The sequence below is a fragment of the Pezoporus wallicus genome, unplaced genomic scaffold (genome assembly GCF_028554395.1).
Source record: "Pezoporus wallicus isolate ANWC-B61680 ecotype Strahan unplaced genomic scaffold, APGP_CSIRO_Pwel_v1 contig_7853, whole genome shotgun sequence".
In the NCBI taxonomy this organism is placed as follows: Eukaryota; Metazoa; Chordata; class Aves; order Psittaciformes; family Psittacidae; genus Pezoporus; species Pezoporus wallicus.
Window position 1 is genome coordinate 615,805 of NW_026641765.1, and position 127,261 is coordinate 743,065.

The window sequence follows — 127,261 nt, forward strand, 5'->3', positions numbered from 1 at the left end:
ATCTGATTCTGTTGTGACCCAGAGAAACTGTGCTGACCTTAAAGGTTAACAGTTGTAAAATCTCAGTTAAGTAACACCATTTGCTGTGAAAACCTTATGCTACTTTTTAATGTATATAACTGTGTTCAGGAAAAAATAGTGGGCACAGCCATTTGAAGCAAAAAAAAAAGAAGTGCAAATTATAGCCCTCTATGCACTGCTGATGTGTTTACAACTTAAAAGTTAACTGTTCTTTACAAGATGGCTCTCTGCAGACTGACTTTCTACTTCTTCTTGCTCAAATGTTATATTTGGACACTGTTTACAAGTTCACTTTAGATACTTGTTTACAGCATGAAAATAAATTCACGATGCAGACAGACAGGCTTATATAAACGTTCACTCAGATTTACTTCAGGAGAATAAATTCCGTGAGAGAAATAGGTGGCCTGGGAACAAATGGTGATTGTCAAACAACAACCAGACTAGTATCACACAGGCAGCTGAAGCTAATTTTTTAGTCACCAGAAGGCAAATGCAGCATGAGGCTATATTTCCCGCCTCCTGTTTCCCATAACCACTGCTTTATACTTCAGCTTTCAGTGCCTTTCCTTGGCCCTCCCTTTCACTTGACACAAGCATCACTTCAATTAGCTACCCTGTTGTTATTTCATCCTTTTCTAATGCAACCATTCTTTCTGTATCTGTCTATAATTTGCCTTAACAGCAGTTAGTCATGTGGCTCTAGCAAAACACATCCACAACAGATAGAAAAAAATGTATTAAGCTACCCTGGCACCAAGAGGCAGTGAACACAGCCATTGCTTCTTGGTGCTCGAAGGTGTTTCTCCACTGGTAGTTTTACTTTTCTTTATAGATGTTTTAAAAGAGTAAAAAAGAATATAAAAAAATGCACACTTCCAAAGTTGTATATACAATAACTTGATACTAATATCAAGAATTAAAAACCCCTTAACAGAGCTACTAAAGTACATCAACTATACCGTGCTATACTTAGTAGCTGTATTGCAATATGCAGGCTCACTAAAGTCTTTCCACAAATTTGGTGTACATAAGTGACAAGGTAATTAAAAAGTTCTTATTAAAAATAATCAAGTGCAGCTCTAGCTCTTGGGAGAGGTCAGTTTGAGACACTACCTGGATTCCAATATATATCAAGTAATTCATCTAGTTCTCCACAACCTTGGCAGTGCACACTAACTGCATGATGAGTAAATGAAAAAAGTATGTCTCTGTTTTGGGCTGGTCAGAGGAGGCTCTGGTAATATTTATAGCAGGCTCAGTACATACACTCAGCACTTACTGTTAGGCAAAGCTGGTGAATGAAGAGTTTTGCTGCTTACGGAGTTTCTCTAAAACATCAATGTTTGTGAGAAAGGCTATTTGTGGAGTAGGGCCAAATTAAGTCTTCCTTGACTTAATTTACCAACCAGTCATGGGTATGTGTGAGGCAGATGCTGTTCTACCTCCTATTGCAAACCACTAGTGATGGGCACTATACAGTTTGGGAGCATTTTATATAAGAGTACAGACTACAGCTATCAAATAATTTGCCTTCTACTTACCTAATTCTTCAGATAAATTTTATACTGTTATAAGAATAACCAAAAAGCAACTCAAAACTCTAACATAAGTAACTAGCATTACAACTCAAGTGAACAAATCCAATTCCACTGCTCACTGACAAATGCCAGCTTGTTTTGCAGCACTTGATTACATGCCAAGAAATCACTTTTCAGTACAAAAGCTGAATGCCCATATGTCCGTTTTACAGTTGAGTTACCTAAGGCATCAAATAAGCTAAAAGAACTTAAGATCCCAGAAGGAAGCAGGGTCAGGTTGCAGCGTCAATAGATATGAAAACAGTAGTCATTCTTCCAGCACAATATGAGTGCTCACTGGCTTTTGACAGCTGTCCTGCTTGCAGTGTCCTATTTTTCAAGTTATTGATGTAACATTTTCTCTGAAATACTTTCTACGAAAGGTTAGCATCTCCTTATTTTCATGTAAGAGCCCTTATTTAAATCACCTGACTTCAGAAAACCTTGCAAGACAATGGCAGCTCAAAACAGCACTGTGTTGTTGTTTTACTGCCTACTTTGCACTAGGTAAAATTATTAGGTACTTTATAGAGGGATTTTGGTCTAATGACAGTTTTGCAGTCTCAGTGTATTATGAATTTTATCAAATCTACTAAATTAACCAGAAGCAGTTTGGGATGTTATATTTATCTTTTCTCAGCTCTTATCTTTAATGATCCAAACTAATCTTTTCAGCTGGCCATGGTAGAGGCTGACATGTTACTGTAATGTTGGAAGTCTACCCACAATGCCTCTAAATGTGCTGTCAGAATACAGAATTATCTATGACCGGCATGCAGGGAAAAGCCAAAGAAAACTTATGTCAGATTTTCACTACTGATCACAAGCACTCAATCCATTGATAAGAAATGGCTGTCTGACTAAAAACCTCTCTGCAGAAACTGTTGGGGTTTTATTTGAACACAAAATTCAATCATGAGACCAGAGCAAGAGAGTAAAATCTGTTTTTTGGCTAGACCATCACATGTTTAGGAAGATCAGACATCTGTCTTGCTATCAATAGTGTGGGACTACAGTGAGCATGCAGGGATATCGTCTCCCATCATGTGCTGCCTACCAGAGCTGTTCCAGGAGGTCTGCAAGGCTCCAGTTAACCAAATGCCATTTGGTCCTGGCTGCTTCTGCATCCCATGTGCCTTTCTCTGACCATGCCCAAACTGTCCAGGACCTATCCTCACCAAGCTACCCAGCACCCAGATGGCTTTGGACAGGCATCCCAGCAGCAGCTCAAAGGTGGGATTACAAGACTGAAGAGCCTTACTTCTCACAAGCCATCAGCAGAAAATTAGACTTGGGGTCAAAGAGGTCTAACAGGAACATTGAGTGTGGCTCCCAGACTTTGCTTGTCTCTGGCCAGCAGTACCAAGAAGTTAAGGCTTACCAGCATCACCACTCTTTGCTCTGCCAGTCAATCCGCCCCATAGCATCAGCAGCTGTGTCTGTTTCAGCTTTAATTCCCTGTTGCCCAAGGTCTTGCCCAGGGTCCTAGATACAGACCAACAGCCACAGACTGAGAACCACTCCGCAAGCAGCGATGCATACATTTCACTGAACTAGCAAGTGCTTCTAGCTTGTTTTTCCAGTCTCAGATCTCCACAAGAAATAGCAGTTAATTAGCTAAAATCCATGCATAGGCAAGTTACATCTACTTCTCCAGAAAACTGTGGATGTAAACTATATGCAGAATCTACAGGGTTGATAATTAATAGTTAAAACATAAAACAGGCAGGAGAAGCTGATACTAAACCACAAAAAAGAGCTGATCTTACGGAAAGATGATGAAAGAAAACCTAGCTAAAAAACTATGGTAGCCTGCTAAAAAAAGAAATACTAGGTCTAATGTTTGCCCTTTAAGTCATTTCAGGCTTACTATGGTAAATCTGCTAGTGTTGTGGCCTCTAGATAACCTGCCTAGTAAATCAAAGCAAAGTAGCACATAATTAAAAACTAGTCTGGTTCAGATTATAGAATATATACTTTACTTTCACAAGTAAGAAGACAAACCCTATAATTCACTTGACATTTCACCACTGTCTTGAAATATAGTCTTTCCACTGGCGAAAACAGAATGCTCAGCAGCTGTGTTATATTTTTTACCTAAATGTATACTTAGATCCATCATGTGTACAGTCTAACAGATTTGTAGCAGTTTTAAGGGACAGAGACAGTCCCTCTCAACTTTCATACAGGCAAGTTAAAAAAGCATGGTAGCAAATGGCATTTGTGTAGACAAGAGTAGTAGAGATCAGAAGGACACTTAATTAGTAACAACTTGTTAAGAAACAGCTTTTACCTTGTTTGAATTCTTCCATTCCACCCTGCGGCTGCAAGACCCCTGTGCTCAGGATCAGTATGATATTAACAGAGCAAGTTTCACAGTTAACATCCAAATGAGAAGCCCAACATTCCTGACCCTTGTAAGCACAGGGTTTTGTACCCAGTGGGATTACCAGGCATATCAATAAAGTTGCTGATCTGTGCCTCATGCACCCTGCCAACACAAATCCTCCCCTCTAACTCACAGAATTTCAGACACATCAGTAATCTAACTGGCTCACTTTCTACTGCCTTCCGAGTTTATTTCCCTGCTCCATCCATCCCATTTAGAGGGTGTAAGTGTTGAAGGCATGCTGTATCATTCTGTACAACCTTAACTTTAGCAGTACCAATTCCATCCATTATCCTATAGCTACATGCTTGTTAGACCTGTATAATAAGAGAAGAGGGAATAGTCTCTGCACATCTTCATCCCTTTATCACAGCTCCCATTCCACCACAACCAGAAAAGTCTGTTTTACTTCCCTCTGTCATAGATGACGCCAACTGTGATACATTTTGAAGGAGTAACACAACAGTTTCTCCAGCTGCAAGCACTGAGATAGTTTCTGCAAAGAAAACAAAGCCTTAATTTAATCCCAAAATGTCCAGTCATCATCCTCATTTCAGCTGCCCTTGGCACTGCCTGTTCTCTGCTACCTCATGACCCAAGGAAAGTCTATATTACAGTAAATAGAGATAACATTTTTCCTATTGTAACTATTTCCTATTGTGACAATATTTGTATTAGCATTGCACCCCAATCACAAGACAGTTCAGCTCACAGCCAGGGATCAGCGCCTGTCATATATCTTCCAACTTCCCCTTGACAAGGAGCTGCTGGGAAGATTTCAGCTGAAAATGAGCACTTGCTTCAGGCTTGATTTTGTAGATTTTCTATGTTGCTACCTCAAAGATCTCCTTACAGAGTAGAACTCCTCAATTCTGACACTGTCAGTGCTTTTGTCCAGTTCTATCACTCAGCATTTCAGGGGGGAAAGGATATTTATGTCATCTGGACAGACTGACAGTCCTAACAAAATTTAGTTTCTCTAAAGCATAGTCCTGGGAATCACTGAGCACCTGCAGCTCTGCTTTCGCAATAAACTTTATTGCAGTCAGGAGCCAAAGGAACTTCTCTCTAGATTAATAGGAAGTTACCATACACAGGATCTATGAGATTGTATGCATTGAAGAGAAGGCATTTCTTCCACTGCTCCCTTAGGATTAACCATATACCTGATGTTCATACAGCCACAGGAAACTAACTGAAAAATAGGGACTCAACGTGAAGGAATCCCAGTTAAAGAATCAGCATCTTGCAACAGGGCTGCTTCTAGATCTTGCAGTCAAAAGGGCATATACACATCAACAGGCACATTGAAGTTAACTTGCCTTGCTGTACTCTCTCTAAGAAGACTGATAGTACCAGATGCTATCAATAACATTCCACTGCTTTTTACTAATCACTGCAGTATAAAAAGGAAAATTGCTCCAAAAAGCCAGACATTTGAAGTAAGAGAAAAAAAAAACCCACAATGGCTCACTGGGTGAAGTGCATTTATTCTAGTAGGTCAGCTGCCTGTAAAAGATGAAATGGCAGTTTTCCATCCATTAGAGTGCAAGCTTGGATAACAAGGAAAGCATTGTCAAGAAAATCGTTACTACTCACAAGCTGGAGAAATAGCTAGGAACACCTCAGAAAACCACACACAGAAACTTATTCAGACAAGAGGAGAAATTGCTTTGCTACATTATCTCTGTCTCGATGTGTATAAACTAGCTTTTCTCCCTTTTAGTTTGAAGTGACAACACTAGTGTACTGTCACATGTTAGTTTCACCGATGCTGTTACCATCAACACAAGCACTTTTTCCATTCATGTGAGCACATTGGTGGCTCTTTTCAGTCTCTACAGAAGAGGTTAACCAATCGGAGTGACCTCAGTATAATTCTCAGAGGAACGATTAACCCTTGGGATCATGCAGGTCAGGGTGACGCTGGGAGCGCTCTGAATATCATTTGTACTGCCCAATAAATGCTGTTAAAGAGTGGCATAAACACCGAACATCCAAAGCATATTGGCTCCCTCCACAGGCAAGCAGGAAGAACAGCGCTCTCGGGGGCATGCAATGTCACGCATCTTAAAAGGCGAACCACTCTTCTCCGGTGTCCCTCACCAAAGGAGACTGGATGACTAGTTATCCACACAATACAACAGGTAGTACTGCATGAAAAGTGCCCTCACTCCCTGACCATCTTGCAGGCCACACGAAGATGGTTTGGGACAAGCCACACTTGTCTGTTCTCTCTGGTGTTCAGGAACTCTAATTCAGCTGGGCTAGTATTAGCTCATTTGTAAATTAAAGGCAGAGGACAAGGGTCCATGTCCTCCCATACCTGAACCACTGGCATTAAGGGGGTTTTGGACTGGGTTGCATTTTCCCCTCTGAGAAATACCATGGGACTCATTTGCTTGGACATGCAAGGACTTTGCATGGCATCCCATCACAGCTCCAGGCTACTTCTTCCAAGGTTTGTCTCTAAGCCTAGCGATCCTGAAAACCTCAAATCCCCAAGGGATCCTAAACTTTTACATAACTCTTGGCTGTGTTTTGTAATTTTTCTTGTCTAAACAGATCTTTGCAATACACTGCTATTTATTCTTTTCTAAAGAGGAATCAATGGAAAAGCAAAGACTAATTTCTGCCTCTGGGTATTAGAACAAAACACTCTGGCTGAGCCTTCTCTGAGGAATTTTAAACCCAGAAGGAGCCAGGGACCAGCATAATTCAACAGTTTGCCCTCCAATGTTAGGGAAATACCTGTAGGGCATTTTTCATCAAAGAAATATAAATCCCTGGCTAAGATGCTACATGTCTCTCAATTACAGGAGGTGGGGTGGTTAAGTCATCCACACAGCACAACAGGTAATGCTGCATGAGAAGCGTCCTTACTCCCTGACTACCTTGCAGGCCACACTAAGGTGGCAAGCTGTCCTAAACATTTGGCTGTCCTCTCTAGTACTCAGAAACCGTAATTCAGGTGGGCACAAGTCACCAGCAAGACCTCTGACGGAAGAAATCAGGTTTAAATTTACTGTGTTTAAGAAAGAATTTCTGTAGCCTTTGCTCAGCAACCTTTAGGCTTTTCCTGAGACTCCCAGTGCATTAGCCTGGAGTCTCTTGCGTTCAGTGAGGTGATGCTTTCTCTATGTTAATACTGAAAATAAACCATATCACCACTGTGAATCACCGTGTGTCCATAGGAGCTTAAAACGTTTCAGCAGAGATTATGAGCAGCGAAGGAGACCACCTGCAGAGCACATTAAGAATGACCCATCTGACAAAATGTCAAGTGTCTGAGCATCAACCAGTTCTTGTATGGCTAGCACTCAGGTTTTATGGCAGCAGGTAAGTTGATCAGTGTTGTAGGAAAGGGCTCAAGAGGAGAGATGGCCAGGAGAGAACCCTTCCCTGAGCAGACTCCCACTGTCACTAATGAGAAAGGAAATCAGCTCCTGTCAAGCACACAAACTGCTGGTGGCAGGAAGCAACAGTCAGGTGAGAGCCTGAAAGCAATTTATAAAAGCTCATAGCAACAGGATGCTCTCTAGAGGAATTTTCATATACTCCACAGCATATTCCCCTATGCTGTTTTTTGCCACTTTTAGAAGTGCTTGTGTCGACCTGATGCAGCCCTTTACTAGCCAACTGCCATAAGGCCACAGCTACCCTTGGAGAAGGCAGCTCATAGATGTCAAAGCAACCAAAACCCTTATTAGCCATGCACAAACTTATTATGATATATTACAATCAAGAGATACGAAGGCGAGCCTTAACTGAGCTGAACTGAGAACTTACAAGAGGTTAGCTACACAAGCTCAGAATTCAGTGCAGTCTTTTTTGTCCTGGTCTTTGACACGTAGCTTGGATGTGTTTATGGTACAAAGCCTTTTGCAGCATGGACACAGAAGGTGAGCATAAGATTGAAAGGGAAATCCACATTCTGCTACCTGACTGTCATAAAGCAAAACCCACAGGAAGTGCCTTGCAGAGAGGGTTGGCACTGCTTCCTCTCCTGCTCTTCAACTTGGAGGAATTCCCATAGAATGTCTGATGGACAGAACAAGGTGTAATAGCAGCTTGCTGTGTCCTGCACACATAGCTTTTCTCCTTGCACTGGAAACTTCCACTGTGGGATTCAGCTGCTCATTAAGGAAAGCTACTCAGTTATTTCACTCACACAGGTGTGGAGATGCAGTTTAGACATTAGGTAGCTCTCCAGGTCACCACGCGTAGCAGCCATTTCCAGGAAACAAAAAACCAACTGCATGGAAAACATGAATAAAACATACCCCATGCAAACATACCACAAGCCAAAACAATACTGCACGTGATTGATTCTTTAAGACATGCCCGAAAACAAATAATCAGTTTAAAGAGTAACTTTTTAATGGGATGTAGATCAGAGAACATTTTAGGTACTAAACCCAATGCTGTTTTACAGCAGCCTTTTGTGCTAATAAGTAATCTGACAGGATATTTCCACTTGGTTTCCTAGCTAGCTTCTGCTGCACGCGCTTGTGATCCATTTCATCAGAGACTAATTGCTTGCTCAGAATTAGGCCCATGATGACATAATTCTGTGGAAGTAGTGTCAAAATATGCCCCAGCACCAGCTTTGAGAAGTACAGTTCTGCTAACTCAAGCTGGGCTCTCTCCTCATGGGCTACCCCTTGGAAAAAAAGGTTAAGTTACTCTCACACGTCTGTAGCACTTTGGGGCATGTTTGCAACTCAATGAATGCTACTGGGGAAAACACAGCACTCTGTGCACATGCAGGGCACATGTCCCAGCCACACACAGCTCACCAGACCCTGTTTAACAGGAATGACACAGAACAAGGTTTCTAACTGTACCTAGCATACAAAACAGTTAGTGAACACCCAAAACTAACAACAGAGAACATGATGTTTTCACAAAAGGCTATCTACCTGGCTGAGACTGAGTACAGCAGTTGCTATCTGTGTCCAGAAACAGTGAACTTCAACCAGCTTTCTGTCTGCCATGAGGCCAACACAGAAGATCAAAGTGCCTGTAAAGCTAGACTACCCTTTCTGAAAACCTGTATTCACCACCATGAGAACAAATAGTCAATTACAGAAAAAGTCTTGCCCTGAACAGTCTTGTTCTCTTTATCCCGATGACCTCATTTTCATTGGTCTGGGTTTTTCTAAATTAGTTGTCCACTTTACAAAGTATTTCACAGAGTTAGCTTAAAAGATTAAGTTTGACTTAAAAGATAAGGCCTACCCTTCAGCTCCCCCAGACACATTTCTTTAAGGGCAAAGTCTGCAACAGTTGCTCAGAAAGCAGTTATGATTGGCATCAGATTCACTGCCCAACACTGAATGCTAACTGCATTAAGTGCCCACACTTAGTGTAGAAGAATAGTAAGACAGGTTACCTGCATGAGATACACAGGTGCTGACAGAAGGCCTGTACACCCACTACAACCTAGTTAGATTTGCTGTGAGACAGAGGCCATGTTTAGTTTCTGAAGCCCTTCAAACACAAGACAACAGACTCCCTTCCTATGCACTGCATCCAACTTGCAGAACCCCTAAGCTGACTTTGTGTTTCTCTCAGGAAATCAATCCAGCTAAGTACAAGGGACTTCCCACCAAAATGGAATATCTCTTATTTTGTGAAAATGCAATCATTTGTTCTGCTAGCCCCAGCGGCTTAGAAATTGATTGCTATGTTCTGGTGAGAAAGAAGAACTAACCATTTGCATAGATTCTCTCCTGTTGCAATACAAGCTAATGCCACAGTTGATGCTGATAGCAGCCAGAAGCAATTGTAATATGTCAACAAAGGAAGGAAATGGCTGCCAACTCCACAAATGTGGGAAATGAAATAACTAGCTTGGAGGAGGACAGGGAGCATCATTAACTATCTTCTCCTTTAACTATCATAATGGTTTTAGACCCTCAGGAGCAGGTAGCAGCTGGCTGGTCTCTATCTCCTAGCATTACATTTGAGTGAAAATAAGCCACCAGAAAACAACATGACAATTACAGTACCTTAGTGAAAGAAAGGTCCAAAACCAGCCATCTGTAGGAATCAAGCCATCTACTCAGTGCACACGATAGAGTACAGAATCTGTCCTTAACAGCCTTATCTAAAACAATTAAATACAGTGTATATGCAAAGCAAACATGACTTTAACCACCTGCAATTCTGCCCATGCTTGCTCTGTCCAATTCCTACTTCCCTCCCAGCTTCCATATGTATAAACAGACCTAAACATCCAAGTGCCTTGTTTGAAGGATGGACAGGTGGGTTTGTAATAACCCTTCAACACAAGCCAGACCATTTTCTGCCAGACCTCTTCCTCCCAGCAGCAGCCCCAAGATGACTACCCCACATGCTAAAGCAGTATTCCTCAGCCCAGGCTGGTGCACACAGTAGCTTAGCAATGAGAGATCTGTTGTCACACAGCATCGAAAGCAGGATCAGGATAAGACCAGGTCTGTCCTTGGGCAGAAAGAGGAGGAACAATTGGCTATGAAATGAACTGCATGTCAGGACATGTAATCGAGTTGTAAATTGCCCTTTTTTAATTAAAAATACACGAAAGTTCAGTGTGATGAAGAATCACAGCTGATAATCCAATCTTTCTCTTTTAGCAGTCTTTTACCAGGCTGGCTCTGAAGGGCTCTCCGCATTCATGCCAGGCAGCACTATGTTGATGGGATTTCAAAGAGCAGCTGCAAAGTCATGACCAGCACCACTATTTGTAGATTACGTTAACGATATGTCCAATGCCACAGGATCTAAGCTAACAGCAGAAGGCATTTCTGAACAACCCCACCATCCTTCTAACAACAGCCCCACACATGCAAAGTAGGGAAGACTGATTTGAAAAGTCACCCACCTGCCTTTTCATTTCCCCCAAGTATGCAGCTCTGTCATTCATCAGCACTAATAAGATGTCGAGGTCACTCACTATTCTTCAGTAGCAGACAAGGCACACTTATTAGCTTCTTACCTATGTTTAATAATTCTCCTCAAGGGAAAACTCAGGTGGTGAGGGGATTCAAAGGGTTATGTACCTGTATGTATTTTCCCATCCCACACAGTTCATCAAGCATTGCTGCTTAGTAGTTGTTCTACTTTTTTGAGTGTCTAAAACCAGACATCACTGACACCCTCAATATCATCATCCAGCTATTACCCTACCCACCCAAAGGTACCTGCATTCCCTAATTAGCTGTGGCTTGTGTCTGAAAGCATGCCAGAGATACCTAGTCATTTGATGACAGCACCACAGCTTCAGCCAAATGCCTGACATCCCAAAAGGGCTTTGAAACCAGAGACCATATCCCCAACAAAAAATCAGTTATTTGCTGAGGCCAAACTCCCACATATTTAGCTGTCTAACACCACTTTCCAACCATCAGTGGAGAAAAGTGAAAACAACAAGGATGATCCCGTATCCAAAAAGAGGAACACGTCCCACCATGCTGGAGGATGCAAGCATTTGCTAAACTCCCAGCACAATCACACCACAGGCTCCTCCTGGTTCCCCCTGCATTTCACCTTCTTAGCTTGGTACCTAATGCTACTGTCACATTGCTTCTGTTTGTTCATTCACACTTGCTAATGGCTTAACATAGCATAATGCTTCCTGGGACCTGTGTTCACCATGGCTGCTTAACTCCCTGCAACACCAATGCTTGAATCAAGTCTGTTCTTCATAAGGCAAAAATAGCTTATTTCCAAAAAAGCCTAAACCCCCACATTGCTCACAATGCCCAGAGTGTTCAGGATAGGCCACATCTTCCCATAGAAAAGCACCACCACCTCCTTCAGCTGAGCACCCACAGAGAACCCAGGTACCTCTTTTCTCCCAGGCCCACAGACCCCCTCAAATACTGAAAAAGTAGAAACTATACGGTTACTTCTCAGCAAAGATGTGGCATGTAGCTACCAAGAGGTGGAAAACATTTTCCTGATTGACTATAGCAAGCCACAACAGGAAAACAAGAATTAAAGAAAGAAGTTTCACGTGTGGCAATATGTACTCCAGCAGCTCACTTCACTTTTCAATCAAAGAATTTAAACATGTATTTCTTTAGTTAAATTCAAACTTACAGGTGAAGCATGATTACCTTATTGGAAAACTGAATGCAACCTTCTGCTTCAGACCCAGAAGTTAATGTACATACTACTTGATGAGCTTACTTGTTTTGTTGCCTGACCAAGGAAGTCATAATATTCTACTCTCTGCTAATCCTCCCCTGTGTGCTAATCTTTATTCTGCATGGAAGAAAAAAACCATCTAATCATAGAAGATGCCTTCAGGTTCAGGGAACAGCTATTGAACTCCATTATCAAAACCCCATAGATCAAAGATATCAGTCAGTGGCTGGTAAAGGAGACTTACAAAGGTAGGTTTAGATTTCCAGCCGCATCTTTCAGCACTGCTCTAAGCAAAATGAAATGTCCTATATCAAGCTACAGCTTTTGTTATATATATAGCTTATGTTCTAAAAAAGTTTGTAGAAAAGCCTTTAGGCTTTATGGTTATGTTGAGCAACTTTTTATTCAACACACCCCCCCTTTTACTGCCTTTTCTTCTCTGTGCTAAACAAAACCTATGAACTAGGATCAAGCTTGGATATATTTGGTTTTAAGGATTTAAAACTTCTTAGCATCAAAATAATCTGAACTCAATCTTTCTGAAAACAGTTCTAGTAGCTTCCTTACATGGCAGACTTGGAACTGTGGTAGAGAACCCAGCCTCCCACTACCATATACTCTTGAACGTTGCTGCATCAACTTTTTTTTCTGTACTAGCCTTCATTTAAAGCTTAAAACTATACCACACAACATCCGTGCTTTCAGTCCCCACAGTGCTGCACAGCGGATGTGAACAGACTAACACAACACAGGTGAGAACTAACAAGCACTGCCTTTTTCCATTTTTAATATATAATTTTTCTCAGTCTCCAAGTCTTTATGATTACTCAATGTATATACTTTTGCAAGTATACACATTGAGTACATACTCTGAAAGAGGCCTGGCATCTCACCTGGGGAACAAGGGGAGTTGTATCTTAGGACGCACTTCACTTCCAAAAAGGAGATGACAAAAAAGGAAAGAGCACAGGCTTGGAGCACATTCAAGTGACATCTTACAAAGACTGTGGTACTTCAAAAAACTCTCCAACTGCCCCTTCCTGTTTTGATACACTACTGTAAAGCAGAAATACATAACCACAGTTACCTGTTTCCAGGTAATAAACGCACTAGTTCAAGGAACAAAAACCTAGTAATGTTATTCCCTATAGTGCTGGAGGTTATAAGGAGCCACAACAAAATACCATACCCAACATAGCTAAACAAGGCAGTGGTAACTATAGAAAGTTACTATTTCCCATTCATCAGAGAAGAGTAGTATAGCTAGTAGGGGATTTTAACCACACGAAACAGTTACAGAATACTACACCCTACAATTCCCTTCTAATTTTATAGTGCAGCAACTTGGCACTGCTGTTCATACATATAGCAGAGCCCAGCTAAGCAGAATATGATGAAGAACACAGTCTTCTTGCTTCCTGACCTTGAAAACACTCAGTAACAATTACTGCAAATTATTACATGATGCTTTAGTGGCACTCAGGTGTGTAACTGCAGTGCAGGTTTTGAAAGCAAAGCCACACCACCAGTACGTGTTTTGATTACAGAAAAGATCAGGTACTCAAATATCATTCTTTGAAGACAAAAATGGAAGCATGTTGTGTACTCTTAAGTGTAGAAGTTGCAATGCTGATTACAGCATTTGAAAGCCAAGAAAAAGACAACCATGCCAGCTGTCACGCCGAATTATGCAGTAACTGTTAATACATGTTGTTAATACATGCTTTCCTCAGTCATTCCCCAAACCATTCCATGCATGCTAAGCTGTGAAAGTATTTTACCAATTACTTGCTTTATAGCATGGTAACAAGCAAATAGGAAATAGCACTTCAGATTTAGCCCAGAATAAGTATACTGGCAATCTGGTCATGGTAGTAATATTAAAGCAAAGAGCTTCTTTTTTCATTTAATTAAAAAAAAAAATTAAAATAGAAATTAAATAGATTTTGCATTAGTGAAAGCAAAAACCAGCAAATGCTGAATGTACATATGCATAAAAGACAGCTTTCTTTGCTCTTGAACACTGAAGTTTAGCAGAAACTACCAAACTTGTGAGACACATGGTCAGCTAGCTTCTTGCATCATTTCAGGCAAACAATGTAATTGAAGTGCGCTTGTATCAACTCAGCATAGTTGATAAACTGTTCCTTAAATAGGAATCACTCACTTAAATAGCCTAAAGCTATTAAGCAGCCTACTCTCCATTGAAGACCCACCATAAAAGTCTCCAGATTCAGAAACATCCTTCCCTAGAAAACCCAAAACGTAGCAATCAACATAAGAAACAACAAACACTGAGAACAAGGAAGTTTTTTTTTCTTCCTATAATTTTAGATAAAACAACTGAATAGTTTAGGGTGACATAAAAAAAAAAAAAACTAATAATGAAAAAAGATACTAAAAAAAATGGCTATCCTCTTTCTGAAACAAAGAGCAATATACTAACCACACCTCACTATACTTAAAACATTGTTAGAATCAGTCTGCAAAGCCCAGTGGTAGTGTTTACCCCCTTATTCTGAGTGAAATCCTATTCCTGTCATTTTTCCCTCTGCTGGAGGGAAAATTTTCTGGTATCAAGTGATCCAATAGTCGATGTACAGAAGTAAGCCTGAGCCATGCATGCGGGAAGCAAGCTTTATAATACGTTTTGAGTACAAGTAAAGGCTCAGAAATCTAAAAAGCCAGGAGGTTGATCGATTTGTTCTTCTGTGCTTGCTACACATGAACACAGTTTAATCACAAAATGGAACTGTGAATGTGCTGGTAGTCTTCCACGAGGGCTAAGGCCTCTACATTGGTTATGTGCACTTCGCTCTCCATCTAGTGGAGAGCTGATGGTTTTGGCTCACGCATTAAGGCAGAGCTGAAGCCAGAATGATACCCGGGTCAGTAGTGGTGTGTGAGTTCAGAAGGGTTAGCACTGCCCTGTTTACTTGTTCCGTTAGCTGACCACCAAAGGCCATCTTGGTTTTGAGGCTACAGTTGGCCACTTCGGCTTCTCCTCTCAGGAGTGGTTCAGTAAATCTGTGCATTGCTTTCCAGAGGTCATTCCTGGCCCACAGGGAGAAAAACTCCACAAACAGCTATGAACAGCTGTTCAGCTTTTTAGAGCAGTCTTCTCCCTTAAGTAGCAAAATGAAGCAGCAAATGCCCTAAATTGGGATGTATATGAATGGCACACATAGCTCACCTCCAACTGCAAAGGGCGTGCTCCCAAGAGCAGAACTGTGTGCAGAGGTCAATGTGACTTGCTTTTCAATATATATATAAAAAGAAATAATCTGTAAGTAAGAAGAAAAACAGCAGGCTGTAGACTAATAATGACTATGTCTGTACTTCCCTTGAAGGGAGAAAAGGATTCTCAGCCAGTACCACTTTGAACTAGTAACAAGTAATTTCACTGGAAAATATGTGGTAAAAATACTCTTCAGCCTTGAGAAGGAACACCATTTATATCACCATTTTGCTTTTCCATTTCTGATGCTGTTGGACCAACATATGCAAGAATACTTGCATAGCAAAGAATAACATAATTGAGACTCACTTCAGTTTCTTAGTAATAGTGGCAAGGTGCCCTGAAACAAGACACCTCTTTATGAATCTAGACAAGTGTAGTAAATACAGCAAGTGTACATGCTCTCTGTGCTCTTTCCTATATTAAAGAATTTGATTTGATAGTAAGCACTTGCTTCTGTAAAATTAGTTGAAAAAACAGTGATGTGATATCACCTGGAGCCTGACCTCCTGAAACCTTATGAATTCCTTTCTTGAGGGATGCTGCCTTGTCATCCAACCCTGTTTTCGTAATCAGTTAAAGAATTGAAAAATGTGAAGTTGCTTCAATCCAAGGTATGCAGCCAGATATGCACTCAGATGAATGGAGCTTCCAGCAGAATGGAGATGACGAAGCACAATTAACCTCTGAAGACTGATGTTTTTTTAAAACATCAACAGCAGAAATGGAAAAAGAGTATCTAAATCTATTAAAATTCTGTGAATGTCAGTATCACTAAATGCTTCACTTTTTTTTTTTTTAAGAAAGTTACATCAAGATATTTACTAGTAGCAAATATAAAACTTTCAGGGTGCTCTCTTTCCTATGTCAGTTCCAGTAATAAGCAAATCCTCCTTGTTTGGTTTTGTTTAGGAAACAGCGGTTTCCTCTACAAATGTTGTTTTCCTATTTAGATGATTCTGAAAATGTTTTTTTTCTCCCTGATTGGATCATTGAAATGAGGGAAATCTTGGCAATGAATATTATATTGCAATCAGGCTAAATTTCTGTGATTGCAAAACCATGAATTCATCTCTTCGTAGGAATCAACAGATGAGAGCCTGTGCATCCAACTTAACCCCAAATCCATAATAACGTAAGTTTCATTGATCACTGAAGCATTCCAGAGTAAAAGAGAATATAAACAAAGTCAAAACATAAGCAAATTTCTGGCTAAACAAGGAAAAAAATGAACCTGCTCTGAAGAAATGAGACAGAATGTCTGAGCCTCTGTAGAACTGCTACTAACAAAGGTTACACTGCGAATCTCAAGATGTAAAGGTATGACTAGTTAAGGGAGTGAATTTACCGCACCACTTAAAGTCTATTTTAATTATGGTAAGTCCCTGCACTTCAATGAACTGATCAAAAGCCTAATTACAATTTTTTTGATTATTTTTTCTGCTGATACTAGATTAGATTACTAAAGTAACTACTACTCAGATACTGTGTACAGAATCATAGAACCGCTTGAGTTAGAAGAGACCCTAAAGTTCATCTAGTTCCAACTCCCCTGCCACAGGCAAGGACACCTTCCACTAGACCAGGTTGCTCAAAGCCCCATTCAACCTAGACAGTATCTGTCTTACACTGTCCGCATATGTTTTGACTCTGTAGTTGCCTTTAAAGTAACTGGGAGAGTTGAGAGGAAAAAAGGTCATCTGGAAATAAAAGAAGCTAGCCAATGAACTGCCAAAGCTAGCTCTGAGCTTTGACACAGTTGCCTTGGAAAAAGCAGTACAGCAAAGATATGTACAGCACACTCAGGACTTGCTGATGGTCAGCTTGGCCTTAACTGCCATCTACCAGCATCTCTCCCATTGTCAACAAATTATTCACAGCTGCTGTTAGAGAGTAAGATAGAGGCTCTTTAGTAAGACATATGACCCTTGTGGGTATTTGAGGTGAAGGTCCAGTGCCAGACATCATTCCTAGTAGACAGAGACCCTTATACTGAACTATGTTAGCTCACACTGAAGGACAACAGCCACCCAACCTCTGTGTGTAATAAGGACCTGAAAAATCTACCCCTGCTCTTTTACTGCGAACTTTAGATGTCTAGAGCGGGCAGCTCCTTCCTGGTCCCACAGCTGCTCTGCCACCACTCCCTCTCAGAGAAACTAGAAGATGCTACCAACCAGGAGTAACTTACTTGGTCAGTTGTTTCAGGGCTCAGAAGTGTCACTTGCCAGGTTTACAGAAATGCATCTTATTTATGGATGAACCACCTGTCACATGGCTGATGGCTTTTCTAAATATCTAACAGCACTACAAACCTAAATTCTAAATACATCAACAGGATGGGGAAAAAAGACATCAACATCCTCCAAATTTTGAGACAAAAAGACCAGGATGAACCAAAGACTGAAACCTCATTAATAGTATTGTAACTTGACTGAAATGAAAAAGGAGCCAAGGTAATTCACATCAAAGCTGGAATTACAACCTGAACAGAATGACCTCAAAGTAGAACATAACCTCTAGACAGTAACAGCTATTGATGAAACTCTGCCTTGGCTCTCCGTTACCACAAAAGCTGTGAAAACCTCTCCAGCAAATCACACAAGATTCATACCTGGCAGACCGTAAGGATGGGTAAAGAGTACACAACTCCAGGCTGACAAAATCAGAGAGTCACTGTGATACCTCCTTCCCGTGCATAAACTTTTCAGATTAGCCCCACTTATGCGATATCTTTACCTAGTTGTAAGTAATCTGCACAGTATTCTCCAGCCACTCGTTTCAGATGTTTAATCTTCTGTAGTGCAGAATCCCTACCTGTTAAGTTTCTTAGACCCCCAGTTCCAAATAAACCACTACGGATACTTTTGTTAAATTACCAGTTCATGCTGACCTAGAAAATAAAACGAAGAGCATACTCGGCTTACCTCATTTGGCATGTGCTATGCTCTCATCACTTATCATGAAATTGCAACAGCAGGGGAAAACTGGTCTTTACTCCATCTCTCAGAACAGGTAACTGTGCCCTGCTCACTAATGCATAAGGGTATTTTATCCAGTTAAGACTTCAGACTTAAGTTTTATGAACAGAGAAGGAAAAAAGCTGGTTTTCATTTAACACTTTCAGGGGCTAGAAATGATAATTCCAAAAATTCAACTTATTTCAAGTTACTGTTTAAAGGAAAAAGAAAAAACAAAAACAAACCCAGGTCCCTGCAACACATAAACCAAGAGGCTCATTCCAGCCTTTATTAGAATAATTACAACTAAAAGAAACATGGCACTTTCATTTTCACAGCAGAACAAGCATTTTATGAAGTAACTGGGTACAAAGCTATAGCAATACAGTGGAGAAAAAAATTAAATAAACCAAAACGAAAGTTTGCTGTAGACACCACAGCTGCTGTGTAAACCACAGCTTTCAGGACAGCAGAGTGCAATGCAGAGGCAGCAACAGCATCATTCTATGCTCAGGGAACCGGGGGACTGTCACACCAAACATGGTATCACCTAACTGTGTCCTAAGCCAGAGTGAAAGTAGAGGTGTGGAAATGAAGTGGTTTATTCATTTGGTTCACAGTCCTAATCAGTTTCCCTCTTCCAGCACAGCAGGTGGTTGAGTGCCTCCATTCAGACAATGGCTGTACAGTCACTGAGCCATCTGTGCCTCCATTGCCTGCGCTGTCCATTCTGGAGCTGTCTGACTTATCTTCTCCAGCAGGTTGTTAACCTGGAAACACAATGACTGAATCTGCTTGTCCCAAGTTGGCAAAGCTTCACGAGCTGGAAAAAAAAACAACAAAAAAAACCCAACAACAGCAAATATCAAACAAAAGCCATATAAAACAATGTAAAACTTAGTGATTATTTTGCCTTTTCAACTGCAACATTTTCTTCTACCACTGCCCCCACCTACCTCGAAGAGGAACACTCCTGGCAGCTACATCACACTAATTTTTTTATTCAAAAGCTATAATGATTTTGGCTGCCTGCCAGAAGCCTAACTCCTGCATTGCAAAGTAGAACTGAACAGGAAACTTCCTGGTGAACCTGCTCTTACATGGAGACTGATGGAATGAATTCCCACTTTCCAGCGGTTAAGAGAATGCATGGTAGGAAGGGTGGGCAAAGTGTGGTCCTCCGTTAAGGCAAACTCTGCCACCTCCTGGCCACAGCAAGAGACAGCAAGCTCGCTTCAGATAGAAGATACTAAGAAAGGCAGTTTTCTCACCCTGTGAGGCAACAACTCAAAAAGCTCACTCTGTGTGGTGCTTAAACAAATAAATTACTGTGGTGAAGCTTACTCTCAAAATGAACAATTCCGTCAATCTGATCAATGAATCCATTCATGCGACCCTCAGTTATCATCTGAGATGCTATCTTTTCTGCCTGAAACAACAGAAGAAAGATGTTAGACACTTCTTCCACTCTGAAACAAGTTTAAAATTATTAAGCCTTAATAGCCCTTATGGGTTTTTCAACATCTCCACATGCTGGGGTTGGGGACCCACCAACAACATAAATTATGAAATGATTAGACGTACTATCAGTGGTTCTAACTCCTCTATTGTTCATTCCACATCCTGTACCTTTCCTTCTCATAAGGTGCGCTAGATGTTTAATCTTCCTCATATTATTTCTTAATATTTAACTTGTTTACCTAATATCTACTACAGCTGTCTTCTCATGTCTCTGATGCTCCCCGTTTTTACAAGATGCAGAAAACTGATACCTTAGCTGCAGGGATCTCTAGTAATGCTCCAAGCTCTTCAAAAGTAATGTTATTGTAAAGTTTGCTTGCAGATAGTAAGTTGTGTTCAATAACAGCTCTGTCCAGGATACTGGAACCTTAGGGGTTAGATGAGGGAAAAAAATTCATTACTGTATGATTAAAATATTTGGTTTATAGTGTAGAGCAAATGGAAAACAAAGGGGTTATGTGTGCATAAGGTCCAGATGCATCTGCCTTGCATCAATGTTCTGCCATGCAGAGGAAAGAACAAAAAATGGATGGTGGATAACGTGGCTGATTTTAAGACAGGCAGCTTAAACCCCTTTTAATTTCCAGCAGAGCCCTTGGTTTTCCTACAGGACTCAGCATCAGAATTGAGGGAGTTTTACCTTCTGTGATCAGGCCCTAGCTTGCCAAATGGAAAGACTATCACATTCGGTTTATTCATTAAAGTACTTAGGAGTAAAATTAACCAGTCCCTTAGTATGCTTTTATGATGATAAACCTTCATGTAATTTCTCTCTTCTTGATTTAACAATTTAACTCATTTGCCCTTTAACCTTCAGTTGAAGATAAGCACATTATTAAATACCAACTAACCTGCATTCTTTAACTTACATGGACAGCCACAAATTGACCCAAGGAAAGGACTGCAGCTTACTGTTAGTAAGCACCTTTAATCGGTTTTCACCTCTGTGGTAGCACAGTTGTTTATTTGTCCTTAATCAATGAGCACTGTTCATTAGGAAGGATTTCCTGATTAAGAGGTGCTTCATGCTTATGTATTCTTCCACTTCAATATTCTTCTAATTCAGAAAATTGAGACCAGAATGTTAAAGATTTCAGTGAAGTCACTACTTCACATATTTCTCACTGTTCAGAGGTTCCAAGAACAGAGCTAATATGTCACTGAAACAGACCAGAAAAAGATTTGGAGAGTGCAAGGTCCAAGTCACCCCCTCACTATTGGTCATCTTCCAACCAAGTCAGGAAGCAGTCCAAATAAATTTATGATCTGTACAGACCATTTACGGCTTCATGCATATCACATGTTTCTAGGCATCCTATTTATAACAGTGCCTTAGAATTGGAGAAGTTCAAAAGGACAGAGACTCAAAGTATGAGGCAAGGTTAGAAACCCTGGAAGGTTGTCAGTGAAGAGGACTGTACATGGACAGAGAAAACACCATTTCACAAGTTATCTTCTAGAAGAATACTTCAAAACCTTAATAGCCAATCAGAAAGATCAACCATGGCTAAGAAGCTTTACTATTAAACTATACTGAGGGTAACATGTTGGGAAATAATTTTAAAATAACCATATAAGCAATAATAAATTCTTTTCCATCACACTTCTTGACTGCATTGGGCAAATCTAACTCCTGTGGATGATAGACCTAGCACTACAAGCCTTTAGAGAAATATGTACCATCAGCTGTAGTTGCTTTCTGGTGAGGCATTAGCATAGCTGCAAACTCTTGCAGTTGATTTCCACGAATAATTCTGTCAAGATACATTTTCTCCAAGATCCCATAGGCTGCCAGCTGCTGGCATCTCTCATCCTTGAAGAGTGTAGCAAGCATGCGAGAACGCTGTTGTCCTAGGAGAGTCAAGAAGAATCCTCCTAAATGACCACCGAAGTATTGAGTGTTTACAGGTAAACAGAGAGTTATCATGATTTTTTCCACAATAAATGCAATTAACAACAAAGCTCTACCAAAAAAGAAACTCTGCTGTGTTCAGTTCAAAAACAGTTTGCTAAAACACTGACCATCTTTTGCATCTTTAGCCAAGATGCCACCAAAGACACAGAACTAATCCAAATCTGAGTTAACAGTATGCCAATAGGCAATTCTGACACCATATTCACAATTCTGGGTTCCTCATCAAATCTTAGCTACAAGATCTCTCCCTACAAGTAATGCACAAGCTGACTTGCTTCACGGGATATGAAATACCTATGTTAGGTCTTTCATACAAAGATATACCACGTTTTTTACCTGCTGATGCCAAAATAGTACAATGCAAAGCATGCTTTAATGCCTCCAGCCGCTCAGTTTCATGGACTATGCTCTTATAGGACAGCTCATTGTATCTTTGGGCAGCCTCAATGAACTTTCTTCTATAATCAAGAACTCGAGCATAGCAAACCTAGAAAGAAAATACGTCTCAGAAAAAAGTAACAGGGGTGGCTGCATAATATAGGGGTGTATAAATTGACACATTATCAAGTGACAGCTCCCATAAATATAGCTTCACTGCATCTTAGGGAAATCTGTGAATTATTAGCTCAACTTGCAAAGCCCTTACTAAAGCATCAAGGAAAGGAACTGAAAAGTGCATTTCCCAACACTATTCACATGTTAAACACTGCAAATGTCTAAATGCCAGAAACTAAGTAAATGAAATATTGTACAGCTGACACTGTACTTACATAAACTTCCCCTTCACTACTGACATTGACAGCTAGCACTTAGGTAGCAATTTGTAGGTTTCAAGTGTTTGCTTTTTCCTTTCGGCACTGTAACAGCATCTGATCTTTCTTCTCTCCCCTCCCTTAAGCTTTCTAAATGCTTACAGAAAATATTTACACTTCCAACTGAGTGCATGCTTTAAAACACAAAGTGAGAGAAAAAAAAAAAGGAAAAAACAACAAACCAAAACACACACCCCACCCCTACCCCCCCAAGTTACAGCTCATGAGCTTGTGGCACATCTGCTTTGTGCTGTAGAATTTTAAAGACCACCACTACCCTCCTGATTAGTACTGTCACACTGGAGTTATCACTGCTCATCCCAGTTACTAAAATGCTTTGAGAAATTAGTGTATGAACTATGTACACAGTAAACCCACAAAAGGTTAGCAATTACTTCATTACTTGAGACTTAAAGCTACTTTTATGGATGTGACCTACTACTTAATTATGCGGGGGGAGGGGGAAGTTTCACTCGTTCCTAATATTGGATGCAATTTATTTCCCTACTTAGATTTACAGACAACAGTGAAGGCAAAACTTTCAACAATGTTTCGGACACTTTGAAGCCTAAGTTTTATTTGCAATAATGCCAGTAAAGCTGGCATTTAAATAACCTTTGCAGACTTATCTTCAAATCATAAAGAATGAGCTGTTTAATTATTGCTAAGATGTGGCTCTCAAGCTCCCGAAACCACTTAGAAGCTTTTCCCTTTGTCTATTTTCTCATTATGAAAGTTTTAGCAGCACTATATAAAAACAACTCAATGTGGAATCACCTCTCTTTAGAAAGAGAAAGCAACAAAGCAAGTTAGACAACCTTATAATGGATTTGCAGCTGTTCGTTAGTTGATTCATTCTGAAGCAGGGAAGCTCGATTAATATAAGCTTCTGCTTGAACTGGGTCATCATCCTCCAGATACAGCCTGGCAATTTTCAGGTAGGTCTCCAGTTTATAATCTACATTGTACTGTCTGTAAAGAAACAGAAAAGCAAGTACTCAGAGTCGCTCCACAACTACCCCTGTTCTTAGCTGTTCTAAACATATATTATGATTCTTAAGCATTTGGCAACATCTGCTTTACCTTGCTTGCTTCACCCCTAACAACAAAATTAGTATGCTCTGTTCAGGGTAAGGAAATCTGAGATGAATGTCAATATAGAACTGGCTCCTACGAACAAAAATAATGCTGTCCACCAAGAGACAAATGTACACTCTAATAATGTGGTTTTAGTGGACTAGTCTTTTAAGCCACTGATTGCTTCAGTTAAGAAGCAATCTTCAAGTGGAACAAATAGGTGCTAAATATGCAAAAGCTATAGCAATTCCTTCTACATGCACACAAAGAAAGAGGATAGAAAGGACAGCCAAAGAAAAGTAACAGAAAGAGTTCTAGACTTAAAAAAACCCAACCAATCCACAAAGAAACAAAACACTACAAAACCCCTCAACTGTATTTGTTAATATCCAATTTCAAATTATGTCTTCATTGAGAACTGTAAAGGCAAACTCACAGAAGAACTGCCACCTTCCAAGACTCTTTCAATAACTTAGAAGCAGCTTTGTGAAATACTATCAAAAAGGCTGTTTATCAACGAGACTAATAAACATTGCAAAACTTCCAGTGCAGTATTTTGACCCACTAAACATGCTGTCACATCAAGCTATGCTTTCGTCATCCAACAATAGTTCTGTCATCAGCTACTGAAACCCTGGGATAATATGCAACCCAAAAATTCTCCTCACTGGTCTAGTTAAGTACAAAGGGAGCAAACATACTTTACAACCCAGAACTATGTCTAGCACAGCACTTACTTTTGCCCTGTTTCCAAAGGGATCCCCACCAATACTTGTGCTGCATTTCTCCAGTCTTCTTCTTTCTCATAGATTGATGCAAGATGTTGCCTTATTGAAGCGACCTCAACAAAAACAAAAGTAATAGCAAATGCTATAGAAGTTGCATGGCTCTGTATTAACCTGCAAAGTATTTGTTCTTGTTCATGAATCCCCTCAACCAGTACCCTAGCTCCACAGACACAGCAACCTGCACACACGCAACTCTTCCCACATGAGAAGTCCCATGTGGACTCCTGGATCAGACTTCAATACCAAGCTTTTTAAATGAGTGCTAGTTCGAAGCATTTTCACTTAGCTTGTGACAAACTAAAAGGAATTGATCTTCAAGGACCGATAGGTATTAACCTTTTATAAAGCTTTTTAAAAGATGAAATGAGGCTTTCAAGAACTGGTGCACCAAGATTCACAAGCCATGTCTTGCAGTTATACCTCATACCATACCTGTAAGATATGAATGAGGTGAACTACGATTAGATCGTAATGAAGAAACTTCTACTTTGTAGAGCATCTGTCAGCAGGTAAAATATCAGTGCTTATAATCTGGGGTTTATATGCAAAAGTGTGGGTAGAAAAAAAGGAATCATCTGATGTCTTGGATTTAATTTATGCATAATCATTTTAACATATAGGCAAGCGTGTTCAATTAATACTTAAAGCTGATTAAAAAGATAGAAGATAAAGAGAAGCAAATACAAATCATGGCAGAAACTGCCTTTTCTTCTCAAATGCTAGATCCTAAAGGCTTTTTATGTAAACATCATCTGTAAAAACTCTCAGATGATGGTGAATGCTCAATAACAAAACCGAGGACTGAACTGAAAAGCAACTGCTGCATATTCAGTAGTTAACTAGAACCACGACTCAAGAGAACATTTTTTTCTGGTAAAATTATTATGGCTGAAATGCACACATATTTATTTTGAAACAAAAATTATTTGTCAAGATGCTTCTCTCTTTACATCACCTGCTGTTCCTTTAGCTGTGTAAAATGCAATATAGTAAGAACCAGTATGCCTCTCAACAGTACTCCCAGTAGCTCAAGCATTGTTTCACTTTAAGAGGCCATTTTCCTATAGCAGAGGAATTAAATGCCCAGCATCCTGATGAAGTAACAAAGTCTGTACTCTTTGCAAGGTCCTAAATACTCTACATTTTGCTCAGGTTTTGCATGTACAGGAATGCAAAACTGTACTCTAAGTAGGAACATTTGTTTTGAACAGTTCTGATGACTTAAAATCATAAGCAGATAGATAAGCAGGAAAAAAAAAAAACAAACCAAGCCTGCAAACAAAAAATTCCTTGTCACTGATCTCTCACCTGCTCTTCAAATGAAATAACTCTAGGCTGTATTTTTTCCAAGGTGAAGTGGTAAATTTCTTTGGCTGTGCTGTCAGGAAGACTTGGAAGATGTGTACAGAAGTCTGTCAGTAGCTGACGTGAGATCACTAGACTGACATTCTCATTCACCACTGGTTCAGAGACACATGGAAGAAAAACACAAGATAGATGCAATGTTTGCCAGTGCCTTCACTGTATGCAATAACTTGCTTTTTTAATTTTGAGTAGTTCAAATTTCAAAATCTGTATCTATGTGAAATTTGGGGGGGTTTCTTTGTTTTTTTTAGAGGGTGATTGTTTTTTTTTCCTTCTTGGAAAGTTTATTTACACTAGAGGTCACTAGAGTCCTAACCTGACAGATAATTAATTTCTCACTGATTCATAGTTTAGAGATGCTTCATCCTGAATCACTGTTCTCAGTTGCTGAAACATCCCAAACAAAATAAACTATTAGGCTAAATTCACTAAGCTTATTGTTAACTTTAAAAAATCGTAACTGGTATAATTTATAGAGGTATACTACTAACCAAAAATCTAATACAACACAAAAAAAAACCCAACACACGCTATCATTTCTTCTTGACAGTTTTCCAAACCAATTTGAAATGGGAAAAGAAGGGGATTGTTAGTTTAAATACCACCTGGCATTCGGTATCAGTTTTAGCATTTAAGAGATTACTTGATGTTTTTACCTTCTGATCCTGTCACACTGTCAAGTTAGAAAGCTGTTACCACTTGCAAACCTTACAAGCCCATTCTCCCTAAACTTCTGAAAGTGGTGATGATGGCTCCTCCTTTATTTGTGTTTGAGTTCCAACAGGACCAAAATACCACTTATTTAGGTAGCCTCACATAGAGTTAACAAATACTGAGTCCCACAGACCTCTGGCCTTCACTTAGTGTGCAACTGACTACACTAGATGCACTTACTTGCTTCTACAAAAGCTTTCAAAGCTTCAAGTTGTTCTGCACCCGACAGCTGAATGGCTTTTTCCAATATTTGACGATATCTGTCCACAGATTAAAAAAAAAAAAAAAAAAAAAAAAAAAAAAATCACTCATAGGGCACATTTTTTCACTAACAAATTGCATTTCTTTTATTAAATTTTCTATGTCAGAGCCCTACTTATACTTTTATTTTCTATATTCTTGAGGTAGCAATTTTCCCAAGTGTTTTTGCTCAAATGTCAAGAACATTCACTTGGAATTGGTATCCCAGAATTAGATTCTCAGATAACATAGTTATTTTCTTATCTAAGAATATATACGTAAATTTTAAAGTTAAAAAAAGAAATCATGTCCCTAGAATAGTGCACAGAAAAAGTAATAAAAACTACATCCCTCAGAGATTAAGGTTAATAAAGTTAGTCAAATGTTCAAATTGCCATACTCAATGAGAATGAGAAACAGTGATGGGAATAGGATATAAATAATGTTACAGCCACTTGATATGAGCATAGGCACAGGCTCTGCATTTTTAAGTGTTTATTCCTGCAAAAAATGACAGCTCCAGTTTTCACACTCCATGAAGTTAATTCACTTTGCCTGGGCCATAACCTCAGCGTGTGCCATACTGCTTAAGTACTACATTCATGCTGAAACCACATTTTGAGAGGATTCTTTCCAAGTTTTTACATGGAACTCCTAAAAGCGAAGAAATTTCTCTACAGAATAAGCAACTGGACTGGGGAAGAATTTCTGTCTACTGACGGACATCTGACCGAATTCTCAGGGGAAAGAAAATGTACATGACACATTACACTGTGAGTAGCTCAAACCCCAACGTTTGCTATTTAAAATACCCACACTAATGAAAATAAGAACAGTGGGGTTACTGACATATCTACAGAAAACGAATTCCCTGGCCTATCAGTTTCGCGCAGCCGATGGGCATGCAGTCGAGCTCTGAGGTGCTGCGGGCACACACACGAGGTTGCTAAGGCCTCAAGCCTATGCCGAGACACCGCCAGCACAGACTAGATCGTTGTTACAAACGATAAATAAACAAAAGATGACAAATATCACGAAGCGAAATCTTTCTTCTATTGAAAAAAGGGCGGCCGTGGGGCAAGAGCTGCCTCGCCCGCTCAGGGGCCGGCAGCCTCCTTTTCACCTCTCCCCGCTCCCAAGGGCCACTCGCCCCCCTCCTCCCTGCCGGGAGCCGGCACTCACTTGCCCGCCAGATCCTTGTGCGAGCCACTGGAGTTCATCAGCTGCGCCAGGTCCTGCCTCACAGCGGCCGCCATCTTCACCAACCCGCCGCCGTCCCCCTGGCGCGACGCGCGCCTCCTCTTACCATAGAGCCGCGCCGCCGGCAGGATAGACGGACCGCGGCGAGGTCACGTGGAGAGCAGGGAGGGCCGCACCAGGCAGCACTCGCCCGGGGGGAATAAAGCTCAGGCAGACCCCACGCACACGTCCCCCTCAGGGCTGCGAAGCGGCATATATATAAATATACACGTACAGAACCACGCTTTTCGACAGCCTCTAACCCAGACCAAGGCCTAAGGCCAACCCAATGTAGGCCGCGCCGGGCCCTCCTTGAGTGCGGCGAGCGGCCCCGGAAGCTGGCAGGGAGGCGGTCCCGGAAGCGCGGGGTGGGGCGCCGCGCCGGCGGTTGCCAGGGCGGCGAGGCGCAGTATTATGGGATGCGGCGGGGGAATGGCGCGGGGCGCGTGATTTTGAACAAACACGGCGGCTTCGTCCCGGCCGCTACCGCCGCCACGGCCGCCGGCCGCGGTAGCGGGGGGTAGTGGACCGGCGGCGGCGCAAGGCGCGGGGAGCGGGCGGTGAGAAGCATTCATAGCAATAGTGGCGGAGGAGGAGGAGGAGGAGAAGGAAGAGTGCCCGCCCGCCCGGTGAGTGCGAGGGGCGGGAAAGCGCCGGCAGGAGGATGAAGAAGCGGGTGGAGGCACAGCCCCGCTGACGGGGGGGGCAGTGGCGAAGCTCAGGAGAGAGCAGCAAAGCACTGACAACCTCCTCCCGCCTGAAAGGCAGAGGCCCGGCCCCGCTGGCCGCGCTCCCTGCCGCGGGGCGGGCTCCCGGGCGGCCCCGCGGACCTCCCCGGGCTTTCGGGCACAGGCATTCCGGTCGTCCCGCTGCCGCGGGGAATGCCCGCTCGGCGGGTCTCATCACCGTTACTCGTTGAGATCAACTGCGCCCAAAGCTGCGGTGGGGTTAAAAAGGATCCGGGGAGCGGCGGCGGGGCGGCGGGAGGAGCCGGCGGGGGGAGGACTGCGACGCCGAGGCTTCCTCCTTGGACGGGGGGTCCGTGCAAAGCCCGCCGCCTTCCCTGCCGGTCCGGAAGCAGTTGGTGTTTGGCGGTGGGGCAGATCGGGGCGGGGCGGCGGGGGCAGGTGCGGCGGGGGCGGGCCGCGGGGACCGGTGGTGACGGGATGAAAATGGCGGATCTTTCGAAATACGGTGGCGGCTGCTGGCGGTGCCCGGCTGCTCTCTCCCGCCGATGAGGTGAGGCCCCGGGGGGCGGGCGGGGGCGGCCGTCGCTGGCGTCGTGCGATTCCAATGGTGGCGGTTGCTGGGGCTCGCCTCGCTGGGCCCGGGGCCGGCGGGCCCCAGCTCCTTTGGCCTACGGGACACCGCGTCGGGCGGTGGGGAGCCTTCGGGGCCGGTCCCCGGTTGTGGCGGCGGCCGGACGCGGTGGCAGCTGGTTTAGGGCCGGAGACTCTTCTCGACAGGTTTTTGCTCTCTACAACTACCTGAAAGATGGTTGTAGTGAGATGGGGTTGTTCTCTTCTCGCCAGTAACAAGTGACAGGGCAAGAGGTAAAGGCCTAAAGCTGCACCAGGGGTGGTTTGCACTGGATGTTAGGAACAATTTCTTTACTGAAGGGTGGGCAGGCATTGGAACAGGCTGCTCAGGTCAGTGGTGGAATCACTGTCTCTGAAAATGTTTATAAACTGGATGGACGAGGCACTTAGTGACATGGTTGAGTGGTGGCCTTGGTAGTCCTGGAATAATGGTTGGACTTGATGAGTTTAAAGGTCTCTTCCAACCCCGCTAATTTTTGATTTGCCGGTGTGGCTCGTTGGAGGGACCAGGCTGCCCCCAGAGGACCTGCCAGGGCTGTGCTGGACTTGGACCAGGGTGATGACGACCTTCCTTTCTCTGCGGGGATGCTCACTCAGGCTCTGCTTGCAGAGTGGGGTACGGTGAAAACGGCATAGTCTGTTTTCTACACTTCTTAATTCTCCCAAGTACGGGGATGTACCTGCGCCTTCAGTGTGCTGCAGCACAGCTGAGGGCAGCTGTTGATTTTGAAGTGAATTTAGCTGGACTGTCTTTTGGAATAGTCCCTGCTTCAGTTTTCATTGCTCTTTTCATGAGGTATATTGGTGATCAGAATGTGTTACTAATTATTTGTGGCTTTGACTTTGAAGCACGTCGTGTACTAATTACGTAATGTTTGGGATGGAGGTTTTGAGTTCTGGAAAGCACTGTGGCATTGAACAAGATTGTGAACAGGAGGAAAGCTCTCAGACTTAAGACTTCAGGTGAAGAAAGAAGAGATATTTATATGGTCTTCCATTAGGTTCATCCTTCTGAACAGTTGCTTGAAGTATATTGCAGTTATTGTAGAAAATACTGAATACAGAAAAGTAATTTAGAATATTCTTGCAACATTTACATAAAGTTGGCAATAACAGGCAATGTCTTGTGTGTGTGGTTAGCTTATTCACAATAACTTTGGCTGATCAGAGACAAGAAGAGCAGTAAGGTATCAGCTGAGTATTTATTCTGTTAAGGGAATCCTTTTGTAAAATAAAATGCATTAGACTTGTCTTTTTTTTTTTTTCCTCAAGATACCCAGTTTACATATGTGTCAGCAAGTGGTTACATATTTTGTACAGACTTGTATCAACCTACAGGCAGATGTAAGGCTGTATTACTCTGTAGGTTAGGCACTTTTAAACACTGGCTTGGAAAGTGTATTAGAAAATAGAGCCTAGATTCTCAAATGGGTTTGAAAGTACTTCATGCTTGTTGTAATGCAATAAGTTTCAAAAGTTTGTTATGCAGGGTTGATTGTTCAGTTTATGTATCCAGAACTATCTGTTGTTTGACTTGGTTATACTTCTGTGATATCCAAACCTGATAGTTTGTAACTGCATGCTCTGAATGCTTCAGCTAGAATTCTCAAAAAGCTTTAACTGGTTTCAGGTTTGGTGTCTGATAACCACAGGAAAACGGAGTGTGGCAGCCAGATTTCAGCGATAAAGACATTGTTGTCTCATATGTTTGGATATAATTTCTTTTTGGTTTTGAAAAGCAGTCAAAGCCTCTTAGGTTCTTTTCCTTACATTTGTTAGAAAAATCATGTAGGGGGGGAGTAAGGTAGATTGGAGGTGTCTGGTTTGATTCTTGCTTCAGCAATGAGCTGTGCTTTCTTATCTATCACTTGGCCTGCTTGTGCTTCTGTTCCCTTCCTTTGCTACAGAGGTAGTGCTTTCTTTAGGTGCTGTTAGAAACACATCTCAGTGTCCTGTGGAATTTATATGCTACAATGATGGGATTCATAACAAGCAACTAGGAGACAAACTCAGGGTTCTGGGTGGTTTTGTTGGTTAGTTGTTTGATTCTGTTGGGGGGTTTTGGTGTTTTTTGGGGGAGAGGCGAGTTGGGTTTGAGTGTTCAGTGTTTTGGGGGGGGGGGGGGATATTATTATTATTATTAGCTGAAGGATCACCCAACAAGAACTGTAAAACATTTCTTGAACTCTTGATTCAAGGGCTTGTATTTTGCCAGGCTCTACATTTGAGTGGTTTCCTTTCTGCAGTTGCTTAGAGAACTGGTAAGCAGCTGTTATGGTTTAAACCCAGCTGGCAACTAAGCACCACACAGCCACTTGCTCCTCTTGTGGGAGGGGGGAGAGAATCAGAAGAGTAAAAATGAGAAAACTCATGGTTTGAGATAAAGACAATGTAATAGGTAAAGCAAAAGCCTTGCACACAAGCAGTACGAAACAGGGAATTCATTCACTGCCTCCCATCAGCAGGCAGGTGTTAAGCCATCTTCTAGAAAGTGAGATCCATCCTTGTCTCTAAATTGGAGAGACATCAATTTGATGGATGGACACTCGGTGGATAAAGAACTGGCTGGATGGCCTCACACAAAGAGTTGTGGTCAATGGCTCAGTGTCCAGTTGGAGACCAGTAACGAGTGGCGTCCCTCAGGGATTGATGTTGGGAACAGTCTTGTTTAACATCTTCGTCACTGACAGTGGGATTGAGTGCGCCCTCAGCAAGTTTGCCGACGACACCAAGCTGTGTGGTTCGGTTGATACGCTGGAGGGAAGGAATGCCATCCAGAGGGATGTCCCTGCCCATGGTGGGGGGTTGGAACTTGATCTTAAGGTCCTTTCCAACCCTAACTATTCTATGAGTCTATGATTCTATTTTTAACAGTTAGTTGGGAGCACAGTCACTATGACACTAAGCATTCCCCCCTTCCTCCTTCTTTCTGCAGCTGTATATACTGAACATTGTCATACAGTATGGCATATCCTTTTAGTGAGTTAAGGTCAACTGTCTCAGCTGTGTCTTCTCCCAGCTTTTTGTCCTCATGGAGTGAGGTGAGAAGCAGAAAAGGTCTTGACTCTGTGTAGGCACTGCTCAGCAATAACTAAAACATCCCTTGTATTTTCATGACTGTTTTCAGCACAAAAATCCAAGACATAGCCCCATACCAGCTACTGTGAACAAAATTAAGTCTATCCCAGCCAAAACCAGCACAGCAGCATGTGTCTTTCACTACAGCCTGTGACTAGGCTTGCTTGCTTGACAACACTAGAAAACATAGAAGTTTTTATTGTGCAAGACTGCTAGAGTAACCCTTTGATCTGTGATGGGAGTGCATAGATACATGATGCAAGAGGTTCAGGCTTCTCATGTTCCAGATCCAGATGTAGATTAGTGGTTCCCTAACTCTTCCAACTTGTGTGTCATTCCTCTTTGCAAGCCATATTACTACAGTTGAACATGTTGCTACCCACATGAGGGTTATGTCCTTGGTTTTGGGCTCTGCTCTGATCTGTCATACAAGTTCAACTGTCTCTGTGGTCTGGCTGGGTTGTTTTCTTTCTTTGGAGTAACAGCAGTTTCTGCTATGGACTCAAAAAGCCAATCTGAAGAATGTTTTAGCAACATTTTTAGATGAGTCTGCTGTGAAAAGTTTTTTGGGTTCTTTTGGTGGTTGGTTGATTTGGTGTTGGAGTATTTTTTAGCGTTTATATCAAAAAGTTCCCAGTGATCTCAGGTCTGGTTACATTCCTTAATCTGCTCTTTCCCCCAAAAACAAAAGCTCTGAATGAAACAGGAGACACAATCTGCAAGCAAGTGAAAACTTTCTGGTTTAAAATCTAATTAAAGTGTCTGGACAGAGCTTTTCTGACAGTTTTTGTAGTTCTGTACTTGCTGTCAATGTTTTTTTCTATTTTTTTACTCTCATATATTTGGGAGAAGATGTGGCTATGCACTGCTATAATCCCATGTGCACTTGTTACTGCTTTGCTGGTGAGGAAGATGGTTCCTCTCTTTTCTGGCAGCTTCATCCTTTTCCGTGCTTTCCCCTTCTCTTCTGCTTTGTAAGCACTTAAGCAGCTACACATAGGCCACATTTAAGGACTGATCTGCATTAAAACAAACCTGGCTTATGTCTAGGTTACAGTGAATCAGCACAAAATGGCCTGATGGGTTCTGCCACCACTGAGAGTTGGTTGTACTCTTCCCCTTTCCTGTGTGCAGGGAGTATAAATGCCAAGTTGGGACAGGAGAGGGAGGTTCCTGGGTTTCCCCAGCACTATGCCCCAGATGGATTGTTGGCTGTAGTGTGATCCCTTAGTGCTGTTTGGGTGCTTATAGACTTTGAACTGAGATATCTCAGCACACTGGCCTACCAGAACTGGCTCACTACTTTGTGGGGTAGTTTTATTCCAGGGTTGAGCACCATCAGCAGCGTGGAGAAAGTGGCCTGTGACAGCCCACAGTTTGTTTTGGGTGTCTAACCCACCTTGGTTTCTTCATCTGAACTGCCTTTGCATCTACATAAATGCTTGCTAGCATAAGGAGGGCTGAAAATGTTTGTATGGAAATGAACAGGCAGATGCCAAAGGATTACAGGGAAGCTTTAGCAGTAGTGCTGGCTTAATACACACAGGGACTTTGAGTATAAGGAAAGTAATGCTGCTAATCATGTGCACACAGTGTTCAAAGTAGCAAAGGATGCTTTTTGAAATAACAGTGCAATAAAGGTATTGCTAGGATGTTTCTCACAGTGAAGCCTAAAAAAAACTTAGCAGGTGCTTGTTTTATTAGTATGTAATTACCAATTTGACACAGAAAGTTTCTTAATTGGTAGTTCTCCTTTTAGAATTATAATAGAAGCTTAAATTACCGCAGACTTGCCAAAGGAAGAATTTCCACACAACTGATATGGGAGCAAGTGGTTGGTTAGTTTGATTGGGGTTCTTTGGGTTTTGTTTATGGGTTTGGTTTTTTTTTCCTCCATCATTCTTTAAAAGAAAACAGCTAGCACCTCTATTATAAGCATGGCAGTAGTGATATGAGCATAATTTTTCTTCCCATAGAGAAGAAACAAACAAAAAACCCCAACAACAAAACCCTAAAACTTAACTGTGTAATATAAAGCTCTCATGTCCATATCACTTGATAGCTATTACATTAATCACCTTGCCTGTTCCTTTGATATGCTGTTCACAGTTGTATGTATGATGCATCACATAGGGAGTGTTCACTTAACAGAATGTGGAGTAATAGAAAGGGAATGGTGAGTGTTGCTTGAGCGAATTATGGTTGCCTTGGGAACTATTACTTTGAATTTTGCAACTATAGATGGTTAAATTTGCAGTAAAGAACACCTGGTATTTTCTTAGTACTCCTTGTAACTGATAAGAAAAAGACGGGATACTTGCACTAGTTATGTATTGAGCATTTGATAAGGAGGAGTACAGTTGGCTTTTTTTTCCTTGCTATGGTTCTCCATTGGTATTATATATGATAAACCTAGAACCATGATCTTCTGGGAAGTGTGCAAGCAAACTGCCTCCATACCTTGTCTTCTGCAGAGAATGGGAAAGAGAGTGGAAATTATTTTGTCAGTGTTCCAAATGCATATTTTGTTACTGTGTTAAAGTGATCTGTTTTCATTTTGCTATTACATGTTCAAACATAGTGAGTTTGCAGTCTTAGATGATTAAGCTTTCCATTTTGTGGGGCTTAGCTTTCTTATGGATTAATCTTTTTTTTGTCTCATGACATGTATTATTTTAAGGCAATCTCCAGCTTGGTAAGCTTAAACAAAAGACTGTTAAAAAAAATGCAGTGCTGAGTGATTTTGTGGTTCTTTGGTTTACAGCAAAACAAGTGTTTCAGTTTTAGAGACAAAATGTAGAGTGTCAGAAAGTAAAAAAAAAATGTGTAATGCATAAAATGAATTAAACTGTTTTACCCATTTTTGAAATGGGAGCAAAATTTAAGAATGGCACTTAATTAGGGGAATTTTAGTACAGTAAGATTGCCTATGTGCAGTTGTGGTCTTTCATTTGATTATATGTCAGCAGTAAAGGACGGGTTTTGGGTATCTGTATGCTTCTATGAAGGCTTTTCTAGCAAATGAGAGAAAATGTCCAATGTCATGACTTTGAAGAACTGCATTTCCTATCTTTTTGTGCCATCGATCTTTAAATTTCAGCTTTCTGGAATAGTTGATGTGCCCTTGTATGTACTTAGTAAAAAGGAATGGGAAAATGCAGCAAACAAGGAAATGAACTAGTGTTTTCTTTGTTTTGGTTATAAAATGACCCAGTAAAATAATTTGTTTCTAAGATATGTCCGTCGTGTTCCCCCCCCCCCCCCCCCTTGAAATCATCTAAAGCAGACAATTGACCTTCCCTTTCTTAACTGTAGCTTGTTTCTGCTTTGTATAGGTGGGTGTTCTATGTCATTTAGACTAGCAAGCAGTCAAGAATCTGTGGGAACCATGAACCTTGTGTTTTTATGTAGCGTATTCAGTCTTCTGTTTGCTGGGTTAATGTCTGGAACGTTAAATGAAGAGTGTTTTTTTTCCACTTGTGAAGAATAGGTCTGGTGCCAGTGGTGTGAACTGGCAGTAGCAGAGGGACCAATAGGGCTGTAGTCAATTCATCAACTACAGTGATAGCAAAGGTTGTCACTTCTGTTTCCTGTGAAGAAAAAAAAAGTAATTGCATAGGATGCTTCCAGGAAAGAAACAGAAGACATGACAGAGGGAGACTACTTGTGAGGTTTTACTGTTATCACTGGGAAAAATAAGAGCTCATTTTCTCTGTTGAATGGGAAGGTGAGTTTGTGTCATGTCAGCAATAAGATACAGGTTGCATAAAAAGCTTTCACAATTTGGATTTCCTGGATTCTTAACAAATATTCTTAACTTCTGTCACTAGCTGTTATATTTGCTTCTACTTCTAATATTTGTTTATGGCTGCAAAATAAGCTTTATCCTTGAACAAAAGTTATCTCTTAGTTGTCCTGATATTAAGAACCTAGACTACCCTCAACAGTGCAGATGCTATACAGTTTTCAGAAAGTTGTCACTTCTAAGTTACATTGCTACTGCTTTGTTGGTTTCGGAAGACTGCTCAGTTAGCCAGGGAGCTGTTTGGGTGCATGTCCCGAGCTGGACGCTGGTGGAACTTACTGAGACAACCTCTGATTCAGGTATGTCCAGCTCATTGTGGATAGGTGGCACTTTAACATGGCACAGCAATTGACTAGGTCAGCTTGAGTCACAGCAGATAACCTGCCATGGCTGCAGGTCAGCTTCAGTGTCCCATCGTATATAATACTGTTAAAGTCCAATCCCCAAAATTAAAAATTGATAGTTGACAAAAGCTTCTTTTGTGTATACAAATTAGTCTTAGATGTAGTAAAGAGGGAAGCTATAAGCTAGGTGATCTTGCAACATTAAAAAACCTAACTTTTTTCATGCAGGAACACATTCAAGGCTTTGCATATGATCATTTCTTCTCTTATTCATTCTGAGAATGAGATGAGCTCTCTGAATCCATTACAACTCAAGACGGTGTAGTGGTGACTTGTCCAACTGGTGGTAGAGCATGTTTGCCATGGAAGTCAAATTGGGAGAGTATGCTCTAAGGACAGAAAGGGATATAGTGAACAGCATGGAGGGTTCATGCGAAGAACCCTTCCTTCTAGGTGATATTGGTATGCTGTCTGGAGTAAAGCATCTCCAGGAATACAGTAAGATACAGTAAATATATCTGTGTCACTTACAGGATATTGAAAACAAAGGTTGTAAGGGATGATGTGTGTCCTAGTCTCTGAAATGCTTCTCTGGCTAGTTCTCTCTGTAAGATTTTTGTGTGTATGTATGTTTATCCAAAAGCTTAACTGTCGGTTTTCTTATGTACACCTAGTAAAATGTAACCAGTTTGTGTTTCAGAAGCTCTTCAACCTTTTGTGTTAAGATGAATGAGACTTCAGAGATCTGAGAAGCCTGCATTGGAAGTGGCCCACAGGATTCTGTGATGAAGATTGCGCTGAAATTCCCATTTCTCCTATTGAATTGATCTCTTGACTTAAAATCTTAATGTGGAATTTCATTCCACAGAAGTCAGTCAGCTATTTCACAGTCCTGGTTATTTAAATAAGCTTTCCCCAAGAGGAATACAGAGGTGCTTTATCTAGAGATTAAAGTAGGAGGAAGGGGGCAATAGTGTTTTTTGGCATCTGAACCAAGTCACAGTTTGCCTGCAGGCGACCTATTTATTTAAAGCTCAGTCCTTCTGTAAGTAAATATATTCTCCTCTTGTTAAGTGTTGCCATGTTTAAGGCCAGTAGAGCTGTGGAGATCTGCAGCTAGACACGGTTGTGGCAAGTCACTGCAATTTAACTGTTGAATCTATTTTTGCTTTTCTTAAAATGCTCCACTAGACTAAAAAATAAAAAAAAAAAAAAAGCCCAACTTATAGTTCTACAAGGAGCTTAAAAAGCAATACTGCCCATAATAGCTTTCACTGCTGTCCATATCTTGACAGCACTACCCTGAAAGCATTAGTTTATGGTCTTAGATTTGTATCTGTTTTTCTTCTCTTTGTTGTTCTAAGTTTTGAAAAGAATCTTATGTTTGCATAAGACACATAAGGAATGAAGTTTTTAGGTCAAAACTTTTTTCTGTCCTATGTTAGCATATGTTTTAGAAAGGAAATACCACACTAAGTGCTGCATATGTTTTTGTTAGAATGAACTTCTGTATTGTACCTTCTGACTGGCCCGCACTACTGAAGTATACATGTAATGCACTGCATAGTCGTTGTGCTTCCTTATTTGCAGAGTCTCAATAAAATTGCTAGGCTACAATTCTGTTGTGATGAACCTTTGCTCATACAGTGCTTAAATGCACTCTTGCTGAAATTGCTGGCAGGAAGCCCAATCTTACAAGGTGGCCAGTATGATAACACCTGTCAAAAGTCTGTGGGGAACTCTGTACCAAGCCTATGATGGCAGGTTTTGTGCTTGTTTGTAAGAGTGTTCTTGGTGTGATATCACTGTGTGTTCTGAATTCTTCTGTAGCCCCACATTCAAGAGGCATTTGGAATTTGGAAAGCAAGGCTTTTGTTTCAAACTATATTTAAAAGACCAAAATCTGTGTTTCTTGGTTCTAGTGATAAGTACTCTTCACATTTAGAGTTTGTTGGGTTTGGATTTTTTTTTTTTGGCGTGGGTTGTTTGGGTGGTTTTTGGTTTGAGGTTGTTTTTTTTGTTTTGTTTTGTTGGGTTTGGAGGCAAGCTAAGTTCACTGCATCATTTTAACTTCAGATTCTTAATGCTTTACTTTTGGCCTCCTAAACACTGCAGAAAATAAAATAATTATACAGGTTATTTCTTTTGGTCTTACCACAGATTTTTCATAGAACATAAGGTTAGAAGTGCTTCATTAAATGTAAGGGCCCTGGAATCTACAACCCCAAACACTGGATTGTTCACGTCAGTGAACACTTTCAGAATATGTTTAATGATCCTAAGAACACCTGTGCAGTTTTGGTTTTCAGCTTTAGTGCTACTGTATGTTGTGAAAAATGACTGAAATGGACATGCAAATCAAGGGAGAGGGCGAAGGGAAATGTTCTGATTTTTTTATTTCTACTTTATTTTTAGTTTGCATGAGACTTGCTAGAAAGTAGAACGTTGTTTCCAGTTACAGAAAGCAGACTGAACTGCTTTGAGGTTTTCTGCTGCAATGAATGTTATTTCTAGTTCTTTTGTGGAAAGTTGCTATAAGTAAGGTGTGTGCTAAACAAGCAGTGTTTAGGACTTTAACCGTACCGTGATAAAGTGACCTTCAACACTCCTTTTTAAGAGATGTATATGGAACCTCTTTCTGTAGTCAGCAGAATGTATTTGTTAGTAGTTGGAACACAAATGGCTATTCCAATCGCTTGTCTATTTCTACCATCTTAGCCTGGATATACCGATCACTTGAAAAATACACACGTATTGATGTTCTTTTTTTTTCTGCAGAATGTTGCACCATTAGATTGGCAGGCAGTGCTCGCATAATAGTAATGCTTTTGCTCTTCAGCACACTCTGGAATTTATTTAGCACTGGTGAGGACTAGGACCTTAAAGGGCACTAAGTAGTTCTCAAGAAGCAGAGTTATCATCAGTTTGCTGATCCTACTCTGTCTTCAGAATGATATGCAAGTCTAAAGTTTTCAGCTTTCAGTGAGCCCCAAATAGCAAATGCTTAAAGTGTTAACTGGTGGTTGAGATGGGTATCTACTTATGAAATGTAGACATGGCTTGAAATGTAGACTGATATTAGTAAAATGGTATGGTTTTGCCCCTTACTTAATGGACATATAACTAGCATGTGAGAGCTACGTAACAGCTGAGCCATGCATGGGTAAGTAATTTGACCTTCAAGTAGCTTAGTTTTCTAGATAGTAATGTTTCTGGGTGACTGCTTGGAGTTTTGTTGGTTCTGGGTTTTGTTTTGTTGTAGAGTTTTTTGGTTGTTAGGGTTTTTTTCAGTAATACTACTCAATACCTCACAATAGCTAGAATGTTCTTCTTTACTAGACTTGTTTTGTAATTAATGGTACATTTGGGCAATGTAATATTTTCTTCTTGTGGTGAAAATGGGTTATCCAATCTCGAGTTAGATATTTGAGTGTTTTAAAATGCTGTTTTTTCTATCAAGTAATGCACTCAGATGTGCATGTGACGTGATTCAACCATTTACAATTCATATGACATGCTGCTTTCATCAGGGACTTGGTTGTGGGTTTTTTCCTCTCTCTCTAGCTTCTGTTTTTCCTGAAAGGTTCTCTGTGATGTGTGGAGATTTGTGGTGATGTGCTATATCAAAGGTCTTTGCTAATTTGATTGTAAAAATTGCTTTTGTATTCAGTGCCTGTAATCTAATTTCTGTGGTAGCATGCTGTGATTCCTTGTATGTGAGAATTAATTTTGATGAGAAGAAAACATCTACAGGTCACAGGATTGCTGAGTCTTAAAGTATGTTTGTTATAGTGGTTGGGGTGAAGGAAGAAGATGCAGTCATGTAGCGTGCATTGCTTCTGAAGCTTTGCGTATGATCAACTAAAGATTTTTGTGGTGATGGCAGTGTATTTCTTATCAATATGTTGGTAAAACATTTCTGTTTTGAAGACAATAGGACAGGAATTGTTGGAAACATAAATGAAAGATTGTTTTTCTTTACAGCATGCCTATGAAGAGCATCATGTCTTTGTTCCTCTGTGGGTTTTGGTTTTTATTTTTTGGCTCATTGTGTTTTAACTGTCCTCGTCAGTATTTTGTAGTGTTGTATGTCAACGATAGCAGCGTGGAAAGCTTAGTAACTGTTCCAGACTTGAATAATTGCAAGATATTTTGGGTTCCCCCCCCATCCCAAGAGCTGGAATATTTGAAAGGGGAATGAGAGCAGGCAAATGAATTGGTACTGCAGTGTTCCAACTGGATCGTACTTGGAACTCTGTGTTGTGGCAGCTTCTAACCACTCAAGGCGTGGTAATTTTAAACTGCTTAAACTCTTAAGACCCCCAAAATCATATTTTTTCAGCTCAACAGCCTTCCTGAGTTTATATATTGCCTCTACTGGAGAGTGCAGATAAGCAGAAGCTGAAAAATTTGAAAAGCATTTAAGCACCTCAGCTTTAATTCCATATGGCTGACAGCATCTCTCTCATCCTTCTCGGATAAATGATCGAGGATCCATTCTGTATTGCCCTTCTTCCTCCTGCTTTTACCTTTGTTCTAATGGATGGATTTAGGGGTTAAATAAACAATGGTTTTAAAACTCTTTACTAGTTAAGAGAAATATGATGATTTATGAATATAACTTTATGTAAATATTGTGAGACTTTTGCATTTTGAAATCCTCAAATCTGAGCTATAGCCTGCTGACAGTCCCTTGTTCCACCTTTATTTGAAAGAAATATTGGTGCCACATTTTGTCTCAGCAGAGGAAATGCCAAATCCCTTTTGTATTACCTAACTGGTGACACTGTGTTTTGGTGTATACATGCGCACACACACGCATTCACATTTAGAGTCTGTTTTACTCAGTGAACAGTTACTTGTTTGATTGTCCACTCTTGCTTTCTGGCATTCATCTGACCCAGTTTCAAGCCTCATTTCAACCCCCCTACACTCCCGCTTAGTAAATCCCTCAGTAGTTATTATAACTATTGGTGTTCTCCCTTACACTTTGCAAATTATTAGGTATGCACCTTGATTCTCTTAAATGCTGATAATGTTGCCTTAACATTACTGATCTTTGCAAAAGATGTGGCCTTTTGCAGCAGGAGGTGTGTGGAGATGCTCGGGAGTCCTTTAATGCAAGTATTCTGACTATCTGTTTTTCTGAAGCTGTGAAACTGTATCCTGCATTATATTCCTCAGGAAGAAAATTATAATAATGAGTAATGGTCACAATTCCATCTTCTCATAGTGATATAAAACTAGTTTTACATGTGCTAGACATGCATGTGATTTGTCTCCTGGACAGTTGCACCAGTGGTGACCTCTTGAGCATAGGGATTTTTTGTGGTGTTTGATTGTTCCTCTGTCTACTTCTTTTATAAGGGTTTTTGCTGTTCTTAGCTTAGGAAGTTTGAAAGTATTTGTCTTTTCTGGCCCTTCATAATGCTACACTTCAATGTGTGTATCTGCTCCAGCTTTAAAGAACTACTGGCTGCTCTATCTGGCAAAGATACTTGGTTTCGGTTAGTATTTGCTTAGCTTACAGCAACAGTTTTACTGATCCCAAGATAATCCCTGCTGTCTAAGGGGCTATGTTGGACTTAATGTATTTATGAGGCTTTTGATTTTGGGGTGTGGTTTTTTACACTTTGAGATAGGTGCTTATATAAAAGTTGCTACTGGTTTGATTTATGTATTTTCTAGTGAAAATGACACTTCAGAATTAAGTTTAAAATTAACATCGCTGATGACTGAAGGCAGGCCTGGCCAATGCTCTGTCAAGTTATACCAGAATCTTCCCATGGTTGAGTGTCACTAGCCCTCTGCTGTGTACTAAGAAGTGAACAGGAAGGGGACTGTTAATGGGGCCACAAATGGTGACAAGTCCCTTGGTCCACTACTTCATTGTGATGACCTTGCTAACTTGCAGCACTATCTCGGGCCATCCTGTAAAGTTGGTCAGCAGCCTTATTTCTGTGTAATCTGAATTCTGAAGAGTATTCCTTGCAGTACCTACGTAGCTTTACTGATGATTTTGTAACATATACTCATGTAAGTGCTGCACTCGAGCTGCTCATGGGTTTGGACTGGAAGGTTGGCTATTCTTATCTTAGTGAAAAGGGGGCATTTCTGGAGATGTAATAAAATGCAGTTAGTTACTGTAAAATACAGGCATTGTTATATCTTGCATTTTGCTCCATTGTTTGCAGATCAGTATGCTTTATTGATTATTTTGACTTTTTTTTTTTTCCTGTTTATTGTGGCTGCTTTGTGGGGTTTTATCAACAAAGGTGGTGGTGTAATGAATCCCAACACTTTAACAGTGTTAGTTTCTTAAAGATTCTGCACTGACACCTAGTGACAGAAACGGAAAAAATAGATCAAAGTTCACAGGTACCTGTCAGACACCATTCTGTATTTTTGCCAATAACAATGGCATCCTTTATCCTCTTCCTTATAAATACCTTTTATCCTTTATGACAATATATGTGTATTTTTTGTGAATATGAGAGATCTGTGCTATAGGTAAGATGATCAGAGGTGCTTCACTTCAGCTGAGCTTTTGTCCCCATCTTCCTCCTAGTATTTTTCAAAGTTGTTGCTCCAAGACTTTGCCGACAACATGCCTTAGTCCCTAACTTCTTTGTATGTGCTTGGCTGGTTGCAAGCCTTGAGCTATGCTGGAATTTAGTCTTTTTCTAAACAAATCTTCATAATGTGAATACCTTTTAGTGTAGTTGTATGGCTATTATTTTGTAGGATAGATTTTTCTATTTAGTAATCTGATTCGAGAATTCTGGGGGAGTTTCCCCTCTGGTATACACTTAACCTGCTTTCTTTGTTGAGATTGGTTTTGAGCTAAATGCATGTAAACATTTAGTAGTGCATCTTTTTTGGGGGGGTGTAGGTACAGCTCTTACTTAAAGCTGAATTGTTGAAGCGAAGGAAACTTTCAAGTTGTTTTGTTTTTTTTTTTAATAGGTAAAATAATTTACTACCCTGTCTTAAAGAACTTGAAGTTGTTTACATTTTAAAAGAGGTTGGCATGCTTTTAGTGTTGGAAATCACTTTAGTAGAGGAGCTGGAAGAATGGAAACTGTGTTTTGTATAAAAGCATTGGGGGAGTGGAAACCCACACAAAAAACAGCAGCTGTTGAGAGATCCTGGCTAAATACATATAAGTAAAATCTGCAGGGATGTTGAAGCTGCCTTTGACAGCTGTCTGTCCTATAGCTAGGATGAGATTTTCATTGTTGCACTTCATGTATCTATTTCAGTCATATCCATTATGCAGTGAAGAAACAGAACAACTGGCTTGTGTTGCGTTTCTTGCTGCTGTTGATGACGTGCGCCTGAATGCGTTATTAGAAGCCAGCTATAAATTGATGATATCTAATAGCTGTAAGATGCTCCAGTGTGAGGGCCATAATCTTTCTTTTCTTTTAACTGGTCAATTTCTTATTCCAAACGTGATGTAATTGATGTATTTCTTTTCCTTATGCATTCTGACTTGCAAGTGGTTTGTTTGAAGTCAGAATACTGTTTAAAACTCTGACTCGGTGCATCTTAATATAAATATCCTTTCAACTAGAGGTATTTAATATCCATTTACTGCTGTGTAACCTTAAGAATGAAGAATATAAATAACTGCTGAACTGTCTAATATATTTAAATAGATGTAAATACTTTGTGGCCATGCTGTTAAAATATAACAAGAATCTGTGAAACCTGATATGCCTTTAACCAATTTGACTTTGAGAGCAGTGCGATACTATTACCAGTGTGTCCTTAGGAGTAAACTGTTTTGTCTAGTGCTAGTTACTAGGCCTGGCATCGCTGCAAGCTGTACTGGCATTACTTTGGGACAAATGCTTTCCAAAGGAGGTATTTCTGGCAGTGGCATCAGATAATTTCGTATCTTTAAATGCCTGCCAATAAGTGAGCTGTGTGTGAGTTTGACTGTCAGTCATCTGGATGATTTCTTTCATAGCTTGGCTTCTAGAGTATCACAGCATTTTGATGTGGCTCGTACCCTGGAGGTGAAGGGAATCAGGATGGCATCCTTTATAATCAGGAAGACCATGGGCTGCCAAGAAACATGAACTCATCAGCAGCCTGCTGAGCTTGGCATGGAAATTAGATAGATTATAGAAGGGTTTTCTCCTCATCCTCCTACCTCATGGGTGAAACGCAGCTGTAGTTAGCTGCTGTGCAAAATGGAATCACAATGACTCTGGAGAAATCAATGTCATCTGAGCATTTGTAAAGTGGTTTTAGTAGCACAGTTCCTTAACTGTAAATGTCGCTTATTATGAGTAACTCAGCTCTGTGTTTCTTAGCAAGTAGGAAACTTAATTTGCAAGGTTCTTGTCATCTTGAGCTTATAATATTACTCAAGAATATGTAACCATGCAGTGTGCTCACATGTCCAGTGCCCAAGTATGCTGATGGGATTGATCAGCAAGTTGGGAAAGTGCCTTATTAAGCTGATCAGTTTTCAGTCTCTGAAAGTGATATAGTTCTAGTGAGAATGGTAGATATGACCATTTCCAGTCTAAGGTTTCTTAAATGGGAAGTTATTATGGCTTTGAATCTTGCTGAAGGCTTTTTTTTATATATATATATATAAATAAGTCACTTTTACTTAGCTTAGAAAATTCTGTTTACTTTCACAGGGGTTGTTCATTGTTTTGTGTTTAGAACACATTTCATTTGTTCAGACATTATATTTTCTTGTGAGTAGTGAGGGGAAAAAATGTTGAGCTGCACTTTTCATGGCCAGTATAGAGGAATTATCTGTCTGTCTTGGAAGGGCAGTGATTTGGTGTGGTCCTGGGGTAGGCAGGCTGCTGATTGAGCTTGTGGGGGAGTTAAAGCATCACTAGACAGCTCTTTGTTTTTTGGAGATTTCCAAGGTGAGAATTTTGAAAAAAGTGAACCCATTACATCAGGTATCGACAGCAAGTGTCTTGAGGCAAGATAACCTGCGTGACAACCAGTGTTGACATGTGTGAGAAAAGTAATTATCATCTGTTGGAATATTAAAGCTGTTTAGCTCTTGCTTTATATTTCAGTAAGCTTGACTGTCTCAGAACAAGGTACCTGTACCTTGCAGGGGATGACGGGCACAATTACTGCTTTGTGTACTGTGTTAACAAGAGTGAACTGGTAATCCACAGCAAGTCAGTGCCTTGATTTTATTGCAGTGGATGCTTTGAAGAGGTTTGATATGAGTTCGGAGAGTAGATTCAGCTGAATGTGTTATGGTTTGATTACATTTATTTTTCATTATATCCCTTTTGTGCATGCACAGTACCTTTAGTCTGAAAAAATTTCTCCTACTGTATTTTCTTCTTTGGTAATATTATTTATAAAGCTTTGAAAATGTATGTTTTCTGGAAGCCAATAACTCTTTAAAATATTGCAGTACCTGCTCCGGTCATCACTGCCACAACTGCTAAAATGGAGGTGGTTTCAGCGGAAGTCAACAGCTTGCTCCCTGAGGAAATAATGGACACTGGTATAACTCTGGTGGAAGATGACAGCATCGAGGCGGTTATTGTGTCGTCGCCAATGGGAGACTCTATTCCCATGGAAACGGAACTGGAAGAAATAGTGAGCATAAGCTCCACCAGCGACTCCCCAGCTACAGCCACAGTCACTACAGAATCAGTTACTGCACCGAGCAATCACTCGAGCGACACAACAGCGAACACAACCCCAAAAACTGATGTGAATGCAGTAGTAAAGCCTACCTTTCCAAGTGGCCTACATAAACTTGGTGCTCAGACCCCCGTCACTATATCAGCCAATCAAATTATTCTGAACAAGACTGCTGATATTAAAATAGGCAATCAGAATATTAAACCAGATGGGCAAAAACTAATTGTAACAACTTTGGGCAAGTCTGGCCAACCTATTGTTTTAGCATTACCCCACAACCAGCTCCCACAAGCACAGAAGGCTGTGTCCCAAGCTCAAGGTGGAGACTGCAAGGTACAAGGCCAGCAGATCAAAGTTGTTATTGGAGGTCGATCGGAAGTGAAACCTGTTGTTGGTGTCTCATCTTTGACGCAAGGAAATCAGTTGGTAAATACTGCATCCCAGCCTTCTGTTTTGCAGACCCAGCCATTAAAAACAGTACAGGTAAAGTGAGCTGTGCTGATGAAACATATTAAAAACAATTTTGTTGATGCAGATGTGGTCCATTTCCTTCACTGAACTGACACCTGGTTGCTTTCAGCTGTTGCGTTTATTCCTTGTATTAACAAATACAATGCTACTCTTAGCCTAAGCTTTTATCTGTGGATGCATTTACCATTTTATGCCCTTTTACTTCTAGCTACTGTCTATAAACTTGGGATTTGCCTCTGAGAAAGTGAGCTATTAAAATTCAGTAAGTTGAAGAGAATTTTCCCATTATTAGAATTTTATAAAAAATTTCGACATGCTTTCAGGAAGACTGAATTGGACCCTATATGCGTGTTCTTTATTCTGCTATTTCTCATTAGGAATTCTATAGCTTCCTTAATAGAAGCTGTTACAAATGGACTTGCATCTAGTTAATTGCAGTTTGAGTGAATTAGTTGTGTTGTGGTCTCTTATTAAACCTTCACTTGTATTTGCAAAACGAATTGTTAACACCCTTCATTGCTTTCCTCTTATGAGGAGAAAGTAGAAATGAAAAGCAAGGCTGGTTATAAAGTTGGTTCAGTTGGTAATAAGTACATGATACTGCAGGAAGATTATTACATTAGCACTTCCCAGGCAGTGCTTTTCCCTGTAACAAATTATAGGGAAAAGTGAAGTATCAGAGGTCCATATTATATGGAGCTAGGTGTGAGATTCATGGTCTGCCCTATAATGAATGGCATGCCTTGAGTCCCTGGCTTAGAAAATGAAGTTGAGCATTCACCCCATCATCTTGGACATGCCTCTTAACCTTTCAGCGAGTAGAAAAAGGAAGCTGTGAATGCCTCCCTAACTCCCAATGGTCTTGTGTATCGTATCTCTTGTGGCTATGTGAATGGGGTATTTTGGATAGAAGGCAGCACAGCAGTTGGACTTGGTGTTGAAAAGTGAATTGGTAGAAGATTAGTTGACAAAGACCTCTCTTCAGTTCTCCTTACATCAGCACTGTTGCAGGGGCTTTGCTGATCATTAGAAAAATTCAGTTAGCCTTGCTCTAATTTAATTACGACATTTGAAATCTCGGCACTTGAGAAAAGGTATTGATAGAGTTGAGCACATGTTCCTTGGAATCTGGCTTCTTTGATTACACTTTTAAAGGTATGAGGCTGTGAGATGTAAAATGTGACAGGGCCGTGGGCTTCATCTATATCCAGAGTCATCTATATCCTATGTCCCTTGGCAGCTTGTCCTGATATAGTGGAAAACACTGCCTTGGATGTGTGGCCAAAACTATTGAGTAAGTACATCTGCTTTCAGCCTATGGATCCTGCCTGTGTACAGGCTTAAAAACAATGATGTGCCTGCTGGTGTACTACTTCAAGTCCAAGTGCATTAAGCAGGAGTTAGACCTTGCAGGTGACTGTAAACCAGATTTCCAGACCCATTGCCATTGCTGTCAGTAAGCTAGTCTAACTTGAACTTGTCTTGATGTGGTAACTGGCTCTGCATTTAGTAGTTATGTTTCCATAGTATTGTTGCTAACATGGCAAGACTACCGGTTGCTACACCATCATTTTTGCTTTATGTCATCTTTGGAAAATGACATCATGCACTCCATAACCTCAAAGCAAACTCCTATTCCTAGCTCAATTTCTTAGTTTTCTCTGAAGTATACCATTCTCCTATTTCTAGAGTCCATGATTTTTCATATTATGCCAAATATATATTACATAGGGTGTGGTTACATTGACAAGCTCCCATGAGATCATCTAGGGAATGCATTTATAGTATGTTAGCTCCTTTGTGGTAGCTGACTGTGCGGGTATTCAATCCAGCAGTAATGCAAGATATGCGTGTTCCTTTTTCTGTATGAGCAGAACATGGTTTGACAACAGAAAACGAAGACTGGCTGTAGAAACTTGCTACTTCATCTTGTTCTGTGTAGAGTATTTAGGAAGACATGAATTTTTCCTTAAAATACAGGTGCTTGCAGAAAAACCTCTTCTGAAAGGGGAAGAAGGTTGGTGTGTTCTTTTAAATGTAATAATTTTCTTATAGGAGAGCTTGATGCCCCATGACATATTTTTGCAATCTTAATTGCATGGGCAGAGAAATAATACTAAGCTTCCTGTGATTAATACAAGCAATGGCAAAGGGCTCTGGAGAACTTGCTGTTTCTGAAGTATCAAAGGAGCAGTCTGTCATCTTGATTATTTCCTCTGGTTTCTCCAGTCTGTACTGAAGTGGGTAGCAAGTTTCCCGCTGATGCCTAGAAGGCTTTCACAGGTGGCTGGGGAGTTATAAGCTCCAGTGGCAAAAGCTTCAGAAAGGATGGCTTGGCAGCAAGTAAGGGCAGGAGTACATTGCCTGCACTTGTGAGCCAAGGGGGCTATTCCTCACCTATAACCAATCACATCTGAGTTTTGCCATGTTTTCTGAGCCTGACTCAAATGACTCACTCATTTGTTAGAGCCCATTCTTTTTAGACAGTTTACCCAAAAAGTAGGAAGGAATTTATCTGAGGATGATATTGCAAATTGAGTCTGAGGGAAGCAGGGCTACTTGCCGTGGCTTGGGATTATTAGTTTTCTTTCTGAAGTACTTCATGTTAACAGGTGGTTAATATTTTATATGTACTCATGTAAGTCATTTAAACATATTTATTGACTGTTACTGGGAAATGACTGCTGTTGCCCAGAGCTGGCTGTTGCTGCTGGATGTTGATCGTGTTCAGAGCCAGACTTTGCCCTTCCTTCTGAGAGTAAAAGCAATAGCAGTTGAGTTACAATACCTTATGGCAGGGAAAGATGAATTTCAGCAGAACACAAACCACAAATCAAGCAGATGAAATGTGGGGAATTTGTCAGGAATTAAGACGTGCAAATTTACAAAAATATTTGCTGATAAAATGCCTGCTCACCTATCAGCTCTGTACTAAGAGAACTGAGTCCTTGAAACATTAAAATGGCGTTGAGTAAAATCCGCCGACTGGGCTGTGAATGAAACTTCCATCTTCAAAGAAGTTACGTCTCAAGGTTTTAGTTAATATGTTTCCAAAAAGAGTATCTTTTTTTGTTCTTGTTTCATTTTAAGCCTTGACTAGTATATTACTTGACTTTATTTTAAGCCTTGACTATATTATATTACCTATAAAGCAGCTAATGTGGCTTGGGTGCAGCATATTGGGGTAAATCACCTGCCATGATCTGAGTTTCCTCTGAGGACCACTTACTAGTACTCTTTTAATTGTGAAGCAGCACATGGTTTTCTTTAAATTAGGTCTTTTTTTCTGTCACTGCTTGGTGTCAGAGCTGCTCATTGCTGGCTTCCCTTGGCTGAGCGCAGCTCAGGTGTGCAGAGGTGGTGTTTGCGTTACGTGGCAGGCTGAAGGGATCCAGTGCCATAGCATGAGGGAGCCCTGGCTTCCCTGTCTGTGCTGTGAGTGTGCTGCTGAGAGCTGAAACAGCCTCATTTGCTCTCTTTGCCAGGCAGCTGTGGAATTTGTTATGTGCTACCAAATACTTCAAATGTTTTGGTGTTACTCTGCTGTAAAGTAGGTGTTTCAGTCAGCAAATTCTATAAGTAGAATAGGGTTTTTTGTAGGATACCGTAACATTCAGCCTGCTCAATTGCTTCATTTAAGCACCTGCAGCTTTCTCAGGCTGTCATCTCTATATCTTTACATGCCAGTGAGATTTCTCCGGTTTAGCTACTTGATTAACAAAGGTGGTTCTGTGCCTTTGGGAGGTTGTTTACCACGTGGATGCCCATGTCATGCCTCTCTGATATTGCTTTGAGTTGGCAGCTGCTGCCCCTGGGATGTGGCTGGGTTGTGTGGTGGAGGAGAAGCAGTATGGGCCCGACCTATGGGCTGAATAAGTGTAAGGGCTTCAGTAATACCTTCCAGTACTCACCTGGATTCAGGGAGGATCCTAGTGATAGTCTGCATTGGCAGGCAGCCTCTGCAGTTATATAGAAACTATTAGGATAAATGCATCTGGTAGTTTATTTCTGTCAGTGTGAAAAAAGGGAAAAAAGTCTTGTTTGCGACTTTTAAGACTAACAAAACCCTGCTTACAGACATTTAAATTAATCTGTCACATTAAATTGCATGTTATGTGCTTCTGGGCCAGCTGTGTTTCAGGAGACTGGATCACAGAAGTAAAATTTAAAAAAAAAAGAAACCCTTGTGCCTAGATGTAACTGATTTGTTCTTGACCAGTGAGTACCCAAAACTTTCAGGGACTGATCCACATATTTTGAGAACTGCTTCCCCATTCTCAGAGTAGAAGTGTGCTGCTATGTCATTATAGGCCAAGAGATGTTTCAGACTGCTAGTTGTCATATTTAAATAACTTAAGGAACAAATTTTGTCCTGTTTGGCTAAAAAGTAGTAACTTTTACAGTTTGAAATATTGAGAGCTGTGCTTTTGAAGAGGGTTGCACAGACAGATATCTTAGAAAAAAAGCTGTAAGGGATTTGGCTATCCTGCTTTAGTGGCTGGTTTTCTAAAGTGGTGTGGATGATATCCTTGTTCTCCCCATAGTGAGAAATGGAGGTGAAATGTGAGATAAGCAATTATTCTAATTATGTGTGCAAGTATTGCCCTTTCTATTTTAGGATGTACTTGGCAATGCAATAATTCACATCCAGAATGCTCAAGTTACTTTAGATTATTTTTTTTACCCTCTATCTTTCAGATTGCAAAGAAGACCCGAACCCCAACTTCTGGCCCAGTGATCACCAAGCTGATCTTTGCAAAACCAATCAATAGCAAAGCTGTTACAGGGCAGACCACTCAAGTGTCACCAGTCATTGCAGGTTGTACTAGTTTGACTTGTTTTGCTTTACCATTTTTAAGAGCTGTTCAGAGAGATGATAACTGTAGAATTTTTTCTGTCTCAATGATTTTAGTGCAGTTTCTGTTGAAGTACCTCAAACAATTGGAGGGGTGGAAATCAGCAGAGAATTTGTAGGTAGAAGCAGATAATGTAGGTTTTGGTACCTTTACACTTATTTAGAATTATCTTTGTGGTTGTGGAATTTGATCATTTTGCTTTTACTGTAGGATGCCTTTTGTTTCCAGATGTTGGGGAGGAGAAAAAAAAATACCAAAGGCTATACAATAAACAAAGTATTCATAGATAAATTCTGTAAATACACAGTAGGGAAAAGGAGGCACCTGCTTGTGTATTACTTTAATCTGCTTTTTGTTGGTCTTAAATGTGACAAATGTAAATAAAAGGAAAAATGTTTGAGTGGAAAAAAAAAAGTGACCAAAATCTGTGTTTCTGTTAAGTTGCTCACCTACTTAAAAAATAAGCATTGCAGAAGAGTCTAAGAAAATAATTAAGGCAAATAAGAAATGGGTTGTCTCTTAGGAAAACAAATCTGTTTGTGTCCTTTAAAGAAAAAATCCCACAGTACAGTCATTTATTATGTCAGTGGGACTGATGTGTCCCCTGTGAAATGCATCATTGCATGTATGCAGGTAATATCTTAGACATGTCTAAATTATTTGAAAAAGACAAATGTAGGAAGCCAGAGTCATCTTCAGAGCTTTGAAGGATGCCTCCACCTACTTCCATATTGACTGAACCAAGTAGGCCTAAATTTTTTCCACATATTTAAACGGGTTTTTTTAAGCCTCTAAGAACTGGGATTTGAGCTGGTTTTAGAAAGAATGCAACTGTCTCCTTATTCAAAACATTGATGGGCACATAACTGAAACATACTCTTTTCCTTAAGTTGTCAGGCTTCCTTGCACCCTGATGCCTGACTTGTGTTTCAAGTGAAAGAGGGATTCCCTCTCCCACTCCCCAGTTTTTCTCCTTTCTGAAACAATTCCCTACTAAATGTACAGACCTGTGAATAAGAAGATTGGTTCACTGTGTTTATAAATATCTGAGTTCGGCAGTTTGTGTATTTGAAAAAAATACAACAAGCCAAAGCAAACAACAACAAACTAACAAAAGAAAAAACCCTGAAATGAGCCATTTGAAGCTGCATTACATTTTTGTCTGGCAATACGTGAAAATTGGTAAACAGGAAGGAACCACAATAAAAATAATACTAAGGAGAGCATGTTTTTAAGTTTGTTGCCTCCAGACTGAAAGGAAATGTGCATAGCAAAACATATCTACATAATACTGACAAGCAGGTATGTTACAAAATAAACAAACTTCCAGCTTTTAAATCTTGGAAAATTGAGAGTACAGGTTCCTGTTCCTGTGGGAGAAGCATCACCTAGGAAATGCTTCTAATGGAGATGGATGTCTTTTTAAACCTCTGCCTTTCCTCTTGCCATCCTGAACAGTCATCACAGTTTGCTGGTTTTGAGAGGTTGACATTATTTTGGGGAAGGTGTTACGTTTGTGTGTTGTGTTTTAATTTTTGTGTGCATGCTTTTATGAATCTGATAAATATTTAATTGCTCTGGAATTTTTGCAAACTGAGGTGGAAGTTGTAAATTTGAAAGACTTGTCAATATAAGCAGCCAGGTTCTGTTTAGGAACCTGATGCCAAAGGGTACAGAGGGGACATAGTAAGAAAGGGAAAACCGTCACCAAGACGTAAATGGTAAAATTCCCACACTGACATTTTTCATGTTACATGTGAATTAACAGAGCAAATGGTTGCCAGCAGCTGCTACTTAGGTTGCATAAAAGTGAAGGTTATTTTTGAACACATAGACTTCAGAGGAAGGCAGCTTTCCGTAAGGATAGTGCTTTCTCTTGTTAGTTGTAGTTGACTTAATTGTCATGCCACTGATTGGATGAAAAAGTTATGCTGGTGTTTGTTTCTTATTTTGATAAAAGTAGTACAAGAGAATGGGTTACAGAGAAGCTGTAATAGAAATGAGTCTGAGCTGAAGTGCAGCAGAGCAAAGCTCAGTCAGTGGTCAAGCTGGAAGTATGAAAAATAATAATAAAATAATGATAATTAAAAAATGTTTCCCACACTGGGAGTTTTGCAGTATTCCTAAGACATTTCATGATTGGAGCCGCTGGTTTTGATGTTTAACCTTTTTCGCTGTTGTAAAAGCAGATCGTGTGTAGAGTTACACCACCACCCACATTTTCATAGGAGTGTCATGTTTTCTGTTAGGCAGTGAAAAAAACACCAATATGGAGAAGACAAAAAATACTTAGATTTGAGCATAGACAGATCAAACCCTTTTTTCTTGGTCACTGTAACACAGCTCGTTTCTGATGGCTGAGGATTTTAAAGGAAGTACCCCCCACAGATGCTCAGTTTTTCTGTATGTTGGTGTTAGCCCAGAAGGTTCCTAGGAAACTGTCAGCTGGATGGGTGTTTGGGCACAGGGCAGGGTCTTTGGAAGGCTGTGTGCCTCAGTATGCTGTCCTGACTTTAAAGAATTTTCGACTTAGTATCACAGAAAGATCAATGTATGTTTTGGGAGTTTTTAAGAACAAGTGGAATGTCTTTTTATTTTCAATAATGGCAGCTATTTTATTCTTTGTTGCTAAATATTGCTGGTGTTCTTCCTACAATGTGATACGCTCGCCAGAGTATTAACAACTGTACAATATGCAGAGAAAAACTTTGCTTTAAAAATCAGTGTGAACAGGGATAACTTGAGCTGATGATATCTTCGTTATTTATAGGTAGGGTTCTTTCACAGTCTGCTCCAGGAACACCACCAAAGACAATAACGATCTCTGAAAGTGGAGTCATTGGATCATCTTTGAGTACAACTACACAGCAGACACCAAATAAAATAGCTATTTCGCCACTCAAATCCCCTAATAAGGTAAGGGTCTGATTCTGGCTACAGCCTTCTATCCCTCCTGCACAGTTGTCTGAATGGAGCTCTCTTTGTCTTTGCTACAAGCTGTTTATGATCCCTCTACTCCTGTCGCAAGCCATAATGCAACTGGGTATCTGTTGTGCATCATAATGCTCTGCAGTAATGGCTTAAGCTAAATTTTTGCAGTTGGCTTCCTTACTGTGTTTTTTAGTAACTGTGCATTACTGTGTACTTTCCCATTCTTACCCTGTCTTGCCATTCCCTAAACATCCATTCCAAGAGCAACCGTTCTCTCTTAACCAAGTGCTGAGAGTTTTTGTCTTTTTTTCTTAATGCCTTCATAAAATGTCAACAGGCTGTTTAGGAGGAGGCCTCAATGATGTTAATAAGTCAGCACATAGTAACCATTCCCTGCTACTGCATAGATAGTTTAGTCTTCCTTAATCACGTCTGAAGTGAGAGAGATTTGTGGTGGTCCTTGACAATTACAGAGCTGGAAACTGGCACAAGTGGGAAAATAGATAGGAAAGATAATTTATCCGTTATAAGCTCCTTCACAAATAAGTGTCATGGTGATGCTGGTATTTTAGGCTTGGTAAAATTGTCTTGAGAAGAAGAATATTTCTGGAGAAAGGAAAAGTTGGGGCAGGGGAAGATGCATGGTGCATACAAACTAAATATCATGTATAAAAATTAGCATAAGAGTAAAGAATTCTCTTAGTTTGGCAATGTTTTAGCTATGTATTGTTATACAAATGGAATGAAGGACTTGTGTTTGAGAGTTATTACTGAGGGAAGCAAGACAAGCAAGAAGTTTAAAGCAAAAAATCTAGAATCAAGATTAACAATGAAAAGACTCTTTAGGGTTCCATCTCAAATTTACTGTGAATAAGTAATTTTAAGTGTCTTTTAAAAACAAATGGTTTAAAAAATTGGAAGTTTTTTTAAAACATGAAGAAGGGAGTATAGAACAAAAAGTAGAAAACCAAACTTGGAAGGGATGTGGCTATATAGAATATTCAAACACTGCACTCTGCAGAAATGTGGTCAGATTGGATTTCTGTTGGATACTGGAAAGCAGATTTGACAATACTGATATTCTTATGCTTTGAATGATCAGTAGCATAAGGTGAGATTTTGGGGTTTGTCTTTTTTTTGGGGGGGGGGCTAGGTTGTTTTTTTTTTTCATAGCTCTCCTTTAAAACTTTTTATGATGAAGTAGTGTGGTACTGATTGTAAAGCTGTTATTCAGAAAACCCATTCTTGACAATGCTCAGGCTTCAGTGGGCAGGTTTCCGTAAAAAACAAACCAAACAAAAAACCCAAACCAAATAAAACAGAAGCTGTACTGGCTTTCTGCAGGGGCCTTTTGGCACTGGAAACCAGCAATACCTTGAAGTTTCTAACATGTTTGCTGTTGTTGCACATACAGACCTCTGTGAGTCATGATTAAATACAGTGCTCTTGTTCACAGAAAGAACACTTTGTACTGGTGGAGATCTGTACTTTCATGAGGAGGGGAATGTATATGTACAGGATCTTTTATCCTGTGCAGAGATTTAAACTGCATCTTTGTTTTGCCAAGCAGCTAACAGTGGTGTCAGTGGCCTCCCAGCCTCCCAACTCCCCCCAGAAGACGGTGGGCGTCCCACTGAATGTAGCATTAGGACAGCAGATCCTCACAGTGCAGCAGTCAGCACCCTCCTCCCCTGGGAAGGCTATAGTCAACCACACAACTGCCCAGGTACAGACTGACTTTCCTTTGTCTTCTAGCATGTCTCTGTGTCATCACTTGCGGGAAACTTGAGGTGTACCGCAAATTGGCAATGGTCAGTCCCAAGGTGTTCTTGTAATGGTGTCTAGTTAAGAATTGGCAAAAGGGTGCAAAAAAGAAGAGCATCTTCAGTCAAGGGGTGCAAACCGTTGCAAATACATGCAAGGGTGTGCTGTCAGAAAGCGGCTTTCCAGCCTGGAAAGCCCCACTTGGTGCAGGTTCTCATCTCTGTATGCTGAATCTCCCAAGTCAACTGAAAGGCTCCCTATGATATGAGAAAGAGTTCTTCGGGTGGTTCTACCTCTTGTAGCAGGGTTTCTATGCCACTGACTAGGGCTGCTTTCAGGGAGTTTCTGAGGTTTCCAACAGTTGAGTTGCAAGAGTTCTTATGGCAGAGGTCTGCATAAGCAAGATGCCATGGTCTGAGACCTACAGAATTCAAAAATAGTAATTTCCTGTGTCCCATTTCCAGAAAAATGGGATTTATAAATTGATTTGCATTAATGAATGACTAGATAAAACTGACCTTTCTTGAAAACTACAGTTTTTACATTTTTCCTCTTTTGTAAACTGAGGAGAATCTTTTTCTGTCTTACTTGTTTGCATTCTTGTTTTGGTAAACTTGAAGTGATGCATACGAGTATAAATAACCAGAGTGGATATAGCAGGGAGTAGGCACGGTTGCATGTACAGCACCAGACCAGAGACTCGGACAGGTTTTGCCAGTCTCGTCTTACTTTTGCAAATGACAGTTAGAATGCTGATATGGGGATGTGGACATGAGTATGATTTTAATTTATTTTGGAGTAAAACTAGCAAAATAGTCTCATTGACATAGTTGTTAAAAGGTTAAGTCATTCTAATGCAAGCACCTGAAGTAAAAAAAAAAAAAAAGAGGTAGCTGTGGGGTATGCATACCAAGGTCTGACACAACACAATGATTTCACCTCCCTTCCCTGGGCTCAAGAACATGCCTTTGGAAGACCTGGCATTCCAATTCTACAATTTTCTGGGTTGTCCTTGGACTGGAGCCACTAGCTTGTGTGGTAGAGGGAACTTTGGCCACACTGGTCTCCCTCTGATAACACTTAAATTGCGAGTATGCTTACAGATAGTCCTTATTTTGAATTGCTCAGGGTTGTTAAGGTTTCAGTATATTTAAAAAAAAAAATATCACAAGAAAGAGCTTTCTTTTCAAATACTGGGCTTATTTCCAGTGAAATATGTGCAAATTGATATTTCATTTGTGTAGCTGTTGAAAGCTGGGGAGCTGCGAAGAGCTTTTACTATGAAGTCACATCATACTATCAATCAAATTTAATACTAAAACTTAATGGCCAATACAGTCATGTTTCGTATTGATATTAAAAGATACTGAGAATAAAAAGCTGAGCTCCAAAAGAAGTTGGGTGGAAGGATAAAGAGGAGGAATAAACCAAGGTTTGAGGTTGTCAATAAGGCTAGAAAAAGAGGCTGTTATCAAACTGGTAGTTTTGAATGTGCGTAAACAAAAATAAACACTTGATTATTATCAGTTTGTAGTTTGAGAGTGGAAAGATGCACATTCCAGACATACTGACTTCCAGCTGTGAGGTAGCACAGGTCTGCCAAGCTCCCTTTCTTTCCCATCTTGGCTTTTTTAATTAAATTTGTTTTCTTACTCTACACTGTTCTTGCTTCTTTCGTTTCTCAGCTGGTACCATCATTCTCATGTCTTCAGCTATCAGCTTATGGACACTGTTCCATTTGCTTCTCAAGGGCTGCAAAGTGATTTCTGTATGTTAGTCACAAACTGTCTTAACAGGACGTATCTATGTACACAGTGATAAACCATGCCACAGTCCAACACTAACAGTTCTGCAAGTTCTTACCATGTGGTTTTATTAGTAGGAATGTATTTCTAGGCTTGATTTTTGCATACAAACTGAGCGATGTTATCTGTACCTGAAGTCTTTTTAGCAGACATTATATCTGGGGAAGTGGACTGAGTCACCCTACTCATGTAAATATTGGTTTATTCTGGTGTTTTGTGTAGAGCATTGAAAACGGGAGTTTCTGCTGAGCTGTTGAGAGGCATTTAATCTCTCTGCATCTGTTTTACTTCTGAAAGTGGACGTAACTTGCTTCGCAAGGATACAAATGGATCAAAAAGTTACTAACTAAGGAATAAATGTGCTGATGTTTTCTTTGCCTTTGTACGAGTAACTTTGTGCTGTCTGTGTTGACTTAACAGGCTGTGAAATCAGCAGTGCAGACCATTACTGTAGGAGGAGTGGGCACATCTCAATTTAAGACAATTATTCCCTTGGCAACTGCACCCAATGTTCAGCAAATTCAGGTACCTGGAAGCAAGTTCCATTATGTCAGACTTGTTACTGCCACAACAGCCAATAGTTCAACTCAGTCAGCCAGTCAAAATCCCAGTACAAATACACAGCCTCTTCAACAGGGTAAGTGCTAATATATTGTCTGAAGTTTTTCTTGGGTTTTTCGTGTTTGTTTTGTAAGGATTAAAAGCAGTGCATGATTGAGATCTATCAAGACTGACACATGTATTTGGTTTTGTGGTAAGACTCCTATACATTTCATATTCTGTTATCTCTGATTTGTATGTGGAAATACTCCTCTGTGACCAAGTGCTCTGTAGTTGGACCTGAATCCTTGAAGCATTTTATGTTGCTTTTCCCTAATATGTCAACTTTGTGGGTAATGTGTGGCAAGTCCCAGATCCTCTATGTGAAAAGCATGAAGCCAGGACAGTCCACAAACATGTTGCCAGAAGTCCTGCAACTTGAAGATCCTTACATGTAAAATTCTTTAGAAGCACCAGATTTTACTGCTGGTTTCTGTCCATGGTTTCTGGAGCTGTGATGGAATAAAGGATTTCAAGCCAGGCTGTGGTTTGCGTATTCTCCTCTTGCCAAGAGAAATCCAGTGTCCAGAGGAGGTCTGCACTCAAGCTGTTTTTTAGCTGTGAAATGTGTGTGCACTCTTGTGCCAAATAGCTCTTTACAAAAATGTTCTTTAGACGTAAGTGTTTTGTGCCATGAGTCAGGTCAGTTAATCTTGGTGCATTAGTTACAGTTTAAGTATCTTTGCTTTAAGTGCATGTGAAAGTCTGGAGGACTTGTCCGTGGAGTCTGAATAATGTTGTGTTAATGTGATGTTGTTTCTTGATACTAGCAAAGCCAGTGGTAGTGAATGCAACCCCAGTGCGGATGTCTGTCCCCATAGTGCCAGCACAGACTGTGAAACAGGTGAGCTAAATATAAAAGGTATATTCCTGACTTAGTTTGGCTGGGTGGAAAAAGAAAGTGGTTTCAGTACTGTAATGAAATGGTCTAATAGAAGTACCTTTTGAATGAACGAAACAATGATTTCATTAAGATCTCTTTCTCCCCAGGTGGTACCCAAACCGATCAACCCAACTTCCCAGAGAGTTACTACTAGTCAGCCCCAACAAAGACTTATTATGCCAGCCACCCCACTGCCACAGATACAGCCCAACCTCACCAACCTCCCACCGGGCACTGTACTGGCACCAGCACCTGGTACAGGAAATGTTGGGTATGCAGTCCTTCCAGCTCAGTATGTCACACAGGTATGCTGTTAACCCAGAGATGAAGAAGGAAATAGTGCTGTCATGGAACACACTGCCTTCCTCTTAAAGTTTCTTACTTCCCTACTGTCACCTGACACGTAAGGGGACAGACAGTTTCTTTTAGGGATCCTTGGCAGAATGATGGTGGCACTAAATCATAGTTATAATTTAAGCTGTATTTTCTTAACAGGATTTTTTTATTAGCATAGCATAGGATCAAAATAGTAGAGAATTTCTATAATCAGGGTGAGTGTAGTACAGTGTAAGTAGTGTAGTACAGAATTTATAATGTAACTTAGCTTATAATTTCTCATCACCTAGACCCTCTGCAGGTCAGGTCAGATCTTAATACATGGTTTGCTTTATCTATATAACAATAGTAATCTGGACTTGAAAATCATACAGAAAAGTGCAAGTCACTCAGAAAAAGCAGATGTCAGTGGAAGCATCCCTGGCTGCTGCAGAGAGGGTCACAGGTCTCACTGTCCAGCAGCAGTTCTGGTTCAAGTTTCTCATTTAGGACTTGTAACTGCTTGATTTTATAGACAGTGCTCTGTGTGCTGTTACACTTCCCTGATCTGTGGCAGGGACTTTGTTGTCTGGGCGCCTGAGACCTTCACAACCAGTAAAGAAGGGAGTGCCCAGGACTCCTGAGACCAGTAGCGAGGGGAAGAAGAAATCTATTTAGTTTGTCTACTTGGTTCACAAGACTTTCAGGGCCTGATAATGAGGGGAAAGGGAACAAATATGTGACCCACTTTGTCACAGAGAATGGCTGCTTGCATTATAAAATTGTGTTAGCTATGGTAACCACATTATCAAGGGTCAGGAGCAGGTGGTACTGGTCACACCAGCCCCAAGATTTGACCAACACTCGGAATAAAAAGGAAAATAAATTAAACCTTCAGCTGAAGGCTGACCAGCTAGTCTGTACGAACAGTGACTCGTGGCATTACTGTTACCAGTGTCACTTCTGGTTCCTTTCTGGTTTTGTCACAGCTGCAGTTTGACCCTGAAGACTCTTACTGGGTCTTTCCACTTCCACAAATTTTACCTTAAACTAAATACCATTTGCTGGACCTATCCTCAGAGGTTTTGTGTTCCAGACACAGTCTGTCCCCCTGCGGCCTGGCCCCAGTAGGTTCATGTTTTATGTGCTAATCTGTCTTCAGAACCTGTCCCAGCAGGAATAAATAACTGCATGTAGGTAATACCAGTGAAGGTAGCCCAAAACAGCATTGTTTGGCAGGTTTATTTCAAGGTTTTGTTGGGGGGGGAGGGGTTATATGAAAAACAAACTCTGGGTCCAGGTATATAGAGAATGTAAATCATTTTATTTATTCTTATTTAATTACATAAGTGGCTTATATATAAAGGAAGCTGTTAAAGTATTTGTGCAGGAAGCAGTCCTGCTCTATTGGGGCAAAGCAGGGAAAAGGATTTTGAGCATGTTTTTAGGAGCTGGAACTGTTTGTGGTGTGAATGTTTGTGTGTGTAGTCTGTTATCTGTGTGGCTGTAGCACTGTAATAGAGAACAAAAATATCTAAAACAGTGTTTTTATGCTAAGTATGGAAGCAGGAAATTGTTGCCTTGTCCAAATTCTACATGCGTCTGAAACTGTGCTTACAGCATATATTATTTTTGTAACAAAGACTAGCTACACATCCTCTTGTGTATATTCTAATTTCCTTTATTACTTTATTAACCTTTTTCTTAGCTACAGCAATCATCATATGTATCTATAGCAAGCAACACTGGCTTTACAGGGACACCTTGTATCCAGTCCCAAGCAAGGCTACCATTCAATGGGTGAGTGTTTTGCAACAACAACAACAAAACCTGACAAAACCGAAAACTCCTGCAGTGTAGACTGCTGGATGAGCATCATCTTTCAGTCCCATTGTAAGGAAGGGTGGGAGCTGAGGTGTTGGAGTTTGGTTTGGGATGTGTTCCAAGAAAATCAAGTATACTGTGGTATGGTTATTACCTCTGAATAAAGAGCATGGATCTGTCTGACAGTTGAGCCTGTTTCCTGATGAAAGCTGTGTTTTGATTTATTTTTTTAACTCAGTAGCAGGAAGTTGACCTGAAAGTTCCCTGTTGCTCATTCTTCATTTTGCATCATACTTGGGAGCTACAGGCCTAGTTTTTTTCTGGGCATTGCTGGAAAAAGATGGTAGATGGTACAAGAGCTAAATGGTTAGCATATGCAGAAATCAAGCTGAACAGCAAAATGGGACTGAAGCCTAAAGTGGGTCCTAGTAAGAAGGTGTTGGTGGTTTTCAGCCTTGTATTTTTCCTTTAAGGATGAAAATAACGGCTAACACATATTATTTTCCCTTTGTCAATCCAGCAGGCTTAGATGTTCTGCACAGTCCTTTTGTGTTATTGTTTGCTGAAAATTGTAAACAACAAAGTGCTTTTTGTTGCTGCAGCCTCAACTAATACAAACTAATCCCAAATACAGATGCCACTATTCAAATGAATGGGTTTGATTTAATCTCTCTGATACTAGATGCAGAAATTGTTGGATAGGGATGGAATGAACGTCATCAAAAGTGATTAGTGACACAAAATCTGAGTTTTAAGAGCAGTTAACAGGCTGTGTGTGATATAAAATTTATCTATAAACCACTTTCCCATTATTCCAGAATTTTTTATTTGTTTTTAATTCCAACTAGAACACAATGAAAAGCATAATTATTTTGAGTGAACCTTGTCCCCCTCCATGTGGAGAAGTTCTGGGGAAGTTTTCACTGATTCCAGTTTTCAGTTACAATGCTTCCTCTAGCTTTAAGCCTCGTTTCTACTTCAGGCATGAAGCCAGATTTGTAGCAAATAACCCAGGTCTTTGAGTTTGAAAAGCATTATGTAAAGGTAGTGTGTATAATAGTTACTTAAACACATTCAGCCAAAAAAGTAATGCAAGGGAAATATAAAGATTTTTTTTAAGCTTTTATTATGAGCTATTTACTTGATTTTAAAATAGGAAGAAACTGATAAAACACTGTGCATGCATCTAAATGCACTTTTTTCCTACACAGAATAATTCCTTGTGAATCAGCAAACCGCCCCAGGAAGCCTTGCAATTGTACTAAGTCTCTATGCTTGAAATTGTAAGTACAGCTTGGGTTTGGTTTGGCGAGTGGTTTTAAGCCTTATTTTTGACATCACAAATTTATGCCAAATATCAAAATATAATGTGTTTATGTCAGAAATGTTGTGTTTAGATGCTAATTTAAGGTTGCTGTTGATATCGGTGAAGATGTTGCAGTGCCTGTGTAATTTTGCAACTCCTGTGAGCTATATGGACCCTAACATTTAACGATTTTTCTAACTTCACAGCCTTGTTGTATGGTGGAGCCAGTTCCATGCAGCAGCTATAGTTGTGTTGTTGCTATGACTGAAATGACATCCCATGGTATCATCAGTGGGCATCTACTATACTTTGGGAAAGTGCATCAGTAATACCATGCTGCATCAAGTACTTCAGAAAAATTGGGCCGTGTTTCTATTTTCTTAAATGACTAATAGTCAAAGGATTCTTCACTGATAGGTCTGAGTCTTGTTCACTCTGAGTTATTCTGTTATTTCATTCAGTGTCTTTGTAAGAATTGTAAGAATTTTAAGGCCATTGCAGCTTGTAAAAGGTTTTGGTATAGTTTATCTCTGAGACCATTCAGGATGCTGAAAATGACCAATGCTTTTCTACCAACTGAAAGGCTGTAGTGGACTCCAGGGCAACCCTAATCTAGTTCTTGTAGTATTACCCTGGGCAAGCCACGGGAAGTCAACCACCTTTGAGTTATACCTGTATCTTTAGACAGCAACTGGACCTGCACTAGAGGATTTAGGCCTTGCAGTAAGGCTGATACAACTTGCACGCATGAAGTTGAGCATAGGGTGACCCCCTTACCTTATTGGTGCGTGTGCATATTGTCAGACTAGGAACTTGTGCTGCTGCCATCAGTACTAGCACCAATGTAATGGTCATGCTTACAAATGCCTTCTGCATCTTCTGTTTCAGGTACTGTGATTGTTTTGCAAATGGTGAATTCTGCAATAACTGCAACTGCACAAATTGTTATAACAACCTGGACCATGAAAATGATAGGCAAAAAGCAATAAAGGTGAGGGGCCTCTTCCTCTGCCCTGGCATGAAAGCCGTGTAGCTTCTATCTTCTGAAGCTATGGCATGGGGCAGAGCGGGTGTATAATGCCCTGATCTCCTCCCACAAGTGGAAGGCTTAAATCCTTTTATTGCACCTCTAAATTCTGCTCCCTGCATTCAGTGACTGACCCTTTGGGTCTGCATTGACAGGCCTGCCTTGACAGAAATCCTGAAGCCTTCAAGCCCAAGATAGGGAAAGGAAAGGAAGGAGAATCGGATCGGAGACACAGCAAAGGGTGTAACTGTAAACGCTCGGGATGTCTCAAAAACTACTGCGAATGTTATGAGGTACAAAGCATTATCTCTTAAAGATACTGGCTTTTTCCCTTCAGTGCTGCGACCTCTCTTATTTGCTCTGTCTCTTTGTATTACTATCATGTTTTCTGTTCTGTTCTTTTCTACTGCTGTAATGTTATATCTTCTCCCAGCAGCTTGCACATAGAAAGACTCGTATATGGCAAAACTGGCTACTTCTGCTTTATAAGCTTAACTGTAAACCACATAGCAACTTTGAACTTGGGCTTGAATTTGTCCTTTACTGAGGAACAGGATTTTCTAAAGAAATCTGCCTCTCCAGTTCCCTAGGAGATGTTGAAGCAGGATCCAACAGACACTCTGAGATAGAACATGTCTGTAGAAGACGAGCAAAAGTTGTTGCATCAGCTGACTAATCAGTCTGTGGATGTGGCAGACTGACCTCTCGTAGCTCAACAATGTAAATTCCACTGGAAACAGTAGATTAGTGAACAGAGGGATGAGTGGGTAACCATTGATTTGCCTTTGATTCAAGTATGCATTCTGAGAAGGCATCTCAGTTTGAGGTGAGAAGTTAGAAAACTAGTGCTTGGGGATTTCTTCTCATGGTTAATTGATGAAAGATGAAAACAAGATCTTCATTTTGTTGTGGCTTGTCATAAAGGGAGTCAGTTACACGAGGTTTCTCATTTTTTGTTTGTTTCTTTCAGGCAAAAATCATGTGTTCTTCCATATGCAAATGTATTGGCTGTAAAAATTTTGAAGAAAGCCCAGAGCGAAAGACATTGATGCATTTAGCAGATGCTGCAGAAGTTAGGGTTCAGCAGCAAACTGCTGCAAAGACCAAGTTATCTTCCCAAATCTCAGATCTGCTGACAAGGCCAACACCAGCACTCAGCAGTGGTGGTGGGAAGTAAGTTATGCAGCACCCTCTTTCTGTTGCTTCTAATGTGTTTTTTTTTCTATGTGACAGGTCATCTTTGAATGTTATCTGTGTAAGCTGTAGAAGCGCTCTCATGAATGGAACTTTTTGTTCACACAACTGTGCTTTCTGTGAAACCTATAGTATGCCAAGCTTACCTGTGTTCAAGCACGTAACTAAGCTAATCTTCTCATGGTTGCCCATGTGCTCACAGAAAGCATGAAGTACAAGTGTCCCATCTACTGAGAGGATGTAATCCTTGAGTTGCCCTTAAAGTAAAAGTTGGAGAATTCTATGTACTTGGGCATTTCTGTTTCAAAATGTACATCCATGGAGGCAGGCACCAAGGCACTATGGCCCGCCATTTGGCTGTAACTGGGGTTTATTCACTCCCTTTTGGTTGCCTGAAGGCTTCTGGAAGCAATAGGACAGATGAAATCTCATCAGTCCTTGCATTAAAATGTTGCCTAGCCCTGGAGTTAGGCACATTGTGTGTTTTTGCTGAGAGCAACTGAATCTTTCGTTTCAGGTTGCCCTTCACGTTTGTAACCAAGGAGGTAGCTGATGCAACCTGTGAATGCCTTCTTGCACAGGCAGAGCAAGCAGAGAAGACAGGCAAGTCAAAAGCTGCAGCAGAGCGCATGATCCTGGAGGAGTTTGGACGCTGTTTGATGAGAGTTATTAACTCTGCAGGAAAGTCCAAAAGTGACCCCTGTGCCATGAACTGCTGACTCGTGCACATGAGCCACAATGAAGTGGACAGAACAGAACACTTAAGGCACAGGGACACTTTTGTTTGGCATAGAGGATTTAGTATTTGTTAATTTGGTGCTTATTGTAAATTGACCTGCATAATATCGAAACATGCAAATCTTTTTATAACAATATGTAGAGCCTTTGAAATCTTAGCTAAATCCTCTTCTACTTAAGACAATGCTTAATGGTCAATTTTCTTCCTGGTGTACAGCTTTTACCTTGGGTTTCTTAAAAATTAGATGTATTCTCCTCTTTCCCCCAGAATAATTACCTGAAGGGCATATATAAATTATTATAATATATATCATTACAGTGTATGGAGTTGCATTACTTTGTGCATACAGGAAAACACAGGTGATGTCAACAGATAGGTGATGCTTTTGGCAACAGGCCCATAATAAGGAGGTACCACTGTATCCAAGATAATTCTGAAAGGAAGTGTGTAAAAGCATCTAAGTAGAAGGTAGTACTTGTATTTGGGACCTGACACAGAATATTCCATTAGCGCATGGAGCACTGAAATACACAGGCAGTAATACAGAGGAGTGGGTTGCATATTTAGCGTTGGACAAGTGATGGAGAATCTTGCTGGAGTAGGCCCAAGGAGTTTAGAAGCTAATGGAATTAATGGGAATTTTTTGATAGGAATGTGGCTGAGAGCTCATGTTGGTTAAGCTGGAACTTGAAGGCTAAGACAAGTGAGTGGCCTGTTCTCAGAAGTGAGGAAGGGCAGCCACACCACAGTGCCAGGTATCTACTTCAGTGTACAGTGTTACCTAACCATGCAGCCAACGGATGCTATTTCTTAGGTGTTTATCTGGTTTTTCAGAAGTCTGTGACAGCCTAATCCCTCACTGGAGATAGGGCTGTGCAGTCTGTGGTGTTTTTGAGGATCAAGCTGTAACCCTGGAAAGCGTTTAAGCCTAAGAAGCTGAGGTCATGGGAAGTATTGGAACCACAGTTGTCTTAATGAGGACTTGAGAAAATCTGCATCCAAATTGACTTGCAAACAGAGGTAGGGTCATATTCAGCCTGGTTGCGGGTCTTCAGGGTGCTGCTTCTCTGTATATTGTCAGCTTAGTTGGCAGAAGGGATATTTAAGTGTTGTTTAGAATGACTGAGAGCATGATCAGAGAGGATGCTAGCACAAAATCAGGTTTGCTTTCAAAACAGATACACAGATCCTTTTACACAAAGCTGGAGGGGGAGGAGAGCAGGGGCAATAAACTATAGCTGTGTACAGACTTAGGGCAGGGGATATTTTTCAGTATTTGTTACAGGCAATCTCGGATCATGTTTCTGGTAGCAGAACACATTTGCAAAATTAACCTAGTAGATCATTTACCTACCATGGGTGTCTAGGTGTCTATATATTTTAATCACAGGCATTTTTATTACCCGTCTCACTGCAGTCTGAACTATTTAGTTTTTTCAAAAAAAGATTTAGTATTCCTCATGTAAAAATGTAAATACAGAGAAAAGCAGCAGAGCTCTTTCTCCAGGTTTTCTAGCAGGGCCAGGCTGGAGAAAGGTAGGGGTTAGGCAAACCAGCAGCAGAGCTAAGTGCCTACATGTATGATGGCAATAGGGTGGGAGGATGCTTCCCCTCCTGTCTTCACCCCAGTCTTGTGCACTGAGCAGAAAAGCCCTTGACCCTTCTCTGGTGCCTCCTCAAAATGCCTCAGGGGCTTGAAGGGCCTGGGAGGTGGCCAGCAGCAGTGACCATTGAGTCGTCTTTGCAAACAAGGTTTGACCTGCCAGTCACTGTCTGAAGGGCCCTGTCTGCTATTAATATTTCCCTGAAAATGAATAGCAAGTCTCTGAAAAGGGACTCCACCTCTTATGTACATAATTTTTTTCATAATTAGGACTTGGATTTACTAAAAAATCAGTGCAGTAACTTTACATGTAGATAGCGCGGATATTCAGTTTACTTCTAGTGACCTACTATAGTATGTCCAGTAAGATTTGTATAAATGTAAATTAGTGTAAGTGAATAAAGTAATACCTACTTACGTTATTTTCCAAACAGATTGCAATATGCCTTCTTTTGTTTAGACTTCAGTCCATGTTAATTTTGTATATATACCATGTCTTACTCTAAATTGCACCTTTTGTGATGTGTATTTATATACAGTGTGCAAAAACACTTGTGAAATTTAGATGACAGTTGTAATTATGTATGATGGTATTGCTTGAGAATATTTTGCTTGTAAAGACTTTAAAGGTGCAATCAAATGCTCCTAGTTCTTCAATTTTGTTTTGAACAAGCTTTCTCAAATATTAAGCTTGGATTCCTCTCTCCCCTCTCCTTGGTGTAGAATGTGTGAATTGGATTTTGTACTTCCTTAGCCATTTGCATCAAACTGCTGGACAAGAGTTACAGTCAGGTTCATTCAGCTACATAAAAAGTAATTGGGAATGGGGCAGAGGGTTCATTTTCTAGTTCTGTTTACATCTGAAAGTAGACAAATTAAATTTATATTTACTAGACCTATTCAAAGAATACACTTTTCTATACTGTACAAATGAAACAGTCCGATAAATCACAAAGAAAAATAAACCTTTATACTATTCTGTAAATACAAATCTTTTGTACTGCTTGCCTTCAGCACTGAGTACTGTTCGAAGGTGACTCTCACTGAACTATCAAAAGACAGTTGTTAACACCAGGCCTGTTTCTGATGCAAGAACTGGCCTGGATTTTCAGTATGAGATCACATCTTGTCAGAGATAAACCCTTGGTTACTGGCATACTGTCATGCATAGTAATTTGTGTCACGTGGTGGCATAGTTCATAAAGGGCCAGAATGTGTGTGTCAAACCAGCACCAGGTAGCTGAGCCCACGTGATAGTTTCTTCATTTCTTTTAAACTCTTTAATGAGAAAGTGAGGGGCTTTTTATGTGTATTGGCTGGGTAATAGCTAGGCTCAGACTGAGCAGAAGGACATCCTAGGCCATTCTGCAGTGCCCTTGAAAACAGCATGGTGCTACAAAGAGCTCATTGAGGACCACAGGCAAAATTTTGAGGCAGAGCTTTGTGGAGAGCCTTAGCCTGCTTGTTAGCAGGATACAATGTACTGGTTTCTTGTGGCTTTTGTGTCTTTTGCAGAGATTTGTGAGCAGCTCTTGCAAAAACTCTATTACTACGTTGCATTAAGGAATACAAGTCAGCCAAGAGAGCTTGTGGTTTGTTTCTCAGAGTGAAGCCTGGTTTTATTTGTGTGCAGCCAATTTCCATGTTCAGCTAAAAAAAAAAAATTAACAGTGTGGCAAAGGTAGTGTACAGTCAATGCTGAGGGAGTCTTAAGAGTGGTGTTAGGATGCTGAGGGAACAGAAGACGTTACTGGACTGAGCTTTTCCCCCTTCTACACCAGCTGCTATGAGAGAAGGCTCTCTGTTACCTTAGGGTGCAGTTAGAAGACAGAGGAGGAATGAGGTGCTCAAAGTGACTTGGGATAAGTTTGTATGAAGGGCATGGTAGAAGCAAGAGTGAGAGTGTTTCAGAGATGATGAATGTCTGAGCAAGGAGTTGCTGGGAAGAGAAAGCACTGTCCAAAAGACACTGTGGGAAAGGGAGTAGTGTGGAAAATTACTTGATTGCAATTGTGGTGTTAGGAATGCTGAAAGACTCCACTGAAACTTGACAGCTCCTGTGGTGCAAGCCCAGTCAGCACTATCTGTGGAGGGCAACAGAAGGTATGTCTTTTTGGGAAATAATGGCAATTGGTACAGGGTTCGTAATACAACTGTCAAGTTTCCTTTAGAATATCTGACTAACTGGGTAACTGCCACACTTCTAATTACATGGTTTAGCTCAAACTTCATCCTACCAAGCCGTGTAAAACTTCCTCAGCATCTCTTGGAAACCTCTGTCATCAGTATTTCAGTGAATTACAAAAGGATGTGTGAACTGTGGCAGTCATGGGTATGGGCAGGTCAGCCACAGGAACACACAGCTCGGTGTCAGCCCAACTGCAGCAGTCTCCAGCTTAGTTCACTGGTGGGCAGCACAGTACAGCACAAAACCCAAAAGTTCAGAGGTGGGGAAGCTCTGTGCACAGCATGCCTGCCACGTTCACACCTTCATTAGTGGCCATGAGCTCATCCACATCTTTGTGGATGACCTTCCCATTCAGGAGGAGGCTCAGCGTGAACTAAGCAAGACAAGCTCCTCCATGTAAAAAGAAGGCGGCAGCAGGCTTATGTACAGCTGAAACAAACGCACAGTGAGGAAGTGCCTGTTCCCAATGGCCCAGCTCATATTGCAGCTGGACATGTAAGCAGTACAAGTGTTACATTATGTGAGTGCAACCAATCTGCCACTGGGATTTCAGCAGTGTTGCCGGTTGCCCTAAAAATCACATATAAATGAGAAGGAAATAGTTTCCTAGAGTCTCTTGTAGCTGCAATGGGTCCATGGCAGTGACAGCTTCAATATGGCTTTTTGCACAGGTAACTGGACTGGTGGGGGATGGAACTCTGGAGGTTTTGGTTTGCTACTCCCAGCAGAGATTGCATGAAGTTCTGGGGTGCTGCTAATCTCAAAGCAGAGCCTGAGGAATTGAGTGCAGCAGCTCTGCTCCCACCATAAGTAGGACTTAGGGGAGGAGGAAGAACCCAGATTGACCAGAGCCAGTTTTGTCCCTAGTAGGCAGAATGTCACCTTGAATATTATTCCTGTCCTGAGACATGATGGATCCCCTTTTTTCACTCCATCTCCAGCATGTGGCTTGAAAGTGACTTAACAGCCATAGTTTTGTGGGAAATAGTTGCCTTCCAACTCTATGGCTGCAACTGCTGTTCTGCACAGCTAAGTCTAGCAACAGTTATGCCAAACTTTGCTATTCCAGGTAAAGCACTGCATACCAAGGCAGCTTTCTTGCCATGGAAATTAACTGAACAATTCAATCCTGTCTGGTACCACCAAATCTGTTTCAAGTAATCAGAGGAAACAGTATCTGTACCCTGGGCTGCAAGGGACATACCAGTTCTGGGAGGATGGGGCCATTTGGCACAGTTGGGGCCATGAAATGGGACTTGAAATGCTTGCCCTGCTGCAGCACAGCCATATGCTGGTGCTTGGGGCTCCTTCCCAGAGAGGAGGGTGTCAGCACTGCTGGGTGCAATAGCCTGGGGTTTCGGGGGTGCGGTTTGATATTGTAATTTCCCCCTCCAGGGGATCTAGACTAAACCAGCTTCTTTAGCTGCTTGATAAAACACGTAGGAGTGGAGGCTTCTGTACAACTTAAGTGCCATTTTCTTTTCACATCTTTATTTTCCTTTTTAAGTAAGAGCTCTGCCCACTTTCTTGCTTCCAGCTTTTTTAAAGCAGACTTACTTTGGTGATATCAAACTTGCCAGCATGTATGATTCTCCTCAGCCATGTGGAAGACCCATCAGTCTACTCCTGGCAAGTGCATTCATAGCACTAAGCTATCCAGTGCCTCTAGCGTACACTCTGCAGTGTCCCCTGCCACTTCCCCAGGCATCTTGAGCAACCATCACTAATCCTGGCCTGCCACATAAGTCATACAAACTATGTGGCTGCTTTGCAGGATTGCTAGATGGAGCACAGGATCAGATGTGCTTCCTTGCCTTGCTCGGCCAAATCAGGTGCTTTGCAGTGGCCCAACACGTCATGCTTATCAACACCAGTTTTGCCAGCCAAATCGTGAGAAGATACCACATCACTTCCTTGCTTGTGTTGCCTAGATCTGGCTATCACTGAGCCTCAGAAGCAGCCATCCTTGGAACAGCACTGAGTACTCATGATCCCATGTGGGTTTGGCCTGACTGACAGCTACCCAGCGATGAGGGAAACAAATGTTTTCCCTTCACTGTCTTCAATTTGTGCCTTCCACAATGGTATTTCAACTCCAGGTGTTTGGCATAGTTTGTTTTGACCTTTAAATAACATCGTGTTATTTCCTTTACTAAGATTGTGTAATGATTGTTGACGCACACCTCCCCATGAAATAAATGGTTTGTGAGAGTGGGGAAGATGGAACTTTCTCCCAGGAGCTCCTGGAAGATTTTCTGTTCTAGGGACAAGTGCCATAGCTTGGTGTTTTTGTTGCTGTCTCCTACTTTGCCGTACCAGTTTAGGACTTGTTCTGAAATGCTTGTTATGTGGTACACACTTGCTGAGGGCAGACTCACCCCACCTAACTTTTTTATGTAGAGGACTGACCTGCATCTTAGCCTGCTCTCATCTGACTCAAAGAGGGAAGCAACACAAACTTCACACTGCAAGTCAGAGGCTAATTGCTCAGCAATGAAGCCCGCAGTGCAGGTGATGCTCTGCACATGCAGGGATAGGTCTGTCAGTGCATTACCCAGTGTAGAGCCATGCAAAAGAAGGCCTGCACAATAGGGGTACTCTGTTGCCAGTGTCCTCCCATGAGCTGGGTTATACTGATTCCGAATGCTGCCAAGGGTCAGATCTCTCCTGCGAGACAGGGCTATGTTCCAGGAGCTTATACTGCCTGTGCCACTGCTGTGTGGTGAGCCTGGTGCCAGGTTGCAGCCAGCCAGCAGTTTGTGATAAGCAGCCTGGAACACAGTGCATGTGGGATTCCCATTGCCACAGGCTTGCTGTAGAGTCCTTAGAAACAGCTCCAGGGGGTCGAGGCTGAAGGCGTAAGTCAGGAGGTGGTGGGAAGAAGAGCCTTCTGGAGACACGTAATTGGTGTAAAGCCACTTGAGGCTTTCAGCATTAAGCAAGAAACTCAGAAATCCTAGTTTCCGTTTGCTCTTAATAATGTATCTCCCCATAGAGTCCGTGAAGGTAATAAAGAAGCTCTTGGCCTCATTAAAGACGTGGGTTATTTTGGTGTGATTTCCAACTAGCAAAGGCCCCATCAGTCCCATTCTATAGGGACCTCTGCCATGAAATACATCACACAGATGGCTCATCAACCGCACAAACTTGACAGTACCGCTGCAGTTCTGGAATGAGGCCAGCCCCAGTTTCTGGAGGTGTTCCAGTGCATCAGCAACACCCTCGCTGAATAACGGAGTAGCAAGGTTGACCTTCAGGTAGTAACTCCCCTTACTCCCAGATCTGCCTGACTTGGAACTGCACAGCTCCAATATCCTCTGCTCCCGCAAAGCTGCAAGCTCCACCACATGCTGCCACCGCACGGTGTCACCAGGCCACTCTATCTTCTGGAAGCACTGCAGAGCATTCCTTATCAGCTGGAGGGCATGGCAAACATCAAAGAAGTATGTGATGCTGTGAGCAGAGCCGGGCGGATGCTGGAAAGTGCACTGAATCCTTTCAGGATCCATCCTGATCCCTAGAGCTCTGGCAGTCTGAGCACCGCAAGCAGTGGCACCTGACGTCACAGCCAGCACCCTGATGCCAATGTTGTTCAGTTTGTTGATGGCCTGACGAAGCAGCTGAGCAAGCAAGTAGCCAGTCGTGCTGTTCACAAAGAAGTAGCCAAGTGGAGCTGCCCAGGGACTTGAGGTGCCAACTGCCATGAGGATTATTGCTTCTGAGGCCAGCGGAGCTTCATCAGCATCAAGGATGCCTGCACCCAAGTCAACAAAGCCTGTCAGGCACTGGGTTTGTGGGTCCCACTCCTGCTGTTTCTGCAGGGACATGTCTTGTACCATCAGGGCACAGTAGCAGTAGTCCTGTTCCCCTCTCTCCACCTTTTCCTGAAGGCAGAGAAAAATGTTGTTGCTGAAGCCTGCAGCAGCCTTATTAGTAGACAGCCAACTGGAAAAAAAGGGCAGGGTGCGATTAGGAGATGTGATCTAAGAAAAGGGAAGCAACAGTCACCACCTTTTACCACACAGGACTTAGTCAGCCATGTCTGGAGCTGTACAGCAGGCTAGGGCAGAGTAAACCCTGCCTTTCTTAATGCATAGTCTGAGTTTCTGTTCTCACACCCTAGTGGTGGGAAGCAAAAATACCGACCATGAAGGGAATTAAAGCAGCCTCCTGCCTTTCCAATATATAGAAGGTCAGGACAATTAAAGATCAGGAAAAATTAAACCAAACACAGAATTACAAATCAGGCTACGCAGGTGGCCAGCAACACCAGGCTACTCTCCTTCCCAACTGGTTTTCTCCACTCTGCACATTGTAATCCAGTTTGGATGATGTGAAACCCTCGGCAGCCCATGTGGAATGCTGTTGTCCTCAATACACTCCCTTCTGCTGCTCCTTCAAGCAGGTTCTTTGTAGGAAGCTGTGTGAAACACCCCAAGGCAGGTATGGTCAATGAGTGTACCTGATGAGCATCCACCAACTGCACTACAGGAGTCTGAGACTCAAAATCTGACAGGGAGAGTTTCTCCAGCTTTTGTTTTGTGTGTTGTTACAACTTCACTCTTGGTAAATGGGTCTGATAGCACTTTAAAGTAATAAATTCTGAGCCTACATAACTACTTGTGTGGGTTACACAACTGAGTTATGTGATACAGAAGTATCTCCCTTCTGTAACTTTGAAACAGACACTTGTTGAGATTCACTAACTTCCCAGAGTCCTTGTGGGACAAGGTGAAAAACCCCAAAGCTCTAGTCTTAACTGCTTTATGCAGTCCTTCTCTTTTCCCGTGTTCCCTTCTTGACTTCTCCCTCTTCCAGAAAGAGGGCCAAAGCTTTCCATGTATAGTCCTATTGGTTTTGATTTCCTCTACTGACATTTACTCCTGCCCATGTCTCCTCATTCAGTTCCTGCTGTTGGTGGAGTACTACAGATGCTCTCGTAACACTGCCTCCTGTGGTTTCTTTTTAGATGACCTTACTCATAATATTTGCCCTTCCTTCAGTATTTGCCTCACCTCTCCCTTCTCACAAGTCTACACTGCACATCACAGGGCAAGAGCATGTGCCAGTGTGGTAAAGCACATGTGCTTGTTCGTATTCCTCCTTCCTCCCCAGTGAACAGTAAAACACATATAGACTCTGAAGCAGTTGAGGCCCTAAAATAATACCTTTTTTTCACACCTATACTCACCTAGGAATACTTAGGAAACTCCACACTTACTCTAAAATTGTTATTCTCATGCTCTGCCGCACATGCATGGACACAGAGCAGATCTCCAAGTTGAGGAGTATCAATATTTCTTGATGCTCGCTTCCCACTCTGCTTCTGTTACTAAAACAAAGCAGGGAAAAGCTACTGAACATCTTCAGGGCAGACCCCGTTACACCTATTTCTACAGGAGTACCTGCAAGTATATTCAGAACGAATGAGTAAAAACTTGCTTTGTCAGACTGCAAGGATGAGGGAGAGGAATAATCTTCCGTAGATAATTGTAAGCCTTAATATGGTAGAGGTGGAGAATACAAGCAAACTGCCTCATTTCTGGAGAGTATTCGGCCATCTGCCTCCAGCTGTGCAACTCACAAGGCAAATCTGCTTAAAAGAGAAAAAGTCAGCTTTAGTGAAGCAAATAAACAGCTGGTAACTTAAAAGGGATATATAATACAAATGCTGCAGAATACAAGGCAACAGGGTGGCTTTAGGAACCAATCAGTCCTGAAGCTTGGTGTGTATAGCTCAGCAGTATTATCACTGTGCCTCAACTCTTCCTAGAGATGGGCAGTGGCCAGGAAGAGTGTGTGCCCTACCACGTTAAGGCCAAGACCCCAACACGTCTTTTCCTATCTAATGTCATCCCACAGTTTTGAGTAATGGCTGTGTCTATGTGGGTGCTGCTTAGAAGCTGATATTACAGAAGCCATTATCTTATGGTTGACTGCAATTTGAACGGCTTCTTTAGTTTTTATCAGTAATGTTAATAGAACTCATTTCCAGACAGCATAAAAGACAAGGCTTTCCTAGTTAAATAAACTTTATTCTTGAGTCATCCACCAGCTGAATGGTGTCATGGATTGGTTTAACAGCTTTGGTTATGTGTCTGACCTGAACACCATAACCAGCCTCAAGTAATTTTGCAGGGAGATTTTAATTCCTTGAAGGACTTGTTGTATTCCTGACCTGCAAATCTCAACGTATTTATGCTATAGCACTGGACCTAGAAGTCTAACAATCAGGGATTTCTTTTTGGACAACACCAATATCATAAAGTTAAAACACAAAACTGTGGCGAGGGGGTGCATACCCTGCAGCACTCTGCCTTAGAAAACGCCCCCAGCAGTACCTGAAAACTGTGCCTGCAGCAAGCTTACGGTTTCCTCAGAAAGGTGCTGCTTTTCCACCAGCTCCCACAGGACGCTCAGCACCGTTCTGGCCGCGCAGGTGCGGGGGCACCTCCCTGCCGCCGGGAGCTGCTGCTGCTGCGAGCATTCCAGCGGCGGCCGCGCCTCCTCGCTCCCCGCCTGTCCCCCCTTCAGGCTGTAGTTGTGGTCCCCTGCGGAGGGGCTGGGGGGAGGCTGCTTCAGAGCTCCGACGAGGGCTTTGCTCCTCCGGCCGGCGCGCAGCGGCTCCTACCGGGGAAAGGAGAGGGGAGGTCATGGCGGCCCAGCGTGGCGGGGAAGAAGGGGGCACGCTCGTTCTCCACACGCACCGGGTGCGGGAAGCGGGAAGGCACGGCGCCCCGCCGCAGCTTCCGCCGCAGCCCGTAGCGCTCGAAGTCGGCTTCGGCAAAGTGCCGCGAGCAGAGGATGGCGCCGGGGCCGGGTCGCCAGGCCTGGCGGCTCTGCGGGTCCACGCGGTTCACGGCGCGGATCCACTCGCGGCGCTGCGCGGCGTCCACCGGGAACCTGCGACAGATGGAGAAAGGGAGGAGAGGCACGGACGGAGGGAGCCCGGTCGGGGCGCGGGGCGCGGCCGCACTCACTGGTGGAAGGAGATGCCGCGCTCCCGGCTCCGCCCGTTGTCGCGGGCAGTGCAGCCCAACGCCGAGCAGCTCCGTGTCATGGCCGCCACCGCCACCGCCGCCGCACGGCACGGACAGCGCCCGCCGATTGGCTACCGCCGCCCACCGCTTCCTCCCTCCCCATTGCCTAGCGAGCTTTCCTGGCCCTCGTCACCGCTCCTTTTACAGCACTGCTGCAGTTCCGCCTCGGTTCGACGTGAACAGAACCGAGCCAACCGGTGGCAGCGATAGAGGAAAAAGCAGCCAATGGCAAACGGCGATCCTCGCAGCCAATGGGAGCAGCGCTTCCAGTCCCTACATATATAGCGGGGCCAGGAAATAGGGCTCTCTCCTGCCGCGGGGTGCTTGGCAGTGGTGGTCGGGGGCCTTCGTGCGACCGCGCCATGCCCGGCGGCGGGGCCTCTACAGCCGCGCCATGGCGCTGGGGCAGCCCCCGCCCCTGGCGCACCGTCCGCCCTCTGAGCGGCGGCGGAGCTGTGCTGCTCCGACTGCCGTGAGAGGTGGGTCAGGGGCTGTGCAAGCCGGCGGGCCGCAAACTCAAGTGTGTTAGTTCCGTTTCCCCGCCCCGAAAGGCGGGAGAGCCCCTGGCTCGTGGGCCTGGCCCCTGTCCGGTGATGAGCCTCACTGCTGTTCACATCATGACCGCCGTGATTACTGCCATGGAGCTGAGGACAGCCGGCACCAGAGCCCCGCGTTGCAGGCGCTTTTCCCCGGCTCCTCTACACCCCAGAGAGGCGACCGCCCCTAATGCCTGTCTCCCTCTTTCCCAGGGCTGATCGCCGCTCCTGCACCGAGAATCCCGGAGGACAGCCCGAGGAAGGAGGCGGCTGCACGCCCAAGGCTATCCCACACCCCCGCCGCACTCCTTCCCGCGTAAAGGAAAGGTGGAGTCCCGCTTGCCGCCGCCCGGAAGGCGCGGGGTGCGCCCGGAAACCGGTGGCGGGCTAGAGGCGGTTCCGCGGCTGCCACGTTGGAGCGGGCCGGGGCTGGGTGAGCGCCGGGGACGCAGAGGTGAGGGGGGAACCCGCGTTTTCCGCCTTTTTAACTTCTGTTCCTGTCGGAAACGGGGCGCCGGCGCCCGCTGACCGTGCACGGTGTTTCCGAGGCGGGGGGGGGAGCCCTTGAATGTTGAAATAAGATCCAGAAATGAGACGGTGGAGGCTGTTATACCGTTTTTCGTCCTCAGATCTGGCTGGCTGCTGATGGTGTTCGGCAGCAAGGGTTTTCTGGAGGATGGGTAGGCTTCGTGGGTTAAGACTGAAAGCTGCTGTAGGGTGCCTTATGTGTGTCTTGATGCTGCTAGAAGAGGATTTTTCGGAGCAGTTGAAGTTTTGCCCAGATTTTCCTGTGTTATAGTTTGTTTAGCAGCCATCGGTTTCCTCTGTGTGCCCACTGGGAATTATTACTCCCCTTCTCCCTGAGCGTGCTCTGCAGAGGGTGGATTTGATGTCTGTGGGATATCTTTAGGAGAATGAGCACTCTAGCAGCTTCTGCCATGTCCTAATGCAGCTGCTGAATCTGTGGCACTGCAGTCTCCCCATGCTCCATTTAAGCATTATCTTTCTTCTCTTTATTTTTCAGTGAAATGAAGCTGAAGGAAATTGATCGTACTGCTATGCAGGCATGGAGTCCTGCACAGCAGCACCCCATTTACCTGGCCACAGGTGAGTTTCTGGGAAGCATGTGCTAGTAGGCTACATGTGGGGGCTGCCATGAAGCAGTCATGATTCAAAGTTGTAAGAGTTATTTCGTGTCCTGAAGACTGGAACTGGGTATATGGTGCAGTGCCTTTAGTGGAGTTATCCAGTTGTGCCATGCATGAAAACATGGTTTGCTTTCTGCAAGTGACAGCAAGCATCTTCTTCCTTCTGCCAGGGTAAGATGACAGCAATCTTAATTGCTGGCTGTCCCTTGCTGCTTCTTTGTAACTAATCGTTTTCTGTGCAAATCAGGAAGGGAGAGGCACTTGCCCAAAGCTTTTCCTATTCCTATTGGCGAAGAAACCCCCAAAGGGGGAACCATGGGGAGGGCAGTTACGTAGAACTACATCTAACAAACAGAAACCTGACCCCATCCCAGAGTCTTTGTGCAAGCATTATGTTTTTATGCCCCTACTTATGTTGCTTTTACAGTGACTCTTGTGTGTTGTGGCTTTCTCACTGTGAAGCACACTTCTTTGCAGGTACATCAGCTCAGCAGCTGGATGCAACCTTTAGTACAAGTGCTTCTCTAGAAATCTTTGAGTTGGACTTATCAGACCCTTCGCTGGATATGAAGTCCTGTGCCACCTTCTCCTCCTCTCACAGGTCAGCAGTGGGGTTGTAGGGGAAGAGTAATGGCTGTGCAACTGTTAAACGTGGTGCATGTGGAAAGGCCACTTCATGAGGTTTATCTGCAGTTGTTAAAAAGAGGAGCAGAAATTCAGTGCTGAGGTGTGGAGGCATGTGAGTTCTATTGATGTGGAGTAGTGAGCTTGGACTCTGAGGAGTTGCAAGCAGCTCATAGTCTGAAATAAGCCTAAATCTGACACTGGTAGGTTTGGATATGTGCGCAGACTGTTTACTTTGGGGAGCCTCTGGGATTCTCTAGGCAACAGAAGGAAATGTGAAGTTACGAAAATGCAGTCACAACTTTTCACATTGCCCCGTCCTGTTTGTGTTTTAGGTATTTCAGGGAGATTTCTGTAAACTGAATCATGTTGTGTGTGTAGTATCATACCTTACCCCACAGCTGGGAAGCCAAGTTCCTGACTGCAACTCAACTTAGCTCTTAATTCCTTACTGTGCACTTGTCCAAAGAAATATTAGTGTCACAGAGTCCAATTTCCACCTCCCCAGCACTTGTAGCTGCTCTGGCGGCTGGTCCAGTGAGTGCTGCTGGTTTTGATGAGCTGAAACAATGTAGCTGCAAGTGCAAGATGCCTCTGTGGGTAGAGAAGCAGGTGAAAATTTTCACTGTGGTTGGATTGGGTCCATACTAGTTACAGTGACAGCATAACCACTCTTTCATCTGATCATCTGAAACAACGTGACTGGAGGTGCAGACACTTGCAGCATTTTGCCGTTATGTTCAAGTGAGAATTTGACACTTCTTTTGAGGCAATTGCCATCTCCCCCATCTCTGGCAAGAGTAGAAATTAATTAGACGTGAGCCTTCATTACTTGTTCTAAAGCTGTAACTTCAAGACCTAAGGGCCTACAACTGTTTCCTGAAGTTCTGGACCAAATGCAGTTTGCTGGGTTTCTAGAGTTTCGCCTATAAGAACTTGGGAGTGGTTGAAATTGTGTGTCTTTGCACTCAATAAGGTCATGACCCTATGTAGTTTTGCTCTCTTATTTGGCTAAATAATGGTTGTGGTAGCTTTTGCAGGAGGAAGAACAAGGCATTGAGCTGCTGGCTTTGTGCTGTGTCAGTTTTTGCCTTCCCCCCCCCCCCTTTTTCCCCTGTGTTTGTCTGCATTTTAGTACATGGAGCTTGTGTGAAATGGCCACAGTCTACGTTTAATGCCCTGCATTGTGGGCAAAGCTGATGGTAACACATCCAACTTGCTGAGAGCAGGGAAAGGTGTTTGATCTTTTTGATTCTAAATTTCCTTAGTCTACCTCATTTTAGCTGACTGTGTTTTTCCACCCTCAGCATGTGACATTTGCTTAGAGGATTCCAAAACCCACTCCTTATACCCAGGATGCAGTGCTCCTTTGCAAGTACTTCCCTTGGAGAGCAACACAAGAGTTTGACTTTGCCCCAGAAAATACATTACAAAGGAGGTCAATTTATTTATTTGTTTAAATTGAAGATGACAAGAAGTGTCCCAATTAGCTTTATTTTAGTGTGCAGTGAATTAAAATGTCCAGATGATTAAACCCACAAAAGATAAATCCTGCAACAAGCTTTGTTATTTGTTCTTCAAGGAAAGTAAGGTGTAATACTAGTGCCCAGACAGCCCTGTTGCTCACTCTGTTTCTCATAGCCTTACGTAGTTTGGTACAGAAGGATAAAATTGTACTCGGGGAAAGGGTCTGTCTGATATCACAGACCAACTTCTGTTTGTAACGTTGTTTGGTGAACCCCCACTGTCAGCTGAACACTGCACTAGGGAGACTAAGCACTTGGCTGTTACGGTATTTGTCACCCAGCATGTGCTTTTTGTCTAGCTTTCTAAAGTATGCATTTTATCTTGCTGAAGTTACCGTGATTTAAAGAAATTACTTGAAAGTTGTCCAAAGATAATAAAAGGAATTAATAATAACACAGCGAATGCTGAAGTAACTCGTTGCCACCTTCCAGTCTGTGTTGTTTTGCTTTGTGCTTGCTTAAGAGCTGATATGTGACAGTGTGTCATTTTGCGTAGAAGTATTCATCCTTTGCATGGCTGAATACACAGGAATGCTGTTTTCTTATGCAGCAAGTTCATTTTGTTGAAGGAAATGTGGGTATTTGCAGCTAGACACAGTGGTGTGAAAGTACTTAATTTCTGGAAGTGTGTTTAATTCCTCTTGATTTAGCCTGGAAAATAGACCGTGGTCCAAGAGACAGGTGTGCCTAATGCAAATAAACTACTTGCTGAGCTTTCAGTACAGCAGATGAAACATACATCCAGGAGCACAGTTATGGAAAAGGATTAGCAATGTTTATAGTTCCACCTTTTTCCTCTCTTTGTGAGAGCTGCTCACAAATAGCAGAGGTTTACATCCAGGGGTTTTTGGTGGGCTTATAGGCCTTACTTTGATTACCTCTATTGTTTTGCAAAGCTGAGCTCAAAATCACAGTGCAGTAGCGAGCACTTACCTGATTTTGCAGCCAGGAGATGAAAGGAGTTTTATCAGTTTCTCAGTTATTGATTGTGTATGTTGTGACCCTGTGTTTTGATAACAAGCAGAATTGGAACCTGTGGCCTTGCTGATAGAAAGCGTTGAAAGTACAGGGACTCTTCTTTAAGGAGAAATGCCTGTAGTGCTTTGATGTGTCTGCTCTGCCTGTTAGTAACAGCCTGGAAGGTTTATCTGGTGAGCAAAATGGGGTGCATCAGCATGCGTGGAGCTGGTGGTGGATAGTTGTAGACTGGAGGGGACCTCTGTGTCTTACAGGTACCACAAGCTGATCTGGGGGCCGCACAACATGACCTCAGGTGAGACAATCTCTGGAGTCCTGATTGCTGGGGGTGAAAATGGAAATGTCATTCTATATGACCCAGCCAAAATCATAGCTGGAGATGCTGAAGTAATAATTGCCCAGAAAGACAAGCACACAGGACCAGTAAGAGCGCTTGATGTCAACATGTTCCAGGTTAGTTTTCTGCTGTTCTTTATTGTGTACCATCATAGATGGGTGACCTGTCTTAACTTGTAACCTCAAACGTTTCTCTCCTTTTCCCCTTCCCTGAAAAGCATGAACTGAATTTGGTGTTTGAGCACCTGTATTTAGTAGGTAAAACCTGTCCTGTTACTGGTGTTTCAGAATGGGAAATGAAAGAATGTAAGGTGTCTGGTTCATTCCTTCTCCTTGTCAATTTACACTGTCAGTTTGGTGGGTCTTTAGCTCAGCCCATGTGTAAAGTATGGGTGGTTTTATGTGGTGTTTTTAGCCAGTCTCTATTTCTTTTTTTTTTTTTTATTTTGTTCCATGTGCCAATATTGCTCTCATCACGTGGGAAGTATTTACATGCACTCACTCATGTTTCTGGTGACATCAGATTTTTCTGTCTCTCCTTTAGAGGTTGGGTAGGCCCATCTTCAAGGCCTCTAAGTATTGTTATTTGTGAAGAGGAAACAGACGAAAAAACATGGCCCTGTATCCTCTTTAGCACAAGAGCTCTCAAAACCAACAAGCTTTCCTCCAGCACTAATGAACACTTGTTTACTTCTAGATGCATTAAGTTGTTTTTTCCTTATCTTTACCAGCTGTGTGAGAATTCAGTTTGTTTCCTAAATAGTACTTCTGTCCCTGCACACTTGCTTTCAGCAAGGCCGCCCTGGGTTCATTTTGTCCTCTGAATCAATTCCTTTCCCTTTCTGCCTGTTGCAAAGTCAGGACTCCCTCGGGGTGTGATCAAAGGGCTCTCAGTGCCCTTTGGCTCATGTCACCCCGCCTGGACTTTTGCATCCCAGATGCAGGATTGCTCTGGGTGATTGCACTCACTGTTGGAGGGTGCTGTCCACTGCTGTCCACTGCTGGACAAATGCTACACTCCTTCCAGCCTGACCCACATGTTATGGTCTGCTCAGAGTAAAGCTGTGTGGTGCTCTCTAATAGCTGCAGCACTGTTTCCTCATCTGCCCTCTCCCTGAAGTGTCACTCCTTTCCACTTACCTATCAGCGTTTGCCATGCAGTGCAAGGAGCACTCCACAGAACAGGAATTTTGGTCATGGCATGCCAGTTTAGTGCAGTGTAGGGACTTTTGTATTTATTCAGCTTTACCTGCAGTCTCAGACTTGCTTTTTTCACAGAGCTTATGCTCTGCGAGCCAAAGGCTGTATCCTGAGCCAGCAGTAGAAATTGGCACAGTCCTGAGGATCTGATGCCTCCTAGCAGCTAAGACTGTGAAAGCTGATGCAGAAAATAATCTTAACATCTCTTAATGTGTCTTACAGACTAATCTGGTGGCCTCTGGTGCTAATGAGTCTGAAATCTATATCTGGGACTTGAACAATTTTGCCACACCAATGACACCAGGAGTGAAGACACAGGTACCAGATTTGCATTTGTTAAATACTGCAGAGCAGACTAATGGAAAATATGCATGTCACTTAAGTTGAGAGCTCTTTGAAACCTACAGTTTTAAAGCTGTCTCACGTAGGGGGGTGCTTTCTGAAGTCTAACGTGGGTAGCAGTTGATTATAGTTGGCCATGAGCTATGTTTCTGGCAATGTTATATACCGGCCTTAAGGGGTGGTACAACAGGTATCTCCTGTTCCTGCATTTTGTTCTCCAGTGGCTTTCCTGAAGGCCAACAAAAATAGGCCTTCTATTGGCACTTAAATTTTGTAATGTGCTTATTAAACTGTGGGTCTTGAGATATTTGTCTCCATGTGACATGCCTGTGACTCAAAGCATGTTTCACTGCATGTGTGAATCTGAAGGTCATGAAGGTTCAGATTGAGGAAAATGAGAGGAATACAAAAAACAGCTACTGAGAAGTCAGAAGATGAGGCAGTAAGTTTAGCAGGGAGTGCTTAATTGCTATACTTAAGGGACAGCGTTCAGCCCGTGTGTCTTAATAGACGATCTAAGGGAAACAATAGCCTTTTGTAGTTTTTGTCTTCTGAAGGTGATAGAATGGGAGGAGGTTGTTTCAGTGCATGTATGTTTCTGTAGCTGTTAAAAAATTGCATAAGCAGTTTGTGGTTACTGGAAGATGGATTTGTTACTGCATGATAATTTAGAGACAACAAAGTGTGGAAATGGGATGAGACATTATCTTTGTTTTAGAGATTTTTACTTTAAACACTGGGTTTGGATACTTGGTTTAGTCTGAATTGTTTATTACTGTGTGGGCATTTTGGAGGAGGCTCACCTCAGTTAAACATCCCTGTGTAGGATTTTTTTATATCTTATACTAATTTTTTAGTCCAGGAAATCTTTTAGTCCCTTAGCATAATGACAGCTGGAAATAATAGGGCAACAAGGGCTGGGGTAACATTGCTTTTCATTCTTGGAGTAAAAATAAGCAGTTGGGGGAAGAATAACAAAAATAAATATAATTGCTTGAAGGAATTTTGTGGGCTTTTTTAAGTCAAATCCTACTACAAGGCAAAAGGACAATTCATGTACCCGGGTATACTTCCATGGAGTAATTTGCTGGTCTTTAAGGCAGTTGTGGTTAGTCTTCTTTAAATGACTAATGCAGCACATTGTAAAGCTGAAAATGCAGATACTAGTGAAATACTATCAGCTGATAGTTTGGGGTTTTCTACCCTACAGCATGTATACATAGAAAACTAGAACACATGCAGTACCTGGGGTGATCTCCCTGCAGATTTGTTGTTTAGCAAGTCCTGAAAATAACAGGCTTTGAGTCTTGGATTTGAAAAGGTTGTGAAAGGCTGTTCTGTGTATGCAACAGCCTCTTGAGGACGTCAGCTGCATTGCCTGGAACAGGCAAGTCCAGCACATCCTGGCATCCGCCAGCCCTAGTGGCCGAGCTACCGTGTGGGATCTCAGGAAGAACGAACCCATCATCAAAGTCAGTGACCACAGTAACCGGGTGAGTTGGCTCTTGCACAGCTGCATGGGTGCTTTTTGGGAGGCGTGGCATGTGGGGACAAGTTATAGCATCCCTTGTTTTATGACTTAGAGATACTGGTGCCTGGCCCAGTTTTATATGATCTAATAAGTATCTAATGCTTTCTCTTAAAAGGTTATGGATATGCAGGGGTTTTGTCATCAATTTAAACAAAAATAGGCAGATGCAGATTGAAGCAAGGCACTCTGATTTCCTATTAGAGCAATAATTTAGTTTGGATAATGCCATTACCGATCTGGTAGGAACTACCACAGAAAGACTTTTATCCAGCTACTCAGAAATGACATGTTTTTTGTGCTGGAGAGATGAGGTTGCAGCTGACGTGCTCTGGGTGAGCACATGTACTTTTGCAGAGCAGGTAATGTCATGACTTAGTGCTTAGGCAGAGAGGGCTTACTCCTTAGTTTCACTGGTGGAATGAGCACAAAAGGGCTGAGCCATGGCAGGACACTGATGGAGCTGGGGCCTGTGCTTCTGCAGGTCTAGACCTGGAAATGAAAGCAGGCTGCAGCTGAGCTTGGAGAGGGCATGGTCTGTGGCCACAGAGGGGTGTTGCCATTGAGTGGGTCACAAGGGACTGCCCTGCCTCGTATAGTTACAGCCACCATGCATGCTCCTCAGGCAGTGTAAATGTAAAAAAAGATCCTGGCAAACTTGTAGAGAGTGACATATCTCTGTATAATCCTGTATATTTTAAATGGAATATTGCTGTAACAAATTTGGAAGATGTAGCAAGAGTTCAAAATGGAATTTACAAATGGATGCTCCTGAAGTAGCTGCTTGGTCACTGCACTAATACTCTGATAAGCTGTGTAACTCTCAATGTTTTCTGTATTTGTTGCCTAATGTAACAGTAGTACAGTAGATTGTCTTCATCTATGATTGTATTCTAGTGATACAATATTTGCATGACAATAACATCTGCCTAATGATGGCTTTTATTATAAAAATATTAGAGGAAAAGGTTTATACAGAAGGCTGCATGGATTTCTTACATTGAAATGTCAGGCTGTGTACAAGAAAGCACAAAGTCTCTTATTTGAGAGGACCTTTGGAAACTAACTGCAAATCTCCTCACCCGTGAAAACAAGGAGAGTATCATAAGCTACATGCAATCAGAAATAATGCCCAGCAACAGCTGCAAATTTCTTTGTTTTACCATGCATGTAGACATATTTAGGCTATTTGTCTTTTGTCCTTTAGTGCTGCTTAGTTATTTTATGCTGTGGCACAATGTTGTCCCTCAGATGCACTGCTCAGGCCTGGCATGGCACCCTGATGTTGCTACCCAGATGGTTCTGGCTTCAGAGGATGACAGGATGCCTGTGATTCAAATGTGGGACCTAAGATTTGCCTCCTCACCACTTCGTGTTCTAGAAAGCCATTCAAGGTAATGAGGCTTACGTGGCCTGCTGCTTCTCAGTGTTTGGTGATTGCATACAAGTTTGTACATCTCACTTCTTGCTCAGTCTCCTGTGAAGATTCAATTGGAGGCAGTGATTCCAGCAGCAGCAGTGTTACATGCTTGCTTGCTGACTACCCGGTCCTGTGTCCTGAAAGGCTTGCCTTTTGGAGGCCTGCTGATTTGGAGAACAGGCCCCAGAGTAAAAAACCCACCATCCTGCTGAGATACTGAAGTTGCTAGTTTGTTTCTAAATGCCTTAAATTTGGGTACAAGGAAATATTTTGTTCAGTCCTTGTCCCTCCTCAATTGCTAGTGAAACTTTCTTTATTGCCCAACACTTGGATTTAAGGAGGGAGAGCAGCAAGAGGTCAGTGTTGCAGCTTCTACCAAAACTGCTGCCAGTGGTTCTGCTGACTTTAGTCTTCTGCTAATAAAAATCAGCTGACAAACTTTGTACTCACCTACCTTAACTACAGGTTTACACACTGTATGTTAATGATATCGCAGGCAAACAAGCCCTTTTGTTACATTGGTGTCCAGGTTCTGCATGACTGCTGCATTTAATTTTCACATGCAATGGCTGCACCTTTATACCTCTTCATGCAGAAAATAGGAAGCATCTATTTCAATAAATAAAGTGCTGATAACTTTGAAAAACTTTATTTGTAAAAGGAAGGAGTGGGGAGAATATTTTGAAGTTAAATGCTCAGGTAATGTAGAAACTTCAGTTATAAATACGCTTTATCATCATTTTGTGTTTACATTAAACTTTTTTGGTTGTGACTCTTCACACAGGGGTATACTGGCCATTGCTTGGAGTATGGCAGATTCAGAGCTGCTGCTTAGCTGTGGGAAGGATGCTAAAATTCTCTGCTCCAATCCTAACACAGGAGAGGTATTGTACACACACCATTTAAAAACATCTTTGTTCAGAGGTGGCACAATAGCATATGCAAAGCAGTGTTGGTATGCCTGCATTCCTAGGAGTGATGCTTCTGTGGGATGTTTCTCCATATCCTCTGTGCCTGTGCTTGGTATATGTGCCTTCTGAGCTTATCCTGGTGGTGCAGGATTCCTTCCTGGTATTCCAGTATTACATATTTGTCCTTACTGCTTCTCTCCTAAGCAGTAAGGTCCCTGCTCATTATAAGGGGTAGAAATGGCCCCACTTACACGAAGTATTTGCTTCATAGTCTTTCAATTTGGGCCTGATGTGGCTGTTTTACTGTTACAGTTGCCTTTTTCCTTCTGTAAGTGTTAAGAACTTTTATCCAGACTAAAGAGATTTTGTACTACAATAGTGGCAGATCAGTGAAAGCCACTTCAGTGTGTTCTCACCCTGCCCTTTTGGGTCTGGGGATACCTTTCAAAACGAATACAGATCCTTTTTTCAGACAACTTTAGTGTTTGCCCCTTGAGGGCTTTGGGCACACTGGAGGGCTCCTTTCCTGCAGTGGGCAATAATCCTGGGCGACAGAATGAGAAGTGTTGTAAAATTCAGACATAAGCACAAAAGTGAAAAAGCTGTGAGGTGGTAAATGAGTTATCTGAGCTGGATCCTCTGCTATTGGGAAAGCTTTACAAGTGGATGAATCATGCTACATATTTTGGTTAAAAATGAAAATCAGTTTCCTGGGACACAGCAGGACAGTTAACATTTTGCTCCATTTCCTAGTTTATGATTAAATGCCTGCTTCAGTGGTGGGCTTGTCTATTCCAGGGCAGCAGAGGCTTTCTGCACAGAGTGCAAGTTTTAACGTTCCTAATTTCCTGCAAAAACAGACTTATTTTGGAGCCTGGACATGTCTCTGTGTAGTGTATAGAGATACACAGATTAGCTCTGAATTAGCTAGCATGAATATCAGCAGCAGCTTGCAGTGGGACAACACAGACATACCCTGCCTGCATAGTTTGTCCTGTGTGGATTAAACAGAAGATTTAATGGGAGGAGGAGAAAGAAATTAAGTAGTGGTGTGTTACAATCTCCTGTTTGGGGATTGTTAGGGCTTGCCCACTGTTAGTGTGTACAGTGATGTGGAGGCTGTTGGGAGCAAGAAGAGCAGACCAGTCTCAGGGCAGGCAGAAGAATTCTTGCTGTTGGACATGGTGCTCCATAAAAGCCCTAATTTGTTGGACTTCTTTTGCTGCCCAGGTTCTGTATGAGTTGCCCACGAACACACAATGGTGCTTTGATATCCAGTGGTGTCCTAGGAACCCTGCTATCTTGTCTGCGGCTTCTTTTGATGGACGGATCAGCATTTACTCCATCATGGGAGGCAGCACAGATGGCTTGAGACAGAAGCAAGTTGACCAGGTATTAAAATATGTTCAGCTAAGAATATGGGCAGAAAGAGTAGGGGACAAAACATGGGCTTATGGGAAGTGTTTGCATGAGCTGGCAGGAGCACCAATCTGGTGCAAATAAATGCTTATGTTTAGTTTATTGGAAATGTGTCACTTGTCACACACTCTTTTCCCCCATTTTGTTATTGAAGCTTTCATTGTCATTTGGGAACCTTGATCCATTTGGTACGGGACAGCCCCTCCCACCCTTGCAGCTTCCCCAGCAGACGGCCCCAAAAAGTGTTGTTCTGCCCCTGAAGAAACCACCCAAATGGATCCGGTGTCCTGTGGGAGCATCATTTTCGGTAAGAGGAGACAAGGATGGGCATGGTTGGTCAGGCAAGAAGGGAAATAATGGTGGCACCTGCAAAACACTTTAGGAAGAGGGGAGTTTAAAATTGTGCTCCACCTTGGGAGAAATTCCCTTGTTGGTCATTGTGGGGGGATGTGCTTGTGGCAGCTTCCAGATGGGGCCCTTGGGATAGCAAGCCAGCAAAGGCATGACAAAAATGCTTGGGGAAAAAGAAACAAAGTGGTGGTGTGTTGCCAACAGGCATTTGTTTCTTTCTGTTCTGGAATTAGTGCTTGCTTTGGAGTTAACAAATATACATTGGGAGGGGAGAATGGGACCAAACTGAGCAAATATCTTATGGTTTTCCAAGAGCTCGCTGTTAGTCTTTTTTGTGGCTAGGCTTTTTGCCTTGGTACTTTGTCATTTATTGGACTGGCTTGTGTAAATTGAGTTATAGAATGAACTATATTATAAGCCTCTTCTGATTTTTTTTTCTTCTGTTGATTTTTCTTCTCTCCAAATGATGACACAACTTACTGTCCATTTCTAAGTAGGTTTTTAAATGGTGAACATTTGAGCATATACTTAATCATAGAATGCTTAGGGTTGGAAAGGATCTTGAGATCATCTAGTTCCAACCCCCCTATATTTTATATACTGTATGTGTGCCTCAATTCCAGTTTGGAGGCAAGCTGGTTACATTTGAGAATACCAAGACTCAGCAGCAGCAGCCAGGCGTTGAGCAGCAGCAGCAGCGTCACCATGTCTACGTGAGCCAAGTTATTACAGAGAAGGAGTTCCTGGCCCGCTCGAACCAGCTGCAGGAGGCTGTGCAATGTGAAGGCTTTGTCAACTACTGTCAGAAGAAAATAGATATGGCCCAGGCTGACTTTGAGAAGAATGTGTGGGCCTTCTTAAAGGTAAGAGGTTCAGGAGTTCCCCACTGGAAAGTCACTGGAGAGGTGGTTCCTTTTGCACAATACATGTTTTAGCAGAAGAGATGCTGGGATCCAGAAGTGTAGGCTCTGGGAACAGTGCTCATGAACCCTGTCGTTGGAAGTGGCCCACCAGTGGAGAAGGGGTCCTTAGGATATTCACGGGGTTCATGAGAAATCATTGCAGAAGCCAAGATGTGGGGGAAAGTATCCTGTGTTTTTTGACATCCCCCATCACTACACCTTTTTACAGTGAGTTGATGAGAAGGAATAAAGCTTTGGGACATTCTTAGATGTGCTTTTCACTGCTCACTATGAACATTTAGAGGTTTCAAAGTGAAGCAGATAAAGCAGACTGCCTACAATAACCAGATTGAAGCCTTGCCTACCTGATTGGGTGACAAAGTCACTGTAGGCCTTTTCAGTTCTCTCTATTACACTGTCTCCACTGTCATTAATTCTCACTGGGTAATCTGTGCCAGTCAAGTAATTAGAGCCAGTGAGGGAGGAAATGGAAAAATTGTTAATTGCAATATAATCTTTAACTTTCATTTTTAAAGGTGAACTTTGAAGAAGATTCACGTGCTAAATACCTTGAGCTTTTGGGATACAGGAAAGATGATCTCAGGAAGAAGGTAAGTGTGCCTGGAAGCTGTGCTTGTGTTAAATGCATTACTGATGGATATATCCACAGAGTAAAGCCTAAAATGGTGATTTGTGGTTGAAGTGTTCATTTACTTGAGACTGGAATAGCAATTACCAGTATATCCACAGGCTATTCAATATAATAAAGTTTTATACAACATCATTTTCAGTGTGTTTCCCAGCAGATGGTAGTTGTCAGTGCTGCAGCTCTCCTAATAGCCATAATACAGCTGTTACCTATGGTGCTGAATCTTCTGTTTGAGTATGGCTGATTTGAATAGTTCTGTAATTTAAGGGATTTCTTTGTTCCTTAGGACACTAGAAATCTTCCTCTGTTCTTTAAACTTTGTCTAGATAAGCCACTTGTGACTAACTTCAGAATTCTTACAGCAAGCAGTTTGCTTGGTTGGTGTTTTCCTATTAGCTGTGTCATCTTGGAGTGTGGATGTCTAATGAAAATTTCAAAGCAGGCAACAGACTTCAGAGGCGTGTCTACATTTGACTGTCCAAGGTTGATCTGAAATTCTTACCCATCAAGAAGCTTTGATATTTGCTGGTTCAAGATATTCATGTAATTTTGCTATGTGTCATCTTTCTACTGTAGCATCATCAAATCTGATCTGGGTTTAGCCTTTCTCGTTGAAGAACATGTTAGCAGTCTTCAGGGTTTCATTAACTACCTTGGAGAAACTAAAATAGTCTTTTTTATGCATGGGACACCATTCATTTTTAGGAAAAAAAAAAAAAAACTATTGGAAAGGCAAAGTTTGGATTACCAGGAAGCAATTTGCACATCTTAAGTACAGAGCTTTCTTCCAAGCTGGAGGAAGATTCTTATCTCGATGTTACGGGGGGATACTGCTGTGCACTTTGGGTCTTTGTTGCTTTCCGTGCTGTACCTAGGAACTGTCTGGTATTTTTTTAGTTCTGATTCAGTGGATTTGAATGTTTGACTCATTTTCATTGTATTAAACTGAAGTTTTCCTTTCAAAGGCTGACTTCATAGAAATATTTTTATGCTTATGCATTAAATGGCCTCCAGGGCAAACTTACTACTGTGACAGAAAAAAGCCTGTGGTTTTGCTAACAGTCTGTCCTCAGGTTCTGTATTTTTGTTGCAAGACTCAAAGGCAATCACAGCAAGGGCAATCCTGGTTTTGAAAAGCAGATCTCAGTTAGAAAATCCAGTTGAAATTTAGTGGTAATCCTGCAGAGCTGCTTCATGGGGCTCACTGCCATTCTTGTCTGGGTTTGATATGTCTTGTGCATGGGGAGAAGCTGGGAAAATCATAGAATCACAGAATGGTTTGGGTTGGAAAGGACCTTAAAGTTTACCCAGTTTCAACCCCCCTGGCATGGGCAGGGACACCTTCCACTAGACCATGTGGCCAAAGGCCCCATTCAGCCTGGCCTTGAACACTGTCAGGGATGGACCATTCACCGCTTCTTTGGGCAGAAATGCTGAGCCTACCCTATTATTTCAGTATTTGAGGAACAGATGAGGGGAGCTGCAAGGCCATGTTTTCATGTACCTGTTTCTCAACAAAGAATTCAGTGTTCAAGTTGAATCCGTGATTTTAGTGTAAGAAAAAAATTCAGGACAACTTGTCTGAAAATTTGATACCCAAATGATAAACTCACTAAGCCAGAACTAAATCAGAACTAGGCTCAAGGGTAAAATAAAACCTGGAATACTAAAAGCAGTAGATAACATGAGCAGCATTAGAAAACGCAGTCTCCCAGATGCCAAACTAATATCTTTCTGCGTGTATTCTAAACTCCATACATTAAATTGGCATTTTTGAGGGCCCTAACTGAATCTGGAGTCATGATTTGCTTTGCAAAGTTGTGAAAGCTGGGCATTTTAAGTCTTCTGTACTTTGGAAAATCCTAGCCCACACCTATATGCCTGCTGTGTTTGAAACCATGGCTTCCTGACAGGCCCACTGCTCCGCAAGAGTTGCCACTGCTTCATTTTCCCTGACTAGAGCAATTGGAGTGTTTTGTCCTGCATGTTCTGATATCATGTTTATTACTGTGGTTTCCAGCAGCTCTAGTGAGTTTTGAGGCCCTTGAGTTAACAATTAAAGGTTTAAAGGCATAGAGTAGCTGTTGTTCCCATCAAAGCTTGGCATACAGAGGGCTTAGCAGTAAATCCATTGCCAGTGTTGGAAAGGAAATAGCTTTGGTTTCGTATTAAGTGTTCTGTAAGCAACATATTAACTACATGTTCCAGTTTTTCAGTCTGATAGATCAGTGAGTGATCTGCCTTTCTAAAATAGAGCACTGCTTGTGGTTGTTTTCTAGATTACATCCACTCTGAATGAAGAGAGTCTTACAGATGGTGATTTGGGAGAGGTAAGCAAACACATTTGTGTACAACTCTTTAGTTTTATAATGCTGTAGTCATATGCAAAGTAAGAATAATTTTGCTTTCCAATTGGTAGCTGTTCCAGAGTAAGTCACAAATAACCCAGCAAATGACAAGTTCATACATCCAGTAGGATGAATGTACTTCTGAAGAAAAGCAACCACTTTTTTTCTGCTCAAATGCCTTTCCCACCAAAGGGCTCTCAGTTAGGGATCTTGGTGATGTCCCTCCACCTTTACTCTTTGCTGCCTGTTTCTTGCCTGCTGTGACATTTTGTGATTCCTGCTGTGACATTGTGATGTCTGTGAGATATAGATAGGGCAGCGCTTTGCTGACCAGCAGCTTCTTTCAAAAGTAGTACCTTCCCCAGGCTGTAAGAAAATCAGCACTGAGAGTATGGTCCTATAACACTTCCCTGCAAGAGTGATAAATACAGTTCAGCCATTGTAATTGCAATGTCCTGAGTCTACAAAGGGGAGCCTGCGTTGCATTTGTGTCATAGACATTTCAGATGTCATCTGTATTTGCTTAATGGGGAAGAAAAAGTTTGCTGCATGTTTTCAGGCAGCTAAGATGAAAACAGCACAAAGTACTGTGTGATGACCGAGAGTAAGGAAATGGAGGGCCTCTACCATGCTTCTTGTCCTCAAGCATGTATTACCAATGCCTTTCAGTGATTAGCAGTCAGGGTTTGGGTGTTGTTGGTGGGAAGGTGGCTATACTCTGCAGTGCAAAGTATGTCTTCCTCTTTTGCTGGCTTTTTTGGTTTTATGGCATCTTCTCTCTGCTGAAGGCTTCTGCAGAATCTGATGAATCTGTGCCAAATGAGGGAGGCGAAGGCCAGGCTGCAGAGGAGCAATTCTTGGGAGAGGTATCTGTCGCCCTCTAAACTAACCCTTTTGACCTTCTGTGTATTTACTTTTTTACTATATTAAGTTTGTTGGCTTTTCCTAGTGCTGAGGATATATGGAAATCCAAGAAGTTATTGAGAATGAGTAAAACATGGGCTTTTATTAAGTTGCTTGAGATTTTTCTCATCAGCCTCAGATAGCATGTGAATAGATTTTGGTGGCAATGGAGAACAAGCTCATTTTCTAATAGTCGAGTTGTCACCAGACTCAAGGATTTTATTCTGATGTAATTTTCATTCTGACATTTCCCTAACACATATTAAATGATCTTCTGCCACAACTGTAATGCATTCCTTTTTTTTATTTTCTTTCTCCCCCTCCCTTTCCTCTTTCGCCTCTGGTTGATTATTATGAAGCTGTCACCTTATTACTGCCCTGTTCCTAGGAATAACCCTTTGCAGAGGTGGCAGCTGTGATACATCAAGGCTTTGGTAGCTAGCTGCCTTATGAATGTCTGTTGCAACAGTGCAGCCACATTCATCAACAGGCAGCTTGTGCTCCACCAGGTCTGTCTTTGGGATCCTACAGCTTTTATTCATTTCTGTCCATTTCAGCAGCATTTGTTTTCAGCCCTCTGTTTTAAATATGGGGACAAGTCTCTCCCCATATTTAAGGACACAGCCTTTGCCATGTGAAAGTACTAGTACCACTGTGAACAGGCCAGCTTGATTCTTCCCCATTCTCTCAGTCTCTTTTTGGTTAGAATTTGAGCTGTTAGCCCAAAACTACCTGTGTTCCCTGTGCTCAAATCTGTGCTTAATGCTTGTCTGCAGTTGTCTGTGAAGGTGAGGATGATGGTTTATAGCTCATGCATGTTGGAATGGTGCACTTGCTCATATGACAGTCTGTTAAGGGCACCAAAATAGTGATGTCTTAGGCTAGGTGCTTGATTACTTGCTAATTCATTAGACCCTGTAGTGGCAGACACTTGTATTTGACTGCTTAAGGCTTTTGCTGTATGCAGTCATGAAGATGTTAGATATCTCACAACAAATGTCTCCTCTAGGAGAGCATTCACAGCCAAACATGATGTCTGCCTACCAGCATGGGTCGTAAATATTTGTGAGGTTGGCCTGAAGCCACTGGGGATTGCTGTCACACACATAAAGTAACTGGATGGGGACATTATTCCTGTGATAGTCACAACATGCTCTTAACTCATACCAAACACACATCACACATTATCTGACAGCAAAATAATTTTCTAGGTGCTGCCTCCTTTCATAAGTCAAACCGACTTGTTTCAGACTCACCTTCCCATCCTATATGCTTGTTCTTGGTCGACTGTGTACTTGTTCTTCATCCCCTGAAGTACAGTTTCACTGACTAGCATTTAAGCAGGGTATTCTCAGCAGACTCTTGACCTCCCACTGCATGTACTACCATACTGGCTTATGACAGAGAGGGCAATTTGGGGGACAATTTCTGCACTCTTCTTAGACTTTACTGTGAGAATTGGTGATGGAGAGAGACTTCCCTCTTGGGTTTGTTTTGTTTGTTTGTTTAACTGTAAAAAGATTTTGTTTGAAATCTCAAAATCCAAGTACTTTCAGGGAATGGTGTGTAACTTAATTCCTGGTGGAGCTTTATAAAAAAGTAGCTTCTGTCCACTTCTGTTCTCAATACAAAGCACTTAAGTCTGTGTGGACCACACTGGTCTGTGTTGAAAATCAAGGCATGTGTTCATGTGCTTTGCATAATTAAACTAGGGTGTGTGCCAAGTGCTGAGTGTTTCAAGGATGAGCTGAAAGTCTTTAAGCGGAGCACAGTGAAACTTAGGTAGCATTATGGTAGTCTGTTCTTGGTAGGGGTTGAAGGTCAAAGAGGAGAGAAGGGAGGTGGTTCCTGATTTTATAATTGTAGCTGTTGTTTGGCTTTGGGGGGTTGTTTGTGTATGGGTGCAGATGTGTGCATGCAAGTCAGTACCCAGGATCCAGGCATCTGGTTGTGGTTATTCGTGATCTCTGTGTATGCACACTTGTGCTTGTATAAGCCTTCCCTGGTGGTTAGAAATCTGGGGCTTCCAGTACTTTTTCCACTTGGTAGCCATTTTAAAAACTCTCATCTCTTAGAACAATTATTTTATAGTGGTATGCCTACATGCACTGGAGGTCCTTTGATAAGCCCAGGCCTTTCCCAGTGTGCATAGGGATGACTTTATGCAGGCACCAAGGGAAGCTGATTATCCCTGTGCTGAAACAGTGACAGGGATGCTCTTCCCTTCTAAGTTAATGATCTCTTAGGTGACTGGCAGTCTGAAGGTCTTTTACTTGTAATGCAAGATATGTATGTTTTTAAATGTGTGTATATAGTCTGTGTATATATTTTAAATGTTTACATAATCTCAAATACATAATCTCAAAAAATTATTTCCTTTTTCTTAGAGGGTGAAGGACCATAAACAAGAAATGGAAGATTTGGGAACTGCAAAGACGACATTTAACATCTCTGTTAGTGGAGGTAAAAAAACCCTTGATACTGATTTCAGTGTAGTGCTGATATTTATAAATACTGATGTTGATACTGGTGTTCCAGTGAGAAGGCAATTTTCATGCAGATTGGACAGATTATCATGACTTTCCATTCACTTCACAGCAGTCTCAAAGCACATGAAAATACAGCTTCTCTAGGGAAGGAAAGGAAGTATACAGCACTCGCATATCCCATAATTGAAATGCAGCTACTCTGAGTGATTTATGATATGAAAGAACACACACCTGATTAGGCATGAAGAGCTAACATTTCTGTTTGTACAGAAACTCGTAGCGGATGGTGAATAACACAGAAGCCACTGATCCCTATCTAGGCTTGACTGTTTCTGGCAGTGTATGCAGGGTAGTTGTTTCAGAGATTATTTAGACCTCTAGCACGTTGCTCTGGAGCAGGTAAGTGATGCTTGACAGTGCCCCACGTGATGTTGCTGTGACCGTAGAATGTTTGAGGCTGAAGACGGACCTAAGCATCCCTATAAGTACGTGCCTGGAGCAGGCTGATTTGCAGAGAAGTTTGCACAGTGTTGTACATTTGAACAGTATCACGTGCTGTTACATATTTTAGTGACTGTTGTGCCATCTTTTGAAAATGCACTCCTCTCTTGTTGCAGATGTGGACGGTTTGATTACTCAGGCTTTGCTGACGGGTAACTTTGAGAGTGCGGTAGATCTCTGCTTGCATGATAACCGTATGGCTGATGCCATTATCTTGGCCATCGCAGGCGGACAAGAGCTGCTTTCTAGAACACAGGAAAAGTACTTTGCTAAGATGCAGAGCAAAATTACCAGGGTATGTTTTTTCGGTTAAGAAATAACAGGCATGTTGGCCTTTGGCAACTACCTTTTTCACCTTAAAAGTTTTCTTGTGATTTCATGGGTTTATTTCTGTGAGAAAGAATACTTATAGCTGAGAAGCTATTTAGTATCCAAGTCATCCACAAGATTTCAGAGCAGAAGGATTTCAGTTTTCTGGTTTTAATGCATTGATAAGGAGAGAACAGGCACATTACCTGGATATCAATATACGAGACAAGTATTCTTCACGTTGTCTCCAGTGTCTGAGTTGCATATACACTAGTAGATTTTCACTGCTAAAGATAATTATCTTAAGCAGCACACATTCCAGTCTCTTGTGTTGTCCCGTTTTTCAACAGTTACACATGACTCATGTTCCATGCCAGCAACATTGTGTTGATTTCTGCCTATGATTAGTCTTAATGCATTTTGCGGATGCTTCATTGCATTGCATGCACAGAAGAGAGCAAAGTATGCCCAGGGTAGGTCAGTCACCCTTTGTCTAGGAAACAGTGTTATGGCCAGCTGATTATTATTCTTTTCAGGTTTTTGCAATGCTAGGGATTGCTGATGCTGCTTGTTCAAATCTTTCTTCTTTACTATTGTGAGAAAGTAGCAACAGGGGGATATGAAGCAGGAGAAGCAGCCTTAAAAGAGCACTTAAAAGGACAATAGTTTGGCAAGTATGGCCACTTTTAGAGGAGGGGAGAAAGTTGCTCATGGTCACTTTTTAGCAGTCTGTTGCCAAAGAAGGATGTTTTATACAGTTACCAGGAAGCAGCCTATAAAAATGGGCATGTGCTTAAGTGCTTTCCTGAAGCAGGGCTGAAGGCTGCAAAGCGTAGTCATTTGGGTAGTTAGGGCACACAGCACCAAGGGCTGGGGTCTGTAAGTGGGATTTTGCTGATCATCGCCTGTGATCCAGTTCAAGATAGGAACAGTTTATATTTGTAGTAGTGGACAAGTGAAAAGAGGAATGTCTCAAGTATTAAGACTGCAGGATTTCTTCCCCTTTGCTGTCTCTGGCCTAATCAGAGAAAGCAGAATTTTGTTGTGCGTGGGGAATTTCTTCACTGTAGTTCATCCTCTGGGAAAAGGTATTTTTACAGAAGGCTGACCAGTTATCTGTGCCTGTGCTAATATGTGAGGGTTAACCTTGTAGTTAGGACCTTGCATTTGTTGTTCAGGTGTGGGTTTTTTTTTTATTTTCTGGTCCCAAACTGCACACTCTGAATTGTTTAACTGTTTTCTGAGCTTGAAATCTTGGCATGACAAGGGCTCTGTTCACTAAATAGCACAGCTGCCAGGTCTCTATTGTCTGAAACAAAATAACTCCACAGTTTGAGGTGAAACTGGACTTTCATTCTGAAGGCCTGTGGACAGGCAGCCTGTGTTTGTGGGTGCAGGGTAGGGATACTGCAGACAGCTCAGGCTGGTAGTGCTGCCAGGTTGCTACTGCTTTTCAGGCAGCCTTTTCCACTGCCCCTCACTGATCAGCCTGAAGCCAGGAACTGAAAGCTGAATGAATCAGTTTGACAGATAAAATTTATACACCTTTCTGGGCGAGATTTGTAGCTAAATACTGGATATGTTACCATTGTCTGAAGACAGCGCCGAAAGCCATCTGCAGCAAGCCCAGCTTTCAGAGATTTGTACATTCTTTTCTTGGATGTTTTGTAGCAAGAATAACTGGCCTGTCTGTTATCTGAGCTTGTTTTGTGATTTTCACTGATATCCTTTTGTAGTAAAATGTACTCTTATGTGGCTGTTGAGTTGTGGTGCAGTACCTTCTGTGACCCTGGATACAGTGAGGATAAATACACTTTAATAGATACATATTGTACTCTATACTAAAAAAAAAAACAAAGGAAATCCTACCAGGATCTTAACTGCAGTCTCTCTCCTTCTGGTCTAGCTCATCACTGCAGTGGTAACGAAGAACTGGAAAGAGATTGTGCAGTCTTGTGATCTGCAGAATTGGAGAGAGGCTTTGGCTGCAGTGCTCACTTATGCCAGGCCAGATGAGTTTGCAGCCCTTTGTGGTAAGGATACTTTACAGACTGGATGTCACTTATTCCACTTACAGCAAAACTGCACTTTGCCAGATTGTTTTCCTTCAAGTAAACTATTGTAATGCCTTTATAGATAGCTTCTTTGGTGGATAATACAGTTCTTTGGTCCTGTTGCAGAAGAGGAGAGGAACCCCTGGGGTGCTGTCTTCCCAGTACGTTCCCTGATTGTCTAAGCACAGAACCCAGACCCTTGCATGTAGCTGTGTCCTGGCATCGCCTGTGTAGTGCACGGCTGCTGGTCTCTTACTGTTTTCAGATGGATAACAGTGATGTTTATGTGATAAATGTTTCAGCCAAGGGACCAGTGTCTTGGAGTGTGTGTGGAACACAAGTGGAAATGTGTTCAGGAAGCACTTCACTCTTATTTCCTATGAGCAAATTTAACTTATTGGAAGGAGTCCTTTTTCACAGGCAGTGTGCATGACTGCCCTTGTGTTGCATGGCAGACAGCTGGCTGGGTTTTTAACCCTGAGGGAAGTTATATTGCCAATAGGTGTGTATCTGACATCCTGTGCCTCTCAGACACCAGCCATGGTGTCTAGGGAGCTGTATAACTCACTTTCCACACCTTGACCTGGAGCAGTACTGGGGATTTGTTGCTTACAGTTGCAGCGTCCAGTTGTGCTCCTGAAGTGAGAGACTGCAAAAAATGGGTGGCAGAGAGGAGACTCAAACCCTGGCCTCTTGTCCTTTGTCAAGTTGGCAGATGGGCTGTCCTTTCTGATGTCTCAGGATTACAGGCATTTGGCAAGTTCTTGCTGCCATGACAATAACTGCCTCTGAAATGGCCTGGGCTCCCATGAGATTGTCTGTGCTGGATATCAGAGTATATCCTCACCAGTGGAACCCCTAGGCAATATCCTTTCTCCACTGCTCTGAGTAGACACAACAGGCATTGCAGGCTTCCTCTGCCTTGGCAATGATGGAGGGATTACCCAGGTGATTCATCAGTGTCTTCGTTGTTCATGTTTTTCCTAGACCTCCTGGGTAACAGGCTGGAGAACGAGGGGGACAGCCTTCTGCAGACACAGGCTTGTCTCTGTTATATCTGTGCTGGCAATGTGGAAAAACTTGTTGCTTGTTGGACCAAAGCTCAGGATGGAAACAGCCCCTTGTCCCTTCAGGTTGGTAATTCTGTAAGAAAGATGTTGGAAGTAATGCACTGCAATCATTCTACACTTAAATGATCTAGTATAGAGCTTTGGTGCTGTCATAGATGCATGCGTCTCAGGATGCCAGGCTTTTCGTTCTGGAATGGGTGGCTTTCACAGAAATACCATAAGGTATGGTATGGGGAAATGTGTCATGAATCACAATGGCCCTTGTCTGCTCTGCTCTTTGGGTAATTGTGCTAATATGCTGCTTGTATTAAAAGGTAGTTGTAGGGCTTAGGGGGTTTTGGTAACAAAGGAGCAGCTTTGAATGCTTGTATCTTTTGCAATAAGGGAATTCTTGGATATTTTTGCTTTTGAAAGAGATGTCATGGATGTTCAGGACAAGAAATCTAATGAATTAGAGTTAAATCTGGAGATAATTTCTCATGTTAGGAATGTTTTCATGAGAGTTTTCTTTAGGGGGTTGCACATACATGCTTTGGTTTCCAGCGGTGAAATATATTGCATATAGCAAGTATCTTGGGGGAATAGGATTGATGGCAGTGAGATGAAGCAATTATGGAATCATTTATTTCATACTATAATCTTAGGTTTTTCCATCTGTTCAGGGCCTTTGAAGGACCAGTTTTAGAAAGTACTTACCGTAATGTTACCTGGTAGTGCTGTGAGTCTCTCTGTAGTTAATTGAAGGAACTGGAATATATGTGAGCTTTGCTTCACGTTATTAACTTCCCTCAGTTTTGAATTATCAAAATTACTTTCTAGTCTCTTGATTTTGAGGGCTCTGTTTCTACATTTACCTTTCAGCTGAATTTGCATTTTGATTTCATGGCTTTGCTTGCTGAGACACTAAAATTGAAAAATATTGTTGGTGTCATTATCAGGCTGCTTGTTTACCATGATGTGGAAGTGCTGAAACTTGTAGAAGCTGCTGCTTTGAATTGATTTGGGTTTTTTTCTTGCATTTTTTGAAGTGCTGATTTGTTGGGGAAAAAACAAAAATGTATTATTGAGCAGTCAGTAAACTGCCCTTATTAGTGATGTGTGGTTGGAAATCCTGTGTGTCAGACACTCTCACTAAATCTATTACAAGATTTTAAAGAGGGATTGCATGTTAATACTGGCAAATGAATATTTGTCGTGTCTTCCAATAAAATGCAGTGAAAATAAGAAAACCATGAGAGAACTGACCAGGAAATGTTCCTGGAATTTAGTACTACGAGAAAACCCAACCAAGACCAGCTCTGGTATTTGGGGATGTGCAAGGAAGGCACAGATATGGAGTATTCCTGGTGAATACCAGGAAAACCATTTTTGCAGTAACAACTGGAAGACCATGGACAACCTCTCCCATGGGGTTGTGAGATCTTTTTGATTAACATAGTGAAGAAGTGACTTACTAAAACACTGCAAATGAATGTGCAGGACCCTTGCACTAATACCAGTGATTGGGCATGATGTTTCTCTTCACTCTCATTTCTCTCACCAGATATTGTTATGAAAGCATACTCTTTTGGTGAACATGCTCAGTGCTCATAGGGCTTTCAAATCCTGATTAATAAAAGCAGTACTTTTGGCTTTGGACTCCACCCAATGTGTTTGGTTTTGGTTTCTTCTTTCTCTTCCAGGATTTAATAGAGAAAGTTGTAATCCTGCGCAAAGCCGTGCAGCTCACCCAGGCTGTGGACCCAAATGCTGTGGGGGCCCTTTTGGCTGAGAAGATGAGTCAGTATGCCAACCTTCTGGCTGCCCAGGGCAGCATTGCTGCAGCTTTGACTTTCCTTCCTGCAAACACCAACCAGGTACAGGCCATTTAGGTGTTTAACTCCCTCTCTCTGTGAGCAAGTGTGCTTCAAGCAAATGTCTGTATATGTAGGTAGCCAGCAGGACTGCCATTCGAAATGCACCTTGGGATGTGACAGACTGTTTCTCCGCTCCCTGTGTTGGCCTCTCTGAGCTGGCAGAAGTACATGGGTTTGTTCTCCCTCTTCATTTCACACCCTTGTCCTTGCAGCTAGTGGCTTCCAAAGGGACATCTGTCTCTCCTGCAAGCCAGACACAGTGAAATACATACCTTGACACTTGGTTGTTTTCTTCTGATTTCTCATCTTCAGTCAGCTGCTATTCTTCATTGGCAGGCTATCTTGGGAATAATGGAGCCCAAGATAGGAGGCAAGCAGTTCTAGTGGCACCATGTCTCAGGCAGAAAGGGCTTATTCCAATCAAATAGCCAGAGCAAGCTTCTGAGAGAGCTCATCACTATGTGGCCAGTCAGCCTCTTGATGTGATGCGCTGGGTGACAGGCAATGCAGTTAACCTTCCTTCCCTGTCCTTTTCTGATTGCAGCCAAATATCATGCAGTTACGAGACCGGCTTTGCAGAGCCCAAGGGGAGCTTCCACAGGGACAGGAGTCCATCAAAGCGCCATATGAGAGACAGCCCATGCCCAAAGGACGAGCTGGCCCTGTGGCTGGACAGATGCAAGGGCCCCAGGCTCCAGCTCAGCAATATTACCAACAGGTAAATGGCTTTTGGCAGTCAGTGAGGAACATGGTGTTTGAGTTCTGGAGAGTGATGGGATAGAGGAATTTGTCTTTCTCTTGATATGAACTGGAGCAGTATGACATGCCTCTGCTGAGAGCCTTGTGGTGGAAGTCATTGGTGCTGCTTTTCAATCAGTACAGTTGGCATCCTTTACTCCTTATCTGGAAACATCTGTTAAACACCTTGTCAAGTAGCCTGCTTCTGAAGATCAGGCATTTTCCCCCCTTTGTTTGAAAATGTGCTTCAGTGCCAGAAATGACTGTGGGAGAGCTCTGCAGGATTTTTCTGTGCTTGCACTTTAGTTCCTGATGTTGTCCTATCCCTGCAGACCTTGGGCTGCTCACTGGCCTCTTCTGGGGCTGTTGTGTTTTCTCCTCCCAGCTTTGGTGTTGGCTGCAGAAGTAGCCGAGCAGTGGCAATAGCAAACTGCGGGCATGTTTCAGCAGTCGTGGGTCCAACCTACTATGAAAACACCTTCCCAGCTGGGCATAAGGTGGCATAGGCATGGGCCAGGGTGGGATAGAAGTGGGAAACTGACCTAGGCTGAGAGTGATCTGTTTGAGAAGAAACACCTGGTGAGTATGGGACTAAAAAGGGAGCTGGAGGCTGTGCAGGGGGGAAGAGGAGAAACAGAGGAGGCAGATGCCCTGGTTTTATCTGTAGCTTGAGGATGACACTGCACCAGACCACACTGGCACATCAGAGTGTGGTACAGCGGGCAGCCCTGACTGTGTGAATGTTTGAGGACCATCACCAAGTCTGTAATCCCTCAGCACAGAGCTGGAGCTCATCTGGCCATGCTTTACACAGGAGCTCTGGGCTAGGCTTTCCTGAGAGCAGAGCTGTGTTAGTGTTGCTGGTGTTTTCCTTATGCAGAGGAGATTGGCACAAGCAGAAGCATGTTGCTGTCAGTGCTGCCTTTCAACCACTGCCTGCCAGAAAAATGGGGCAGGAGAGAAGAAGAACTGAAAAGCTAGGGGGTTGGACTTTGTTCTCCCCTCTTAATGTTAAGAAGACATCCCTGAAACAACCACGGAAGAGGGAACTGCCCATTTAAAATGCATCAGTGTTATTGAGAGGGAGAGATGCCTTTAGCTTCTCTTCAGGGTGTTCACAAGGTAGTTTTCAGAAGGGACAAAGCCTTCGTCCTGTTCATGCCAGATTACCTTGCTAACACCGTTGCGTATAACTCTAAATGCATCATTGTCAATAACTACTGTTTCCTGCATCTGTTGCCTTCCTCCTTGTAACTGGTGAATTTCCTTGAGAAGCAATGCTGCACTTCCCGTTTGGCTGTGGAAAACAGCAACTGTCCTGTAGGTGACAATGCCTTTTAAGCTGGAGTTCCCTCTCCTACTGCTGTTTCAGGAATGCCTGAAGCTATTATTCTGAGCAAGCCCTGCTCATTTATAAAAGGCTGGGTGTATCACAACCCCACAAGCACACTGTGAGTTACCTCTGTGTTCTTGGCTTTCCAGGGAGTTCATGCTCGGCAGGAAAGGCTTGAAAGAGGCAAGTGCTGTGTCAGGTGCCCAGCAGTATGCTGGTGAACCAGAAGAGAAAGAAATTATATATTTGAGGAAGTGCGTACACAGGGCTTGTTCAAGCATGAGGCAGCCTTTTTTAAATTGCTATCTGAAATAGGACCATGTACTTAAAACTTAGTTTCCTTTCAGCAAAGTTTTTGAACCTTCTTTTTCATCTGAAAAAAAACAGGCATGCAAGGGAATGGAAGAGTCTTCTAGATGAATCCAGTGATGACTTATGCAGACATTAACAGTGGTTGTTGTACAGCTGACTGCACCATCAGTCCAGCACTGTAAAGGGCTTAGAGACACATATACTGAAGTCAGCTGGGCCAGCCAGGACTTTAGGTCACAGCTTTCCCTCTGTCTGCATTCCATTGTCAGGCTCCTGACCCTCACTGTGCATGCCAGGCACGGCACATCTTCTTCTTGCTTGGGAATGTCACAGGCATAGGAGGTTCCTGTCTGATTGGAAAGGTAGTAGTGGTCATATGGAACTGAAAGGCTTTGGAGTGGAAAAGAAGTAAGGTAGAGGAAAGTTGCTGTGAGAGACTGCCTGGGAAGCAGTTAGCATTAAGATGTTTGTGCATGTGCAAGAGTTGAATATCTACTTTTAACCTTTTTTTAATTCATCTGAAGCTCAATCTAAACTGACTGCTTTTGTGTGAGGCAGTACATTTGAACTTAATATGGAGCTTCCGACTGTGGTTAGCAACGCTCGGTGTCCTGCAATAGTCTCAGGGGAGCTTCCGCCATAGGAAGGTGTGATGAAAGAGGCAGAACTGGCTCACTGGCACGTGTAACCCTGCACTTGCTCCACAGCCTGTTGTAGCTGCGTCTCTGCTGTGCTTTGTCTTCACTCTGCAACTCACTTTAGTTCCAGCGCACAGTGATTTCATCTGTCTTGAATGCACTTTTCCTTCTTCCCCTGAGATTTTATGGCTGTGCTGCAAGTGCCAGCATGCAAACCTCTTAGTGTTCACTTCTTTGCATATCATTCTGTTGAAACCCTTTAGAGTTATTTTATTGTTTTGTTTTCCATGATTGGTATTTCTTTGTTCGATTCAGGTTAGAATTGCCCCTACTGTCACTACCTGGAGTAACAAAACTCCTACTGCCTTTCCCAGCCATCCTCCTGCAGGCTGTCCCTCTGACACACAGGTATAACCTTCATTATTCCTCTCTGAGCCCCTGATCTACCCCAGTATGTCCCCTGCTGTAGTCTGTGTGCTTGACACAGTCTGATATGGACAGATGGAAAGAGCAGCTTCCACGTGGTTTTGCTCCTCTATGTCTCTTTTTCACCAATGCCCAGATGAGTGGCTCTGCGAAGCCTTGGGTGGGAGGTCAGTGTGACCTGAGCCCCCTCAGCCCTTGCCTTACACTGGATGGTGTGGTAATATTTTTCTTTTCCCTCTTTCCCATGGAAATTAGAAGATTCAGAGTTAATGTTTAAGTTTTTTGGTTGAAAGTTGTGGATGGCAGAGCACTCTCAGACTGCTTGAATAACAGGCAGTGCTGGCAAGGACCTCTTCCTTGTGCAGGAAGGTATGTGCTGCCCTGCTGCTGCTGAAGTCACTGCACATACAAGCTGTGCTTTCAGTGTTACGCTGAGCACCCTAAGGCACTGGGGTGGTTGGAGGCATTTGTCCCTGTGCTGGTGGTTCTTCCAGGGAATGTGGTTTCAGACCTTGAAATGTGAACTGATCATTTTGTTACAGTTCTGTTTCACATTGCATTGCCATTGCTGACTAAATCTTATCTTACCCTACCCTTTTTTCCTGCAATCTTTTTCTACAGGGAGACAACCCACCTCCTCCAGGGTTTATCATGCCAGGTGCCATTAACCCCAACATGCCACCTCAGCAAGCCACATCTGACAATTACAGCATGTACTCACAAGCAGGGACCCGGCCAACGTATCCACAGAGTGAGTAACAGCAGCTCCCTTCTCCCTCCTACCCAGATGGGTCAGCCACTGATGAGGTTGCATTTACTTGGGGGTAGCCAAGTTGGAGATGGAAGTGTTCAAACCATGCCAGTTCCACATTTCTTGGGTGGGAAGCTCCTGAGATAGTATCTGGGGCTTGTTGTTTCTTGGTGGGGTGCAGCCATCAGGCACCCTCTGTCAGACGTTGTCTCCTCTGCTGAGGTGTCCACCCATGGCTCTTAGACTCACTCCTCAGCTGGCCCTTCCCAAGAGTGTGTTGGGATCAGAATCCCCTTAGTGTGAGTCCTGAAGAAGCAGTATGGGCCTTGCAAAGAGTGACCCAACTCATCTGTGTGTGTCTGGGCCATCCATTTCTCACTGGGATTCCATGAAGATGGGAAGAAGGATGAGGAGGGAAGGGCAGTAGTAGAGGTGGGTGAGGAAGGGAGTAGGGCACTGACTGTACACTCAAAGCAGGAGACTGAAAGTACAGGCACCAGGGAGGAATAAACGGGCATAGTTGAGCAGAGAAGAGGCCGTGAAGTTAACTAAGCTGCAGGGGCCCACGGTGAAAGGCTGTGAGCTTGAATTCACTTCCAGAGGCTGCTGTTCACTTCTTTGGCCTAGGCTTTTGTTTTTTGCAAACCGGGGGTGGGTGTTTCTCTTCACTGAGAGGCACCGTGAGGATTGTAGTGGTCCAGAAAACAGCCAGAGCATCAGCATTCATGTGCCCCAGTCTCAACCCAAGTGGCATGGTGGGTCTGGACAGAAGAGTTTGTGAGGTAGAATGGGATTCCTTGCTCTGGCACCCCACTCCCAGTGCAGGCTGAGGTTTTGAGCAGTTCTGTAAGTACAGGCAGAGTTGTGGGAGACAGATTTGGGTGGGCAGGTAAGTGGTTTGAGGGGGAAGGGGCAAGAAGAGAGGAGAGTCAGGTGGAGAAGGAAGCAGAGACAGATGAAACTTGCTCCTCTTATGAACTCACTGACTAAATGCCTTTTCTCCCTGTTTGTAGCGTATCAGGCCGCACAGCAGTACTCCCGTGGAACAGGGGGACTAGCTCTCTATCAGCCTCAGCAGCCTACTGTTGCCCCTGCTTCAGCTTCTTACCCAAACCCTGCTCCTAATACCACCCCTCCTTACCCGCCCTCTGCCCCTGCCCATTTCATGTACTCCCCACTGTATCCCAGGCAGCCCCAACCCTCCCCAACAAGCTTGAATCCCTCTTCCTTCCCTCTTCCTCCTTCGGGCGCATCCTTTCAGCTTGGCAGGCCGGGACCTCCAGCAACTTCTGTGGCTAATGCATTACCTACTGGACCAACAGGTACTCTGCCTGCAACCAGTGACCTTCCTGCATCCCAGAGAACAGGTCTGCGCTTGGACAGGGGTGGGCAGACAGGGAGGGGGGAAGGGGTTTGCTTCACTACTCACTCAAATATCCACCTTTTCCTTGTGAATGCTCCGTACCAAGTTTGCTTTTGCTTAGAGGTCAAGTTAAAGCATTTCTAAACCACATCATCTTCCTTGTGAATCTAGCAATGATATAGCTATGTTGCTGCATGAGCACTTGCTGAGCAGCACAAGCATTCATTTTTCTCTTGCGAGTCAGACCTTACCACAAACTCAGAGCTTTTCATAGCATCATAGAATGGTTTGAGTTGGAAGGGACCTTAAATCTCATCCAGTTCCAACCCTGCTACCATGGGCAGGTGCACCTTCCATGAGACCATGTTGCTCAAAGCCCCATCCAGTCTGGCCTTGAACACTGCCAGGGACGATGCAGACACAAGCTTCTCCGGGCAGCCTGTGCCAGTGTCTCACCACCCTCAGTAAAGAATTTCTTCCTAATATCTAACCTAATTCTCCCCTCTTTCAGTTCAATGCCATTCCCTCTTGTCCTGTTGTTACATGTCTTTGTAAAAAGTCCCTCTCCAGCTTTGTTGTAGGCCCCTTCATAGGAGAGGTGCTCCAACCCTGTGATCATCTTTATGGCCTTTCTCTGCACTCACTCAAGCAAGTCCACATCCCTCTTGTCTTGGGAGCCCCAGAGCTGAATGTAGTACTGCAGGTGGGGTCTCACCAAAGCGGAGTAGAGGGGAGAATCACCTGTTCATGCTCCTTTTGAGGTGGATTTTTGACCACTTTTTACTTTTGATTGTAACTTTTGACTTGCCCAAGACAGGGTGCTACAGCATTGTTTTGTTATGAGGCTGTCATATACTGTGGGTGGATGGTGGCACAGTTTTAAACTTGTGAGGCTGGTGTCAAAACCTATGTGGCTGAAGAGTAAAATACAGAAATTAGCAAGTTTTCCTCATTGCTGCAGAGAAGTTGATGCCAATTCTCCTTGCAGAACAACTTTGAAATGAGATTTGTCCCTGTGTCCCTCGTTTGTGCTTTGCATTTCAAGCCAAGGGTTGGCAGCATTTTTAATTCTAATAGCATTTCCTGTGGCATCAGCTCCCACTATTATTTTCCTAACCACTTAGTGTGATGGGCTATAATGTAGCTGTGAATGCCTTAAAAGATAGGAAGAAGTGATCTAGAAATGCTTTTACATGTCTCTTTCCTGAATATTAATTAAAAGCATGTGTGTGTGGCTGACACAAGAGCATGTTTGAGCACGCATGGTGAGAGAGCATGCACTGAGGTGGGGCTCAGTATCTCCTTGTGACTGCCTGGATGTGTAACTGCCTTTGCAATGGGACAGTGACCTTGCTTATGATGACAAACCTGCCTCTTCACTTAGTGGTCTCTGAAACAACAGTTTTGCATATGTCAGACTGTATGAGCAGTCCTTTTCTAAACCTGCCCGTAAACATACTTCACATTTGGGTGATCCAGTTGGAGAGCTGTGTTCCAGATTTGGAAAGGAGGGAGTAGAGGAATATTAGGCAGGATTTGAGGGATGTTCCAGAGGTGCTGACTGCTGACAGGCCCTAAGGACCCCACTGTGACTCCCTGTCTTACTTTAAGTCTGCTAGAGGTGATGCAGTGCAGAAAAGGCATATTACCTTTGTCTTTGTCTTGGCAGCAGCAGCAGTCCTGTGAGTTCTGCTGGCATCTGTAAGGGTGGGAGCCCTCACCTCTCCAGCATTACCTACAGACAGGCAGACTCTCTTTTCCCCACTCTGTTTGCAGAGAAAAAGGGTGTTTTGCTCTGTCAAAAGATAGAGAGGACTGGTATAGCGCAGCTGCCAGAGCTGCTAGTAGAAGATCTTTCAGCTCCATCCTGCAGCCAGATTCAGTGTCCTCTCTGTTCTTGGAGATGCTGTACTGTGATCTCTCCTGACCCTGTGGTATGAGGCATGTCTAACTTGTTTCTCTAAACCAGAGGAATTTTTATATTGGACAGAGGAAGAGATGTTGGATAGGGTTCTAAGCCTGGGGCATGAAGGAGCACATTACAATGCAGACAGCATAGCTTCTGCACCTGCAAGGAACAAGAAAATTGTTCCTTCTTGGACATTTTACTACTTGTGTCACTGGCAGGCACTTCAGATCTGTCACTTGCTGGGTTTCCTGTGTTAACATTGAGGTGATACAGTCCATGCAGCGTACTCAAAAGTGGGTGAAGGTCTGTACTCCGAACAGTAGAAATTAGGGACACAGGGAATTGAAGCAGTTGTTACCCATGTTGCCTTCCTAGATTTCCTTTCAAAATTAGAAGTTGCTCATACCAGGCTTTTTGAGAGCTATCAGTGCTGCCTATGCCCTTCCCAGCAGTGGGGGTGAGAAGGTGGCCAGTGCAAACTGTCAGACCTTCAGGAACCCAAACTTTTGTCGTTGCCTCTTATTCCTGGCAAAACACCAGCCTTGCACTGAAATGCAGAGGTGTGGACTCCAGGGCACAGTGAGGTGCTGAGGCCAGATGGTTTATGCAAGTGGGCTATTGGCTTGCAAATTCTGCCTGCAGCTGGATAGCTATGGAAAAAAAAGAGGTACCTAAAGAGCACACTGTCCTTTAGATCACACTTGTCAAGAAAACAAAACAAGAAGGAAAAAAATGTGCTTTGTAAATGCAGAAATGACAGTGTACATGCTTAATACGATTAACCATCAGCATATTCTCCAGAGTAGCTGCACTGCTTAGTGAAGGATGCCTTAGCATGAGATTCCACAGAACCACAGAAATCTGCAGCCAGAAGTAGACAGTGATCTCACCTTAACTCTGGGTGTTGCAGTACAGAGTGTATAGTGATGCTGATCTTGGCTTTGAAGTGGTGTGCTTTTGGGTGTGGTGATGATCTGATCTGGGAACATCATGTTTCACTTTGCAAATGTGATTCATTTCAAGGTGGAGGTAAGGGAGGACAGAAAAAAGATCTCAAATTGAAGTCTTGAAAAGCACCTGATCTTTGAACTAGCTTGGATTTAAAGATGCACTTAGAAATGGTTGTATAAACATGTTTATTGCAAACACATATAACATCAGAATTTTAAGCTGTGCTTGGAGCTCCAGTAAGCAGGAAAAGCCCACGTTTCATTTTCAACCTATCTCACTTTGTCTTGTGAACCTGCTGCCAAGGGAGTTCTAATTTTCAGTCTTGAATCTTGTTTGAAATTGTGATAGAGCAGTTCTGAGCTAGGGGAAGGGTTTGCACTATATGTGCATCAGTCCAGCCCCAGCGATGGGAGTTATCTCATCCCCAAAGTTGTTTCCTATGAAATGGCAAAGGCTTTATTTGCTGCACTTTGCTGTTTGGATTTGTTGCTTAGTCTGAGCAGGCAGTGTGTCTTTTCACATGCGAATAAAGCTGCTGTGTGAACACACAGCTTGTTATTCTACTGGGCTGGATGCAGTCAAGAGCGCACCTTGATTTGGGAGAATACTTGGCATCCACCTTGAGTTCAAGTACTTTAAGCACCTCCTGAAAAGCTTTCTGGAGTGGTAAAATGATGGTGAGAAGATTGTTGCTAAGAGTAATGATCTGTTGTCTGCGCTGCCTGGTAGGAATAAAAAATATGAACACCAGAAGAGGTAAGAAAGTGGGCCAAGACTCTGCAAGATTTCTTAGGAACAACCAGAAACACAGATTTACAGCATGGAAGGACCAACAGGCTTGTTTTCACAGAAGGCAGACAAAAACAGTTCCCCAGGGTGGTTTGGACAAATGACATGTCTCAAAACTGGCATTGTAATTAGGTTAGGTGCTTTTCCCCATGACTTCTCGTGCTTATTGAAACTAAATTGCTCATCATAAGCTACAGACCAATTGTTTTGTTATTTCTGAAGAACATCTCTGGTTTAGTTCTCTTTGCATTTTATCTGCAGAAAACTCACCAACTCAAGACCAGGCCTCTCCCTTCACAGGTGAACTAGGTACCACCTAACCTGAACATAATTACAGCCACTACCTGAAATTAATTGAACAGGCGTCAATAATGCACATGTTCTTCAGAGAACATGAAGTGTGCAATGCTGTTTGCCAATTAGACTTTAATAAAATCCATTTTTAATTCCTTAATTAAAACTAATAACAACAGATCTGGAGTTTTTAACCACAGAAATAAATGCTGCATTTCCTTTTTTAAAGTAAATTATCCCAGGAAATTCACAGCAGTAACAGTCTGGGAGATTTTCTTAACATGTTGCCACCATCAGCACTGCAGAAACTAGACTTACTGTATCAGAAATACTCTGGGATATTCTGGATAGGTAGGAACCTAACTGTTGGCAGAGGGCAGATTGGTTCAAAATGAAGCATATGTGAAAGGGGTTTTAAATTGTTTTCCATTTACCCCTTTAACATGCATTTCCCTCTTCTACATGCATTTTGTTTAAGAAAAGCTTGAAAGCAAATGAAAGTTTAGATAAACAAATTCTGCAGTGATGTTAAGCTCTGCTGTCTGAGGTGAATTCATCATCTGCTAAGTGAAAACACTGTGGTGAAAAAGTCCATTGAACAAGGATTTGTCTTGTTGGCTTTTTGTGCAATAAATGCTGATTACTGGGCAAGGTAATGCTGTGGTTCCAATCATATGCGCTTCCTGATGAAATGGGGAATTACTTCTAATGCACTAGTGTGAGCTTTGATGTACCAGTCTTGCAGCTGCACAGAGAGTGCTTTCCTGGGAGAGCAGAAGGTTTGGTACAGAACAACATGCTGGACTGTGAATTTGCTCAAATATCCTCTGTGCTGCTTTCAGTTTCAAACAAACTGCCCCTGGTGCTGAAAGCTAGATTTTGCCACCTTGCTCTAGCAGCTCTGCTTTGCTTTTGGAACACAGCACCCATAAGTGCTGTAGCTGGCAGAGGAAACTTGGTTTTATGGCTCTTCTGTGTCTCCAGGGTGCCTGGGTGAATCTTGCCTGAAGTGTTTAAGGCTCCTTTTGCCTCTTATGCCTTCTCTGTGTGTGATGTTGCTGCGGAACACGTCTTCACTGTCATCTATAAATCTACCACAGAACACAATCGCAGCAGCAGCAGCTCTTGGGGGAATGGATGCAGCTTAGTGGTCTTTATTCACCCATGGGTTCTGACATCTCTGCTGCTGATTAATGGCTATGCTAATGTTATGGTGATGATTAATGGCTATGATAATGTTATGATGATGATTAATGGCTATGATAATGTTATGGTGATCATGGGTGAAAAGAAGTTCAAAACTGGTTCTTGTTCTCATACTATACAGATCGAAGGAACTTTCACTGATAACTGAAGCTTCTCTTCATGTGTACAGTCTGTGTAGCAGAATAGTCTGTGTTTTGGGCAACTGACTGCCTTTTCAAAGGTGTCTGCTCAAAGTTGCTTTCATGCAAGAGAAGAAAAAGTTATGACTAAAGAAAAGGAAGCTACTTCTTTCAAACTTGGGAACAGTTGGTCTTGATGCCAAATATGCACAGTGGGCACAGAGCCCAAAGGGACTGATGGCTGGGATGTTGGGAAGCTCTGGCTGGCACAGGAGCTGTGCTGGCCCCCAGGGAAGGGCAGAGGAACAGGCAAGCAAGGGTTCTGCCAAACCCCTGCCAGTAGAGCTGTGGCAAGGAGCTGAGCTCAAGAAGACACTGCTGCGCTTATCCAAGGTACTGAAAAGTCTGTTTTCTTTCTGTCCCAGGGCCTCAGAATGGCTGGAATGATCCTCCTGCCCTCAACAGAGCTGCCAAGAAGAAGAAGGTACTCCAGGAAATTCTATCTTAACACATTCAAGTGCTGACCACTTAAAAAGTAGTAACTTCAGCTGCTCATGGGTGGGAGAAGGACAAGGAAGGGTTAGCAGCAAACAAAAGCTGCACCTCATAGGAAGAAATGGCCTTTATGCTTCTCCAATATGCATTATCTCTCCAAGTATTTAAGCCTTTAAAGAGATAGTGGGGTTTTGCTAAAGTTGTGGTTGTTAATAACATTGATCCTGGTTTGAGGGAAGAAAATACCTCAGGTTATTTTCATTTGCAGTAAAGCAGATGGGTTTTGCAGGAAATGATACTTGCACGAAGTGATGAGGCCAAGCAAATTGTTACAGATTACTGACTTTGGTGGAGCTGAAAGCAATTTCTCCTGATTAAGGGTCTGACCCTGAGAGATCTACTGAGAGTATTACAATTTTCCTGATGGAGGCAATGTAGTTTTCTAAAACGCATTTAGATTGCAGCAGGACAGAATAACTGGGGACATTTGGCACAGAGCAAAGGGAGCACTTGCATCCTTTGGTGCTGCTGTAGTCTTGTGCATCCCCACAGCAGTGTCATCGGTGCTCTCTGAGCCTGCTGCATTTGGAAGCAGGAGTCAGTCTGGTGTGTGTGAAGTATGGGGAGAAGAAAAGAAGTTGCAGCAGGCAAGGTCTAAGTGATGGTGAAGGCAGAAGTCTCCCTTTCCCTTTGGGTTTTGGTCTCTGCAGCTCAAGATTAAGAAGGTTTTGGAGAATGGATTAGGGGTTGCTTTGTGTGCTGCAGACTGCCCCACTGCTGGGACATCTATTGCATGGCAGCTGGGTTGCTGCCTTTCAGGGCTTCAGGCTCTTAAGTAGAAGGAGGAAAGTTGTCAGTGAGAATAACTGCTGCAGCTCAAGAAGCAAACAGTTTTGCTACTGCTGTGTGTGAGTCACAGCCAGAATTTCTGCCATAGCAGGGGCTTGAAGGTTGGCTCCCTTCTAAATGAGGATCCATGTTTGTTGCATTACCTGTTGGGTATTCAACAAAACTCTGTCAGAAATGTTTGTGTTTGTTTCTCTTATGTCCACTGTATGAGGCAGTGGTTTAGGATATTATGAAATGACTCACCGCATTGCAAACCACAGCATAATTTGCAGCTGTCTTCCACCTAAGAGCATATTCACTACTCAAAAAGTTTATTGCTGTGATTCATTGCTTTATAAATGACTTTTTTGGTGCTGGATTGGGAATGTTTTTCTTGCTGTGCCAAACCACTAGTTTAATTCTGGTTTCTTTAATTCAGGGTAGCATTCAGTGTTCTGTAATATTTCCTTTCTCCATGCACACCCAAAGAAATGTGTGCATTCCCATGGGAATTTTCCTTTGGATTCCTGTATGATCCACAGCAGAAGCCAGTAGCTCATTTTGTTGTCTCTTCCATCTGCCAAATGCTTCTGAAATGTCTCTGTGTAAAAACTGGCAGATGCTTAGGGATAAATCTGAAATGCGCTCATAATCTGTTTTAGTAAAAACCTGTTGGCCAGAAGCTTGAAAGGCTTTCACAAGCTTTATTGGTGCATGCAGCTAGCAGTGACCTATGTACTGCATGGACAAAAACATACCCTTAAAGTGAGATGAAAGAATCTAAATATAATCACCCGATAGTAAGAGTAGATGTAGGTGTGGGTAAGTTTCCATTACTGAAACTCTTCTTCTGTTAGTGCTGCTCTGCCAAACCTCTGTTTTGTGCTCTTAGCAGAGGGAGAGTGGCTCTGATTTGAGGTGGCTGTACTCAGCTCTTGTGCCAGGCAGAGCACTCAGGGCTAGAAATCCTGGAGGATATTACTGCCCCTGAGTACTTGCAGTTGCAGCCAGAGGAATGGGTTTGTTTAACCAGACTGAAATCCTGCATCCCTACCCCTGTTACTTCTGTATCCTGGGGGCTAGCACTCTGCTTGGCAGAGCTCACAGTTGCTTTGGGTTGGCAGTCAGTCAAAGCTGGGTGTTGTGCTCTGCCTGCAGCCGACACAGCAGCATAAATGCACTGTTTGTTGTTTCTTTCCCTAGGTCCCTGATAACTTCCTGCCCCCAGTTCCCATCACATCCCCCATCATGAACCCGCTGGCAGATCCTCAGTCCCAGATGCAGCAGCCTCCAGCTCCAGCAGCACCGGCCGGTGCATCCAGCTTCCAGCTGCCGCACGTGTCTGCAGGGCAGCCAGTGCTGCAGGGTGTCTGCCCACCTGCTTCCCAGCCCCTGGGGCCAGCCAGCATGCCACCCACTGCTTCCAAAACCAGTACGGAGGGGGCCCCTGGGGCTCCCATTGGCAATGCTATCCAGGTAACATAGCTCCATCACTGCACCCGTTTGGTTTGTTACATCAGCAGAGGCTGTTGGCCTGGTATTTCTTACACCTCCAAAGTGTAATGCAGACTTTTTAGTCACTAGCTTTGCACCACGCTGTCATTTTGCTACTGTAATCACCTAGGCACTACCTCTTGGCAGTTAATACTCAGTATGGACCAACAAGCTGTTTTCTTTTGCAACTTCACAGCTCTCCAAAGGGAGTGACAGCAGATGCTGATAACGTCACCTCCGCACTCCCAGAGGGGAAGAAATAGAAGTTGTGCCAAGCTGGCTAATAATGCCACTTGGTTTAGTTGAAAACCACATGTGGTCACAGTGACCTGGAAAAAGCCTCACCTGCTCTCTGTGTTTCTCAGCATGTGCAGGCACTGCCAACAGAGAAGATCACCAAGAAGCCCATCCCTGAGGAGCACCTTATTCTGAAGACTACGTTTGAAGCTCTTATCCAGAGGTGCCTGCTGTCTGCCTCTGATCCGGTAGGTCTCTCTGGTGTTCCCAGAGCACCCCTGTGTTTGGGTGGATAGGCTGGTACCCGCAGCCCATCCAGCTGTCAGAGCCTCCCCTGAGATAGCTGCTTCCTTCTGACAGCTGCTTTGAGCACCACAAGCAATGTACAGGAAAGCTGCATGCACATAAGAATATGGCAACCTGGGGCTAAAGCACAGCCCAGCTGCCCAGTCACTTTGAGTCTGGTCCTTACAGCCCTTAGCATGGGCAGAGCAGGATGCTGTTCTTTATGGGCAGGAAATTAACCCACTGCAGCCCTCTCTGCTGTTCTTTTCTAAAGAGGAGGGTTGGAATTGGTTACAGTTGAGGTTTTGATGTTGATGGTTCAAAGAATAAACAAGTACAAAGGGCTGTCCTTCCTTCTGTTAGGTGATCACTGTGGAGGCTTTACCTGTGCTTAACTGCTTCTTACTTCAGAGCAGGAAGCAGCTGGTATTATGCCAGGTGTGAGCCAAGGCTCACATGATAACATGCCTCAGATTTTGTTCCGTAAGCTGTGATTTGCAACAAACTCATTTCAAAAGGGAACAGTAGGTATCAGAGAAGTGGAAGGTTATGAGCTTTAATGTGACCACTGAAGCTGGATAGGAAAAACCTCTTCCGTAGCAGTCAGTACTTTGTAAATGAGCCGTCTGCCTCAAAGCTTCTCATTTCTTTACAGTGGTCAGTAAATAACACACTGCCCCAAAGCCCAGATGCTGACTCTTCAGTTTGTCCCTGCCACGTGCTGAAAGGTGGATGATGAAAGACAGGCTGGTGGTGTACTGAGGGCTTTGTGAGCTAAATGTGCTTGGTCAGCAGCACAGACTCTCACTGTTGTTATGGTGACTGGGAGCTGAGGGCTCTGTGGCAGTGGCTGTGGGAGTATATTGGGCATAAGGTGTCAGTTCTGTGTTATGTCTGCTGTACAATACAGCTGGCTCTGTAGTTTAGACTTGGGATCTGCATATACATACTTCTTTTCCCTGTGGATCTCAGCCCACAAGTTTCAGGGTGGACTCACCCACGCACTCCTTTACAGAAACTTTTTGAGGCCAAAGACCTTTCTTTGGACAGACATTACAAGGTTCAGTGGCCTTTGATTACTCAAAATTCTTTCTTTAAAGGTTAGGCTGTTGAGTGCAGGGATAGAAGTCATATACTGTGTGGACACATTCACCTGTTTTTCCTCCGAGTGCCCCTTCTCCCAGACACAAAGAAGGCAAAAGCATTCAGTTCACATCTACACCCAAGAGTTCTTTTCTGCTCTGTCAACACTTTTTGCTTGCTTCTTAAGTTTGATTTTCTTAGGCAGAGCAAGTGCTTCCAGCATGCAGCAGTGAGAGAAACCACTCTGACTGTATACATAAGTTACTGTCAGAACAAACGCAGGCACTACTCAGTTAGAATCATAGAATAGTTAGGGTTGGAAAGAACCTTAAGATCATCAAGTTCCAACCCCCCTGCCATGGGCAGGGACACCTCACACTAAACCATCTCACCCAAGGCTTTGTCTAACCTGGCCTTGAACACTGCCAGGGATGAAGCATTCACAACCTCCCTGGGCAACCCATTCCAGTGCCTCACCACCCTAACAGGAAAGAACTTCTTCCTTATATCCAATCTAAACTTCCCCTGTTTAAGTTTTAACCTGTTACCCCTTACTACAGTTACTACATTCCAAAGGGGACAATGGAAACAGGAAGCAATGAGTGAGGAGAACTAACAGTTTGCACTTCTTTCACCTTATTTGTTTTGGCTGGATAGATGTGTTGCTGTTTACTAAAGACAATTTATTCTTCTTTGCCCTAGCTGGCCATCTGTAAAATGAAAATATCATGTACACCCTTACACAGGTTTTGAAACGACTGTTCCAAAGTCATGTACCTGAGAAAGTTGGCCAATACAAAAGAATTAGCCAGTTTCTTACCTGCTTCTCCTGGGGCACAAGTAAAAGTACAGTTTCTTCTTACTTGTCTCAGTTTCTTGGCAACATAACTACTGCTTGAGGGGTTTTCCACACATGGCCGGAGATACACGTGCATGTTCTCCTTTACGCCCTTTGCCATCTGAACAGCTTTCTTAATTTCCAGCACAGCAGACAGCCACCAGTCCGTCTTTATCCCGAGCTAGAGCATTCCCTTAGGTTTTGTTATTTTCTCTCTGGGCAATTATTTAATCCGGGGAAACATTTCCAGTTGCCAGGGGAATGGCACTGTCCTAGAGAAGATGGATTGATGTGTGTACTGATTTAGGAGTGTACTTGTGCACTGATGTCATTTCTACTGTTGTTTACCACCAATTTTTTTGTGCTTCTGTGATTGTAACCTTGATGCTTTGTTACTGTTCTATTATTCTGGATTTAAATCTTCAATTTTGGTAGCTTTTTGTTTAAAAAAACATGGAAACACCAAGGATCTATAAGAACAGTTTGGGTTAAGCTGTTAGGGTTTTTTTCTGTTGACAGCAAAAGCTTATAAACAAACTCTGGGTTTTACTAATCACATAATGAAAAATATTAGGATTTGCCATAAATGATGACCAGGTTGTACATACTTAGTATTCAGTGACTGCATGTGCCTTTAAGCTCTCATTGACATTGCTGGATACTTGATTTCAGTAATAACTTTATTCATCTATCATGCTTTGCCAGTAAGCCATAGAAAAAAATGATGGTGGAACTTGGAATTCTGTTACTTTCCATATCTTATATGCCAGTGGCTTTTGGGATACCCTTCCACAGTTTACTGTTCCCTGTAGCTAACTAGAGCAGTTAAATGTGGAGAACTACAGTGATATCACGTGGGGTTTTTAACTAGCAAAATCAGGAGAGAAAAGTACAGTGCAAAGAATTCAAACTATGTGTAGGGAAAATGTTGTTGAGAAAGGACTTTATGTTCCGTGTGGACCTTTTGCAATGATACCAGATCAATATGGTGTTCATAAAATCACTGTGGTTTAATTTACCTATTTCTTGCAGCAAACCAAGCGGAAACTAGATGATGCAAATAAACGCCTGGAGTTTCTGTATGACAAGCTAAGGGAACAGACAGTAAGTTCTGGTTTACTTCCTTCTCCTCTGCACCCCCAGCCTCCCATCAAATACTGCAGATACGGTCAAAAATTTCATCAGTGGTGCAGACCCCTCTGCAATATGTAGCAGGGGCTTGTTCTTTCTTCAGAAGTGTGCTTCAAATCCATGTATTGTATGCTTCCATGGCATGGGGTTTGGAACTAGATAATCTTAAGGTCCTTTCCAACTCTAAATATTCTATGATTCCGTGTATTTCCCAGAAACAGCTATGTATAGTACTTGCTGTGCAGACCTTAGTGTTTTGGGGTTATGTCATGAGTTTTATGTTGCTGTGCAGGGACTGTGCTGAGCCAGAGAGCATTGCTCCTTGCAATTGGAGGCATTAGGTGAATGCATCCAGAGGGTCCCTGTCCCCAGGTGCTGGTAGAATGAGCCAACACAGCAAGTGCCCCTGCTCCCACCAGGAAGTGAGGCATGCAACATGAGGTCAGAAAGAAACAAAGCAGAAGATTTAGGTGTTGGAGGCTCCCTGGCTTCAGTGGAAGGGAGATGCTGAAAATCTGGTAATTTTTCCAAAGTGTTTCTGGAGGTCTCTGGCAGAACAAAGGGCTTAGAGCTCTTAGTACCTTAGGATTAGATACTTGTCAGGCCACCTTTGCTGAGCAGTGAACCTTATGTAAAGGCTTGAAAGCTCAGTAGGTCTTTCATGTGCCAGAGTCTGTCAGGGCAGGTCTCATACCTCAAGGAATTGCATCCAGGAGCTAATAGTGAAGGCTAGCAGGGCTTTGCAGTACTGCAGAGAAGGTATGTTCTGGTTGAAGTCTGCTGTTACTGTACCCAATATGGTACAGCTCAGGAGATGGCTATCTTTAATGGAACCAATTGACGCACTTTGCTGAGGGCCAGACGTTACAGTTGGGATTTTTCTAGCACTCATGTATGTACTGTTTGTTTCTTTCTGCTGACCTGCTTTGCCTGGCTTCCTTGCAGCTCTCTCCAACCATCGTTACTGGTTTGCACAATATTGTGAAGAGCATTGAAACCCGCAACTACCAGGAAGGACTGAACATCCACACACACATAGTCAGCACCAGCAACTTCAGTGAGACCTCTGCTTTCATGCCTGTTCTGAAAGTTGTCCTCACCCAGGCCAACAAGCTGGGTGTCTGAAGGAACCCTACATTTGCAAAGCCCTGAGGGTTGCTTGTCCAAAGAAGTGCATTTCTACAGCAAACATGCAGGAAATGGACCAAATGCTAGTTCCTCATGGCACGTCACAGTAGAGCACTGACAAATGGCATTACACTCTCCCTGCAAAATACTTCGTTCTAGGAGGGCCATGGAGCCCTGGTGCTTTTCTTTTTATTTTAATCTTTTTCCCCATCCCTAATGATTCTTGTCTACAAATAGTATATTTAATGAATTATGCCCCATATTGTCAATTTTTAGATGCATGTTATACTGCTTAACAGTGGCTTTTAACAACAGATATATGTGTTAAAACAACCAGATAGGTTGTGTATCAGACCCTAAACCAGATTATTGCCTTCCAGCAGATTAAAGAGTCTGATTGTATTATAAGTGTATTTGGTCTTTCATTTTATGAAGCTGCTTGCAGTTCTGTTATTACCGTTTACATGTTCAAGAGCTTAATTTTGCACTGGGGCAAATGAGCAAAATAAAGGCTGATGTGATATTTTCAATAAATGTTAATTTATTAAAATGTGTCTTTTATGAAGTGCAGCTTGGAGATTCTGAACCCAGAGCACAGTGGGCAGCTTTCTGTTGCAACCTGAGTATGAGGATGTTTATTTTTTTACCTCCATGCTCATCACTAAAAGCTGTGTTTAACATTTATACTGAGTAAGAGATTCACATTTCAAAGAAAGGTTTAGCAAGGACTCCAAACACAGCTGTGTGTTCTTTAAAAGCTCAGAGAAGAAATAATGCAGAGTGGCTTAAGCCACCCGTACAGACACATGGGTATTTTGTGTGTAAACAAGGTGCAAATTGTTTCATGCAGTCTCCTGAACCTGAAGGTTGCTGCCTCTGCTTCACTGTTAAACTGTTAGCATGCTTCTGATGGCCCTTGGCAAGTTGGGTCAGGTGAGTTTCACAGTGTGTTGTCCTTTCCTGTGGCACAGCTGAAGCTGGCTTTAAGTCTAAGAAGAACAGCAGCTGGAAGAAACTTCCAGGTTTTGGGGCCTTTTTTTGTTTTTAAAAAGGTAGTTCTGCCCAAAAACTACCTAAAATATCAGTGCCTGTGGCATGTAGGTTTGGCAGTACCTACTGGAAGAAATATTATAAATAACAATGCAAATCATTGCTGGCTTCTATGATTTAAACTGATTATGAGCTACAGATTTGTCAGGCAGAACTGTTCCATTCCTCTGAGAAAATTGAGCTTAATTTTATTTCCTTCCAGCCTTTTCTAAATAAGCTTTTATAATTGGTGAACATAAAGAACCAATTTGGACTGGCTTTGTTTCAGGAGTTTAAAAACACAATTGGAGTAATTTTTTCCCTTCAATCTAGACTATAGGTTTCTAAACAGTGTTATAAGTATATTGTATTCCACTCCTGTTATGGGGAAGGTTTGAAGATATCCTTTATTCATCTTTGCTCCGCAGACTCTGGTATTGGCAGAATCACATCAAAAACGCAAGTTTGTTAATGCTGCCAGAAACTGGTAGTAAGGAAACAGCAGACTACCTCAGTGGGAGAAACTCACCAGCCCCACTCCTGAGTACTCAAACCACATAATTTACTCAATGTTGCAGCACTTTCTCGTGCAGATGAGAAAGGGTGCTCCACCTTTCATCCCCTTGGACTGCATCCTGCATGCTTGAGATGAAATGCTGGGGCCCTGATAACAGGGAAGACAGGATAAAAGCAGCTGCACAGAAGCAGGAATGTTACCATCTGCAGCAAAAGCAGAATTCCAATGGCTTAGTTGCCTGGGATCTCTGCACGCATGGAAATATCTGCTCCTTATGAATATGACCTTCAGTATTGGTGCCTCAGAGCAAATGGCATGGTGCAGCCACAGAAACTTACAGCCTTATCTCAATTCAAGGTGAGAAAGAACAACTTTTAAATTAGGGATACTTAAAAGGTAAATGGGAATTTAAAAAAAAAAACCTCAGTAGGTTTTGTATAAGCCTTCATGATACTTCCATCCATGTAAAAGGGTATGCCAAGTGAGAAGGGACAAACAAGGCAGGTAGATGCTGGTGACCAAAGAGTTTAACAGGAAGAAGCTAAGCTGCTTGTTCAGCTAGTGAAGAGCACATGGAAATCAGGCTGACTGGAACTAAAGAGCAGTGCTAGCATGAGAACAAATGTGGTATGAGCTGGCCACAAGTAAGCTTGGTCGGGAAATTGAAGTCAAAGTCAGAAACGGTGTTTTTTCAGTGGGGTGATAGTATCTTTGGGTACTGTGATGATGCACCACCTGCCTGGACTCCATACATCAACAATCACCGTCCTCAAGAGCTTGGGACTGGACAACTGCACTGCCTAAGTACGTAACAGGAGTGGATGTGAAAATCTGCTGCTTCTCTCCTCAGAGCAGGTGCGACGAATAATAATAGTTAACTAGTTATGCTGCCGTCTGTTCATATCTTCAGGGAATGCCAAGCAATTAGCCACCCATCTGATGTTATAAATGCAAATGGCCATCTTTGTTTACAGAAGGCAATGAAGCCCTGCCAATTTACAGTGGTAAAGAATTTGGCCCTGAAGCCTAGTTTTGATCTCGCTGAATGAGAAGATTTATACCATGGTGTTAACGCCAACCGAGCTACTCCTCTTTGCGGCCCCCCCCCCCCCCACGGCTGCAGAATTACCAGAAACGGGGATGGAAGGAGATTCAAGGATGTAATCTGCAGCATCGTGGGTCTTGTCCAACAGCAACTGGCACAAGGAGGTATCTTGCTACTGCAGTTACCACCATCGAGGCAAAAGCACCAGGAGGAGAGTTTGTGGGAAGGGGCAGTGTTAATGCAGTTCTGCTGCTAGGGCAGTACTGTAGAGCAGGCTGTTCTGTGGGAAGAACATCTAAATACAGTACTTGAGTGAAAACCTTTTTCTGCCTGTAAAGCTTTGTAATGGATTTACCTTGGTTTTGCTGGCGGAAGCCCAAGGTCAGCATTATACATGAATGTTCAAGATTGTATTTTAATCACTGCAGCATTTCTAGCCTGTGCCATGTTTACCTCAGGTTTGTTCTGTGTTGCGCCTTTTGGGTAACACAGTTCCCTAATACACAGATTGGGAACGTGGATTTACTGTTTAGTAACCTTGTTTTCTCTGCCCAGAAGCAAGCATTACACTAGATTGATTGAGCTATTAAGAGAGAAGGGAGGGAGATCGTGCTGCCATAGCTGTTTATCCCCCAGAACTATGGAGGGGAGGGCACGTGTTTTGGCAAGCATAGCAAAAAAAGAGCAGTGGCAAGTCTCCCCAGAGTCCTGCAGGCTTCCCTCAGCTCTGTCATCACCCTCACCACTATGCTGGTGCTTTGCTTCAACACCGCAAATGTCACTGTGTTGTCGGCCTGCCTGAAGCCTGTTATGCCTGAGTGGGGAAAAGAAAGGATCTCCTGGGACAGATGTTTCCCTCTTCTATCCCTGCACCACATCTGCAATCCCACGTGACTCGGCACCCATCAGGGCTTACTGATGTGAGCTATGTTGAGCATCCATTGTAAAAATGTGGCGGCATGTATAGAGCCAGGAATGGCTCAAAGCTAAAGGGTAAAACAGGCTTATATGGCCAAACATCTGCCAAACACCTGATTCTGCCTCCCCTGCAGGGGATGCTGAGCATCCCGTTGGGGTGCTTGTGCCAAGATGAGTCGCTCAGCCTTGACTGAAAGCCGTGTCCACTGTCAAAGTATAGTGAGGAGCGTAGCGAATAATGTACTGATACCAGGAACAGCTTCAAAGTGTCCAACCTTAAATGGGGGAGCCCTGGGTAATCTCCCAGCTTTGATTTGCTGCATGCTGAGTTGGTCATTCCTATGTTTCCTCTGCCAGTGGGACGAATCAGACAGATGTATCACCAAATGGCCTGGCAGGATCTATGTACATATAATGCAATCCTTGCTCAAAAGAGGCTAAAGCCAATTAAAATTCTTATAAGCTTTAGGGCTGCAAGTTAGGCAGGAGAGAGTCTAATTAAGAGAAGACTTACTAAGGAGCACCCTTAAAGGCAATTGCAGCTGACCTCATCAGTAAATCTGTGCCTGCCTGGACAGCACAAGGGAGACTTCTTGGGAACCTGTTGCTCAGCTGCTTTTCCAAGTGCACATTCACTATGTGAATTCACTTCAGTACATAAACACTGAGCACATATTTCTTGTCCCTCTGATATTTTAGGCTTTGTTTCCTTCTTTACCACTTAAGGCCTTCATTTGAAAAATGCTTTGGGGTCATTACTTTGTTTTTTATGGCAAGAGAAAAGAAAAATAACCAATTCTTGTCAACATTTCAAATAGCTTTGTGTTGAAGTGTGATAGTAGCAGGCACCAGTCACATTAAAATGATACTCTCTGTGTTCTCATTGAGGCCCTTAGTGACATGGTTTAGTGGTGTACTTGGCAGTCCTGGAGTAATGGCTGGACTTGATGCCTATTAAGCAACCTGGTGCAGTGTTTCAGCCAGGTTCAGAAAGGCACTCTGTTCCAGGAGGAATCACACCCTTCCATGCTGCCTCCAAGTGGATTTGAGCCCATAGTCCAGTCCTCTCACCCATCAGTGAGATTTGGGCAAGAGCTATGCTGGAACATACAGTGAAACGTCTTTGAAATTAATTAGCTATAAGCTAACTAACTTATAAAGGTAGCACCAAGGGCTACATACAGGTAAACCTAGACCACAGCTAAATATCAGGTGCCTCTTTCACCTACACAGAAAAGGCATTATTGCAGCAGAAAAGGGCAAACCTAGCAAGAAGACAGACATGCACAACAGTGGGAAGTCCATCTGGGATTGCCAGAAAAGGCAAGATGTGCAGAAATGAGAGGGGCTGCAACCTTTCTCCCCAGACACTGCCTTGAATTCTCAGTTCCAGCATGTCTGCGGTCACTACACCTTCACTGCTAAGTGCAGCAGTCAAACCCAAGCAGTTTCCAGATCTCTGAACTACGCACAGGCATTCTTTTTTTGGACTCAATCCTTCACTTTTAGAAATATGAACCCTGGAGTGTTTACTGAGAAAACCTCCTTTTGAGTTTGTTGCTGTTTTGGTTGCAGCTCCTCAGTTTTTTTTCTCTAGGAGATTCTGGCTCACAGATTTATTATTTTTTTACCACGGGAAGCAGGAGTCAGATTTGAAAAGTCTTTTCTTTGAATCTCTGGTATTAGCAGTCCAGATCTCTGTCTGTGGTACATAGTCCTGACATCATGACCTACACAGCTGGGTAGCTTTTTAAAAGAGAGATTTTTTCATAGCATCACATCCCAAAATGTGCTGCTGCCCACAGCCACTGCAGCCAGCCTGCAACAAAGTGATGTTATCACTGAAGTGCCACTGCCTGAGTGGTGATTTCTGGGGTCAGTGGAACAGCAATGGGCTCCATTCATGAGGAATGACACTGTGCAATGACCCTCTCAAAGGGGTGACTGGTCTGGCTCGGGCTTCACGTGCTTCTCCACTGGGATCCGCAACTCCATGAGCAGTGGGGACCCCTCTGGTCCCAGGTCAGGTGGGCTGGGTACAGGACAATGCCCCCCTTCCAGTTTTGACAAGCTTTCTCTGCATGCTACCAGCTTTGCTAGGACAGGGGCATGAGAGCTTTTCTTTCACAGAAGATACCAAACAGTGCCACCCTAAACATCAGCACTCCCTGCACCCAAAGGATATCCAGCCACATTTGTCATGTCATCTTTGTTCACCTGCTTTCCATGCTGTGAACTGGAAAGAAAAGTAGGGTACTAAATTACAGTACTGCGTGCAAAGGTAACATTGCATTAATGCACTCTGGTGGCAGAGGGAGCCTTTATGGATGCATTCATCAGTGACACAGATTAGTTGGAAATCTCATTTCCACATGTGTTTGACTCTTGCCATGCACCCTGGTCTCCTTATTTCCTTGTTGCCTCCTATTAGTCCCATTTCACTTGCCTTGAGCCTTGACCTTCCTCCACTAAGCACTTCGGGCAGCATGCCTGTACGAGTCATGGTATACAGAAGTGAACTTGGTCTCTGCTGTGTGCTCTTGTAAGCCTGAGGGTCACCCATGACACAGTGTGCCTGGGAGCAGCCAGTGTGTGAGGGATGGGGGCCTTTTTCTGCTTTCAGACATTGAGAGATGGAAGTCATTAGATGTCTCTTCACATTAGTCATTAGTCCTCTCTTCTGCCTGCCCCCAACATTGTATTGCAGAGTCCTAAAAGTAAAGTGAGTATCACATAGTAAATTGGTAGTAGGTACACTTCAACGTAGCCTGACAATTGACCTTGAGTGTGTGAAGTCAGAGTTAAAACACCCCGCAGCAATGAAAAGACACTGCAGGCTATGAATCATGGAGGAGTCAACCTCCCGAAGGGGAGGAGGGGTGCTGACACATCCGTGCTGCCCCCTCCTTCCCTCCTGTCCTCACAGAAACATTCAAAGCTAAACAAAATGCCTTGTGGACAGATGTTTTATCTAGAGTTAGCATCTGTTCCCACCTAATGACTTTAAATCCTCTGCACACTACTGGTGTGAGATGTTTCCTGCTCCACAGCAGGTAAACAGCCTCACCAGTTTCAGTGAGCTACTCTATGCCCACTGCTCCTCTGTGCATCTGTGTCATCCTTCAGACACTGGTGAACTCACCATGAACAAACCCCATGCTGGCACCTCAAGTAACATGAGGTCCTTCCTCTCCCACAGCAGCTTGCAGCAAGAGGCTGCAGCAGCATCAGGGGGAGAGCATCCCCAGGAAACCACATGCGAACACTAA

General features: G+C 42.7%; 4 protein-coding genes across 27 annotated transcripts; 2 read left to right on the top strand and 2 right to left on the bottom strand.

Moving 5' to 3' along the window:
- Window positions 1-18,587: 18,587 nt before the first annotated feature.
- Window positions 18,588-28,161, bottom strand: COPS4 (COP9 signalosome subunit 4). Of its 2 annotated transcripts, none has more exons than XM_057425308.1 (10): window positions 27,939-28,161; window positions 26,697-26,776; window positions 25,746-25,897; window positions 24,387-24,490; window positions 23,391-23,544; window positions 22,097-22,247; window positions 21,526-21,720; window positions 20,097-20,212; window positions 19,669-19,753; window positions 18,588-19,147 (listed from the first exon to the last, which is right to left on the bottom strand). In XM_057425308.1, exons 1-10 carry the CDS (start codon window positions 28,010-28,012, stop codon window positions 19,014-19,016), a joined length of 1,245 nt encoding a protein of 414 aa, XP_057281291.1. In that variant the 5' UTR covers window positions 28,013-28,161; the 3' UTR covers window positions 18,588-19,013. The 2 variants fall into 2 exon arrangements, with proteins under 2 accessions (XP_057281291.1, XP_057281292.1); XM_057425309.1 differs by having other exon boundaries at window positions 21,526-21,696; window positions 27,939-28,159.
- Window positions 28,162-28,364: 203 nt separating this feature from the next.
- On the top strand, window positions 28,365-68,498 carry LIN54 (lin-54 DREAM MuvB core complex component). 5 transcript variants are annotated; one of them, XM_057425295.1, is made up of 15 exons: window positions 28,365-28,624; window positions 45,954-46,672; window positions 51,359-51,479; window positions 54,287-54,432; window positions 56,018-56,173; window positions 58,437-58,653; window positions 59,387-59,460; window positions 59,607-59,804; window positions 61,523-61,614; window positions 62,850-62,921; window positions 63,833-63,935; window positions 64,127-64,264; window positions 64,942-65,144; window positions 65,683-65,768; window positions 66,801-68,498. In XM_057425295.1, the coding sequence occupies exons 2-15, from the start codon at window positions 45,989-45,991 to the stop codon at window positions 66,842-66,844; spliced, it is 2,334 nt and encodes a 777-aa protein (XP_057281278.1). In that variant the 5' UTR covers window positions 28,365-28,624; window positions 45,954-45,988; the 3' UTR covers window positions 66,845-68,498. The 5 variants fall into 5 exon arrangements, with proteins under 5 accessions (XP_057281278.1, XP_057281275.1, XP_057281279.1 ...); XM_057425292.1 differs by lacking the exon at window positions 66,801-68,498 and having other exon boundaries at window positions 65,683-66,226; XM_057425293.1 differs by lacking the exons at window positions 28,365-28,624; window positions 66,801-68,498 and adding an exon at window positions 29,101-29,234 and having other exon boundaries at window positions 65,683-66,226.
- A 3,160-nt stretch (window positions 68,499-71,658) lies between these two features.
- On the bottom strand, window positions 71,659-76,802 carry THAP9 (THAP domain containing 9). Its single transcript, XM_057425269.1, has 5 exons — window positions 76,676-76,802; window positions 76,403-76,598; window positions 76,037-76,322; window positions 75,116-75,288; window positions 71,659-73,678 (listed from the first exon to the last, which is right to left on the bottom strand). The coding sequence occupies exons 1-5, from the start codon at window positions 76,753-76,755 to the stop codon at window positions 71,681-71,683; spliced, it is 2,733 nt and encodes a 910-aa protein (XP_057281252.1). The 5' UTR covers window positions 76,756-76,802; the 3' UTR covers window positions 71,659-71,680.
- A 763-nt stretch (window positions 76,803-77,565) lies between these two features.
- SEC31A (SEC31 homolog A, COPII coat complex component) lies at window positions 77,566-120,885 on the top strand. Of its 19 annotated transcripts, none has more exons than XM_057425270.1 (29): window positions 77,566-77,725; window positions 78,296-78,378; window positions 78,897-79,020; window positions 81,802-82,000; window positions 83,306-83,401; window positions 84,778-84,918; window positions 86,205-86,347; window positions 87,158-87,257; window positions 88,515-88,676; window positions 88,858-89,010; window positions 89,678-89,917; window positions 90,493-90,567; window positions 92,885-92,935; window positions 93,742-93,819; window positions 96,244-96,319; window positions 96,963-97,141; window positions 99,062-99,188; window positions 100,197-100,342; window positions 101,962-102,135; window positions 102,680-102,853; window positions 105,472-105,564; window positions 106,204-106,333; window positions 107,347-107,700; window positions 111,607-111,654; window positions 113,390-113,448; window positions 115,491-115,763; window positions 116,147-116,266; window positions 119,257-119,328; window positions 120,301-120,885. In XM_057425270.1, the coding sequence occupies exons 2-29, from the start codon at window positions 78,300-78,302 to the stop codon at window positions 120,478-120,480; spliced, it is 3,846 nt and encodes a 1,281-aa protein (XP_057281253.1). In that variant the 5' UTR covers window positions 77,566-77,725; window positions 78,296-78,299; the 3' UTR covers window positions 120,481-120,885. The 19 variants fall into 19 exon arrangements, with proteins under 19 accessions (XP_057281253.1, XP_057281256.1, XP_057281257.1 ...); XM_057425273.1 differs by having other exon boundaries at window positions 111,607-111,645; XM_057425274.1 differs by having other exon boundaries at window positions 107,347-107,655.
- Window positions 120,886-127,261: the final 6,376 nt, after the last annotated feature.

Bases quoted from the DNA above. Each gene is read 5' to 3' on its own strand.
- COPS4 (XM_057425308.1), bottom strand. From the start codon at position 28,012: ATGGCGGCCGCTGTGAGGCAGGACCTGGCGCAGCTGATGAACTCCAGT. The intron at 22,248-23,390 runs GTTGTCTAACTT...TTTTCTTTCTAG, and splicing joins AGCTGCAAATCCATTATAAG to GTTTGCTATGCTCGAGTTCT. The intron at 21,721-22,096 runs GTAAAAAACGTG...GTGGTCATTTAG, and splicing joins TACTATTTTGGCATCAGCAG to GAGGATTCTTCTTGACTCTC.
- LIN54 (XM_057425292.1), top strand. From the start codon at position 45,989: ATGGAGGTGGTTTCAGCGGAAGTCAACAGCTTGCTCCCTGAGGAAATA. The intron at 46,673-51,358 runs GTAAAGTGAGCT...TCTATCTTTCAG, and splicing joins AGCCATTAAAAACAGTACAG to ATTGCAAAGAAGACCCGAAC. The intron at 65,145-65,682 runs GTAAGTTATGCA...CTTTCGTTTCAG, and splicing joins CTCAGCAGTGGTGGTGGGAA to GTTGCCCTTCACGTTTGTAA.
- THAP9 (XM_057425269.1), bottom strand. From the start codon at position 76,755: ATGACACGGAGCTGCTCGGCGTTGGGCTGCACTGCCCGCGACAACGGG. The intron at 75,289-76,036 runs GTACTGCTGGGG...TCTTTTAAGCAG, and splicing joins GCTGCAGGCACAGTTTTCAG to ATTTGCCTTGTGAGTTGCAC. The intron at 73,679-75,115 runs TGAATATACTTG...CCCTTTTCTTAG, and splicing joins AAGTTTTTACTCATTCGTTC to ATCACATCTCCTAATCGCAC.
- SEC31A (XM_057425270.1), top strand. From the start codon at position 78,300: ATGAAGCTGAAGGAAATTGATCGTACTGCTATGCAGGCATGGAGTCCT. The intron at 82,001-83,305 runs GTTAGTTTTCTG...TGTGTCTTACAG, and splicing joins TTGATGTCAACATGTTCCAG to ACTAATCTGGTGGCCTCTGG. The intron at 86,348-87,157 runs GTAATGAGGCTT...CTCTTCACACAG, and splicing joins GTTCTAGAAAGCCATTCAAG to GGGTATACTGGCCATTGCTT.